This window comes from Phascolarctos cinereus, unplaced genomic scaffold, assembly GCF_003287225.1.
Source record: "Phascolarctos cinereus isolate Bilbo 61053 unplaced genomic scaffold, phaCin_HiC Scaffold_4;HRSCAF=312, whole genome shotgun sequence".
NCBI lineage: Eukaryota > Metazoa > Chordata > Mammalia > Diprotodontia > Phascolarctidae > Phascolarctos > Phascolarctos cinereus.
Window position 1 is genome coordinate 52056105 of NW_027555847.1, and position 108724 is coordinate 52164828.

General features: G+C 38.4%; 3 protein-coding genes across 15 annotated transcripts in view; all 3 read left to right on the forward strand.

Moving 5' to 3' along the window:
* THUMPD3 (THUMP domain 3 tRNA guanosine methyltransferase) overlaps positions 1-15366 on the forward strand; it is a 17922-nt gene extending 2556 nt beyond the window's left edge. For all 6 annotated transcript variants that reach the window (XM_020973771.2, XM_020973772.2, XM_020973773.2 and 3 more), the window contains exons 3-10: positions 1150-1227; positions 2817-3308; positions 5182-5312; positions 7826-7895; positions 11910-12025; positions 12139-12249; positions 13694-13817; positions 14035-15366. In XM_020973771.2, coding sequence (XP_020829430.1) covers positions 1150-1227; positions 2817-3308; positions 5182-5312; positions 7826-7895; positions 11910-12025; positions 12139-12249; positions 13694-13817; positions 14035-14184 — 1272 coding nt within the window. In that variant the 3' untranslated portion in view covers positions 14185-15366. The remainder of the gene's footprint in view (positions 1-1149; positions 1228-2816; positions 3309-5181; positions 5313-7825; positions 7896-11909; positions 12026-12138; positions 12250-13693; positions 13818-14034) is intronic.
* An 11223-nt stretch (positions 15367-26589) lies between these two features.
* LOC110199077 (uncharacterized) lies at positions 26590-52578 on the forward strand. The gene is made up of 2 exons (XM_020973778.2): positions 26590-27064; positions 51790-52578. Exons 1-2 carry the CDS (start codon positions 26590-26592, stop codon positions 51864-51866), a joined length of 552 nt encoding a protein of 183 aa, XP_020829437.1. The 3' UTR covers positions 51867-52578.
* A 108-nt stretch (positions 52579-52686) lies between these two features.
* Positions 52687-100919, forward strand: SETD5 (SET domain containing 5). 8 transcript variants are annotated; one of them, XM_078152175.1, is made up of 25 exons: positions 52693-53773; positions 57841-58027; positions 62982-63174; positions 63463-63568; positions 63888-64096; positions 64436-64494; positions 64859-65046; positions 65636-65674; positions 68047-68289; positions 68967-69115; positions 69545-69662; positions 70935-71044; positions 72406-72661; positions 73042-73125; positions 73602-73856; positions 74926-75246; positions 75659-75901; positions 81275-81404; positions 85604-85857; positions 89250-89306; positions 91235-91708; positions 92801-93099; positions 94130-94269; positions 98308-98396; positions 98785-100919. In XM_078152175.1, exons 3-25 carry the CDS (start codon positions 63083-63085, stop codon positions 99379-99381), a joined length of 4512 nt encoding a protein of 1503 aa, XP_078008301.1. In that variant the 5' UTR covers positions 52693-53773; positions 57841-58027; positions 62982-63082; the 3' UTR covers positions 99382-100919. The 8 variants fall into 8 exon arrangements, with proteins under 8 accessions (XP_020829425.1, XP_020829426.1, XP_020829429.1 ...); XM_020973765.2 differs by having other exon boundaries at positions 52694-53773; positions 72409-72661; XM_020973764.2 differs by lacking the exon at positions 52693-53773 and adding an exon at positions 58588-58693 and having other exon boundaries at positions 57942-58027.
* The last annotated feature ends 7805 nt before the right edge of the window (positions 100920-108724 follow it).

Consider the following 108724-nt stretch of genomic DNA (forward strand, 5'->3'; position numbering starts at 1 on the left):
TCCAAGTTCACATAGGCAGTATCAGAGATCTAGTTAGTTCATTTTACCCATAAAAAAAAACTGAGACCTAACAGATTTTGCCCAATGTCACAAATAAGTGGCAGAGTTAGGATTCGATCCCAAGTCCTCTTACTCCAAATCCAGTATTTTTCCCACTGTAGTGTGTTTTCAAAATAAATCAGAAGTCTTTAAAAACATTTCCAGATGTCTAGCGTAGTGCCCAAGAATTCATCTCTATCCTGACTACAATTATTAGTTCTCAGGTATAAAAGGAGAAACAAATGATAATATATATTAATGACTCTGATAGATAACTGAAGAATTTTTGAAAAAAGCAATTGTGAATCACAGTGGACCTAAGAGAGTTCATAAAACTCTGCATACTGCTGTAGATGATTATGAAGAGAATAAGGCCACATCCCTGACTTTTCCAGCCTGACCCTTTGCTCGTAGTGGTCAAGCTTCCTACCACTGCCACCTACCCTCAACTTCCCTTGGGGAAAGGTATGAGCAGCTTGGTAACCAAGGAAGTGGGAACTAGGTTGTATCTTTCAGTTTTTGTTAGAGGATATGAAGATAGCTTTGTAAGCACCAAACCTGTTTATATTTAACAAGGTATAATTCCTCTACTGAATTGTCCTCATCCAGTGCCTTACGGTGCGATGAAGGTGATTGAATTCAAAGGCAGTGCCATTGGAATGCAAGCTCTGGTTTCAAGTATGGACTTGGTGTTGGATTGCATTTCTGCATTGTCAGAGAACTGGTCTAGTTAAATTCTGAGGAGCTTATTTCAAGTTATAGGCTAATGAGCTTTTTGGCTGCATTTACTAAAAAAAACAAACCAACCATTTATTGAATTGTATAAGCAGTACTTGTGCCTTGATGAAATAGTATCTCGTTGATGTGTTGACAGTTCAGCTTAGCTTACATAATATTTTGAACTTACTAATTTTTTTTACATTATGCTTTACATTAAACTTATTTGTGTAGATGCTTATCTCTTCCCCATTAGACTAAATTCCTCTAAAGAAGACTTCATAGCTGCCTTTGTGCATCTGGTATTGCATTGCACATAGTAGGCACATGGCAAATATTTTTTGAACAAATAAGCTTACTCAGAGAAATTAATCTAAAACATTTATTTTTCAGGTTCATGGACTAAGATCAGTTGATAATTTATTTGTTGTTGTTCAGGAGTTTAGAGATTATCAATTCAAAGAAACCAAGGTGAGTTATCCAAAATAAATTTTTTTTAAGGAGTCTTTTTCAGTTCATGCCTTCAGTGACATCACTGTGTTCATTTAGAAATTGGAATTATATGGTGGCTTTTAAATTATATTCAGAAAGTTGAGGTTTACTGACAGTTCTGTTCCCAAAGTCAACTTTTAGTAAGGACATTGGGAAACAAAGTTCATAGCAAATAAAAACAAATTGCTTGGACTCTTAGGAGATAGATTGTGATTTAAGCTGAGTTCACTATAATTCCTATGAAGCTTTGGCTAACTTAGAGAACTTCCTCATAGGTAACTACAGGAAAAGTTCTAAATTGGATTAGAAAAGGGAGAACAGATCAGGATCAAGATAAAATTTCAAGACTACAGAAGGGAAAATTATTGTGACTTGTAAAAAATTGCAAAAATCTTAACTGTGAATTTTACTTAAAACAGAATTCAGACTGTTAATACAACAGACAAATCATGCTCCCTGTATATATAGTGATGTATCTGTCATGGTAACAAGGAAAATCTGTAATCCAAAGTTCTTGTAGGAGGTATATCTTGAAGATGGTCCTAAATTGACAGTATTTGATACTAATCAATGGAATCTACTGTTTCTGATTATTCAGGTAGCAAATTTGAATAGCCTGCCCTTTTTTTGGAACTACTGGGAACTAAAATTTACTGCACTTTAAGTTACTGACAACTTGTTCCAATTTTATCTTTTGACAATACTCAAATATTTTTTAACAAATCAGTGAATTTTGTAATTCCATAATTTCTATAAATTTTTTTTCCCTAGGAGTCTGTAACTACATTAAGGCCTTTAGGCTTCTATTCAAAAGTGTCGGTTTTCCTTTTAGGTTTTTTATTAAGAGTTGCAATTTCATTACTTATCTTTTCCTTCAGTTCCTTTATTAGGCCCATGATTGGAGTTCTGGTGGCTGTTCTGCTCACTCTTCTGGGATTCTAGTGTAGTTATTTCTGAATTACTCTTTTTTTATAGTTTTAGCCTAATTATCTTACCTCATAGTATTTCTTCATTGCTATACTCAGGAGAACACAAGGAGCTGATTCTCTGCTGTCTTTTTTCCTGTGGCAGCTGCCCTTTCTTCCTCCCTCCTCTCTTCCCTCTCTCTCTTCTTTTTCCTTCCCTTCTTCCCTATTTGCAACTCTTTTCTTGGTCCTCTTGCTTAGAACTTCACAATAGTTTGTTCTTTAGATATGTTACAAAAATCTAGATAATCCAAATGATTCCATGTTTCTAAAATTCAGAGTATTAGATCCTATCCTATTTTTCATGGCCCTCTCAAATTCACATCTGCCAAAGAAGGCTTTCCCTGTACCCTAGCCAGCATTAATCACTCCTTCTGAATTCCTAGAACACTATTTATGGCATTGATATGGGCATTAATCATCTGCTACCTTGAACTGTTATTTAGTTATTTCAAGTATGTATACCTTGTTTTCCCAATGACCATAAGCTCTTTGAGAACAGTGATTATTTTATGTTTCACATAATGCTTGGAATAGCGCTTACTTGTTGCTTAAATGGAAGTGCCCAAGAAATGCCTGGATTTTGGTTTCTCTTTTTTTAAGGAAGATGTTCTGAAGGATTTTGAAGATTTGGCTGGGAAGCTTCCTTGGTCAGACCCTTTAAAAGTATGGAAAATCAATACCAGCTTTAAGAAAAAAAAGACAAAACGCAAAAAGTTGACTCAGCAAAATAGCATGAGCAAAGAAAAGGTGGATGATGGACAAGGAGACATGGGAGCTAAGAAGCAGATCACCAGTCATAGTGTGGAGGAGGTCTTAGAAACCATTGAAAACCAAGATGACACCATTGGTGAAACCCCCGTATTAGCTTACAATAAAAAAGTATCTGAAATACCATCTGCCATTGAGAAAGAAAAAGGAGTTAATGAGAACCCCAAAGAGGAAACTGAATCTCAAGTGCTCAAGTTCCGAGTCACATGCAACAGGGCAGGCGAAAACCATTGCTTTACATCCAATGAAGCAGCAAGAGATTTTGGGGGAGCTGTTCAGGATTATTTCAAGTGGAAGGCCGACATGACCAACTTTGATGTGGAGGTACAATGTATTTTTTTGCAGATTGGGTGTAATTTTTGTGGTTGTACAGCACGGGGACTCTTAGGTTTGTGGCTGCTTTAAAAATTCAGGGTTCTTGAATCATAGAATTGTTAGATTTGGAAGGGACCATAAAGGACATCTAGTTCAACTCCTTTTTTTGTTGGAAAAGACTGGAGGCCCAGGGATGTCACAACTAGTTAGTGACAGCCAGGTCCAGAAAGAAATAGCTTCCTAACTTATAATCTAGTATTTCAACTATGCCAGGTTGCCTCCTTTATTGACACAACTGGATGAGAGGACCTGGTTCAAGTCCAGGTTCTACATTTTATTAGCTGTGTGATGTTGGACAGTCGTTTCACCACCTCAAGCTTCCGCTTCCTTCTTTGTAAATGAAGGCAGTAATGCTTACACTCACTTGGCTGTTAGGAAGATCAAATCAGGTAATCTATGTAAAGTACTTTGTAAAAGTACCGTGTAACTGCCAGCTATTATTTTCATCAGTAACTTGGATGAAAACATATATGATCTGCATATCAAATTTGTAGTAGACGAGATGGTTAATCCACTGAATGACCAAATTAGAATCCCATAAACTATGTAATTTAAGTATGAGTCAGAAGTGATTTTAATGTTAGTGCCCCCAAAGTGAATGTAATGTTGGGCTACGTTAATAAAAGTACAGTATTCAGTACAGGGGAAGTAGCAGTCCCCCTATACACTGGTCAAACCATATTCGGAACATTGTGCTTAGTTTTGGTTGTCACATTTAAAGAGAGACACTGCTAATCTGGAAGGATGTCTGGGAGTGGGTGACAGTCTGGATGGTGTCAGAGCCATGCCATGTATGGGGAACTAGGTAATGTTTATAACCTGCAATCAAGAATACTTCCTGAGAACATGATAGTTATCTTCAAATATTTGAGGAAGACTTAATTTTTTTAGATTCAGAGAACAGAAAAGGTCTGATTCATGGAAGTTAAAGGTAGACAACATGAGATATAGTGGAAAGAACACTGGATTTGAACTCAGGAGACCTGTATTCAAATGTAGCCTCTGCTACTTCCTTGCTATGTGGATGTGAAAAAGTGATTTCTGAGGCTCACTTCCTTCTATAAATATATTTTATTTATTTAGGTAAATATAAGTAGTTACTTTTTATCACTGCTTACCTCTTGGGATGTGGAAAGCACCATGACCTAAAATCATCACAACTCACTAAAAGGAAGGCCTTTCTAACCTAGGCCTTTCCAAAAATGGAGTGAATTACCTTATGAGGCAGTGGGTTTCCATCATTGGATGTATTGAGACAAAACTTTGTTGAGATGTTATAGAGAGGCCTAACATATTAGGGAGGGAGGTGGGCCTTAAAATAAGTTCATTCCAGCTATGAATCTGTTATTCCTGTGCTGTCTAAGGAATTAATTGATTTGTGGTGAGGCTGAAAGAACCAAAGAATGAGGTAGTGCCATAGGTCAGACTTAAGAGTTATAAGAACTTTCATTAGTGGATAGAGTCCATGGGTGTGTTAAACCAAGAGTTAGGTTTAATTGGCCCACATCTTCCATAGCGCTGCTGTGAGGATGAATGAGACAAAATGCTTATATTCTGGAGAGAAAACATCTTAGAGTATTTTGAGATGGTGTCCTTTTAGGCTCAAAAATTTAGAATATAGTTCTGTAAAATTTTGTTTACCATTATTATGAGTGGTCCCTTCACATACTTTTAGCTCCATTAACATCATGCATCATAAGTTTCCCAGCTATTCCAGATTAACCAAGTTACAGAGATTTGAAACATGGACTCGTTTCACTGATGTATACATTTTGAACATGCTTAAAATCCTATTGATTTATCTTGGTGAACTTTATCCTAGGTTCTGTTGAATGTCCATAATAATGAAATAGTTGTGGGCATTGCATTGACAGAAGAGAGTCTCCATCGAAGAAATATTACGCATTTTGGTCCTACAACTCTAAGATCCACCCTTGCTTATGGCATGCTCAGGTAAGTGAGTGGGTTTGACATGCAAATAGGGTGACAGCAGTGGGCTGGAATCACTAATGAGTACACAGCATTAAAGCAAGGGTGTCTGTAGCTAAAAATCCATCACTCTGTAGAGCCTCTGAGCTGTAGGTGATTCTGGGACAACAAACATGCAGTTTGTTCACTAAGTCTTTTCAGTATGAGAGGACCTGTGAGAATTTGTATTCTACTGTTATGGCCATGGTTGCTACTACACCACACTGAAGCATGAAAAGAAGATTTTAATAGAGAATTATTATAGTCATAGTATAATAGTAGCCCTAGCACAATTAAAAGCTGAACATCTATATTCTTTTCTTAAATGTAGCATTTACTACTTCCAATTCTGAATAGTCAATGAACCACTTTCTTCATAAGATAGGAACAATACATTTTTCCACATCTATCTAGATACTGAGTAAGAGTACCTGTTTTCTTTTTGGAAAATTGGCATAGAACTACGGATTTTATTTGAAATTATTGTAAATTTTATTTTATTTCTATTTTAGTGCAGTAATAATTTAACTAGAGACTTTTAAATTGTGTGCTAACTATTGAGCCAGCACTGCATATAGAGTGCTTTATAGACAGTAGATCATGATGAAAGAATTAATTATAATATTCATTTGCTTAGTGACTTCTACTTTTCAAAGTGTTTTCACTTACTATCTCATTTGATCTTCACAAACCCTGTGGGGTCCTTTGAGATTAACAGAGCAAGCTATTTAATTAACTACATTTCCATGTGGGACATGCCAATTTTCAGGTCAGTCCTATCTCTCTTTCCCTGTGGGTAACCCCCTTCCCTTTTTCCTTTCCTTATATTTGCTTTCTTTCTTACCTCACCTCTTCATAGATTAATTCCATGATTAGAGAACTGAGGCCCATGTCTCGCTGTACAATTCATGATTTGATCTTGGCTTGTACAACAGAAAAATGGGGTCATTTGCTCAGTAAAGACACCTTCATTCCTCATATTCTGTAGTGCTTAATTTGTGATTCTTTGACAGTTGTGAATTTTCAACCTATGTTCTTCAAGGTGTGGCTACATGACATATTTCTAAGCACATCAGCTCACCTACTGCTTCTGCTTAAGCGTTACTCATCAAACATTAAGTATTTGTAATCTGTCTCCTGTTAAGATAAGGCACGTATATCATTAAAGTCACAGAATTGTAGGATTTGGGAATTGGAAGTGATCAGTAGCTGTATAATGCAACCCATGCATGAAAGGAATCCCCACTATAAAAAACCGGACATGTAGAGAACATCTCCAAGAAGGGGGAGCTCACTATGTCTCTGGACAGGCCATACCATTTGGACATAACTATTTGTTAGAAGTTTTTCATGACATCATCTTTAAATTTACATCTATGCAACTTCTACTCATTGCTCCTGGGTCTGACCTGAAGGCAGACAGAACAAAGCTAACCCCTCCTCTACTGATAACCCTTCTTATACTTAAAGACAGTCATCAGGCCCCATCTGAATCTTCTCTTCTACTAGGTAAATATCTCCAGTTCATTGAAGTGACTTGGACTCAGGGCCCTCTACCATCCTCATCCTGTTCTGGATGTTTAAATTAAGACCTTGTCTAAAGGGCATTGTTGAATCTTTAATTAATGTCTGTTCATAGTCATTTGAAATTTTCTTCATTATTCTAAAAATACATCTTTAACGTAAGATTATTTTTGTTGTTTTCAGGAGTTTTCTGTGTTTGTGTTTTTTACAAAATTCACTGAGAAATTCTCAGTGTTTTCTAATAAACCCACTTTTTCTTTAAAGTTAAATGTAAGCATAATTTTTAGTAATATATTTTAATTGATATTTTTGCTTTTCCTGTATCTGTCCTTCTTCCCCTCCCAGACAGCTATCTCTTTTCAATAAAGATTTTTTAAAAAAGAAAAATTAAGCAAAACTAATCAACATAAAAAACCTGACATTATATGCAATATTCTACACTTATGGACCCTCCCCCCTTACAAAAGGGGGGTGGAGTGGGCAATGAGAGAGAAGGTGTCTTTCCATATCTCTTTGAGGCCAAGCTTGTTCTTTAAATTTTTGCATTTTGATTGTTTTAAAATGCTTGTCCTTTTCATTTACATTGTTGCAAGTCATCATGTGTACTGTTATTTGGTTCTGCACACTTCACTTTGTATCAGTTCGTGTAAGTCTTAACATGCTTCTCAGTATTCATTATATTCATTGTATCTCAACACAGTGATGTTCCATTATATTCAGATACCACAGTTCCCCAATTGATGAGCATTGACGTGGTTTCTGGTTCTTTGCTACCACAGGAGTATTGCTATAAATATCTATAAAATATAAATAATGCATTTGGAGCCTTTCCTTTGTACAAAATTTTTTTTAAATTTTAAGAAAAAGAGTTGTAGTGTTAGTGTATTGCTACTGTAGCTTTTCAGAGATTCATTTTATAGGTCCCTGCTTTTTAAAAATTCTTTTCCCTTAGACTATTTGCTTCTTTTTTCTAGGCTCTGTTCACCTCAGCCTGCTGACATTATAGTAGATCCAATGTGTGGAACAGGTGCCATACCAATAGAGGTAATAACTTTTATCTAGCTTTGGAATTGAATAGTGGTAAAGAGATAAGATTCTTATTCTCTTTTTTCAGTTTTCTCTCCCCTTCCACTCCCACCACCATTGGAAAAAAAAAAGGAAAACAAAATTCTTATTACATAAATCCATAGTCAAGTAAAACAAATTCTTGCATTGGCCTTGTTGAAAAACTGTCTCCTTATGCCCTAAGGTTATCTTTCCTCTCTGCCTGCCAAGAGGTGGGTGTCTAATGCGTTCCATTGATCCTGTAGAGCAGAGGTGTCTGACCAGAAGTGGCCCTGAACTGTGGCTAGAACCAGATTAAAATGAAATTGGGAAATATTTAAAAGAATAAGTAAAAATAGTCAATATGCACCCATAGAAATCTTTTATGTCCGGTTTAGTGGCCCCCATTTCCATTTTGAATTTGACACCACTGGTCAAGAATGACTTTGGTCATTGTATTAGAGTTCTTAATTTCTTAAAATACTCTTCCTAAAGCACAGATTTGATGATGTCATTCTCCTCAGGAATATTCAATAACTACTTCTTCCCTTAGAGTACAATACAAATTCTACACTTTAGCATTTAGAAGAGTTCTTTGTTTTTACAGTGTTGTTGTATAAATTGTTCTTATTTTGCTCATTTCACTCTGCATCAGTTCATACAAGTCTTCCCAGGTTTGAAAGCATACCTTTAATCATTTTTTTATGTCACAGTACATCACATTATATTCATGTGTGGTAATGTTTGGCCGTTCCTTAGTTGATAAGCACAACCTTAGTTTTCAGTTCTTTGCAACCACAAAAGGAGCTTCTATAAATATTTTCATTAATATGGATCCTTTTCCTCTTTCTTTGGGATATAGACTTAGTATTGGTATTGCTCCATCAAAGAACATACACACTTTTATTGGGTATAGTTCCAAATTGTTTTCCAGAATAACTGGATCAACTCACACCTCCATGAACAGTATGTATAGTGTGCCTCCAACATTTATAATTTTCTTTTTTTTGTGAACTTTCTTAGCTAAGGGCAGTAAAGTGAAACATCAAAGTTGTTTTAATTTTGCATTTTTTGTTATTTGGAACATTTTTTTCCTGTGGCTAATGCTAGGTTGGATTTCTTCCTCTGAAAACTGCCTGGTCATATACTTTGACCATTTATCAGTTGGGGAATGGCTCTCATTCTTATACATTTGAATCAGTTCCTTTCATATCTTGGAAATATGAGTTTATCCAAGAAGCTTGCTGCAAAGATTTTTTTCCCTCAGTTTCCTGTTTCCTTTTCAGTTTTAACTGCATTGGTTTTGTTTGTGCAAAACTCGTTGATTTTATATAGTCAGAATTGTACATTGTGCCATCTGTGAAACTCCATCCCTTATATGTTCATGAACTTTTTTAATAATCAGAAAGGTAATTTCTTCCTTGTTCTTCTGTTTATGACATCACCACACATATACTTTTGAATATCATATACAGATATAAATAAATCAAGAAAACTAAGTGACTCAACCTTATAGTTTGAAAGGAGCTCTAGATGGAACCTGTAGCACTATTGGCCAAAATATATAAAGTTAGTTTAAGTACTGTGCCAAGGAATTAGTAAACTGCCAGCATAATAATGGCTCCAGAGGAGACCCTGATTATGAGTTTCATACTTATATAGCTTATACAGTGATAGAATTGATAGCATTGAACACATAAGCATAATCTATTTATTGAAAAAGCTGGCATGATTTCAGCCAGGAGGATCACACTTTAAGAGTTCTTTGAAGGGAGAAACCCTTTAGACATGTTTTAGATCAGACTGTATGAAAGATTCTATGTGAAAAGGTTCTGGAAAAATGAAATTACCATAAAATAAAGGAAGAAGAAATGTTTTGAGAGATAATCCCTTCCATCTTCCACATAGCTACAAAAATACTCTTCCTAAACCAGGTTTGACAATGTCACTGTCCTGCTCAAGAATATTCAATAACTTTTTATCACCTTTAGGATACAATACATATGCTTCACTTTAGGTTTTTGTTTTTGTGGCTGTTTTGTTTTAAGGCAATTGGGGTTAAGTGACTTTCCCAGGCTCACACGGCTAGTAGGTGTCGAGTGTTGGGTCTGAGGCCGGATTTGAACTCAGGTCCTCCTGACTTCAGGGTCGGTGCTCTATCCACTACAGCACCTAGCTGCCCCATTCACGTTAGTATTTAAAAAAGCCTTTTTGCACCCTACATCTTTGCCTTTTATATAGCTGTATCCTAGCCAAATTGCCCCATGTTTGATGTTCCTTAAACTCAACATCCTATTACCTCTTTGCCTGTGCCCAGTTTGTCTCCATGCATGCAATATACTCCATACTGTCTCTTAGAATTTCTAGCTTCCTTAAAGGTTCACATTGTATGTCACTTCCTACAGGAAACCTTTTGTAAACATTTGAGTTTTTAATGTTCTGTCTAGCCCCTTGCTACAAGCTTTTTAAAGACTTTTTCATTTTTGTAATTATATCCCTAGCATGTAGTACAATGCTTTATATGTAGTGGGTGCTCATTAAATGCATGTAAAGTTAAACTTGCTCAAAAACTAGGAAGAAAAGGTGAGGAACCTTGCAGAGCAGAGTAGTATTAATGTGGTTTCCCTTGTTATTCAGTGTCAGACTCATCATTCATTTTATATTCTTATACATTATCTAGGAGAAAGCATTTTATATATATAATATGCTGTGGTTTTTAGGGAATAGTAAATTCTTCCATGTGGAAAAATCTCAACCATTGAGAATCAACAACAGGAAAATCACATAAGGCTATGAGGAGGAAGATACATGTCAGTAGGAAACTCGTTACCCATTTAAGAAGTATCCTAGGTTATAATTACAAGAAAGTCAGCCCTGAACTATCTGTTAAAATCCAAAAGAGGTAGCAGTGAATCATTATAGACGATTTCCTAAAAGCATGAGCTCCTAAAGACAAAAATAAAAAATTTTAAACATTATCAAAAAGTATATTTAACTATGTATGGTGTGTCAGCCTCTCAAATAACTCTATATAGCTCTAGTCACTGCCCTTTGACAGAAATGGTGAAAGATCTATAAGAGGCAACTAAAGTGATAAGGAAATTCATGGAATTCCATGTAAAGGCAGACTAAGAAACTTAGGGTTCCATCCTTGAAAAAGGTAAAGGGGTTAAAAGAGGTATGGTTTGAGTTCATAAAATCCTGAAGGGTGCCACTGATAATGTCAATAACACATGGTTTCTAAAATACTTCATCTTTGGCAAAGCCTTTGAAGCTTGAAAAAAAGTAACTTTTAAAAATATAAAAAGGTAACTTTTAGAACTACTAAAAGTATATTATGAGCAATGATATGATACATCTCATGAGTCACAGAATTTTAAAGCTTAAAGTGACTTTAGAGAGAATCTACCTCCAAACCTGTCATTTTACCAGTAACACCATTAATTCTCTCTCCAACTCAAAGGCACGCAACTAGTAGCAGTAGCAGAGCCAGGATTTGAAAATCCATCTTATGAATCCCAAGGGTAGTGCTTTTTCCACTCCACAGTGGTAAATGCTGAAAGCATGAATAGGTTCAAGAAAGTTTCATGAGTGACGGCTCTACCACTGATTACAAAAGAAAGGGCAGTTTACTACACACACCCTGCTTCTGAAGTTGATTTCCTAGAGGGGAAATGTTGTCTTTGACATAGTCAAACCTAATATAGTAATCATGTTTTTCTAATATGATTTTTTACTTGAGAGAAATCCTTACAGTGTTTGTAAGTTAGCATTAACAAACCCTACAAAAAAAGAAATGGCATGGTATAGGGACTTTTTCAAATACTTGTAATGTAAACTTTTCCATCACTGTATTTGATCTAATTAAGATGAAGAGGAATTAAACAAGGTTTTATTTCTACTAAATAGTAATGCTTTGTTTATTGAACAACATGACTGGAATGTTGAAAGTGCTTATCCTTTAACCCATTTCTTTTCCATTTATGAATTTACAATATTTGCTTTTGGTTTTAGGGGGCTGCCGAATGGCCTAATTGTTATCATATTGCTGGTGATAATAATCCCCTGGCTGTGAAAAGAGCAGCAAATAACATCTTGTCATTACTGACAAAGAGTCAAGTTAAAGAAAGGTAAAAATAAAACTTCCAAATCACTTCCAGTAAACATGCCATATATAAATCCAGTTTAATTTTGAATTTCCTACCTTCAGCTGTGTTAGAGGATCTTTCATTTCATTCTACAGCAAAGCATTCTGGGGCCTGCCCATAGATGCTATTCAGTGGGATATCTGCAATCTGCCTTTGAGGACTGGTTCTGTGGATATTATTGTCACAGATATGCCATTTGGAAAGAGGTAGGATATGAGAAATAAATATAAAAGTTGCTGAGTGTTGTGTTCAGTTCTTAAGGTAGCACCCACAAGTCTAAAGGAAAATGGTTTTCTGTTATTTTTCTTGTATTTATTCACAGCCACAACTAAGAAAAAAATATGCTTTCTTAATACAGTTGGTCAGTAGAGCTCTTTTTCATGTAAATCAGTAATTTATTGACTGTATAAAACCGAAAGATAGTTTCTGGTGCTAACACTTGGATCACATTACTTTTTTTTTTTAAGAACAATCATAAGTCATTTTAATACAGCAATATTTCCCAAGACTTGTTCTAAATTAAGGACAAGCTAGAAGAGATAATCTTTTTTGTACTTGAACTGACAATGGTAAATGAATGGTCTCCAGTTGGAAGATGCAGTAATTTATTCTTGTATAAAAAATGTATGCTCTCAGATTATAATTCAGAAATTTAGGAAAATTATAAACTTCCTTCTTGTCAGGCCACATGGGGAAATTAAATTTAAAACAGATATTCTTTTTTATCATTTTAGAGTTAATGAGGTAAGCAATTAAAGACCAATAACAAAGCTTATACTGGTGGAGATAATAATAGCTAGTATTTATAGAGCGCTTTAAGATTTTCGAAGTGCTCTACAGATATTTCATTTCATCCTCACAATAATCCTGGGAGGTAGAGGCAAACAGAGGTTAAGTGATCTGCCCAGGGTCACAGAGCTAGTAAGTGGCAGACATCACATTTGAACTCAAGTCTTCTTGACTCTAGAACTAGCACTCTATCCACTGACCTGACCCATCTAGGTGCCTTATAAGACTTTGCAGGTAAAACATGGCTCCTAATATAAGAAAAGAGCAAAGAAATAGAGGTTTCATAGTGATGATAGAAAAAGCAAGTGGAAATTAAAAGAAACAGTAGAAAAGCAGCGCTACCCCACCTTTTCCTCAATGCCCGTTGTACAGGAATTCCGCCCCACATCTTTTCTCTGTCAGTTGTGGCAGAATAGAGTTTGTGAAAGGAGTTGTGCAGAAGAAATTGTAGAATGCCCATTGTGGTATGGACTTCTTGGTCCAAATGATAATTTTTGTTTTATTCTCTGGGTGCTTCAGAATAGTATCTTTCTGTCATTTAGCTTCTGAGACTCCTTTGTTCTGATTGCTCATTACATTAAGTTGTACAGCTGTTAACATATTCATCTCCAAGTAATCTCTTTTTTTTTTTAAATATGAAAGTGTTTCAGAATTCAGCCAATTTCTAAGCACCCTGACCCTGGTAGTTACATTAGCATGTGAGATGGCTCTGGCTTCTGATGTGAAAGAGCCCTGCTTTGCTTAGTTTTAGGGCAGTGAGAATGTGACTTCTCATCACTTATAGGACTGACTGTTTTGTTTTGTTTTATTTTTATCTGCTGTGAAGTGGAATGTTGGTCCTTGACCTTGACTGTTTTGTAGGATAGGATCTAAGAAGAGAAACTGGAATCTCTATCCGTCTTGTCTCCAAGAGATGAGCCGTGTCTGTAGACCTGGGACAGGTCGAGCTGTGCTCCTTACTCAGGACAGGAAATGTTTTGCCAAGGTAATATTCTTTAAATTGTTCACCTGTGGGTCCTTAGATATAAGTAGAAAAACTTCATTTTGGTTAAAGTTATATTGTAGGGGTATTCCTAGTTTGGTTATCTGAGATGGAATGTGGGTTTTTTAATTCCCACAGATGGGGCCTTAGTACTTCTTTGGATTGCAAGGGTATTGCTAATATAATAAAGTGGATGCTGTGGTTTTCTGTGTTTACACAGGCATTATCCAGAATGGGGCACGTATGGCAGAAGGTGCATACAGTCTGGGTGAACATAGGAGGTCTTCATGCTGCAGTTTATCTTCTCAAACGTACTAGTCAAGTGTTCATTCACCCTTCAGAACTAGAGCATGAAAAAGAAACGTTTTGAGGATATACAAGATGAAGACTGGCTTTTCTTCATGTCTTTGAAAATTATGTTTACTGTGCCTCACACCACTGAAAATGTCTGAGCCAGCATGAGGAAATGGATAGAAAACCTCAGAAATAGGAACGAAAGTCAAGTTTGGTACTGCATCCAAACTGGTCTAAATATATTCATTTAACAGGAATGTTGCTAGTGAACATTCTGATAGGAAAGACATCCCTAAAACTCAGAAGGGATTTGGTCCCTTGGGTAAACTTAAGTTATATTTTCCCAGTGAACCAGGGAATAGCTATGTAACTTTTATTTTTCCTTAAAGGGCCTTAAGATGTTTAGAAAGATTGCTTAGATACTTTTATGTATTTAGAGCATTTTATGTTTTAGGCCTACCACCACAGGACAGGTTTTCCATTGTAGTTCTTGGGAAGATATCTATTAGAATGCCTCAGTTTATATTTCAGTGAAGAAATAGCCTTACTTTAAGTGGCATTCATTCTTTCTTGTTACCTCAACTAAACATCAGTTCATTTTTAGATAATGTGCACATACTACCCCAGGGCAAGAAGAATGCAGAAGTCACAGGACATATAGGGAAAGTTGCCATCTGCCTTATAAAATGAAGTATAATAATAATACACTATGCTGTTCACCTGAGTAATTTCAAAGATTGTTTTGAAAAGGTGGTGATTAACTTGTGCTAAGCCATTTCAGTTTTATAACATAGATGCATTTTAATAGATGACTAAGTCATAGGACCAGATCAAATTATATAAGACTCATTTTGTTTTTAAGTAACTTCGTATTTGAGCTGTGCAGATACCAAAGTTGTTAGGGCAAACAGGTATGTCATTTTGTCAGGCTTTGTTTAACACTGGAAAGCATTTTTTGGTCACTTTAAAGGAAGAAAGTAATAATATATGATCATATTGTGTTGGAAAAAAGCTTTAATTTGGGAGTTCTTTGGTTGCCTTTTCTCCATAATGAGCAGCATTTATGTTGGCATGTATCTCACTGCATACTACACAAGTCCATACAATTAAATGCCTCCCACTCAAAGCGAATGGGGTTGTGAACAAAGAAGGTTGGTGTAAGTTGATTTGTTATGTTCAATTTTTTTTTCCAGTTTCCAGATGCATTCAATTTAATCTTTTAATGCCATGTTACTGTAATAAAATTTTACTTAGCTGATTTTGAAGTCTCATATTTTGGCAGGGGTGGGGAGAATAGCATTTCTTACTTTTAGACAATTCATGTTAGCCATATGGTTAATGATTGACTCATGATTCAGATGTGCTTATCTTCCTGTGGAAATAAGCCTAACACTTTTAAAAATATTCAGTCCTGTACTAGATTTTAGAATCATCAGAGCCCAAGCCTAAAGTTCTGAGTTGTCTCAATATAAAATTCTGACAGAGCAAACATCATCATTTGAACTTCATACCAAGTAATGCCAGCCACAAAAGTCCAAGCAAGGGGCAGCTAGGTGGTGCAGTGAATAGAGCCTTGGAGTCAGGAGGACCCGAGTTCAAATCCAGCCTCAGACACTTAACACTTGCTAGCTGTGTGACCTTGGGCAAGTCACTTAACCCGGATTGCCTCACCACCCCCCGCCCTGGGAAAATAAAGAAAAAAAAAAGTCCAAGCAACATACATACTATTTGCATATACTGGCTGAGCTTGTGGACAGACAGAAAACTTTTCCCCCCATTAGTCTAATCTTCTTAAAGATAAACACCATTACAGCAAAAATATCCAAAATAGTTTTAACCTCTATATAGTCTCATTTAATTTGAATAATATTCAGTACCATGAAATAATTATATTGTTTTAATAGAAATGTGACTTATAATTCACCTGAGTCTTAACTGATGAAGAGCTTTTTAAAGAATTGTACTTTTATATTCTCATTTTGGGAAAAAAGACAAATTGTTCCTTCCCAAGATCTCACAATATAAAATCAAATTATATTTAGCCTTATCATAAATGTGAGCTTTTAAAAAACAGCATTCAGTAAGGACCTATAAGGTAATTTCTGTTGACATTGATTGGGGCATTATTATATAGGTGGGATGGGTGGGGGTCCCTGATATTTTAAGAATAATAAAGATTACGGATACTAAAGATACATGAAAGAAAAATATCTTTGTTTTTTCTAGAAATCTATTGTAGATCACATATCTTAGAGGTCATGAGATCATCCAGCCACTGTCATTCACAAGGCACTTGTAATCACAACCACTTAAATTTTTATTGTTCTCATTTCTACATGACTTATTTTCCAGTATGTCCTTCCCCTTACTCCTAGAGAGCCATCCTTCATGACAGAAAAGGGAAAAAAAAGTTCAATGTATCTAAAATGCCTGATATTATATGCAGTGCTGCACTTCCATAGTTCCTCTCTTCCCCTTTGCCAGGAAATGAAATGCTTTTTCATAGCTCTTCAAGATTAAATTTAGTTATCTTAATTTCATAACATTTAGTTCTATTTTTAATATTTCTATGGGTTTTTAAAAATATATTATTTTCCCATTATTTTTTTAACTTATTTTTGATGGACTAGGTGATATCAGAACCAGTCCTTGAACAGGAAGACTGAGATGCTTGACTTGGGGGCTTGTTAGCCTAGAGCTAGCTCAGAATTGGAGATAATCTCTTTCCCCTAAGTTTTTGTCCTTCTTAATTATATGTAAACTAAAAATTGTAACGTTTTTCTTTACATTGAGTTCCATTTTCTCTCCCTTCCCTGAGAAAGCAATTTGATAGATCAGACATGTTTAGTCATACAAAACATCCACATTAGCCATGTTGCAAGAGAAAACACAGACCAATTCTTGCCCCTCCCAAGAACATATAAATAGATAGATTTATAAAAAATATGTGTGTATATATTTTTGTGTAAGGTAATGGGGATTAAGTGACTTGCCCAGAGTCATACAGCAAGTGAGTGTTATGTGTCTGAGGCCAGATTTGAACTCAGGTCCTCTTGATGCCAGGGCCAGTGCTCTACATTGCACTGCCTAGCTGCCCCCATTTTTTTTTTAAAGTATGCTTCTATCTGCATTTCTCTTCTGGAGATGGACAGCATTTTTCATCATAACTTCTAGTTGATCCAGTGATAGAGAATTTGTTGCTTTTTTTTGAGGCAGCCTGTTCTACTTTAGGATAACTAATTATTTGGAAAATTTTATTTCCATTGACAGGAACTTGTCTCTGCTAGTTTTGCCCTTTGGGACCAAGCCAACAAATCTAATATTGCACATGATGACAGCCCATCAAGACACATACAAAGACAGCTATCATACTCCCCTTCATCTTCTCCAAGTTAAATAGCTTCAGTTCCTTCAACTGATACTTGTACAACACGATCAGAAGTTCTAGGCATATGTGTGTATGTATACACACCCACACCCCCCCACCTCTTTGGACATCGTCCAGCTTTTTAAAGTTACTTGCACATTTAAAAAAAACATTTTGGAGGCAATAAGTTTATTACTATAGTCTTTTTTTCCCAATATATTTTTATTGTATTAAATATTTCCCAATTACAGGTAAAAAAAATCATCTTTTTAATTAAAATTCATTTTTTATTTTGAGTTTTAAATTCTCATCCTCTCCCCCCCTCCTCGAGAAACCAAGCAACTGGATACATGTGAAGTCATGCAAAACTATAGTATGGTATCTTAAATGGGGTTCTTAGAATACAGTTTCTCCTCGAACAAACAAACACAAGGCAACCCTTCCTTATGTTCAGTAGGAATCTTGTTTTCCTGTAACTTCTTATATGTTTGAGTTCTGCTTTCTGGAGCAAAACTGAATATATCTACTCATTTCCTACGTGACAGCACTAAGTACTTGAGGATAACTATCATATCAGCCCTTAGTTATCTACTGAATATGTAGAATATTTGTTTCCTTTCTTATGTACTATTAACTTCCTCTTCCAGATTATAAAGGAGACATCATTTCTTCTCATAGTCCAGAATTTGGTTAACATAATGAAAGAAATTGATGTTTAAGAAAGAGTATTCTCAAAGGGATGTAAACAATGGATTTGAAGAACAGAAAAACCAGAAGGCCCAGAGAGCACATAGTAAGCTAAGATGTTCAAGGGTAATGGTGAGACATGATAAACTGGAGTGTAGACCAGGGAAGTTGCAATGGCAAGGAACAAATCTGTGTAAACGACATTTCAAAAGAAGGCAGAATCTGGTGATTTGTTGGATATAAGAGAGGAAGCAGCTGATGAGAATAAAAAGTTTCAAGTCTAGATGACTGGAGGGAAGGTGCTACCAACTGATTAAAATATAAAGATTGTCGAGGAATAAAGATGCTTTTTGGCCGTTTTAGGTGATTAGTGGCATCCAAATCATACATCCTAAAGACTGATAGAGGGGCAGCTAAGTGTCACGGTGGTTAGAGTACTGGCCCTGGAGTCAGGAGGTCCTGAGTTCAAATGTGGGCTCAGACACATAACACAAGCTGTGTGACTCTGGGCAAGTCACCTAACTGCAACTGCATGTTAAAAAAAAAAATTAAGACTGCTAGAGATTCTTTAAAAAGGGATAGCTGAAGCCTGGGAAAGAATAAGTTCACAAAAAAAAGCACAAAATACCAATTATTACCTTAGAAACACTTTAGTTAAGGGTGAGAAGAAGAAAAACTAATAGTCAAAAAAGGTGGAAGGAAAATAATGCAATAGTTTTCAAGATGGAAAATGGGGTCAGCAATGTCAAGTAATGTGGAAAGGTCAGGAAGAATGAGAATAAAGAGACCAGGGGAGAGATGGAGCAGGGAGGAATAGACGGGCTTCCTCTCCAGGCCAGAGTTTCTTTAAACATTAATTTAAAAATATACAAACCATGTTCTCAGTCTTACATTGCTGAGACTGAATTAATGCTCTTTACTTCAGGTCCAGAATGCATGAATGATACATCTCTTGCACTCACTTTTTTAAGTTCCCTTATCAGCAAACTCTTCATGAAATGAGTAATTTTGGGGCAAATTAACATTCACACTTAAAGAAATTTCCAATTTGAGATATACTGAATCTTCCAAATGTGATCTATTGAAGATTTTCCTTATGGGCCTAAGCCTCAAATTTTAGGGTTTTCCTTTTGAGGCTGGCATCTAGTAGTTGTCTGAAGAAAGCATTTGTATTGTCAGATCAGCTCTTGGAGATGCAACTACAAAAATGGCTTGCTTCACATCTTTCCCTTTTTCATAAAGAACTTCCTGACTTGGTTCAGTGAGATTTCTACAATTCTCCTTGCTTCCCAGAGGTTCTAGAGAAAAGCAAGCTGCTACTTGTTGCCACCACTCCCAGATCTTTGAGCATTGTAATTGGTTGACGGGACAAAGCAGAAAGATAAGGAGGTGGAGAGGCTGACTCACCTGTGGCTGACTTTGCAAACTTACTGGGTTTGTTCTCATGGCCTTGTCCCAGGACTGAGGTGCTCACCCCTCCAGGAGGAGCCAAAGCTCATTAGATAAGCTCACTGGCTTTAAGGCCAGGAAATAACAAAGGTGACATTCAGTTTTGTTCAAGGTCTAAATTTCTAATTTGTTAACTCTTCTGAGACGGTCTCCAGTTTTTAAAGGATACTAGAGGTGTAATATTCACTGAGGGCTTTTGTTAGATACTTCATATATTGGGACAGTCTACATCCATGAGATGGATCAACAGGCAATCCACTGGGGCTAAAACAATCCCTATAGCTTGGTGATAGTATTCCCATCTAAGTAAATAAATGGAAGAGCAACTGACTCACCTAAATTACAAATCAAGTCAGTCAAGGCCAGGTTTCCAGATTATGTAGTGCCTTGATAAGCCTGGCATAATTTAGGATGAATCTAAGCCCATGACTTTACTGACCTAGTCAACATCATTTTCATAGCAACTGTACTGTCTAAATTAGGACTTTCCAAAGCTACTCTTTTCTTCTTTCTGACTGAATTGCTCCCTTTTAAGGAGAAAAATGTAAAAGGACAGGGTAGATGTAGTGCCTCCTCCCCTAAACCTAGCCCCACCCCAAAAGAATTCCCTTAGCTGCCAATCTACTGTGAGTACTACTGTATGATCCTGATAGCATTTCTTGTCAAAGCTTGAATTTCAGTCTGAGTAAAAAAATCTGTCCATGCCACTTTCCTCTGACTCCAGTTTTCATTCCAATTGTTTTCCCCACCTCCCCCTTAATTGCTGCCTCTTCACCAGAATGTACATTTTGCAAATAACTGCAACCTTGTATATTAGCTACCTTAAGTCACAGCTCTGCCATTTCACCACTCTTGTGACTTTGGGCAAGTCATTTGGCCCCTCTGGACTAGAAGGGGATTTGGGTTTTATGTTTCAAGATTCTGAGTGCTGTCCTCATGTGTGTTAAGCCCTAATTATTTATTACCCAGTACAAACAGTATAGTCTTGGTCCTTATTTCTACATTGTAGCTAGCCTTTTTGTTTATCTTCATTGACTTCTATGACCATACACTGAATTTCAGTATTGTTTTTCCTATCAGTTTAGCACCCTCATTCAACCTGTACTACTGTGTAAGATAAATTGCCAATACTATTGGGCACAGGCTGGAGTTTCCTGAAACTACACCTTCTTTTGAGGTGGTAACGTGTTTAAACAACTTTACTGTCATGACAGTAGGGGCTTCAGAATTGAGTATGGTCACATATGGAAAAGTGCAATCTTTAGGCCTCAATTTGATACAGAAATTGAGAATAAGGCCAAAAAGTAAATTGTGAGCACTTGGAAAATGTTTTCAGTACTCTATAAAGTATCTAATAAGAAAAACATGCCCTCTTTAATTGTCAAAAGAGTACAAACTGAATGACAAAGGTGGGATAGGTATGAAATAAGTTAGTTAGGAATATCTGACATTATTCGAGCTCTCTCCATTGTAGATTTAATGAGAAATAGGTGAAGGTGGTGTAATGGAAAGAGTACTGGACCTAAAGTCAAAAGATCCAAGTTCAAATCCTGCCCCACACATTGACTAGCTATGAAACCATAGGCCTCTCTGAGCTTCAGTTTCCTCATCCTATTAAATTGGGATAATCAATGTTGTGAGAATAAAGTATTTTGGTAACCATCTAACAAGAGGGAGAGGCCTAGTATGTTCTAAGCACTTTGTAAAAAAAAAGTCTGTGCCCTCAAGGAACTTCTATTGGGACAAACAACCCAAATATACACAAGTGAAGACAAAGTAACATACAAAGTGCAAGCCAAGTATTTTTTGGGGGGAGAAGAGCACCTGCAAGGGAGGCTGGGGGGAGGGAATAGATGGAAAAAGACTTCAGGAAGATGGCATTTGAGCTGAGCTGTAAAGGTAGCCATCAGCACCACATAAATATGAATAATTGTTATAATAGGGATACGGCAAAAGACAGTATAGAAAGCAATTTTACAATAAAAAAAAATTCATCTAGTTTAGTTTTATGATATATAATAGGAGCAATGTCTTGTATTTAAGCCACCATAACTTAAAAGACAATCACAAGTAGGAAGAGTATACATCCTCCATAAGTCTTTTTTCCAAATGATGGAATTGTAGGTGGTTATGGACTACATCTGCCACTGTTCTTGCTGAGTATTAGACTTTACAACCAGCCCTCACCCATCACTTTTTTCAGACTGTTTGCCATATTCAATTCATACATTTTTCAGAAAACACAAAAGATCTTCATTAAGATCCCTTCTCCCAAGCTCCAGTCCTTATTTTACCATTTGTTGCTGGATATTTTTACTTATGGAACCCAGCATACTCTCAATACAACATGTTTAAAGCCAAACTCCATCTTAGCCTTCAAACCAATCTGCTTTCTGAATTTATTCCCCTATTTAACAGTGCTATTTAGCCACCAAGGTTCTGGCATTCAGGTTGGTGATAAGTTCACCAGAACCCAGGAGTTTTGTGTACTGACTTTATAAAACCTGCCAAGCTGAGGGACAGAAACTGGTAATCACATAGTACAGTACCACAGATTGACCAGAAACCACCTTCCCCAAGTCATACCCATAGTTAATCCCCGAGAATTCCTGAATAATTTGTCTTTCAGTTTGATGATAGGCAACACTTAATTATAACGCCAAACATCCTCCATTGATAATGAAATTATAGTTCTGGAAGGGACATTATAATTATCTGATCAAAACATTCTAATTTGCATTACAATCCTATTTCATGCATGCTTTATCTCTGTTAGATTGTAAGCTTCTTTGGAAAGGGACCTTATTTCCTTTAATTTTTTAGTGTTTCTTAAAAATATGTAATAGGTGATTTTAATCCCAAGACTCTGGATCATAGGATAATAGATTTAAAGCTGGAAGGAACCTCAGAGACCATTTAGTTCAACTGTCATTTTAAAGATGAGGATGCGGTCCAGAGAGGTCCAAAGGTTTATCCAAGTCCACATGGGGAACAAGGATCAGAGCCAGGATATAAAGCTATGCCCTCTGAATTAAAATCTAATGTTCTTGCCATGGACAACAGCCCCTCACTCTATGGGTAGACAGCAGACTAAGGGAACTGTGAGGAGGGAGGCCTGTGCAGTTGCTGGGGAGGGAGATAGTTCTCATGGCAGCATTTGATGGGAAAGCTTGCTGCAGAAAGTGGCAAGCAGAGACTAACCGAAGGTACTACTAAGACCATACCCAAAGACACACTGTCCACTGCAAAGAGGCTGCTGGTAAAGCTGTCCACATAGAGGATAGAAAAATGTTGGATGAGAATAAGATCAGTACTGTTAGGTGGCATTGGGGCAGAAGCCCAAGGAGCTAAGAAAAAATCTAGATATGTAAGACTGTGTGATTACCTAAGTGCAGCTTTTCTGGGGAATGAGGTTTAAGATTCAGATACTGCTGCTACCTGCTGCTTTGGATAGGCTGGGATGAGGTGACCTGGTTGGACTTTACAGTAATTCTGATGAACCTACATACCTCCCTTCAGCTACAAATAACCCAGCCACTACTCTAAAAGCCTAGATGGCAGATTTATTTTTTGTAAAGGCCTATTAAAAAGGGAACCTGCAAAGGAGTGCTATGGGAACACTAAAGGAAGAGTGAAAAGGACAGCTGTGGTTTTTTCCATTATTGCTAACAGAGCAATAAGCTTAACCTAAGCCCGAACCATAAATAGCCTGATCTTGTTTCGTAGATTTTTGTAGCAAAACTTTTCACAAGAACAGAAGATAAATGGGAGTGCCATAAACAAGCAGTACCTGCTTAGGTATAATACTTCACTTGAAATTAAATTAGTGACATATCAAATAGCTACTGAACATGCCTACATGCAAAACAAAATCACACCAGATTTATCTAGACCTGTTTTCAGTTGATATCTGGGTCATTTATGAGTTTGTCTAGACAACAGAAAAAAAATTAAGGCTGCATTAATACATTTCCAAAGGCCTTCGGATAAAAGCAATAAATATCAAACTATAATGATGCTATTATATAGCATGTCACTATTTTCTAATTCTTAGAAGATTTTAAAATGAAATTTTAACCAAATTCAACAGGAGTCAGAAAGAAAGGAATTCATTTAAGAAGACAAGCAATTTCCATAGCTCTTTCCCAAAAACTTAAGGTAGAAGTTCTTCTCCAGTTGAACAAGCAGTCTTATTGTAAGTAGGACCATGTCTCCTGAAGGAAGATATAATTCTTCTTAAATTTTTTTTAAAGTTGACACAAGTTTTATTAATTTTATTTCAAATTTTAAGGGTAATATTATATGTTACATGATTTACATATGCTCACTTTAGTAAATCAGTGTTCACTGATTTTTATTCACATTTGGTCGTAAATCATACTATTATTTAACATTTTCAGTTTTGTTCTAAGGGGTGAAACATGTTGGCCAATTCCAGATATCTCTTTATCTTCCATCCAATCTAGGAAACTTTAGGGAAGGAAGTAGGACACCTTGGGGACAGGGCTTGCCAAATACCAAGGGAAGGCCACGATTATATAGAAAGATCAATTAAAAAATAAGACTTGGAAAATCAGATAAAGGGATCATGGTAAATAAAGTTAACATAAAAAATGTAGGGAATGAATGAGGAAATTTTGAGGAGAAAAAAGGCCAGAGGGAGCATGGTGCTGGGCACCTGAAAGTTGGGGAAGGAGTAGTCACACCTGTGACTAAAAAGGTGACGGGAACTCCTGGGGTGAAAACTGGTTCTACCCATGCAGATAAGCCAATCACCTGTAATTTACAGTTTTTAAGTTATATGGGGGAACTGAGAGGTCAACTGACTTGTCATGATCACAGAGCTAGTCTAAGTCATATTGGACCTTACTCCAAGCCTGGTCTTCTGGATCCAGGCGGCACCTCATGCATTGTTTCTTCTTAGGTCTTGGGAATTAAGGAAATCTGTTCTAAAACAAATGACGGTGGGAAGCCATTTTGAGATTCTGGAACTGCAGCAAGAAAAATTACATTAGCAGCAGCACAGGTACAGAAACAACAGCGAAGATTAATAGACAAGTTTAGCCCCCTGTAGAAAGCTTTTTGGCACTCTTTATGTCCCAAGGTAATGAAAGGGGTCTAGGATGACTATTGGGTCACCTGATGGGGGTGGGGAGGATACACTAGATTTTCAAAATGGTGTCTTTTTAAGGTGTGCCCGTCTGACAAGTGCCAGAGGAAATACACGTACATTCTAGCTTCAGGAAAATGGCAGTGAGGGACGTGCCTATGGGGAGAGAGGGTGGGGGCAGGGGTACCGAGGTGACTTAGGAGAATTCGGTAGTTAATTACAAAAGGGATGTCCCTTATGGTTCCCCTCCTCAATCCCTCCAGAACCCTTTGTTCCTTGAAAAACTGGGGGAAATAAAACTATGGTACTTGGTAAAATATTTAAAAGGGAGGGGTATGGCTTATTTAGTGGATTTTAGACAAGAATCCTTTTTCTTATCATCATTCTTCACTCTTTACACGTACCTGCTCAATTCTATAAGCTTACGGGGTTAGTTTTAAAACTTATGCCGGCTTAACTCACGGTGAAGACCCCGGGCCATTCTCTGCCCTATCCTGAGTGCTAATGTGCACGTATTTATCTAACAAAGGAAGCGGAAAATGGAGAGTACAGTACAGTCTGGATTCTGCGAGATCCCACGTCCTCAGGAACCTGAAAAAGCGCATCTGAGGCGCCTCCCCATCAGAACATCGTGGAGATTCGGTTGAAAGGTCGCGGCCCCCTACAACAGGCCCCTCTGAAGCCAGCCCCGTCCACTCCCTTATTCCCCCAATCTGGAAGGGCCGCAGAAGGACTAGATTCCACCCCCCCACACACCTCCCAAACCCGCACTGCACCACCTGGGGCCTTCACGCCCTTCAAGCCAAGCGTGAACGTCAGGGCCTGGGAATCTGGGGCTTCGGGTAGCGAAGACCTGCTTGATTTTCAGGGGCCGGCGGGATCCCTGCATGGAGGAGGAGCCCGCGCCCTCCTCGCCCTCCGCCTTCTCTCCCCCGGCTCCACAGCGGCGGTCGCCGCCGCCACCCAGGAGTCTTCTCCAGAATCCCCTCCTCCCAGCGCCCCTGCGGCCCTCTTCCTGCCACGTCGCGCAGGGGCGACGAGCCAGACACTGCGGCGCTGGGCTGAGACCCTACCACCGTGGGCGCCGCGGGGCAGATAGACCTGCCCCGACCCCCGCCTCGAACGCAGTGGTTTCGCTCGCTCAAGTCGGAGCCAATAGCCGAGCAGGTTCCCAGCTCCGAGACCCAATCAGACCCCGCGACCGCCCAGACCGCGGGTAACCGAACTTCTTCGGAAGAGGGCGGAGACGCCCGAGACGCTCTCCAGGCCCACGCTCACCAGGCCCACCCCCTCCCAGCCGCAGCGGGGCGGGAGAAGCGGGAGGCACCTTCACGTCCCACTCTAGGTCGCCCTTCCCCCTCCCCGACCTACCTACCCCGCCCATGGGGCAGTCCGATAGCCTAGGCAGCAGCGTATTCTCGAGGCCGTAACTGACAGGAGCTTCACTCCAACCAGCAAATGCCATTTGTGTTTTCACACACGGCGGGAGGCGAAGCGCCCAATCAACGAGAGGAGGCGGGCCAGAAGAGCTCCTCCCGCTGCGGGAGCCATGGCAGGGTCCTGGTCTTGCTTTATCCGCTCCCTTCTGCTTCTCCCTCCCCCTCCAGCGCAGCGGACAGGCCCAGCCTTTCAGTTTCCGTTGAACGAAACAGTAAGGTTTCCACCTCCACCACCTTTGATGGCTTCACCCATCTCCCCCGTCAGCAGCCAACCCCACCCCCCTGAAGAGTTCCGCTCCCCTACCTAGCAGCTGGCTCTCTGACGAGCCGGTGCCCCCGCGCACAGCCTCTTCTGCGGGCGACCCCAGCGGCTGCTCCTGATTGGCGGCCGCACGACCAATGGGTGCGGAGCGCTGGACGTGAAGGCCAATGGAGCTGCGGGAGGGGGCGTGTCCCGGGTGCCCCTGGCGCCAGTGCCGGGGATCCCCGTGCGGTCAGTGGCGTTTCCGCTCGGGCAGCGGGCTGAGTGAGCTGCCGCCGCCGCCGCCGCCGCCGTCGCCGCCGTCGCTGCTGCCGCCGCCGCTGGGGGAGGGGCGGCCTCCGCCCGCCAGCTTTCTCACAGACTCTCGCGCAGCAGCAGCAGCAGCAGCAGCAGCAGCAGCCGCCCCGCCAGTCCGCCCACACTCCCTCCCGTATTTCCCCCCTCTCCGCCCGCGCGCCCGCCCTCGGTTCGCTCCGCCTTTCAGCCCCTACCCCCCACCCCCACCTCACAGGCTCGGGCCATCCCCGGCCAAGAAACACCGCGGCGCTGCGCTGGGCCTAGCTCGAGTCCTGCTCTCCCCGGCAGTGCCGCACACCGCAGCCCGGGCCCGGCCCGGGCCCCCCGCGCCTGGGAGGGACACAGGTAAGGGGTCTGACGAAAAGAGGCCTGCATCGCTTGGGGTCACCACCCCCTCCCCCATCCTCGGGCCTGCCCTCCTCGGGGCCCGAGGCCTGAGCCTCGCGTCGCAGGAAGCCTCGAAGGATGCTTCCCTCTCTCGCCGCCCGCCACCCCCGCAACCCTCCTTCCTGGAGCGCACCCCGGCCCTAGGATGCTTCCTGGGCCAGGTTGGGACCCTTCCCGCCCCTCCCCCCACTTCCCCTTCTGGGGAGGTCCGCGGGTCCCCCGAGCTTGCCCGGGCCTTGCTCCCCGCTGCCGGCCCCGGGGGCGCTCCCCTCCGCCCCAAGCCGGGAGCCCTTCCCTCGTCCGTGTGTCGGCTCCCATCTCCGATGGCTGCTTCCTTTCCCACAGGGAAGCCAGTGCCTCCGCCACCCCTCCCCCCGTGCACATTCCTGGACTTCCCGCGGCCTGCTCCTCGCATCTCCGAGGAGGGAGCCGAGGGCTTGGGTTTTGTAGGATTCCAGGCTGGAGCGCAGCCAGCTCGTGTCGTTTTTCCTGCCTTGGGCGTGGAGGGCCATCATTTTAGGGACGTTTTTTCTCTTCTTTTCTTATTTTTTTTAAGGCAGAATAATATGTGATTTAGGAATTCTTTTTCCCTGAGTTGTGAACGAGATGTGAAACAGGGTGGTTCGCGGTGGTGGAAGAGATCAGAATTGAAAGGGTTGTAGGATGAGACGGAAAGTTTAACTGTGGGAAACCCCTTTCTATGCTAATCTATTCTCTGGCTCCTTTGACGATCTCACTTCTCTCCGAGGGGGGGGGGGGTCTCTCTCCCGTGGGTCCTGATGCTGCAGCCAGCCCTGCTGGTCTGGGGTGGGGGTGCGTGTTTGACCTGCATTTTTGCTTTCTCATATTACTTGTGTAATGTGTTCGCTAATCACTCATTTCTTGCCTAGAGTTCCAGGCCCCCATTTGAGGTTTCCTTATATTTTAGTCCATCTCTTCCATTTTCACTTGAAATGTGTTCACAGGGCTGGGTGTCTCCCCAGCTTCTCCCTTGATTTCCTTCAGCGCTTGACTGAAACAAGTTGTTTTTAATGGCATACAATTGTGGGCAAGGTCATATTCACTCTGTGTCACTAGAGCCCCATCCTTGTTTGTTGGGTTAATGTTTCAGAAATCTTAGTCAGTTGATTGGGAACTCAGATGCCAAGTTAGGTGGTAAGTGTCTTGGTGAAAATTTTGATCCCATAAATAAATTTGTTAAATTTTGTAATGATTAATGTTTGCATCTCAGTAAAGGAAAAGTGCTATAAATGGCGATTTTTTAAAAATCGTGTGAAATTTGAGCTTTTAAGAATATAGTATGTAGTAGCAACTTCATAGGCTGATGTCTGCAGGCCTTGGAGAATCAGGAATAATAATTTTTAAATAAGGCTGTTTCAGTTTTATTTAGAAGATAGCTGCCTACCAGGTTTCTGGCCCATTATGTGATTGGAGTGTTTAAGCTTTACTCAGGCTGTCACTGTGGGCAGAAGAATGAATTATGATTTCCTTTTGTAGAACATGGTACAAGAGTGTCACTTGGGCAACAAATACACACTCAGGATGCTAACATGCTTTTAAAAATGTTGCTCTGAAAGTTTTATTCCAACACTGATTTTGTTTTTAAAAAAATCTTTTTAATTGGGCTTAGGTAAATCTTGATTTTCTAATAAAGGTCTTCTAATAATAACTAAAAGACGGAGCGTTTTGGGATGGTTTCTTTCTGAGAGTATCATTCCAGTCCGCTTGGCAAGGAGCACTGATGGGAAGGAAAGTGTATAAGGAGTGGGGGTGGGGTGAGGAGAGAAGAGGGTTGTTCCTTTGGGTTGGATCTCAGGGGTGAGTATACAAGGCAGCAGCAGCTGCTGGCTCTGGAGCTCTGGTTGCTACGTGAGAAGCTTGAGTAGTGCTGGCTGCTGTCTCCAGGGAAGGACAGCAGTGCAGCGTCCATTAATGCTGTTGGCTGCAGGGAACTGCACTTAGGAGATGGCTGGTTCTACTACTGAGAAGGAACCCTGGTTTCTTGGAGAATTTTTACTGCTAATCTGGTTTGCTTGAAAAAATCTATATAGAGAGGAAAATGAACAATTCATAACCTTCCACCCATTTATATCAGTAGTTGGAAAAATGAATTTTATTGGACTTTTCTGGTATCCATTGAGAACTATTCTAGAACACTGCTGAAAATCCCAGGTATTTTATTTATATTCTTTTTTGAGTCCCTGAGAAACCAGAATAGGGAGAATCAAGATTCTTCCTTAAAAGGGGGGCAGGGAACAATACAGAGAGAGAGAGAGAGACACACACACACACACACACACACACACACACACACAGAAGGCAGCTGCTTTTTTCTAACTACACATATTCTTTTCCTCCATTCCTTCTAGTTAATCATGTAACCACATGCTTTACTTATTGTTATGTCCTTCTTTCCCTCCATTATTTAGGCCATATTATCTTTATTGAATAAAATTTCTGCCTAATAGAATGAATACAAGTATCATGCCATACTATGAGATTTTTTTCCATTTGCAGATTATAAAATAATATGTTGCTGAACTAGACTTTGGAATGTTAAGAGGATAAACTAATAGAAATTACCAAGTGGTGATTAGTATACCAAACATCTTTTTTTTTCTTGTTGAATTATTTATACAGACTAACAAATGTAGATAAATGTTATCTGCTGGGGAGTTTTGACTCTTCATTTTCTCATTGGGTATATTTAGTCTTCTGACATTACAAAGATATAGTCCTTGAACATGATACACCTGAACCCATTTATGAAGAGATGGGGCAGACCAGAAGGAATATGCAGAAAGTGTCTGTCTAGTACTGGACACCTGAGAAGACTGCATCAGACCAACTTACACCCCTCCCCCCACAACTTCTCTTGATCAGAAAGTTTTCCATATCAGCAGAGCAGTCTGCTAAGTATGGTGGCACAATTGGATGAGAACCATACATAATGATTAGCAGATGCTGGTGGTGGTATGTTGTTTTCAAATTTGAATCCTCAGGTTAAAATTAGTGGTATTATAATCAAAAAATTTTTTTGTTTAAATTCATGTGAATAAATTTCAGTCCCACAAATATTTATGATGTATAGTGGTGACTTCAGTATTTGTGGCAGGGAACCAAGATGAATGAAAATGAGTTTTTGCTGTTCACAAATGTGAATTGTGTTTTCTGCCAGCCAGTGACCAAGCATCCAAGCAGACTAATGAAAGAGAGAACCTTTTAAAAGAATATTTTTGAATTCTTCTAGTACTTTGTACTGTACTTTTTTTAATGTAATGTAAAAGATGCCATATCAAATAAATGTGCTTTTTCACTTGTATTGGCTTGTTGTTTAAACTACACTGTAATCTAAGAGAAAAGATTTTTAGAAATGAGCATAAGAGGGTCTTTTGATCCTCACATACACATTTTACTCTTTTGAAAGTTTTTTCAAACCTACTTAGAACCCAAGTACCTTGCATCCACAATTGACAGTTAAGTATTACTTCTATGATGCTGTAACTAATCTACTCTTTTTAGAGAGATAAGTAGCCATTTATTTTTTCCTTGCCTTTTAGAAAAATACCAGAGCAATACTCATAAGTAGATACTGCTATTTCCACGTTGTCATCCAGTTTGCATTAGAAGCAATTTATGAAACATTAGGTCACAATTACAGACCATCAAAGGTCACTGGAAATATCTATGTAGAAAGATCCTGAACAGAATACATTTTTCTCATAAATTAGATTTTAAGTCTGGTGGCTCTTAGCTTAATTTGAAGCAGCTAATTTTTTAAAATAATAATTTATTTTCAGATGTTAGTAACTGAAACTTTTTTGATAGGCTCCATCCTTCTAGCTGGGATATTTTTTTACTGTCATTGAGCAGTGACTCTGAAACTTGACCCAAAAAAATGTAAACTTCATAATAAAACTTATTTTCACTTGGAATTTGATGGAAAATGAAACACGCCATTACTTGAAGATGGTTGCCCCTTTCAAATAAGTATAATCTTTGTGTTAGTTTTAAATGACATTCTTCAGTTCAGAAAATTCCATATTATGAGATAAAGTGACTTTTAAAGTTTTTAATATTGAATTCAGAATCTCTATTCTCTCTTCCCTTAAGGGAGACTCACAAAGTATAGGGGAGTTTATATTGGAGGACAGGAAAGAGAAGAAATATGTTATACTCTGGATTCTTCGGTATTGAGTCATATTATATCTATTGCCCATATACAATTTTTCCTATCACTTTGATTCATATTAAAATTATTCTGTTTGAAAATCCTGAACCAGATATAGGCTTCTGGTCACCTTTTTCCTTGTTATCATCTTTATTGAGATGTGATGCTTCAAAGAATTTTGCCCTTCAACAAACTCAGTTTTATACTTTCTCAGTGGATTTATAAGATATAATCAAGCTAAACCTCAATCTACTTTACACATGTCAGTCACTAAAGGAGTATGTAATCTCATCGTGTTCACTCAGTTTTTCCATCAGTGGTTTGGCTTGCTGAATATGTGATTGACTTAAAGAGTCAATCCACTATCTTTGGTATGAAGACAGAATCCTTTATTCTCATTGGAGAAATATAATATTTCTGTCATTGTAAGATTCTTGCGTTATTCCTCAGTTTCCCTGATACCTAAAACTAGTATTTTTGCCCAGTTTGCTCTCTCCTCCACCCTCCCAGTCAAATTCAAAGAGAGCAGGAGCCTTGGTGAAATACCTTAGCTAAAATAAATGGAATCTGTTCCTTGATCTCTTCACCACACACACTGTACCCTATCTGTTGTTTCCTATTTGCCTAAACTTCAGAGGCGCAAAATTATAAAAGACTTCTAAAGTTACCTCACAGAGTTCATTTGTAGCTGAGAGTCAAGTGTTTGATCTGCTCTGCTAACTCCTACACTCCCACCGTCATACGGGTATATCTAGCTCCTGGTTTGCTGTATTTGGAAACTGAGATAAAACAGGAAGAAGAGATTTAGACATCATGAGGGGAACCAAAGACCACTAGAGCAGGGTTTGCTGAAAGTAGAATAGGAAGATTTTTGTTTCAAACTGCCAGCTGCTGATGTCAGACTAACTCCCTTATTATGCCTCCAGTAGGCCTGTCAATATGGCCAAACAGCTAGATAAGTGCAGAGCCGGACAAAGGGCTCTTTGCGCAGCAGGGAGGCAATGCTGATGGGGGAGGGGCAGCAGGAGGAGAGGTTTTTTTCCCTGGGAGATTATTCAGCTTGGCATACAATTAAAGAAATCATTTGCAGTTTCCTACTTGAGCACTGAATTTGTGCCAACTGTGTACTATTAACCCCAAAATTGTCCTGGAGCATGTGGTAGGATGGTAAAAATTTCTGTCCGAGGAAAGAAAGAAAACTAAAGTCTGCTACAGATTGAGGTGAAGCCAAATCCTACCCTTCACTCCCGATAAATGTAACATCAGTACTGAACAGGACTGCTCCATGGCAATTCACAGCTGAATTCTTATTAGGAAATAGAAAGGAATACTGTGTCCAAATGAAACTGCTGGGAGATTTGGAGACATACAATGTCATTATTTTGATTGGGATTGGACCAGAACATGTAGACTAACTTGTTTCCCTTTGTGAAAAGGTTACATATTGTTAGGTTCCAGTTTTACTTTAAATCAGTGAACTGAACACCTTCCAACATTTCAGTGTTGGATCACGGAGAGGACCAGTTATTGTTTCATCTTCATCACCCACTTTGCTAGAGAAGATTACTCATCCATTTTTATTTATTAGGTCAGGCCCAGCCTCGTTTGACTTGTTAGGTCTCAACCCTTAATTGAAGGTAGTATAGTTGCATCCAGCTTATCAAAATACGAAGAATCATAGAGTTGGAAGAGATCTGGTCCATCACTGTGCCTTTAAGCAGAGATATACCTCAATCATTCCCAGCTTTCCTAAGATTTGTGACCTATATGGGGAGAGCTGCTTTCATCTAAAGGCTAACTGGTTTAGTCTGCTGAATAGTATCTTTAGTTTTTGGTTTGTTTTAATGTAAGGCAGTAAAGGTGTGTTTGCTTTAAGAAAACCCAAAATACAAGAAATCCAAACTTAGGTTAGGCTATTGTTTACCTTTCTAAAGGATTCTTCTTTATGCAAATTGACCAACCACAAAGTTTGTTTGAATGGTAAACTCTACTAATACATTTCTGTATATTAAATACATTTTCCCCCCAAGAACCTGGCACTTGTGTAAATTGAGACACACTTATATAAAAATTTATTTAATGTCATTAAGCTAGTTGTAAAATAAGTTGTTTGGTCTTTCTGCTTTCCAACTAAGTTTCATCAGAGTTAAATGAATGAAATTATTAATTTGGTTTACTAGCCTGGGTCTGTAGCTATCTGCAAAAAATGTGTTAAATAGAGGTATTCTTGCTTAATAGACCCAGCAGAAGATTGTCTATTAATGTCTTTTGTGATAGTGAGTAAATTGCTTATCTCAGTGTAGTGATGTTTACATTATATGTACAGGTATAGAGAAATTTGTGAATAGAGTATATTATTAATGCTAAGCATCAAAACTGATCGCATTTATATTTTTGACCTCTTTATGAAGACCTGAGGTTCTAATATTCCCAGATACTGCTGTAAGTTAAATAGCTTCTCCATTTTTTCCATCACTAAAGTGGAGTTAGCATCTTTTTTCATATAATTTTATAAAGGAAGTACAGTAAACCTTATTTATTTAACTGCAGGGATTTCAATGTAGTTTCATTCATAGTCCTTTTGCATAGATGATTACCATTAAGTACTTGCAGGATTATCTTGGAAATCATGTACTCCATTCCCTACCATCTAAATAGGATCATCCTTAAAACATTCTAGGTGGTATAGTGAATAGAGTGCTGGGCCTGGAGTCTGGAAGACTTCCTGAGTTCAAATCTGGCCTCAGCCACTAGCTGTGTGACCCTGGGCAAGTCACTTAATTTCTGTCTGCCTCAGTTTCTCTTCTGTAAAATGAGCTGGAAAAGGAAATGCAAACCACTGTAGTATCTTTGTCAGGAAAACCCCAAAAAGGGGTCACGAAGAGTCGGACACAACTGAAACTACTGAACAACTAAACCATTCAGGCTGGTCATCTCACCTGGCCTGAGCAAAATTCTACATACCTGAACAACTGGTTAGAACATCCTTCTCCTCTGGAATTATTGGAGCTATTGTTGTCTGAACCTTGCCTACAGTTTTGGAAAAGTTCTTGGCAGAGACTAGAATTTGGGGATCATCACCTAAGGGCTATAGTAACTGGAAAGACTGAGATTCCCCTCCCAACTGGATATATATCTATATAATTTTATATATATTGTGTGTGTGTGTGTGTAAAATTTTTTTTTAGCTTTCAAAGCTTCTACTAGCAATAGGAATTAATCAACAACCTTTGCAATAGGAGCAGCAGTCTAAAATTAAGGTGGCTCAATGAACTCCACCCATCTTTTCTTTTGCACTCCTACTTTCTTACTGCTGCCAATAAAAAGAAATAATAAAAGAAAAAGAAGAGGATGGGAAAATTAGAGTGGCTAGTAAACATGTTAATCGTGGTTAAATGGATGGGGGGGTGGAGGGGTGTGTGCTTGTGTCTAAAGTATTAACCCTAAAAATTTCCTGCTGTGAGATTTTATAACTTCGTGTTCTTGATGAATCCCAGAATCTTAACAGATTTGGGGCAGGATTCTTATGCAGTCAATTTTCATCAGCTGTTCACCAATTCATTATCACAATTAGATGCCAGAATGAGTATTATTAGTATTGTTATTGAAAAACTCCAATAGGCTGTAGATTATGCTTTGGATTTTAATGAGTATTTTCACTCACCTACAGTATGATTAAGCCCAAGGACTGTGGGCCTGTACTAATTTGCATAGATCCATTATACTCAGAAAAGCTTTTCTTATGCCCTTGTCTATATTTCTGTGTATTTTGTTTTAATTCAATTGAGATGAGATTAGCTAGTTACCATTATTATTTATTTGAAGGTAATTGTTCTTTTTTAAATTACTTTATTTTTAGTTTTCAACATTCACTTCCATAAGCTTTTGAGTTTTAAATTTTCTCCCCCTCCTCCCTTCCCAAGACAGTGTGCAATCTGATACAGTATATTCTTACATGCTAGGGGCTAGCTATATTAATGTACTATATACATATATGTGGAATAAATGGTGGATATTATGTCGTAAAACATTAATATTATGATCAATAATATACGAATTAGATGTGCACATTCCTATTAAACGTATTTTCACATTAGTCATGTTGTAAAGAATTAGAACCAATACAGGTAACCACAAGAAAGAAGAAACAAAACAAAAAAAGCAAATAGTATGCTTCAATCTGCATTCAGACTTCATAGTTCTTTCTCTGAATGTGAATAGCATTTTCCATCATGAGTCTTTTGGAGGTGTCTTAGATCTGAAGGTAATTATTCTTAAGCCTTTTTTCCCTCAGGTTGTCCAGTTTCATGTCCTTTGGCTCTCCTCCCTTCTCTCAGAATACCTTCTTTTCTTTTGAGTCAACTTTATTGCTCTCTTTTAACCACTATTCATTCCCTCCAGTTTCCCCATACTGTTAGGCTCGGTTTGAGTCAGAGGACTTGTAATCAGATACTGACTCTGCCAGTTAAATTAGTACTTGTATGATCTTGGGTAAATCACTTAATCTCCAGGAGACTCTGTTCCCTAATCTGGAAAAGTATGGGATTGGCCAAGATAACCTGAGAGTGGGGACACAAGAAGTTTCTTCCAGCTCTAGCTCTGTGGTCCTGCGAAACCCAGTTGAACAGCTTGTCTTCAGCAGGGTGTAGTACAAAGGTTGTTGTTATGTGCAGTCATTTCAGTCATGTCCAATTCTTTGTGACCACATTTGGGGTTTTCTTTGCAAAAGATACTGGAGTAATTTGCCATTTCTTTGTCCAGCTCATCTTACAGATGAAGAAAACTAAGGTAGACAGGGTTAAGTGAGTTGCCCAGGGTCACACAACTGGAAAGTATCTTGAGGCCATATTTGAACTTCGGAAGATGAGTCTTCCCGACTCCAGGCCTGACATTCAATCCACCCTAGCTGCCCAGTACAAAAATTATTTATTGGAAATTATGCTGTAGTTAAGAAGCTAATCTCATTTCAGCATTTAAATAATCATAATGACAGGTTCAATTATAATTTATGTCCCATAGATCTGTACTTTTGTACTTTCATTTCCCTAGATATTCTTTATTTTGTATTTAAATGGAATTGTGTTCTACACTACACTTTCTGATTCCTGTGTTTAAAAAGTCTTTCCCTCCAGTGCTGACTTGTCTTTGAGATAGTTAATATATGATATATACATATATATACATACATATATGTGATTAATTAGTAATAATCATTTAAACATTCTTAGGAACCTAGGAAGATTTTATTAACAAGAAAAAAACCTGAGAAGACCTATTAGCAGTTAAACTGGCCCTCCATTGGTATCCTCTCTAGTTTACAGCAACAATTGAGAATTGACTTTAGTTTTCTATATGGAAACCAAATAGTGGGAAATGTGCAGTCTAGATATGGTTATTTAAGTTTGTTTCTCAAGTCTAATGTTGTCAGGGTAGAATATGATGTCTGTAAATCATTTTAAGGAATATTTTTACACTGAATTGTTCTGTGGTCTCCTAAATGTTTATGGTTTGTTTGCTTCATACAATAGGAATCGTATGACTAAGGCCTAAACAAAATTTAACTGCTTAAACAAAAAGCAAATCTAAAGTAAATGTGGAAGACCCTTTTCTGTTATTTATTCTGATCCTGAGAGGACTTAGTTTTATTTTTTACAGTTAGAGCTTTTTTCTCAAAGTTGTCAGCAGAGGGGAAGTAAACTGAGGCAAATTTATAGATTCAGTGCCTATTTTAGAGCTTTGTAGAAAATATTGATGAATCCAAAGGTTTTTACTTCTGTGTACAAATTTGTATTCCAAATTAGTTCAGTTGGTGGAAAGGTGCTTACTAAATTAAAATAAATGCAATTATATTGAAATAGTTATAGAAACACTGATTTATTGAAATATCATATTAATAGTTCATGAAAACTATTGATGAATAAAAGCTCCAAGGTGAAAACATAGTTAGGGTATCACAGATAGGGGTCTGAAGTTGGCAGAACTACCTTAGTTAGACCAGGTAGGAAACAGTGCTGGTATCAAGGCTAATTTCTTATAAGGGATGTCAGCCCAGGCTGACCTGGCCCAAATGCTTTCACCCTACCCTTCCATCATTAACTCCAAGCCACTAAGACTAGAGGTATTCTAGGAGCAATGTGCAGAGGCAGACATAAAAATAAATGCATTTGAGGATCAGCTAAGAGAAAGGATTGGCTGTGCCAGATTCAGATCCCATCATGGAGAGTCGATTATTCAGTTTATAGTTTGAGAGAATCAAGGTTCTGGTTAAGTATCTGCTTTTCTCTTTAAAAATTGCTGTGGAAAAGTATGAAAATGCATGCAAAGTCAAAGCTTGTCTTTCTAAAAGACAAATAGGAGTATTAATCACTTTATGGAACGGGTGAATATAATTTCAGTAGTCAGCCTTTCTAGTTAGCAGTTTCATCATCATTTTAAAAAGGAAGAATTGGTCTTTGTAAGATATAAAATTCTGTGGCTTTGTGAAGTTCTTTACGTCTTTTTTCCTATGAAATAAAAAATGCATTCCTATTGGAAGAAAAATTCTGCCCAATTCCATTGAAAACCTTCTGTGAGAAGGAAAAAAAATAATTAATCTCCATAGCGAGTTGGGCATTTTTTGCTAAGAGTTTTTTTCTCCTCTAGCAGCTTACTTTTCATTTGTAAAATTTTCTTAACTCTGGAATCTCTTTCATAATATGAAGTTAGTGAATGCTCTTTCTGGACCCATAGATTTTATTCCATGTCTTAGATACCAACATATTTATGTAACACTTTTAAGGTTTGTCAAGTGCTCTCCTCTCAATAATCCCATAATATAGTGAAAGTATTATCTCCATTTTATAAATGAAGAAATTAAAGCTCTTAGAGGTTGTGCTTTACCTCATGATCACATAGCTAGGAAGCATTTTGTATTTCAAGCAGGATTAAATCTGTGTCTACTGATTCAAGTCAAGTACTTTCTCCATTATACCTATCCATTGGTAGCTCCAATGACTTGTCAATCAGTATGGATTTGATTTGTCACTATTCAAAAAAGTATGATTTATTCAGTTTCCCATACCAAATATTTTCTTGCTTGTCCACATGCATGTTTCATAGACCAGTAATAAAGTTTTCATTTGTAAAGGGTGACGTTTTCGGGCCATGAATTCTAATCTATTGTAATTTCAAAACCGTTTGTTTATCTCCAAAAGAAAAAAAAAGATGTTAATGTTGAAACTAAGACCTTAAATTGATATTGCTGGAGTGGCTTTGTTTTTAAAATTCCACAATAAAACTATTTCTTGAGTGGTTCACGGTAATGCTGAAAGTTATATCATTAAATCCAAGAAAGAATGATAATATGCACAACTTGTTTTCTTTCAACACTTAATTGTCTTTTTGATGGTTATAAATACTGACAAGAAAACGAGTTCTGTAAAATGTGATCTGTTGTGACTGGTTTTTAAAACTTGATTTAACAGATTATATAAATCTGTTTCTCAGTAAAAATCCAAAATGCCTTCAAAGTTTCAGTATCTTAAAAATTGTTAAATTCTAAGAAGCAAATTATATAAAATGAGTGAGTTCTCCCAATATCATTTCTATAAGTTCGTGTTCTAAGCACTCATTTTAGTTTGTGTTTTGGTCCAAATGTAGACTTTACTCCTAAAATGAAAAAAGAAATAATATGCAGCTATGTGCTGAAAAATGGCACTGCTTATAAATTGAATACATGTTTTAATCAGGTCAAATTGTCAGAAAAGAGTCATAACCTCTATTTGAAGCGATATGGCATTTTGGGCAGCTGGGTAGAGTCATAGCATGCTGGACTTGGAATTTAAACATTCTAAAGCTCTATAACCCTGGCCAAGTCATTTAGCCTTTCACAGCCTTAGTTTCCTCAACTACCAAGTAAAGATGATGATAATTGCATCTACCTTCCAGGGTTGTTATAAGGATCAAATGTGGTAAACAGCCTTGCAAACCTTTAAAGTGCTATATAAATGCTAGCTATCCTGGGCATGAATTCTTCTCCCTACATCTCTGTATTTCAGGAGGATGCACAGAAGGAGCTCAAAGTTCAGCAAACAATAAAAAGCCAGTGACTTTTTTTTATGAGAGCTTGAAGTCTAATCCTATAGCACTTTGAATTCTGCTCATTTAAACAAATGATTATTGGAATTATATCAAGAAAAGGGAAGGATGAACAAGATGAAGGTGCTTGGGTAAAACAATTGTCCTTTTTATTATTAACTGCTATAAGTTATCTTGGTCGTTTATGAAAGCCAAGCAAAATTAATTTTTTTAAACTTTGGATTTTCAAGATCCATCTATCTTTATGTTCTAAGAAAGACTGAAGTAATAAATTTCTCGTTCTCTGTCTTCGAGTCCCAGCTTCAACACTTGCTGCATATCTTTGGACAGATGATGACCTCTCTGAGCCACAGTTACCTCACCTGTAAAATGAGGTGGTTAAACTAGATCAAGTTCTCCGAATCATATGGGATTCCAGGAGGGAAAAAATTATAATGGCAGACAATCACGTCTAGCGGACCTATCTGCTTTGCTGTCTTCATTGGTTTCCTACATTATATGTGTCCAAAAATTGACTTTTTTTCTATTATTAATCATTGAATATAATATACCCAATGACATGTGGTGCACAGTGGTCTTTCTCAGAGTGGTGTATATAAAAGATGGAGTTTTAGAATCTTGTAAGTCAGTATTTTTGTACTCTTGTCCTTGGGGATGATGGAGTGGTATAAGAAAGTCTGAAAAGACAAGGAAGCAAATGTGTTAGCCAGGATTCTGACCATGAAACATGTCCTCAAACCTAGTTTTTTAATATCAGATACAGAAAAAACACAAGTATTAAACAAACATTTAGTGCCTATTATATACCAAGGTTTGAAATTTTAAAAAAAATGCATATCAAGATGTAATCTGGTGAAAAGAGTAATCCTGTATCTGGAAGGTGATATTGTTCAGGAAGAAGGAAATATCTGACCCAGGCCTTTGGGGGAAGGGGAAGACATTGCATCAGACGGAAATATGGGAGGAGACCATTCCAGGCATTGAGGAAAGCCTTCAAAAAGACAGGGAGGAAAGGGCAGAATTCAGTCTGAGAATGAATAGTCTGATGTAGCCAGAGCATAGAAAATGAAAGGAAAAAAGTTTTTGACAGTGTTAGAAAGGTACTGCACAGCCAGATTGTAGTGTTTTAAATGCCAGAATTAGTTGTTTTTATTTCCTTTGATAAGCAATTACCACTGAAAGTTTTTGAGCCAAGATATTCTCCCAGACCTTCAACCCTAGATCCTGGATTCAAGCTTGGAAGAGTAGTGGTACCATCAATAGAAATAAAGAAGTGTTGCGTGAAAGGTCAAATTTGAAGGTAAGATTATGAGTTCAGTTTAGTGATCTTAAAGCCATGGAAGACAAATGAGAAGATTGACAGGTTAATTCAAATGCATTTCTGTTTATTTCTAGTGATTTTTTTATATGTGTGTGTGATTAATAAAGCAAATTTAAAAGTAAAGTATTAGAATTTTGTGAAGATCTGAAACAACCCCAGGAAAATACTGGTTAACATAAATGAAGAAAGTAAAATCAAGACAAAACATTACAAAATGAGCTATATTATGCAGTGTTGTTTGTAAAAGTGCAAGCTTAAGGATATTTTTAAGAATAGATTTGATTCTTAAGGTCCCTTGAAACTCTGAAATTCTGTTCCAGTGGCATATAAGTATGCCACTGTATTCTGATTCTTCCCTCTCTACTTAATGATGCAATCTTTGTATTCCCAGATTGATTTTGTAAAATCAGAGTGTCTATAATATGTCATCTAGGTATTGGGAAAGTGTACCATTTAGGACCACCTGAAGATTCCAACCCAAGATGTGTTCAAATTTTCTCTTTCATTGAATTTTATGGAAATAGCAATGAGAAAATGGGTCCCTCTTTTGTCCCTATAACTACAGTATATACTGTATTTTTGTATGAGATTTGCGTCTTTAGCCCTACTCTGCGTGACTTCTCCTCATAGATTACCAATATCTTTAATTAGATTCCCTTTGTACTTTTCCTTTGCCATTTTAAAGACTGATATGAATTGAGAGTTATAAAGGAGTTTATTTGTGAAAGGAAGCAAAAAGGTTAAGTAAGTCCTTATCTGTCTCTAGATAAGAGTTGTAAATATAGGCTTTTTGGATAGAAAGAGGAATTACAGATCCACCCCACCTTACTCTTCAGCAATTCTTCTGCTATTAAAAGACCCTTAAAAGTGATGAGTCACAAATATTACCCTCCACCATTCCCAAACAATTGAGCCCAGAAAAATTAGTATATAGTGACACCGTAGGGTTAACTACTCTGTTAAACTACCCAAGAGGAAGAATTGACTGGAATTACTTGATCCAAAGCCCTGTTTTTCTCAATGAAAGGGACATGGTCTAGAAATTCAGTTTTGGTTATGAGAATTTAAGTATTTTTCCTATTTAGGGAAAAATAGGACGAACACGTAAGTAGTGGAACTAAGCTCCTGAAAACTAGTGCCTGAGGTACTTTGCTGTTCTAGTAATCCCTTAATAAACTCACAAATGTTCAAGACTGCTTGATAAGTTAAAGAGTTGGGTTTTTCCCCCAAAAGAAAATAACTTATGAAAATTATAAAAGTCAGTGATGGGATATCTCAAAGTTGCCAAATGGCCCAAAGTAATTCTCACTTTTTACAAAAGTAATGGAAAAAAACAGTAACTCTTACAATTAAATATTGTTTGCTGCCATTATTATTATGTAATATTTCTAACTTTTTATATGTAAAGATTTTTGAATATGTCCTGGATTGATGGCACAAAAAGCAAAAACAATTTATAAATCTCCACATAAGAGATTAAAATGGAAAGTTCCTTCTTTGAGTGGCCTACTAAAGCTTCCAAAGAACAGAGTTAGTGACGATGGAGTCTTTAATGATTCTGTTTCAGCTTGGAAAGGGGAGTTTTGTGGAATCTATATGGTTCATGTCATTTAACATTGCTGTCTGTCACTTGGATAAAGACATGAATAGGATTCTTGTCAAATTTACAGATGTCACAGAGCTGTGAGAGATTGCTAACATTGGATGAAAGTATCCACTGGCTACAACATTGGGCCTAATCTCATAAAATGAAATTTATGAGGAAGAAATGTAAAGTCTTACCCTTGGGTTCCAAAAACCAACTTTGTGAGTTCAAGACAATTAGAAAGGTTAGCAACAGGTTGTGGAGGGCCTTGAGTGCCAGAGGAATTTGAACTTTACTCGGGGTATAATAATGAGCCACTGGAGATTTTAAAGAACAGGTTTCACCTGACCAGATCCATGTATAAGAAAAATTATTCTGGTAACAATAATAGCAGACATTGAAAAAGTTGTTAGGTTCAGCTTCTAGTCTGGAAAAATTGATGACAGTTTTTGATTTGGTACAGTCAGGAAAAAGAACACTTCATCTTAGATTGTTTAAGAAACCAGAATTATTTATGTCAATCTGTTTTTTTTCCCTGTGCTACTACCGCCATTGAAGGTATTGAAAGTGGTGATTTGGCATAGGGGACATCATACTTGTCATGAACTCATTATATCCCCCTGAAGTTGTTCTTTTCTTTCATACTTAGATTTACAGCTCATCTATTTCCAAGTTCTACTAAGTTGTTACCCAGTTTAATTACAGAGTTTGCACAAATGTTAACACTGCCCAGACTGAATTAATGGATATACATTAGCTTTGTATTAGAGGATCCTGCTTAGGTATTTCAGTGATTAATGGTCATTCCCTTTGGTAGTTTGCAAAGGTTTACTCTTGGACCTGGGTGTTATTAATGATATAGTAGACTAAAAGGAATCTTTATGAGTTCATCAATTATATCTGAGGGATAATTCAGTTCAAGATTTTATTTAGTGCCTACTGTATGCCACACACTTTTCTAAGCACAGGGCTCAACAGGCCATGGTCTGGGAGCCACCACCTGTTTTTGTATAGCCTCTGAGCTAAGAATTCTTTTTTACATTTTAAAATACAGTTTAACATTGTAAAAACCATCCTTAGCTTGTGAGCCATGTAAAAACAGGCAGCAGTTGCATTTGTTCCACAGGGATTAGTTTGCCAGCCTAGCTTATACAAAAAACGGGTACCACCATCAAGGAACCTATATTCTGTTGGCAGGGAAGCAACGTGACCACATGAATAAATATATCTACAAAGCAATTACAAGATTTGGAAGGCTAATTTGTAGAGCAGTTTGTTAACAATAAAAGTTTTTCCAGAGAAAACAGTGGAAGAGAGAGAAAGGAATAACAAATAAGTCTGTCATAGACGGAAGTTAAGAAGGTTAATTAGTCAGGGTGGGAGGTGAATGGATAGTATAGAGCTATATGAGGCTAGGAAAAAGGGATTCAAATTCAGGATGTCCTTGATAAATAGGAACATTCAGATATGGTAGGAGTCCATATAATGTATTCTTTGGACAGAAAAACACAGTTGCAAAATGAACTACAATCCAGAGGTCATAGTACATGACTCTGATGTTTTCATTTTTTAAAAATCTTCTTCATTTCCAAATATTCCCTTCCCACACACCCAGAAAGCTATCCCTTATTATGAGGGGGGAGAAGCAATTTAGCAAAATTAATAAACATATTAACTGTATCAACAGTATATGCTGTGCTATTCCATAACCACAGTCCCTCACCTCTGCATAGAAGGGAGAGAAGTATTTTCGTTTTCTTATCTCTTAAGAGCCAAGCTTGGTTATAATTACACTGAGTTAGGGGTTGAGTTAGACTTTAGATTATTTTAGTTGTAACATACAGGATTGTTTTGGTAATGCTTCACTTTATATAAGTTAATAAAAGTTCCCATATTTCTCTGAATTTGTTTTCATCTTTGCTTTTGACTCAGTGATAATCTATTGCATTCACATACCACTTTGTTTATTATTACCCAGTTGATGGGTACCTTTGTTTCAGTTATTTTAACACCAGAAGGACTTGATCCATCAATTGACTAAAAAATTAAAAAAATTTTTTTAATTTTACTATTAATTCACTATAATTTTTCCTGTTTAAACACACTTGAAATACAGATAATTACAAGCAGCTATTGTACTTTTTAATTTGAAATTAAAATGTTCATCCTATATTTTCTTTGTGTTATGAGCTTTTAAAAATGCGCTATGTCAACTGACCCAAATTGGTCCTTCAAAGTATTTTAAAATTCTCGTTCTTCTAGTGTAAAATGCCAGTTTGCATACTTTGATCATTTTTATTCTTTAAGTTTCTAAGTTCATAATGTGGACCTCAAATAATGGTGTGCTAGAGCTGACCAATAAAAAATAAAATGGAATTACCACTTCGGTTTTTGCCAAATGTTATTCACTCAAAATGGTATTAAGCTTGTCTTTTGTTTTATTTACAATAGCACTGGGGTTTAAGAAGACCTCAAAGGAACAATCTGCTACAGTGTATTTTTTTCTTCATTCATAAGGCAAAAAAAATAATAGGATGAAAATTTTTATTTCAGACTAAAATGTTATATCTGCTTGTGATTATTTGTATTTAAAGTACATTTACACACAAAGACGTTGAAATAAAATTATTTTTTAAATTACATTAGCTGGAGCAGCTAGGTAGCATATCAAAACATCTCTGGAGTCAGGAGGATCCGAGTTCAAATTTGGCCTCAGACAGTTAATTGTTGGGGGACCCTGGGCAAATCACTTAACCCCGATTGCCTCCTCCAAAAAAAATTGCATTAGTTGAATCGCCTGATCCTTTCAGAGTTAAGAGGAATTATGTAGTGAATGATCGTGTTTGCATAAAAATTAGAAAATTTGTGCTATTTTTTTATTTTTGTTCATTTGTTCACTAACTGTAAAATACATACTTTCATCAGTGTATTGACACATATATTTTAATGAAAAGAGTAATAAACTAGGAGTCAGAATACCTGAGTTCTAGTCTCACTTTTGCCATGAACTAATTAAGTCACTTTACATGTCTTGACCTCAGTTTCCTCATGATGTTGGATATTGGACTGCAGATGATCTCTAAGAATTAAAGATGCAAAAATTTTGCCCAGGCCGAAACGTTAATTATGTCTTAACTCATGGACCTGGCTGGTGCTTAAGCACCTATATTAAAGCACATATAGCTATTTTTGACACAATTTTGTTGACATTTTGCATATGCTAATATATAATTGTAGTACTAGGAATGATTTACTTAATTAGTATAAATCGCTATTTGGGAGAATAGGTAAGATTTCTTGGCAAATAAGTGTCTACTTAGTTTTTAAAACTTTGCAAAGAAGATTTTCAGTAAAATATTTTTAGTATCTAACGGCCCCTATTTCCCTCCTAGTTCCTGGACATTATCCCTTATTACTGAGTTTCTTTGCTACAATCAAAGCCCTATTCTTCTGAGATCTCAATAGAGAGGAAAGCAGTTGATCACCATGTAAGGAGAAATTAGTTAAGTCATTACCTTACAGTTGTCATTTGTGATATTTATTTCTGTTTGATCTGTAGATATATTCAGAATAAAGGGAAGGAAATATGAGTTAGATTAGTTTCTAAAGATTTTATGGAGAAAGTAAGTCTTGACACTAGGTTGGAAGAAAGTAGGATTGGGAATGGTTAGAGATAGGGATAGGAGGAGCAAAGGCCAGGAAGAAGGAAGTAGTGAGAGATATGGATAGTTTAGTTAAGGAGAGAACTATGATAGCATGAAGTTTGGATTTATCTGGTATTCTTTAGGGCTGCTAGAATCTGGAAGACTTCCTGAGTTCAAATCTGGCCTCAGACACTTTGTAGCTGTGTGACTCTGGGCAAGTCATCTAATCTTGTTTGTCTCAGTCTCCTCATCTGTAAAATGACCTGGAGAAGGAAATGGCAAACCATTCCAATATCTTTGCTGAGAAAACCCAAAAAGGGTCATGAAGAGTCAGATACTGCTGAAAAACAACTAAACTACTGTTTATGGCTTCAAGCAGGAAGCAGAATTCAAAATAGACTGGAGAGTCCAAAATCTGGAAAGGGGGAGAGTTAGGAACTTGGAATAGAAATAGAAGGTTATAGATTTAGAATGGGAAAGGGCCTTCCTGTGTTTGTAGAAAGAATGGAGGGGGAATAATACAGGAGATAAATCAAAGGAAGAATTGACAGGAATTGTCTTTGTCTATATATTGATATGTAAGTTCATGACTGACTGGGTGCTTCAGTGTCCACAAAGCAAAAAATAAAATATCTGATAGGAAATGCGCAAATTTAGGCTATGCTGGTTGGTTTGTCAGAGCAGTGAATATGGCATAGATTAACTCAGTGATTCCATCCTTATCCCTTAGTAAACAACACTGCACACGTAATAGGAACATGTATGTGTAAAACGGAATTGAAAAATTGAGCTGGGAAGTAGTACAGACAAGCCTTTTATGGATTTTGGTTTAATGAAGTTGTTTCTTTGTCCCCAAGTAACTGAAGGTAAGATGTCATTTTAGATTCTTCTAAGGCAGAGCTGCTCCAACAGTGCTTACAAAACATGTTTGGAATTGAAATTCCAAGTTTTTCAGATAATTTACCTACAGTTTTCATCTAGAATCTTTAAGCAGCCAACTGATTATAGGTGGATAACATAATTTGTTTTGTGGTGTGTTTTTCTTCCACTTCAGAAAGAGAAAATTTAGGATTTGGTACATACTAGTTTAATTAAAGGAATGTAGTAAAAGAAAAACAATTCTCCTGGGACAGCTGGGGAAAAGGCTTTGGTTATAGAATGTTGCTTTTGTCCGCTTTATTTTGCAGACTCCAGACTGCAGAGGTTAAAAAAGCTGTTTGTATCTAGCTAGCCTGTGAGATTTCCCCCCCCCCCAATAACAAGAGAATCAGTGGTCTTGAAAGGATGATACAGAGTCAATAGAAATTATGAAGTGGAGATTATTAGAATTATTTTGAAGTTGAATATTGGGAGAAACTTCTTAAGCTTTGCAATGTTGTGCCTGAGGGAGTCTGGAAATAGAAGACATGGTAGACTCACTTATCAACCTAAAGACTTAGAGGGAAAGTTAGCTTTCTTTCTCAAAAGTGTTGAAGCATTCATTGTTCAATGTGTCAATCTGGTAAATTTTGAATTCCTTTTCTGCTCCTGCAGAGAGATCCTTGCTTGGTCTGTCAGGTGAGGTAGAATCTCTGTAGTCAGCTTATTGATTTGTGTTCTTACTATTGTGTATATTATAAGCCGTCTCTTGACTTCACAAAATTCCCAGTAAAATCTTTTCAGGGGATTAAGAAAGGAGTCTGTGCTGCATTATTGGTAATGTATGTGTTTCCTGAGAATTTAACTTAAGAATATTAAAGTGTAGTTTTATCTTTGTTGTTGGGGGGGAGGAACAGCAAATGCACCAGTTTTGCACCATTTTTATATGTATTTGTTTATAGACACATTTGGAATATACAAACCCCCTTAGAAATAAAACTGTAAGTAGGAGGGAAATTCCCTTTAATATGGCAAGAATTAATCTTTCTCTCTTGTTTCTTATTCCTTAACACATAGCATTGTAAATGTTGACAGTGGTGGTGTTCAATAAATATTTGTTGACTAAGGAAGCAAAAAATCAAGAAAGATATTTGCTTGTGGCGTAGTAACTTTAGTGAGGGGAGAGGGGGCTTGACGATGAATTTTGATTTGGAGCTGTAGTTGTTAAAAAAAAAAGTATATTTGAAAATCTAGTAGTTTCTTGTTAGATTTGAAGACATGCTCAACGAGTGTTCATCTGTTAAATCCCTCAGAACCCACTTCCATGGGACAAAAGTGACAGGAAGAAAATGAAGGTGTGGGCAACTAAAAGTGGGAAGGCACTAGGGGTTTTGTTACCTGTGTAGTTGCATAGCATAATCAGTAGGAGGTTACCCCATATATTGGGCCTTATTTGAGTTGGAAGGTCAGAGGCTGAGGTAGAATGATTATCTTGGTAGGATTGATGTCGTTTTATTAAATAAATAAAAATATAAATTCCTCAAGGTTGTTGTTACCTGAATGTAATGTAATCAAAATTACTCATTTCCAAACAAATATTCAGGGATCAGGGATAATGAATGGTTTGTCTTATGGGTTAGTAGCCAACATACTTATTTTCAAAGGATTTTAGATAAAATGTTTTTTCACCTTCCTGTCAACATTGTTTAGGGATTTTTCTAATCCATTTTATAAATTATCTATGACTTTTTTTTTTCTTCATTACCTGTGTGTTTTGACATTTAGGTTTGTTTCTGATAAAAACCTTTCTTGGGAAAGGTGAAAGTAACTAAACTAAAATTAGACTTTTTTTTTTAAGCTGAAATTATTCCAACTATTCTTGGACAGCTTAGAAGCTTTTTTTTTAACTTCATTTTACTAAGCTTATTGTGCCAAATTTGGGTAGCCACTGGAGAGAGAGTGAGATGCAGACAAGGCAGTAGAGAGAGATAAGTTAGTGGAGACAGAGAAATGAGGTAGGGAATGGGGAAAAGAAGTATGAGCAAAGCTTCCAGACTATGGCTGCAAGTCACTTAAATTTACTCAGTTCTTTCCACCCAGCCCATTTTAACACTAGAAGGACCAGGCACATAAATTGACACAAAAATTTTATTATGATTTTACTTAGAAATAAAACTTTTCATTCTGTTTCTTTGTTTGCTTTATGAATTAAAAAAAAAAAGCACTGCCTATCACAGCTTGATACTTCAAGATACAATATTCTGATCCTTTTAGTGTTTAGTCTGTCTTTTTCCCCACTACTGAGAACTAGGCTCTGATTGGTGAGTTTTCATGTTGTCTTACATAGTCCGGGGTCCCCCATGCTATTTCTCAGCCATCACCAAAACATTGCCACTTTGAAGGTACCTTCTGCCATGTACAATACCTTCTACCCCCTTCTGACTCTTGCTTCTGTGTATGTGTTTTCTTTCCCGGTTAGAATGTCAGCTTCTTGAGGTCTTTCCTGTTTGTGTTTGTGTTTCTGGTGCTTAACACAGTGACTAACACATTTCATTTTATTGATTTTACTTCTACTCATACTTACTTTCCCCTTTTGCCTTAGATCCATTCTGACACACCTCATCTAAGCTTGTTACTAAACTTTCCCTGGTGTCAGGTAATGCTGATCTTTCCGTGTTCTCCTTGAAAGTCTCTCTCATTTTCTAGAATCCATCTCCTCTATTCTGCTATCCTTTGTTTCTTAAAAAAAAAATTATCATATGTTCCTAAAGTAACCTATTACCTAGCACCTAGTTTCCCTTCTTCTGTTGTTTTTTCTTGATTTTCCCATATCCTTGTCCCCATCTTGTCGCCTCTTTCTACCTCTTTTCACTATCAGGTCAAAGACTACTATAAAATTCAGAGTGAGGAAGAAAGATATTAAAAACAACATTTATAATCTTTTGGCAGGTGATAAAGAGAGTTACCTTTCTTGACCATGCTTAAAGGACCAAGAGCTATCTAAATCCTATTTACATTAATACTAGTCTTCCTACCATAGCAGAAACATGGCACTGTTCCAAGAATACTCTTTGAATAGCGTGTACCTTCTGTGAGCTTCCCATCTTAGAATCAGATAACTAAAGTATTTACATGAGACAGAATTGGGTTTTCCAGCTCAGTCTTGATTCCATAAAAGTAGGAGACCAAAGCAATTAGGAATACCAACTGTGTGCAAAGCATAGTACTAGTTGTTGAATATTAAGAAAGAATTTAAAACAACAAATCCCTTTCCCCATAGAATTTTCTAGGGGATAAGAAAAGCCAGAGATTCATTCAAAAAATATTTGAGGTGCCTACTGTGTGCCAGGCAGTGCCCTAGGTGGGGGACACAGAGATAAAATTGAAATTTCCAGCTCTGCCATCAAGCTTATTTTTTATTGGGGGGAAACAACATGTGTATGTAAAATCAAATAAAAATACAGTGTCCTAAGACTTTTTGGGACACTGTATATACAAAATAATTTTTGGACAGAGGAGCCCTAGCCAATGGGGATTAGGTGAACTATTAGATAACTTTCCTGTAAAAGGTGGCACTTGAGCCAAATTTTGAGAAGTAGGGATTCTATAGGATAACTGTAATGCACAATAGTGTATAACTGAACTAGAGAAATGTAAAACAGTGCTGTTAAGCTTCTTGGAAATTGTGATGAAGGAGGTTGCATTTGAGTTGAACATTAAAGGCTAGGTAAAAATTCAGCAAGTTAAAATTTCAGGGATAGGGATAGGGAATTCCTGGCATGGAGGTCGGAAAATAAAACTTGTTCCAGGGCCAGAGAGTAAGGAATAGTTTAACTAGATACTATAGAGTACATCTAGGGAATAGAAAAGCAGAGTTACTACAAATGGTAAAAAACCTCCAATGACAGGCAACATCAAAAAATTTGCATTTAGAAGTAGAGATAAATGTATAGTGCTAACAGTATATATGTTTCTTTTCATACATTTAATGCATTTTTAAAATATGTGTGATGTGAAAATCATAAGGGCAGAGTAATCTGCCCAAATATTTTTGTGTAATGTTTCCTTCACTCCATCAGCTCATCATATTTTACATAGTCAAGCAAAAGGGGGGAAATTAAGTATAGATGAGTGTTTTGCTAACATATATTCAATCTAAATGAATAGTAAAATCTTCATTAGCACAAGTTGCTCTGTAGGTTCTGGTTAAATGAGTTACCTGGAATCCCCTTTTTGTTTCAAACCTCATTCTGAAAACCTTTCTGAAATGTACCCTTTTTCGGTCTGTATTAAGAGGACTATAATTACCTTATTTTTTTAAATTTTGTGGCATTCCAGTGTCATATTCAAAATCAGATCTCATTGTTCAGTTTTTTAAGTATAAAGGCATGGATATTGGGCTAAACGTATACTTATTTCTCCAAGATGAATGAATTTGAGTGAGATTGTTTATTTTGGCTTTGAGATATTAGAAGGCAGCCATGCATTTCAGAGGATCCCATAGTACAAAAAGAAAGGCAACTGCTTCCTTCCTCCTCCTCCTCTCTTTTTAATAGGAGTGAGGAAGGTAAGTGAACATGAGAGAATAAATGCTTCACTCAGTTCTTTTTCTATTTTCATAAAGTTAAATATATTCTCTCTGTACTGGTTATTTTTTCTTATTTTAAAAGAGAATAAATCAAGATCTATAAGGTTCCCAGATTAAGATTTTTTTTTTCTGAGAGTTTCAGAAATATGTGTCTCAACTTGGATGATATTTTGGGATAGATAGAATTAAAAGGGAGGGTGTAAAGTGGTGACCCAAAGCTGTTGTGGGAGCTTATGTCTCTGTCTAGAATGCATGTACGCAGCTATGCGAGCTAATATGTATTTTGTTCTTTCTTAAAGGAGAATGGAGTTGATAGATATTTGGAGCTATGGGGGCATATGTATTACATTTTGAAGTGGTTTATGGAGAGAGTTGATCAGAGATAGCTCCTTGGCTGAGTTGCTGTCTGCATAGGCTGTTAACAATTGTTTCTCTGGCAGCAGATCTTGTTCATCAGGATTGCATCATCTCTGGGAGAATGGCCAAGGTCCGCAGCCCCGGTACAAAGACAGTCTGAAGCAGATGAGGCCTGTTCTTTTTCTGAAGCGGCTCTCCTCTTCCTGCCAGTCCTCTTCACAGCATTACTGAAGCACAGTTGTTCTGAATTTCTTTCATTGGATTGGCTCTTCACTGGACTCTGTCTCCCAGCTGCTTCCGGCTCACCTGGCTGATGCAATTTCTTTCTCTGAAATCTCTATTGGAATTGCTCTTATAATACTTTTTGTTTATTTTCTCTGGGAGTGGCCAGAAAGATCATGAGTTTTGTACATTCAGTAAGTCATGTCAGAATGACAGTAGCAGAGGCTGTTAGCCAATAAGGAAGAATCCTGTTCTAAAGGACAGGGGCAACTATCAACATTTTCTGGCCTGTTCTTTATAACTGCCTTCCCCAGTATGATGACTCCTCGAGAGTGTTCAGTCCTAAGAGATGTGCTGGTTCTACAGCCGGATCAGACAACTGCCTGTGGCTCCATGTGGATTCTGATGGATTCTTCTGGGAATAGTGATGCTGATGAGAAGTTCAGATTCTGCTACAGTCATGTTACCCTTACTATATACATGTACACTCCCTTTCTCTCCTTTTCTCTGTCCTTTATTCTTCTTTTATTGCTTATCACACATAATGGATACTATTCTCTCTGGTAATTTTCATTTTTCTGCTTCAGTACATTACTTCTCTTGCACCTATTCTACCTATAACCATCAAAATAAATGTTTTAGCCTTTGTATTTTGAGATTTTGACACCATTCTGATTGAACTGTTATTACTTTTCCCTATTTTTTTTTGCTTATTTTTAAAAAATTTCTTATTTATTTTTGGCAATTCTGAAGGTGCTTATGCTTTTGATCTTCTCATACTTTTTATCCTCTCGGCAATAGTTATTTTTAAGGTATACTGCGTCTGCCCAATTTTAAGATTAGGAAATCTATAAATAGAAATAAAATATATTTCATCTGTAATGCATGATCATTGAAACCTGGTGAAGACCTCTTTAATATGCTGTATTTGAGTGCAGGTATTATTGTGATGATTCTGACTAGTGTTAAATTTGGCAGATTATGGGGGGAAACACTGTTCTTTAGAGGGCTTTGGTTTACTGAAAAGTGAGCCCATTTTGATTCTGAAAGGAAGAATCAATTATTTTCTCTAAAAGCCCCGGTCACCTGCTTTTCTTTCTTTCATTCTTTTTCTTTTTTCTTTTTTTTTTCTTTTGGTAGATGCCTTATTTTGACCCTGATTCCAGTACCAAGACAGCAACAAACTCATCATAAGTTTCAAGGGACTTCTCCATGACAGGGGTCTGCCTTCTGTCACTCTCCCTTCTGCAGTTAGGCAAGATAAAATATGGTAGAGGGAGATGGGGTGGGCAGATGTGCTAATAGTAGTTATATGTCCTTTTTGTCAATTCTGAGTGACTTGATCATAGAAAAACAGCTGGGTTTTGGGAAAGGGTATTAGGCAAAGGAAACTTCCATAGTATATGATAAATGAAAGGAAGGGTAACCTGGGAAATATAAATGAAACTAAGGATTCAAACTTAAAGAACATGTTAATAGACAAGCCAGTGAGAGGGTATAGTAGTTGATCTTCTCTTAGTTAAAATAAATCCATTTCCTTTCCTTCTTCTTACTTTGTGCCAGGCTTTGTTAAGGTTGTCACAGTGAGGAGTTCAGAAGATAGCTGTAGCACTGAATTGGGCATGAGGACAGGGCATTAGTGGGTCTGGAATGGAGAGCCAGGAGGAGTTAAGCAAAATTCTATAAAAAATATTATTTCTTGGAAAGAACTGTCTTGGTTCAGTATTATATCCACCAGTGGCATTCCTTTCAATACTAATTATTTGTCTGTCAACTTTTTCCAGATCTTCAGAGGACACTGGCAAAGAGATTATTGGAACTTCACATCTGCTGGTCAATATAAAGGTGACTGAGCCAAATAAAATCCCTTGGCTGGTTTTCCTTTTTCCCGTCCTTTAAATTGACGTATTGCTACTTAGCAGATGCCTTTTCAGTGACCTCCTGTGTAACTGTTGAGGAGAGTGTATTATATATAGGTGTTCCTGTCCTTCTCTCCAAAGCACCTCTAACATGTTTGAAATACGGCGTCTAGAAATTGAGTCTGGTATTCCATACTGGGAATCTCTCATTTACTTACAAAGCTCAAGTAATTATAATGCCTGGTTTTGCAAATAAATATGGGTTATTAATGACCTAAAATTTATTACTTGTATTACTTTTTATAGAGCACAAGCATCCCTTTCTACATGGGGCCTTCCCTGATTCCCTCATTTACTAGTGCTTCTCCCAACCTGCCAAAATTACTTTGTACTTTCTTAGTATGTATTTTGTATTTATTTTGTATTGTACATGTTTCTCCCACAGAACATAAGCCCCTAGGTGACAGGAACTGTTTGGTTTTTTCTGTCTTTTTGTCTCCAGCACCTAGCATAGTACTTTACTATGTAGGCACTTAAATGCTTGTTGATTGATTGAGGGCAAGATTAGGGAGCACACAAATTTCTCAGTGGCAAAGAAGTATAGGATTTGAGTTTAAACATCCCAGTCCCTCATTTCACTCACAGTGGGAGACTATAATTTAGAATGAGAGTGGCCCAGCTGATGTATTATGGTTTATTTGTTTGGGGAATATGAGGCATATGATGTAGGACAATTTTTATGGAAGAAAAGATGGAAACTTGCTTCTCTTCTCTTGGTGCTTCAAAATGAGATAGACTGTATCAGAAATCCACATGGAGAAATTTGATTATTAGCTGAATTTCCATTAAATACTTAAAATTAAAAACAGTTGGCTGCTATTATCAAATTCTCATCCTTCTGTTAAGCCAATATTTTTTTTTTGAGGAGATGGTACAAAAGAATGCTTTACTGAGTTTAAAGTTAAAGCAAATGATTATTCATAGATATTTTGTGCTATTTCCTCATTTGTTTTACCTGGCAGTGTTTATACTGACTCTAACCCTTCCCTTCATCTTCAAGTTTGACTGTTAATAAGCCAACCGTCGGAAAATTTCTCCCCAGAAGAAAAATATCAAGCAGCAGTTTAGGTTTACCAGGCTGTATTTGACTCAGAACCCTAGATTACTCTTTTGACATGTTAGGAGCATAGTTAAGTGAAAGAAAAGATATTTAGTGAGTTTGAGGGTTTTTCTTTCACTGCAATTATAGTACATGACTCTTAAACTTGCTGTGCTTATCAAAAGTGGTATGGTCATGACCACCCTTTCCTCTGTTTGTTTTATCTGTCTTGGGCAGCTTCTCTTTCACTTTGACCGGATTAATTTGGCTCAAGATTTTAAAGTATGGTAGAAATCAACCCTCTCCAAGACCCAACTATACCCCTGTGTTATTAGAGAATGCTTGCTTTGTCTGTTGTGGGAAATTCTATGTCAATATAAATATTTGGTGGGAGTGGAGAAGTAAAAATCGTTTCAGAGTCAGTCTGAAAATGATGGTAGGAAAAGGGAGATAATTGGGGTTAGAGCAAACAGTTACTTGTGGACAAACTTATTTATTAACTCTGCAAGCACACCAATAAACCTGTCAACAGAAGCACATCAGCCAGTTCCTTCCTATCCATGAACTATGAGGAAGAGATGACAGGGTAATAATATTTAACAGTTATATACTATTTTATAGGTTATAGAGCCCTTACCTTATAACAGACCTATGAGGTAGGTAGAATAAATATCCCCATTTTACAGATGAGAAAACAGACTAATTTAGTAAGTGATGAAGAAAGCAATCAAATTAGAAGTCTTTTGCTTTTGAGTGTGATCTTTCTAGTCTGCTTCTTTGATCTCTGACGCTTCAGCCCTCTCTTTTTTTGCCTGGGTACCTCAGTTTCCTGCTCCTGAGTAGAACATAGGTGGAACTAGTAGCGTAACCCAGAGTAAGAACCCAAATTGCCAGAAATCCAGAAAAATTAAGTGGAATGTTTTTACTCCTAACTGGATAGATTTATTTTGTACCCTGTGCTAGGCGAACTTCTTGCTTGTAGTAACTTCAGGATTCTGAAGTAATAATCAAAAGCAATAATACCTTTTCCCATTTTCTTAATAATATAAGAATTATTGAAGTATTTGTAAAGATCCAAGATTACATTGGTATGAGTACCCCTTTCACTAAGAGCACAATGCTGCCAATAAAGACCAATTTATGAGCAGTTGGGCCTCCCTTTCTTCCCCTCCTGCAAAACCATGACCTTAGGACCAATTTTTCGATGGTAAGCAAGTCTTAACTAGATTGACATGTTTAGCTCAGAAAACAGACACAGCATTAATGGGCCAGTAGTTGAATCCTTTTTTGATTGATAGGTCTTGCCAAAGCTTGTGTTTTTTACCTTTGAGAATCCTGACCTTCTTTCATTCCAGGATGAGGCATTCTCAGACTGGGACTTTAGTAGAGATCATGCAGAGATTTTGGAGCCTATGAAATTTTTAAGATATTCAGAAAATTTGTTCTACCTTGATATGAAGACAAATTCTCTCTTACTCCATTCATCCTCAACTGGTCTTGTCCAGTCCCATTTGTTTCAGTGTATGTGTTTCAAGTTTTAAGAATTTAAATTGTCAGCTATTCTAGATATGGCTTCAGTTTCCTTTTTTGTTTGTCTGCTGAGTTGATTTAATACAGTTGACCTCTTGATTTCTCTTCTTCTGGTCAGTGGCCATTTGGCATTTCAGAGGGCTGTACCATAAACAAGAATTCTAAAATTTCATGACCAAAAGAGACCTTAGAGAATGTCTTGTCCATTTGCTTCATTTTTTCAATTGAAAAAACTTAAGACCTAAAAAGGCTGAATGACTTAAACCATAAAATAAATTAATAGTGGAGCTGAGCTAAAACTCAGATCTCCTGACTTCCAGTCCAGGGATCTTTTTCATACATAACATTGCATGGATGCAACATCTTTGCATGGATTCCTTTTCTCTACATCTTTTTGTCTTATTATGAACCTTTTATCTTATTCACCTTGAACTTATTGCCATGCAAAGCACCTTTTCTATTCTGAGAAACTTGTGTTTTTATACCTAATCAGTCCTTTTCATAGTCATTGTCAAGTACCCTTTTTACTTAATATTTTAATCATCTTTTTGGTTCTTGGTTCATATCACTGCCCCCCCTTTTTACTTCAGCAGTTTAATAGATCTATTCCTTCATGTTACTAGATTCCAGTAGTTTGTGGGAATCGATACATCTCAATCATTCTCCATTTCTTTTCTCATCATTCTCCATTTCTTCTTTGTCTTAATGTGTATTGAATGCTTTTTCGTGTTGAATTTGCTATTTTCCTTTATCATAAAGGTGCCATTTTGTGATTTATGTATTTTTTATTCAAATCTGGCAATATTGGCTAGCCAAAAGACTTAGCAGTTGAGTCTATTAATCCTCTGCCCTTTCAGAGAATCATTAAAGTAGAATTGTGAGAATATGGAAAAGAAGTCTGTGAGAAACAAAATAATAAGAAACAACAGCTGTTTCCAATCAGATTGAAACTACAAGCAGATTGGTATTTGTTAATTAACACTGACTTAGGGAAAATGACATTATTGGTTGCTAGCAAAAGCTGAATTTAACTGTTGCTAGGAGATGAAAAGTTGAATGAAGACAATAAGCCATTAGGGAGTTAAGTGAAATTGTTACCTTTCTTCTAGCAGTCACAAAAGGCTTCTTATAAAAACTTGTAAGTTAGGCCCTGAGGGCTAGTGGATAGGTATAGATGGAAAGTGACTGGAAAATCAGCTTGGGAACAAGCTCAGCAGTTGAATAGGCACTCTTCTGTGTAGAAAACTCTTTAAGAGGAAAAGAAAGGGTCTTGGTGGTTAGGTACCCACTTGAAACATTTACCGAGGCCCTAGAATCTCTAATTTAAAAAAGAGGGAAGGACAGGAGTAGGCCACAGTTGGTTTTTTAAAACTATGCAGCTTAAAAAATGAAATATTCATGAAATGCCCTGCCTTCTGTCCCAGGATTCCTCATGTCCCTGACATGTTGCTTGAGACTCTGCGGCTCACCCCCGCTCTCAGAGTGGCCAGTCTCCATTAATTGGACCCCGTGATTTCCATCTACTGCTGTGTTGGACGTCATGAGCATTGCAGTTCCTCTGGGAGTCACCACACCAGATACATCGTACTCAGATATGGCTGCTGGTTCAGAGTAAGTGCCACTTCCCCATTTTTTAGAAATTAGGAGGGTACCTGGAAAGCTTAGATTTTTAGGAGGATCTTGGAACTAAAGCCTAGGATTCTCTAAAGTAAATCTACTTCATTGGAATTGTGAATGTCAACAGGGGCAAAAGGGAAAGGCAATTAAGAGGGAGAGAAAATAAGCCATTTCTCCTGACCTAGGAGTGGTAGCTAGATAAATAATTAACAGGACCAAATTTGCGAAAGAATGATTCTGATTTCTTTTTGGTATAGGTTGGAATAAAACAGATATGCCACCCTGCCTTTTAGAGTTACTGGTTATTTAATTCTATTCTGGTTGGGGGGTAGACTGCTTTCCTTTTTCTGATTTATCTTGAAAACTTCAAACCTGTGTACTTCCCATCATCTTAGGGTAGAGGGACTGACCCAATTGAGACTGTCTATGGCAGGTTACTTGCAACTTCTGACATCTGGGAAAGAAAACAGGACAGCCATATCATCTATTTGTTCTTTATAACCATATCCTGGAAAGAGGACCTTCAAAATCAGTGGTACCAAACTTTTTTTCAGCTGTGAGCCACTTTAGGAATTCACAGACTTTGTCGAAAACCAAAAGCCCAGTCCCTAAAATAGACTGTCAGTCCATGAAGAATTTAATTGCCAAATGAATATGAAGGTAGGCCTTCATTACACAACTTTCTATGTTATAAATCCACCCACCTTTCCTTTTATAACCTTCTTTTGCCCCTTCCCCCCTGCTTCTTGAGTTACTCCAGTTTCTCCTGTATTCATAGATTCCCCACTTTTCTTTTTCTCTGTCCTTAATCCAATCCTGCTTACTTTGGGAAAGGAAGAGGAAATTCTCTTCATTTCTAGACAAAGTAGCATTCTGACTATAACAGTTTGTGACAGTCTAGTGTAAAAATGCAGGGACTGAAGGATTGCTTCATCCTTAGATATCCAGGTCTGTTCCAGAGCATTACTAAGAATTAGGTTATGGGCAGGGACAATTCTAATGGTTTGAGTATATTCAAATTTTAGACTCTGTCCAATAGCTACTTCTCTTTCCAATTCCTCCTGGTCTTTCCCCTTTACTGTAACTCCCTGAGCTAAGAGTAGTTTTCTTAAAGCTAAGGATATTTCATACTTAAACTTTTCTACACCCTCTGGTTCAGCTGATCTACATAATAAATTCCATTGGTGGGGTACAGCTCCCCAGGATTGTAAGCTTACCTTGGCTTGAAAGAAATTAATTTGGGAGCTACTTCTGTGTATCTAAGGAATTGGGTTGGGGGGAGGGTGGGCTCAAGTCTAGTCAGAGGGATTTATTTATTCCTTTTGCCAAAGTTTCCAATTACAGGAGGTTTTTACCCCTGTGATAATCTGGGATGGAATTTAAAAACACCTTTTTATATTTGGCCTACTAACTACATGATAAGCAGCACTGTTGGAAAGTGTGTGATCTGTGTATTTACCTAGCAAATAATTAACCTCTGACCCCCTACAGTTTAAATCTTAAGATCTATAACTGAGGTCATTAGCATTTATGAGGAGCTTCAACAAAGAATGTTAAACCCATGCTGTTTGGATTTGTAAAGCCAGAGGAGGAGACATTTAAGTCTATTTAGTTTGACATTGCCATTATTTCTGTGGAACCACAAATACATGGAATCATTTGCAGACCACAAAATACTTCTAGTTTACTTCTGAGGGGAAACCTTGCCTATAAGTTTGTGGTTTTTTGTTTTTTTAAAGTTGTCAGCTCAGCAAAACATCTTGGGAGCCTAGTCCATCCCTTTGTTAACATATTACTACATCTGATGGTCATAAACAACAGTGCTTACCAACATTTATCTCTTTGAGGCTCTCATCCTAACTCAGTTCTGAAAACCCTGTGAAAATAAAAAAGCAAATTAGGTTACATTCATACAGCTGCCTCACACATATATAATGGGTACTTCAATACTTCTTGAATTGTTCTGAAGTTGAAGTCATGATAGCTTACTATTGTCAAGACATTTGGAAAGAAGCCTGACTGCTATATCCTTAGGAGTCCACATGTCCCTCTGTAATACGGTGGTCTCAGTAAATGGGATATTGTAGCCAACCTGGGCTTTGAGGTTATGAATTAAAGTGCTTCCATTATCTCCACAACCACTCCTAAGATGAACTGAAACCTAACTTGTATAACCTCCTAATAGAATTGTTACTATGGTAACAACTAATCACAAACTATTCTGTTCGATTTTCTTTATAGAATAAGTGGAAAATTTGTCTCAACAAAATATATGTGTTGTCAATGGACCACCTTACTAAATTCATATTTATTGAGTATCATTGTGCCCATCGTATTTACTAGGCACTGCCTAAAATTAAGTCCTATTGTAACTGGCCTGTTGTACAGAATTAAGTAAAAAACCTAAACCCTGCCTCCTAGGATTTAAAATCTGACAGCAACAAAGATGTGATGTTGTGGAAAACTGTCATGAAACTCATGGATTCATTGCTATGGAGGCAGGATGAGACAGTACAAAGAAGGCTGAAAATGGAGAAGAGGAACCAGGCTAACATCCCTCTGCCAACCCTTAGTACCCAAGTGACTTTAAGCAAGTCACTTAAACCTTTCTGAGCCTCAGCTTCCTCATCTATAAAAAGATGAAAGGGGTTGGATTACATGGCCTCTGAGGTCCCTTCCAACTCTAGATTTATGATCTGATGGATATAAAGAAAATTTTCTTGGATTTCTGATCTGATCTGCAATAGCAGAAAATTTAAAAATGTTCTCAAAGATGTGGCATTAAATAACAAGGCCTGAACAGGTGGGTGCCATTACTATAAAGCCACGGTCTTAGAAAGGATGAGAAAAATGAAGCGCTTTTTTTTTATTTTGGTAAGCATGGCTTCCAAATATGGCCTATTGTCATACTTATTTGGATTTGGCAGAGGAAAGGCTAAGATTCTTATTTATGCAAGATTATGCTTAAGGGTGAATTGTATCAACTCTAGATAATAGTGACTGGGTAATAAAAATATCTTAGTGGCCTAAATTTCTACTTAATCCATATTTTAAAATATGGGCAATAAAAGACCACCTTTCAAGGAATGTCTTGGATAAAAACCTATGGTTGTCTTAATTGTCAGAATAAAATTAGATTATTATACTTGACCAGTTGAAATTGAAGTTGCAAGATAACTACTTAAACCTCAGTATTGAGCATGCAGTGGTGATGTATTAGATGTTATGCTGTGTATTAGAAGCTGTTGTTCAGTGGGATGGCCTGTTAACTCCCACTGTGTACATTTTATTTTTGTCCCCTAGACTCATATGTGAAGTGTTTACGTTCGTATTTAGCCTGTTTTAGAGATGGGTGAGATACAGCCAACGCAGTCCCATCTCCTTAGGCATCTTTCATTCCATGCAGTTTTTTCTTTGCCCTTCCAAGAAAAAAAAAATCTCATTTTCTGATAGATAGTTGTCATGTTTCATTCCATTTGTTCAGTGGGGCAAAAACTCCCACATAAGATAAGTATAGCACTATGGAATAAATATTCCATATAAGTGTGAATCTAGTAAATGTCATTTATTAATTTTTTATGAAATACACCTTTCTCTGACTTTCCATCATAAAAATGGAATTCTACTTAATTTCTCTAAATTTCATGTCTTATGTTTTGGTTTCACCTTAGTTGTTAGGTTTAATACTAATCTCCCTGGTTTCTAGATAGTCTTAGTTAATTACTTCTCAGTGAGCCATGTCTAAATCATTCTTTTCCTTAAGACTAACTGACCTGCATTATTGGTGTATCCCCCAGCTCCTTGCAGACATACTCAGTAATGAAATGCATGCCCTTCACTAACAGAGAATCCTTTCCTATGTCTTAAGTTCTTTTTCACCCAGAAATTATCCTTTGCTGTTATTAATAAGGTCTCTTCTCACAGTTTCGGAGCATAAAATTGGGTGAGTTGGATACATACCTCATAAATTTATTTTATCCCTCACTTTTGATCTGATGTCTCCTTGCATTGAATTACAGACCTTCCTTCTCAGTCAACAGCTTTTAAGGCTTTCATATTTTATAATTTTTAAAAGTTATTGTATATGTTATGTTATGTCTCTGAATGGCCAAAAAAAAAAAAAAGAAACCTCCCAAGCCCTGCATTATCACTATAAATCAATAGTATACACTACTGTGCAGGTCTAGTTCTCTGTCCCAAAAAATTGCATCTTAAAGTTGAACTATTCTTGCCTTATATGTGTTGTTTGTGAATTTTATTACTTCATTGCTCCTTTAAGTTAACTTATGAATTATAAGCACACCCTGGTTGTGCACAACCATAACGAAATTGCATTCTTTCTTACCTCTGAATTCCAAAGACTAACCAGATGATGGTTAGGATTTAAATGTTTTTTTCTTCTATGCAAAAGTGCCTTGAGCTTTAACTGTTGCCACCTGTGCCTATTCTCTATTATAAATGCTAAAGTAAACTTCTGGTTTTCATTTAATTTCATTTAGAATTAAGTTCTTCCTAAGCCTAAGTTGTGACTTGTGGTTTTACTGTACATTACTAATTTGAAACCTGAGTTCAAATGAGTAAGAGAAACTGGTATGTGTTTAGGGGTAATATCTTTCTAAAGGCGTTAAACAAGAAGTTCTATAAGACTGATTACTAAAGTTCCCAAATAACTTTCTTAAAGGAGGAGGATGTTATCCTAGTTTCCTGGCCAAATTGGGTAATTACCCCCAGACTACCTCAAAATTGCAAGTACAGTATTTTGATTATTGTGAAAACTTTTGTAGGCTTACCATGCAGCTGTTAAGTATTTGTACCCTTAATATGGTTGCACTACTGATGGTTGAGAAATTATTACTCTTACTTATTTTTGAAAGGTGTTTGGGGGTTCTTCAAGATAAGAGGTGCTATAAATATAAGATGCCATTGTTTTTACCTGTACTTTCTTCAGGGTATCCTGTCTTGGTAGTGAATGGAAGAGGGCCTGGCCCCTGGGGCAGTGCAGAAGGCACTTTCATCATCTCACTCACTGCAAATGTCATGTGAGGTTTCATGGAAGTATTAAGAGATCCAATTAAGAAGAATAGTTCTGAGTCTAAACCAGCCCAGAGTGGCTTCTCTAGGGGAAACTCCCCGCTCAGCTGGTACGTTTATGTTTGTCATTAGGGACACCTTGTATCCCAGGTGCCTGCCTTCAGACATCTGCCTGTACTGGCTTCATGTCACACACATCACACAGTTAATAACACTCCCACTATTATTTATAGGCTTGGTTATGTTAATCAGATTACTTTGTTTCACTAAGTTCTTTCTCCTATTCTAGGGGCTGGTGGTTGTGGAAAGAGGAGGGGTTAGAGTGGGAAGTGGAATATTAATAGATTGGGTAGGATTAGTTATTATGCTATCATGCCTTGCTTTTCACCTTTCTGCAGTCCTGAATCTGTGGAAGCTAGTCCAGCAGTTTGTGAGAAGAACGTGTATTCCACTCATAACTATGGGACCACGCAGAGGCATGGGTACCGAGGACTACCTTATGCTGTGAGTATATATTTCTACTATTCTTCGTCTACCAATGTCCATTTTTGTATGTTTTGGCTTTCTTGAAATATTTATTAGTAGCATAATGCATCCTGCTCCTCTTGTACTTTCCTGCTGCTGGATAGATCTTAGCCCTGTATCCCCTTATTTTGATACTTGTTGACCTTATGTTGACCTTAGCATTTATTTTGTCACTTTTCTTGATTGGAGCAAAGTTTTGAGGGATACTAGCTTATTCTTGATTTTAATATGTGTCGTATTTTGAGGGGGAGAGGGCCAGTGTTTGGAACACTATTGATTGAAAAAATCTTATTTTCAGGATCATAATTATGGAGCCCCTCCTCCTCCGACCCCCCCTGCTTCTCCCCCTGTCCAGACCATCATCCCTCATGCAGAGTTGAATGGCCTCCACTCACCTGATGAGGAAAATTCTGGAGACAGTGAAAGCTCTGAAGGGGAATCTATTCCTACCTGGTGTCATTGTGGACTTTCTCAGGATGGCTTTCTTCTCAAATGTGACAAGTGCAGGTAAGTTCACATTCCTCCCTAGATTCAAGCTTGGCTGCTGGAATTTGAGTTTTCTTTTTTGAGAGGAGTAAACCAAAATGTTCTTTATGCTCATGATATAGATTGTTCCTTCAAGTTGGCTCACATTCTTTATACTAGGTTGGAATCAGTTAAAAAAAAAAAAGAATGAGAGAGTAATGTTAAAGATACTGCATTTTATATGAAAATTTTAAGACCTAGAAACATTTGGTATGTGGGAGGGATGGGCGGGTGTAGTGTATGCACAGACACTGCTACCATATGCACTGCAGTGTTCTTGACACTGGAGAAGGAACTACTTACAGTTTTTTCCCTTTGTAGGGGAATGAGCAGGGGGAAGGTTATTAGACTTCATCGGAGGAAACAGGACAACGTATCAGGTAAGTGTGATGTGGACTAAACTTTTTTCCCCTCTGAGTATTTGGTGATTTTGAAAATCTGCCTCTGAGAATCATTCTTGTAAACCCTCTTGGTCCCAAGGTTTGTGTATTGAGAATTAAATCCTCTTTAGGCTATCCTTACTTGGTTCATTCAAGATTTCATGTCTATATTATTTTCCCCTCCCTTTACTAACTAGATATATCCAATGAGGATGCCTAAATTTGATGATTTGGATAGAGTGTTTATTGGGTTGGATAGGAAGAGAAAATGTGGATTACACACTCATATTTGAGTATCAGTGAGGTCTGAGGGGGTTGGGAATACTGCTGACAGAGTCTTTGAGAATGCCTGTACATTTTGTAGGTGGGGATAGCAGTGCAACTGAAAGCTGGGATGAAGAACTATCTCCCTCCACTGTGTTGTACACAGCAACACAACACACACCAACAAGCATCACCTTGACTGTTAACCGGGTCCGAAGAACTAAACCTAAGAAAAGGAAAAAGAGTCCAGAGAAAGGTCGTACAGCACCAAAGACGAAAAAGATTAAGGTATTAAAACATATAATTGAAATAGCTCTCGATTATTCTTCTAAGTTGAATTCTTTTTTTTCTTCCCATATGTGAATAATAAAGACATTCTCAGCATCAAGGTCATCTTTTCATACCCCTACCCAAAACATTTTCATAGGAAATGTATCATATAGTTATAAACTTTTTCTATCAAAGCAACTTTGATATTATAGGCAATTTGTCTTTTACACTTCATTTAAAGGAATTATGTTTTGAGGTGTTTTTTTCCCCCCACAATTTCAGAAGCATAGTAAATCAAAAGACTCCATATAAGATAATTAGTATGCTTTCCTTCTAGATTTGGGTGAGCATAGAACTATGTGATGCATGTTTTACCGGAGATATCCCCACCTCGACAGTTAAAGGATCATTAGAAATTGGTTTCTGACTATACTGACTCTATCCGAATGACTGTAGTGTTTGAGAAATTTCCTTTTTCTTTATATTCAGAGGGGAATAAGTTAGGAAATTTATTTTTACCTTAAATGTTAAGTCTCTTACATAAATATTTCATTCTTGATAATACGTTTTGTTCTGTTTTTTGCTTTATTTCTTCTCTTTGCAATAGGCATTTCGAGAAGGATCCCGGAAGTCCTTGCGGATGAAGGTGAGTGGTAATCTTCCTTAATGATGATTGTGGACTTGGTGGCATTGGTTTTTGTTGTTGTTGGTTTGGTTTGGTTTTTTAGCATTGATTTTTGATTGATTCCTTTTTTTTTTTAATTGTGACATTCATTGCTAGCCATGGATTTTTGGAATTTATGTCCATTCATGTTAGGTGCCATCTAATTTATTCACGTTGTGTTCCTTTTCTATGTTGTATATCTCAAAGTGGCTTTTCCTTAGTCAAGGTCTAAAAACACTTTTCCACAGTGAGATTGACTTTCATTTCAAGAGGATCTGTTGAATTCTCATTTGTTTTTCTGAGTAAGGGGAAATCTGTCAAAGAAAATGAAGCTATTCTTTTCTAATCATTATCATGGATTTTTAAATATCAAGACTAAATGTTTCCTGGTGTGATGATATAAAACCTCTTGGCCAGCCCACCATCAAGAGGGATATAATCACTATTTAGAAGGGTGAATTTTATCTGTAGGAAAGCTGTATTGTTGATAGGAATTATTCTTACTCTTATAGCACATCAGATTGGTTTTAAGAGACCCATATAATGTCCGGTTGTAAGATATTCAACTCTATACTCTACAATTTTTCAAAGAGGTTGAGTAACACAAATTATGTAAAATAGTTAAAAGGCATATTGACAGCAGGGTGATTAGTATAATTTTTCCATAAAGGAAATTTGGGCTGGATACAAGGAAAGTTTTCCACAAATGGAATCTTTCCTTTTTAACAAACATTTATTAAGTACCATCTGTGTGCAGGGCACTTTCCTGAGTACAAGGAGTCCAAAGGTAAAAAGCCTCTGTCCTCATGGAGCTTTAAAATCTGATAGAGGCAATAGATCCCACACAACTGGTACAAGATAGAATGGAAAGGAGAGCCCACTTACAGCTAGAGCAATTTGAAAGTTTTCATAACTTGATATGTTAAGGCATTCTTTTAAGAATTGACTGTGTGCTAACCTGGATTTTACCTGACCTTTCTCTCACCTTAATTTCTGTCCTTATATCTGTGGCTTGAGGAAATAGTCAATTTCTAGTTGGACTTTAGCTTTGAAAAATGACTATGATTCCCTGATTATTCAGTTCCTTTTTAAATCTACAAGTATTCATGTCTCCAAGTCTACAGAAGTTTGGCTGTTTTTAGCTGTATGGGGAATATTTGAAGAGGAGCTTGTTTAAGATTATTTATGTGATAATGTAGAACAGTAATACAACTTGTGACAGCAAAAGCCAGGGGTGGCAATTTGACAAAAGTGTAAAACCCATAAATAGCTTGCATAGGCCTTATAAGCAGGTTAGAGACAACTTTGAGCTATTAGGGGTGTGCCAAACTTCTTGCCTTTGCAAAACTCAAATTTTTAATAAATATTTCTTAATCAGACCCAATTTCCTCCAGAGCTAGTGCTGCTTCTACTTCTACTATACTGCATCTGGTTGGGTTTAGGGGAGACAATGAGCTAAACCACTGCTGTTGCCCAGGCATAGGAATGGTGTATACCATTGAGCCTTGCTAGTCACTAACCATCCATCTCAGTAAACTTATCTTCAGAAGTAGGCTTTAGTTATTGTCCACTTTTAGGTCCCACTTAAAATACATTTTGAAGGGCTAAATAATCAGTATCACTGAAGTCTGGGGCATATATGGAGACTTAGAATTTGAGGTTGAAGGGACAAAGAAGGATTTAATGCAATAATTCATGCAAGTCACTGATAAATATATGTGGGAAAGGAAGGGTAGCACAGATATATTTTGCATTGTTTCCTTATGTTAGTACTGCTGAGACTATATCATTAAAATATTAAATTCTCTTTATTGCCCCAATGTAAGAAGATAGAATTTGTCTACCTAGTGCCTCTCTGTTTTAATTTTTATTACCCCCATCCTTCAAAGTCTGGGTACTTAAATTATTGTTAAGCTATACTGCCTTATATTTCTAAATAATGTATTTATTCACTAAGTAAGAAAATAAATATAACCTGATTCTTTTTATGTTTGATAGACTCCACAGTTAACTTCTCTAAAGGTTCTTTTGTAAAAATGTATTGTCTTACAGGAAGAACACATTTCTAATGCTTTTTAACAATAAAATAAGTTCAGAACATCAGTTTAGAGGTTTAAAAAGTCACAGAACTAGAAAGAAGAAAGCATAAGGTTAATCTAGTCTAATACTCTCATTTAACAGATTAAGAAACAAGTCCCAGAGAAATATGACTTATCTAAGGTCCTATAGATATTCCATTTCCTATCCAAACCACATTCCCAACAGAAAACATTTTTTATCCTAAAAATTCTTTTTTGTTTTTTCATCTTGTGAACTGTCCTGTTCTTATGCTATTCAATCTTTGCTCTCTACAGAATTCTCCCTCTGAGGCACATGCTTTAGATGAGAATACAACTGAAGGCTGGGAGAATCGAATACGACTGTGGACTGATCAGTATGAGGAAGCTTTCACTAATCAGTACAGTGCAGATGTACAAAATCTCCTTGAACGGCATCTAAATTCCAGTAAGGAATTTGTGGGCAAAGCTGCTGTCCTAGACACCATCAATAAGACTGAACTGGCCTGTAATAATACAGTGATTGGTTCCCAAATGCAGGTAAGGATCAGCATGAATAGGGTCTCTTAAGAAAATGGTGAAGGGCTGCAGAACACAGCACTGGCCTTGGCAGAGAAGTCAACGTGTAGTAAAATTACTTTTTTTTTTTCCTCCAGTTGTGTCAAGTCCTTCCTTCTTAGTCACTGGCAATAGCAAGCTAAACATTGATCTTCTTTAACCAGTATGTTACTATGTCAGATGGAAACCTGTTAGAGGCTGTGTTTTTATAAATTAAAAGTAGACAATCAGCCTGTATCCTGAAGATGAGACACTAATTAGGCAGAAATGGGAAAGGATAACAGAGAAGTCTGTTTGGGACGATTTCTAAAGATAGTAATTCCTTTTTAAAATGGGTGATTAGTATACTACAAGGAAATTTATTGAAAATCAACCAGATATTTGTTTATTTCTCTCTTTGTCTTTTGCCTCTTGATGTGGCAACTTCACTAGATGGAGGTATTCCTTAGAAAATAACAGAAATTATTTCAAGGTTATTGTAGTTCTTTCAAAGTTTCTCTTCATTCGGCTAAGTAGTATAATGAATAGAGGACATCTAAGCTATTTGACACCATTTCCTGTGCAGGCCTTATTCTTACTCCAAATACTAAAGTCTCTCCTAAATTATTGCTTTCTGTTCTGTTTGGATATCTAATGTTTGTACCCTGGTTTTTATTCAGCTCCAGCTGGGAAGAGTTACTCGTGTTCAAAAACACCGGAAGATCCTCAGGGCAGCAAGAGACTTGGCATTGGATACCCTCATAATAGAGTATCGAGGGAAAGTCATGTTACGGCAGCAATTTGAGGTCAATGGGCATTTCTTCAAAAAGTAAGAGCATCTTTCATTGAATTATGATGAAGGCCAAAAAGGGCCCAGTTGACCAGTATTCTTAGGAGGGAATTCATCCTAGATGATATGATATCCGCTTTTGGGAGAAGATTAGCTTATATAAGCTAAGGCCCATTTATAGGGAAGTGCAAGCAAATCTGGAAATTCTTGAATGTATAAAGTGATAACTCCTTTCTGAAACAGATATGCCCCTACCTCATCCACCAAGAAACACGTATTAAGTATGTACTATGTGTTAAGCGTTGCTGTGGGCTTATCTTGATTCTTTAACCAGAAGCGGACAAGCATACAATGTTTCCTAAATTAGAGCATCACAAAGGATGTGTCAGTATCTGCTTCGTATTTGGAGTCATGGGGTGGCCTTTGCATTTGTGTTAAGAATTACAAGAATTTTCATTGTGTCCCTAGACCATACCCCTTTGTGCTGTTCTACTCCAAATTCAATGGTGTAGAGATGTGTGTTGATGCCCGCACTTTTGGTAATGATGCTCGGTTCATCAGGCGATCCTGTACCCCAAATGCAGAGGTAAGATTTCAGTGGATTAGGCAATTCCTCCTTTAATGGAAATATGAGCCGTCCAGAACAAACTACAGAAATATCCTGCTGATATCATCCATAGAGATACTTGTAGATTGGTGTTTATGGCCTTTCTTGCAGAAGTTTCACACTACTGTTTGTGACCTTTCTTGAGGAGGTCTCAAACACTGATGTTTCCATCCTGATAGGAAGAAACTGAATTTTATCCAGAAAGGAAAAAATAGAAATAGCGAGTGGTATTTTCTAAGGTAAAAAGTGATGGAACATTGGTTAAAAACTAGATTAGTAAGAAGTAGGTAATAACTATGAAAGACATAGCCAAATGGTAGATTATATTGATGTCTGGCTCCAGAGACATAGTTTAGCCACAACTTTCCAGATGTCTGCTATTTATTGCAAAAAAAAAATGATACATGCTACATCTTTCCAGATAGAATTCATTAGCCAGTAGGATAATCAGAATAGATCCACGACCAGATGATTCATTGAAATGAAGGGCACTGAATATTTGCTTATAGCAAGATAGATTTTAACTCCATGGTAGAAAGTAAAATAAATATATAGTGGTGGTGGTTTTAAGGATTAGAGCATTGATTTTCAGGCATGGTTTTATGACCTCTAGCATGTCTCTATTTCAGTGGGTTATCAAGATATTCTCAAAACACAGTAAAAAAAAAAAAAGCATTGTGTTCTAGAACTGGAGAGACTTGGGTTACCATGCCAGGTTGGGCCTTCCTTTACTAGTTGTATAATCTTGAACAAAGAACTCAACTTTCAGTTTCCCTGTATGTTAAATCGGGACAATAATTGAACTAACCTGCCTACCTCAGGATTATCATAACTATCAAATGAATATATGTATAAGTACTTTGAAACTGCAAAAGGTTATACGTAACAATAACTGACATTTATGTAGCTTACAAAAGTTGACGAAGTGCATTGCACACATTCTCAGTTGTTCCTCATAATGACCCTCAAAGGTAAGTACCTTAAATGTTACTATGTCTGCTTTTACAAATTAGCAAACTAAGATTTGGGTTGACCTATTGGCCTGTGCATATGTAATATTCAGTTGGTTTTCTTGTTTTTAATGCTGTGTACTGGTTTTGAGGAAGATGATGAAATCAATCAAAAAAAAATGAATAATCTGAGTTCCTAAAAGTTTGGGAGTCATTAATCTAAAGGCTGTTTTTCTTTTTACAGTGAGTCCCAAGCCTTTTTTTTTTTATGACTTGGTGATTATATTCTTTGTTTCTGAAGGTACGGCACATGATTGCAGATGGAATGATCCACCTGTGTATCTATGCAGCCTCTGCTATCACCAAGGATGCAGAAGTCACCATTGCCTTTGATTATGAATACAGTAACTGGTAAGGCCTCCCAAAACACCTCCTAATACAATGGTTTTCTTTTTGTGGATGAAGATCTTTTCATTCTGCTCCTTATTTGTTGACCCCCTTTTTCATAGTCGACATTTTCTTTTCAAAATTAGTTTTGAAAAGCATTTTCTTTGCAGTTAATTGTGCTATCTAGTGGGATTTAAGGGAAATAAGGTTGGCAGTGACTTTCAGGAGATAAAATGATTATTTTACTAAGCAGAGGATGCAAAGCAAGGATCATAAGATTGTAGCTCTAGAACTGAAAAGGACCTTAAAATCAGAGTCTAACACTCTCGTTTTACAGATAAGGAAAATGAAGCCCAGAAAAATTAAGTGATCTATCCAGGGTCACATAGGTAGTGAGTAGTAAATGGCAGAGCTAGGATTTGAGCTCTGATTCTAAGCCCAAAGCTCAAGGATGTTTTTCTTTTGCCAAAGATAACACAGTTTAGGGATATTAATAGCAGCTCCTAAAAGAGACTCCTAGGGGTTAGTTGCATGGATTACCTAGGTGAGAAGAGACCCTATCACCAGTAATTAGTCTTTATGATATACAAATGCTTTACTAAGTACCTTCAGAATTTTATTAAAGTGACTACTGACCCACTAAGAGCTTACATTTTTAGTGTTATACAACTGGCCAGGTTAGAAAAACATTGTAGAATATAAGGCCTTGGAGGGCAGGGGCTGATTTATTTTTGTCTTTTTATCATCTGTCTCATAGTAGATACTAAGTGACTTGAAATTGGATAGATGACAAGATACTGAAACATTTAGTTTCTCTTCCTTCCCTGTAAATGTATGTTATGTTTTCCCTTTCTTGATTAATTCAAGTAACTAGATAATAATTTCAGCCTAGTAGTAGGGAGAACAGATTGTGATAACGGATGGGGAGTAAGTACTTGAAACCTGAAGAGTTGTATAAGCATATATACACACAGTCCCCAACCTCTTACTGAAATTTTAAACTATTAAAAGTTAAAGTTTAAAACTCTGTGTGTGTATATGTGTGTGCATTTGAATGGCAAAACTAATGAATGCTTTTACCACTACCCTCTCGCCTTGTGAGGAAATGGAGCCATACATAAAAGGAGTACGGGATTTTGAAAACATTCATTCAGTATTTCGTCCCCTTCATCCCAGTCTACGTCTCTCTCTCTCTCTCTCTCTCTCTCTCTCTCTCTCACACACACACACACACACACACACACACACACATATATCTCTGTGTGGCTCTGCTTGTCCAGAGTTTACCAGAAGAGAGACCTATACAGTATTTCAGGAGAATGGACCAGTAATGTAAATTATTTTCAGGGACACTGAGGACAGCACTTGTGTTTGTTTCTTTGGAGCAGTAATTATAAAGTGGACTGTGCATGTCACAAGGGGAATCGGAATTGCCCTATACAGAGACGGAATCCAAATGCTGCTGTAGATCCTCCACCCCCACCTCCTCTCAGCCTACTGTCTATTGGAGCAGAGACAAGACGTCGGAAGGCACGTCGGAAGGAGCTAGAGATGGAACAGCAGAATGATGTTTTGGATGAAAGCAGTAACCAACAGCCAGAGGAAGCTCCAGAAGGAATAACTGTAGCCAGTGATAATGAGGTGATTGGCCTTGTTCTTGGGATGATGATTGGTTGTTAACAGGCATAGCTTCCAAAGTAAGAGTATCCTGGGTTCCCACATGGTCTTATTTTTTGAAAGAGCTGTAGGATCACATTGTAGTGCTTAGTGGCCTTGATGTCAAGATGAGTAGTATATCGTGAATATCTACAGTTATTCTACTTACTACCTTTCATTTATTTTCCAAGTTCTACCGTAGGGAATGAGCTATATTGTGTTTTGAACCATAGTGCCCTCTGTTCAGTACCTTTTTTATTAAAGTGCAGGAAGTTGTTTCTAATGACTGTCAGACTGCCAAAACAAATTGACTGGTTATGTCTGTTGTTCAAGAATACTACTGAATATTAGCCTCTATCTTAAAGGACATAGACAATCCTGAAGAGAAGCTGGAAGAGGAGACAGAAGAGGCTGTGGATGATCAGGGAATCCTGGGCCCTAACAGGCGGGTAAGAACCACTTTAGATGTTCTTTTTCATTTCTGCTGCCTTCATGCCAACTTTTTCCACATTTTAGTGGTAAAAGTATGGAGTCTTCTTCAAAATCAGAAATACTTTCAAGTTGAGAAATACTATTATGTTCTCTAGTTTGCCTATCACCTTTTTCTTAAATTCTGTAATTTAAAGCAAACCTCTTTTGATTTTCTGTTTATCTTTATTTCATAACTTTCTCTTAAATTTCAAAAACATTCTTTGAGGATCAAGGCGTTATTCTTACTACACGTTTCTCCGTCCCTTGTGAATCCATCTCAGTGCCTGTTGTCAGATATTTTCTCACTGTAGTCAAACTGATTCATATGAATTTTCATCTTGACACTGTCTCTTCCAAGTTGATGCATTCTTTCTATCTCAGCCAGTGTTCCTGCTCTGTTCTCTTGTTTTCTGAAGTCCTTGGCTAATGCTCCATCCTCCCTTCTTTTCCCCAGTCTCGAGAAGAGAGGAAGGTTGAAGCAATCATGCATATGTTTGAAAATTTAGAGAAGAGGAAAAGGCGCCGAGAGCAGCCGCTGGAGAGGGGCCGCCTGGACGTAGAGGTGACCCCCAGCTCTGAGGTCCCTGTGCTAGAAGAGTCAAAAACAGAGAGCTCTGAACCTGAAGACAGGAACTCAGCTTTCAGTGTGGCCATCCCAAGCATCCCAAATAACATGGGGGTGAATACTCGGAGGTCTACACAAGCAGGGGTAAGAGGAGCAAAAGGACGAGGTCTTTGAAGGGCTTGCCATTATAATACTGAAAATTGTATCTTATGGAATTTATAATGCAAAGGTCCCCAACCCACCTATGGTGTCCTATAATTAAAAAAGAATAGTTTTGTTTAACATCACTACATACAAGGCAGTTTGATCCCTTTATGTCAACACTTAAAGCTGACAATGGGGGTAGAGATGAGAGGACATGTATCCAGCTAGAATTGAATGGCTGTTTGTGATAATCAGAAACCTCACAGAAAACCTTTCCTAATAGATCTGTCAGCTTCTATACCAAACCACCTACCATCACAATAAGGTCCTCCTAGCACGTCACCCCCTAAAAAACACGTACTTTCCCTTCCTGCCATTAACCTTAAATTCTGTGCTTTAGCGAAACAACAAAAATTTATGCACCTGAATAAAAAACAAACTGTCCTTCCCTCAGCCCTTTCTAAAACCCCTACTATTAAAGGCCTAATGATAATAACTAAAATTTCTATAATACTGTAAGGTATGCAAAATATTTTACATATAATTTCATCCTCATACAATCCTGAGAGAGGTATGGTACTATCCCCATTTGACAAGTGAGGAAACAGGCTGGAGAAGGTGAAGTCCAAGGTTACTTAGTTTAATAGGCAGGCCTTGAACTCAGATTTTGCTAACTGCAAATCTAACACTTTATCCACTGTGCCACATAGCTACCCAAGTTTAATTTAAATTGATTGTAAGTTTACTCTAGAAAAGCCCATAAGCAGTAGAATTAGTCAGATTGTCTTTAATGTTTATATAGTGCTTTAAGGCTTGCTCACTGCTGTACATAAATACTTTATCTCATTTCCTAATTCCCTTTCAGAAATTAAACAACGATTGCCTATTTGGCTGCTTTAAAGTGAATACCTGTTTGGGGGTGAGGAGTGAAAGTAGTACTTGAGAGTTCTTTTAATATTAGTATTTCTGAGTTTCTCTGTTTGATCTGGGTACTCAGAAGAAGAAAATGCTTAGAGAGTAAAGAAATTGCCGATGATGAATTTCTAAGATCTTGACATTGCTATCATAGGATACTGGTGCCGAAAAACCCATCATCAAGCCACCTCCATCAAGACCCTCTAGACCTCGACCCAAAAGTCGAATATCTCGGTACCGGACCAGTTCAGCCCAAAGACTAAAGCGTCAGAAACAGGCCAGTTCACAGCAGGTGGAATTATCACAAGTTCTTCTGGATGATGGAGGAAATAGCAACTCAGTGACCCCAGCTGAAGTTGGAAGTGTGGACAGTATGGGAGAAAGCAGGCCATTGACAGGGTCTGACCCAGCAGTAATATTGGCTGCTGGAACCCAGGTTAACCGGGCTGTTTTCAAATACCCTAAAACCAAAAAGGTAAGAAATGTTGTCATCAGATTGGCATGGCCAGGCCTATCTCACATAAAAATGAGACAACTTGTAATACCTGGGAGTGGAGATCAGTGTATTTGTCAAGTTAAGCTGTTCTAGTCTTAAAAGTTCCTGGGAGAGTGGTTTTGATGCACAGTGTTGAGGTTATCTTGCTACCCTTTGATATTTCACTTAGAGAAGAGACTGGAAAATAGAACTAGCATAATTTGTCAAAGCAACTTTGCCTGAAAAGTTAGGGTGAAAACTGATTTCACAGTGCTCGCATGGGTTCAGTTGCAGTTGTTCCTGGTCTCTGGTTTTTTTTGGTTGGTTGGTTGGGTTTTTTGGATGAGAAAAAAGCTGCACTGCTGATTCTGATTGTCTTGCAGCATCTGCTAACACTCTTTCTCTGCCTTAGTATCTAGTTACAGAGTGGCTAAATGATAAAGCAGAGAAGCACGACTGCCCCGTTGAGTGCCCTCTACGGATCACCACAGACCCAACTGTGCTGGCAACAACCCTCAACATGTTGCCTGGTCTTATCCATTCCCCGTTAATTTGCACCACCCCCAAACACTACATCCGCTTTGGCTCACCCTTCATCCCTGAGAGGCGTCGAAGGCCCCTTCTCCTTGATGGCACATTCAGCTCCTGTAAGAAGGTATGTCTAGGCTTATGTGTTTTCTCACTTAGGCTACTTGTAATCCTGACCTAATTTACTGACTGCATACTCTCCAGATAGCTGTATTTTGACATGTGGGTTTACAATGAATTAGTTATCCCTCCATGGATACTGATGCATCAAGAAATCAGTGGGGCCAAGGTGGAATGTGTACTACATTCTAGATGCTCAAATTTGTGAGTGTTCGCTATTGTCTTTTGTGAGATCCCTTGAAGGATGAAAGTAAGTAATAGTTGACGACTGGGTAGATAGGGGAGAGAGAGCAAGGTCTTGATTATAATTTTCCATTATATGACTATGAGGAACTAGGTCCTCTATAGCAATCTTTTATAAATGAAAAACCAAGTCTTACCTTTAAAAGTAGCTCAATTATTATTATCATCTGGTAGAGCTTAGAGGGGAAAAATGAGTTATGATTGGTGAGATTCCTGGTTTGGTTTGGTTTGGTTTAACATTCCCTTAATGCAGTTGACTGTATTACTTGAATTGTTGATTCCCCAGTATCTGTGGAGTGTATTGAGAGTACCTCTTCCCCCCACCCCCCACCCCCTTGCCTACTGTATTTGGATCTAGCTGCAATGATGTCTGTTTGCTTATGTCACGTTCTTTATGAATTCCCCATAGGCCCTAGGTATTTTCCAGAGTTCTTTCTCAGAGGAAGGTCCCTTGCCTGCTCAGAGTAGGGGTGACCTTTTAATGCCCTTTCCCTGTTACCAGAAGTTCAGGAGAGCTTTTTCCTTGGAGGCAGAGTCTGTTCCCTGGAACTCCCTTTTCTCTTATCCTCAGATCTGGATTCAGGCTGCTTTCCTCAATGTCTGCCATGGCTGACAGCCACATTGCCCTCCTCCACTGGAACTATAGCATCACATACATGAGGATGTTCCATATAAATTATTTGATGTGCTGAAGCCTCCAACTCCAGGCAGGTCCTTCCTGACCCCTCCACACTTACAGCTTGCCTCCTCCCTTGCAGAGCAGAAATAATTTGGGCAATGGGGAAGGAACAATGGGGGTGGGAAAGCGGGTAGGGAAGGGATAAGCAAGGAGGGTGGGATACAAAAGGGAGGAGGGCACAGGGATCATAGAAAGAGGAGAGGCACCCACTGCTAGCCTAGCAGCACTCACCTAGAGTGTGGGCTCCTTCCTTCTTGCATGCTTTATTGGAGTATTTGTGACGCTCATCAATTTGTGTGGGAAAATTTTTGAAGTGAAATTAGTGGAACTTAAGGTACTTCTTTGAACAGCTTAGAGAGACTTCAGTAGTTGATAACCGTAACAATGAGCAGCTTTAGTATTTGCACAAGTGATAGTGGCATGCTTTTTATAGAAAATCCCAGAGAGTATTTCTTTAAAATAATTTTTATTGGGTATTTGCCAAACTAGAAAAGAGGGATTTGATCTCAGGAACTTCCTCATACCTAGACATCCAAGAAGACATCCTTAACAGTCTCAGATGCTATCTAAGAAGAAAAAAAGAGTTTGCCTAATAAAGACTTGATGGATTTCCATTGTCTTTGACATTCTTCCCACCATATTTTAACAGGAATGTGACGTCAGAAGCCAGGAAATAGTCTGCCTATGTATTTGGCGTTTATCTACTCCTGACTAGATTGCAAATGTTTAAATTATGCATTTTGAGAGTGCTGTGTGTGTGTGTAGAAATTAGAGTTAGCTTTATAAGGCTTAGGAAACAGTCTTTAGTCTAAAAAGATAGGTGAGGTATGGTTTGTACAGATAAAGAAAAACATTTCCTTTCTTATGTCTTTAGCTGGATATAATGCACTCCTGAGAGTATTAAGTATTTTAAAATGTTACCATAGTAGGTAGTGGAATATCTTTCCCTGCCCTATTGAGGTTTGACAACTATCTAAAAAGAGTTAAGTAGAGTCCTTAGAGAAGACTGGACCAGATTTGTATCTTTGAGTCCCTTCCAACTCTGATTCTGTACTGACTACAATATCAGTTCTCCTTTGCCTTATATTTATTCCTGTATTCCTGGCTAAATGGAGACCTGAGGGAATTAAAAAGATGTGGTTGTGGCCATGTCACATGTGGTGGGCAGAGGCATTTCTTTGAACTGTCTCATTTGAATATGTAACTACCTCTTATCTTTGTAACTTGGCAAAAGAACAGACCAGAATTCTTTCTCTCGTCTTCAAATGTTTTCTTTATGCTCTTATCTTATACTCTGTCTTGCTTTATGTGGAATATATATAGCCACTTTTCTCTTAAGAGCATCAAAACAATCATATGATTCAGTGGTGGTTCTGTATTTTGAAAGAAATAAATTATTTTTTAAAATTTTTGTGAGAATGCATCATGATTTTAATGTAAAAATAATAACTGGCATTTATATAGTGTTTTTAATTTACAAGGCACTTTACACACACACACACACACACACACACACACACACACACACACACACACACACGCGTGCACATTATTTTCCCTAGTTTTTTAAAAAAAGAAGAAACCAGAGGCTCCAGAGAGGTTAAATGATTTGTCCAAAGTCACACTGGTAGAGGCAAAATTCAAACTCACGTCTTCCTGAATCCAAAGCCAGTGCTCTTTTCTCTGTATCAAGTTGCCTCTCATAAAGAATATGAAAAAACATCAGCATCGACTGTTGCTTAGAAATATATTTTTGGCCTAAATAGTCTAAATATGAAATCTACATATATCTGAGTTAAGAATAATATGTATTTTATCAAACAATAAGAACACAGTTTTAGGAAAACAAGTGATTTCATTTGAATCTTCTGAGTTGTAATTTGAATGACATAAACCCCTTAAAAGGAGTAAAGTAGGAGGAAGGATATATATTTTAGATAGTTAGCAAAATGTTCCTCCCAGGGGAACCACCTGAGCACATTTCCTTGATTGTACATAAAAATTATACTAAAACCTTTGTATATTTAATATTTGTATTCTTGAGAAAACAGTCTATAATCCTAGGGTATACTGGTCGATACTAACAGACCCAACATAGGTCCAAGTTGTATCTATAAATAATTTTGATCCCTGGAGTACCTAGGATAATTAAAATTATTATGTTTTTTACAGAATTGAACTTTATGTTAATGTCAGAGTACTAGTAAAATAAATTGGGGGTGGGAGGTATATGTTTTTCTACTTTGGCCTTATGATTTGGGTGGAGATTCTCAAAAGGTACTGTCCTGTCAATAGTACCCCACTGTGTTCTCTGTAAGTCTCTGAGATAAGAGTGCAAAAAGAAGCTATGGGTAGGGACAGCTATTATCCTTGATTCATTAGAACACTCACACTACTTATTTGAGGCAAAGCCCTTTGAACTAAAATTTAATAGCATGCATTAAAGACTTAATAATTTTAATTATGTATTCGCCTTCACAAAATTTCAAAGTAGCAAATATTTGAGTATCTGCTAGTAGGTCAGTGCTCCTTGAAGTATTTGAGCCAGGGCTGGGAGAAGTGCCCCCCAAAAGAAATGTGTAAGATAACATAGGCTTCTGAAGGACAGGGACTATCTAGTATGGAGAACAAAACAAGATAGACATACATGGAATAGCCTGTAACGAACAAGGTTATAGGTAGACATCGGTGCCGGAACTTGCTATTCAAAGAAAGTTATAGTGGTTCAGAAGAGGGGAATTAGACATTTTAAGGAATAAAACGCATTTCAACTGGAAGAGATCTTAGTCCAAGTTTTTAAATCTTTAGATTTAATTAGAACCTTTTAAATATAAAAATTCTTTATAAAATACTATGAAAAGCTTCAGCAGTCTAGTAAGATTTGCATATAGAGTTTGCTGTAAATGTTCAAACTTAGAGCTGTGGGGTATTTTCATTGCCTGGGATCTCCCTGCCTAAAGTCTTAGTGGTTTCATGTTACCTTATCATTAGAACCAATTTTAATTTTTTTAGGCTAGCTCACTTACCATTTTAGAAAAATCCCAAAAAAGATTAAGCTCCTATCAGGACAAAGCATAGTGACCACAAATGAGTCCAGACTGCTCAAAAAAAAAGAGATCCTATACAGAGGACATCTGCAGCAGTGGGGATTACTTACTCACTTCCTTTTAGACTCATATTTTTGATATCCTCATTTCTCCAATGGTATGGTTGAACTATTTGAACTTCAATCTAGCTCCGTGATTTTTTTAAACCAATATTTTGAAGGTAAAAGAGGTCATATCCGGTATTTTTCTGACAGCATGGTATCCTGAAAAGTCAATATTTAGCAAATGACCTCTTAGGGAGCTATTTTTATATACTTACACTCATCTTGATGTTCATAATTTTATTTTTGCCATTTAACAGTTACACTATTTGATGCTTTGAAGGCAAAATTAACAACATTTCTTGACTAATTTTCCCGAAACATGCTTTGGGTCTCCCAAGAGTGAAGATCTGTTAGAATTAACTTTATTTTGGTGAAGAGACTATTTACTTACCTGCAATTATTGTTCTCTAAAGATGTGAAATTATGATAATTCACCCTTGCTCTTCCCATTTTGGGAAGGGTTTAACTCAGAAATTGATGTTTATCAAAATCAATCTGTCTTGTGTTAGGGCAGGAGAGCCACAGAGTGGTGAGATCCTACAACTGTGTATCTTAAGAGAACACAAATTAGAGGTAAGAAATTTTCTCTCTTCCGCAGGATACATAATTTAACTATCCTAATCTTATACATTCCAACCCAAATGTTCCATATCTTCACTATTAATTTAGGCACTGATAATCACTGCAGAAATTTGTAGATGGCTAGAGAGCCTTTTTGTTCTACTTTATCCTCTTTTTGGTTTCTACCACAGGTGATTTCCTCTAGTGATTAGCATTAATCATGTATAATTTAATTGTGGCACTTGTCAGAAAGATACCACAGGAGATTACATTTGAGAGTTGAATCAGTGGGAGCATTACGTGGTACCTGTATTGGAAAATTACTTATCTTCAAATTCCTTCCCTCTTCAGGAGGTATTCTCAGCATGGAGCAAGCAACACCTAGAGATGCTTGGGTTTTTTTAGTTGGTTGCATTCAGTATGAGAAGGGGCTCTCAAGGAAATTTCAAAATGCCTTACTAGTCTACAAAAATTGAGAAGAGCTTCAGTTGTTCATTGATTTTACTATTCCACACCCCATTCTAAAAGCTAATTTCCTGGTTTTTTTTTTCCCAAGGAGTTGATTGGGCAGTGTGTTTATGCTGAAGCACAGGACATGAATATGTGTTAGTTTACGAAACTGAGTGAGTTTGTGGATTATCATTCCTCACTAATTATCATGGTATCCTGGTTAACATACTTTACATAGGTAAACATAATTTAAGAAAGCATTATCACTGATCATTTATCGGCCGTTTTTATTTCAGCGCTGGATGAAGCAAGCCCTAGAAGAAGGGATGACTCAAACCTCATCTGTACCCCAAGAGAGTAGAATTCAGCATCTATACCAAAGCAATGAGAACAGTAACTCTTCTAACATCTGCAAAGACAATGCAGGTATATGCTTGAGTATAATTACAGAAATATATACCAGACAAGGCATTGATTAAAGCAAGAAAATACTAATTCCTTAGAACTGTGAGGCATAATAGCAATTGTTGTACAATTCTGATAATTCAGTTACTATCCCTGCCAGTTTTCATTTTGCATCATCCATCTAAAGAATTTACGCTTTTATAATGCCAAGATAATCCGCTTGGCTTTTCTAAATAACTATAAAATTAATAGGATTTGGGGTCTGTTGTTTTTTGGAAGCCAAGTATCATGGCATAGTGGATAGAGAAGCCTGCTTTGGAGCCAGGAAGACCTGTATTCAAGGCCCACTTCTGACACATTATGGTTGTAAGACTCTTGGCAAATCACTTAACATCTCAGTTCCTCAGGCTGCTCTAAGACCATAAGTAACACAACAGTCACCCATTCTGCACTGGAATTTTTTTTTTATTTAATTTCTTCTGGTACTTCCTAACACATGTGAAATTAAAGGGTCAAACAAAGGTTTTTCATAGATCTTGATTTTTAAAGTACTATATTAAATGTTAAGAATCTGTGATATAACGGATAGAGGACCAGCCATGGAGTCAAGAAGACCTGGATTCAAATCCCACCTTCGACAAATATTAGCTATGTGGCTTTGAACAAGTTCAGGCAACTATAAATTGTAGAGTGATTGTTTATCATTCTGTATTTGTGGGCAGAATTTCTTCCCAGGGAGTACGCTTTACCAGTGCAAATTAGTAACTTTTCAACAATTTATATATTTGTTAGTATGAAAACTTAAGTCTGCTCAACAAAAAAAAAATTGAAAGGGAAATAACATTGCTGCCTTAAATAGTTATTTTATATCTGTCTTTTCAGAGAAAGAGAGATATCAAGTCAGGGATCAATTTTCCCAGGACAACAGACAAGGAACTAGACAGTGTACAGATAACAACAGAATTGGTTATGAAAAGGTTAGATAAATTTAAAGTAACAGGTCCAGGAATACCCATTTATGTAAGAAAAAAGCAAGGAAATTTATGAAATAGTAATATTGAAGAAAGAGTCATAGAATCTCAGTGGGGAGGGGAGGCTGAGTTAAGAGAAATTAGTTACTAATTAGTCCCTTTCCAATATATTTCCGTAATGAGTATGAAATTGTTTTAAGAGAGGTAGGCTTCAAATCAGTTTAGAGTCATCCTCAGTGCCTAAATATCAGAGAAACTAGAGATGGTTGGAAAATCACCCAGACTTTTTTCCTGCCTCCAGATAGAATTCTAGATAAATGAGGTAAAGATTTTTAATGGTAATAAGTTTCCCAGTGAAAGTGAGGTATGTCTGAGTAGCATCTTCAGTCAATAAATATTAAGTGCCTTGTCTATGCCAGGCATCCGTGCTAATAAGCACAAGGAATACAGAAAAAAGCAAAAGTCAGTCACTAGTCTAATGAGGAATACAACATGCAAATAACTGACAAACAAGTTATTATATAGAATAAATTGGAAGCCTGTCCATATATATGAAAAGAAGGCCCTAGATTTAAGGATGATCAGGAAAGGCTTCTTTTAAGAAGGAGAGATTTTAGCTGGGACTTGAAAGAAGCCAGTAGACAGATGAGGAAGGAGAAAATTCTAGGCAGAGCCAGTAAAAACGTCCAGAGTGGGGAAGTGGAATGTTCTGTTCAAGGAACAGCAGGGAAGACAATGTCACTGGATTTCAGAGTACCTGAGGAGGTAAAAGAAAATTGGGAGTGTGGTGGGAGGAGGGGCAGAGTAGGTTGGTATGAAGGGCTTTGAATGCCCAGCAGGTTTTTATATTTGATCCTGGAAGTGATAGGGGACCTCTGAAGTTCATAGAGTGGTGGATGTGAGGGGAAGATATGTCAGGTTTGCTCTTAAGGAAGATTACTTTGGTAGCTGAATGGGAGATAGACTGGAATGAGGAGAGACTTGTGGCAGGGAAAACAACCAGTAAATCATTGCAAAATTCTAGGTGTCAGGTGATAAAGGCCTGTGTACTAGGGTGGTGGAAGTATCATAGGAGAGAAATAGGTATCTAGTGGATGAAGGTAAAACTGACAAGTCTTGGCAAAAGGTTGGATATGGACAGTGAAAAGAGTGAAGAGTTGAGGAATGACAATCAGGTTATAAGCCTTGGTAACTGGGAAAATGATGGTAACCTTGAGACTTAGGTAAGTTAGAAGAAAGTAAGGGGGTACAGGGTTATGAGTTTATTTTCAAACATGTTGAGTTTCAAGATGTACAGGACATCCAGTTCAGAATGTCCAGTAGACAGTTGAAGATGCAGTTATTGGAGGCCAGCAAAGGTTAGGGCTAGATAAGTTGATCTGAGAATCTTCACCATGAATATGATGATTGAATCCATGGGAACCAATGAGATCACCAAGCAAAATAGTTTCGAGGGAGAAGAAAAGAGGGCCTAAGGACACAACCTTGAGGGACTGAGGGTGGTGTTGAGGAGAAATATCAAGGCTAACGGGATCTAATCAAGTTTTGCAAGTTGGTTATGTTTTCCCAATAATAGCTTTAGGGGGGAGGGAGCAGCAATCAGAAAAGTCCCAAAGTAGAGCAGCCAGGTAAGAAATGAGATAGAGAGAGGAAAGAAAGTGGAGATGCCTTTGTAAGCTGCTATTGCTTTCTCAAGGAATTTAGCTGTAAAAGGAAGGAGAGATAAGGGATGATAATAGATGAATCAAATGGTTTGGGTTTTTTTTTGAGGAAGGGGGAGTGATGGGCATGTTTGTACTATAGATATAAGATACTATACATTAATTACAGTTTACTGAATTCAAATTAAATGAAATAGGCCAGGGGCAAGGTTTCAATAATTAAGTAACAGTAACTTAGGAAGAAGCATTGAAATTAGTTTATATCAGCTAAAAGGATGCTGAGACATTGACAGCCTTAGGTATAATTATGTCATAATTTAAGTAGTTTCTTCTCTCTAATAGCTTTTTTCCTTTTAAATGCCCAGATGCCAGCAGGGTTATGGTATATAGAAATCCATCTTGGAGCTGAAAAAGAAGCACAGTGAAAGGACCTTACATACCCCAAGTAGAATGGAATTGAGGATTATTGGGCAACAATTATTGCTCAGCTCCCACTGTAGTTCCTAACCTCATACCTTGAACTTTAGGGATGTTTTTGCAGGAGTTTCTTGCAGGCCAGAAAGGTTAGAGGTAAGAAATAATATTTCATGTATTTCATGTAGCATAATAAAAAGATTTTGGAATACTGGAATGTGGAGTCAAAAGAAAATTTAAGAGGAAGCAGGAAGCTATATACCTGGATGGAGACTGAGCAGAATTCTGGAAGGTGGTAAAGCTAAGGTGGGGCTTTCTCTGAACCCCATCTCCCATAGCCTTCATTTCATAAAAGAACCCAGTGTCTGCAGGAAGAAACAGCCAGGCAGCTACTAATCTTAAAACACAACTCTTGCTAGGTAACAAGAATACTGCCCTTTTGAGTAAACGCTCTTAACTGTGAGTGAAGGTATAAACTATGATTTAATCTGTGACCGAACAAGTCATTTTATAATTTTATACAAATTTTTGTTGCCCAAGAAGTAAAGAAAATTAGGATTATTCTCAAAGAAATGTTTAGTCTACCTTTTTTTTCTTTCTAGACTTTTTTTGCAAGTATTAGTGATAATTTTTAAAACTAGGAAATAATCTAAAATTGAGGGGCTAAATGTGAATTGGGAAACTGTTATTTATAGAATTCTTTTCTGCTGCAATTAGAAAAGACCGAAAAAACTACTAAGAAAGATGATAAAGGCAAGAGACAAAATGCATTCAGGATGAACTTAAATGGGGATAGGAATTAGTGATAGTTGTTGACGTGGAAAAGAAATGTGAAGACTGTTTATTCTATCTGATAGATTTAAATGGTTTCATGGGCTCTTGATAAGAAAGTTGGTCTGGGCTGAAAGTGATTGTTACTTGAGTGAACTTCAGAAATAGGGACAAAGTAGGTTGGGAGTTTCCCTAAGAAATTGGGACAGTTTAGAAAATTATAGTGGGTGACATAAGTAGGGGCTTTGTGGGCTTCTTTTTTGATAGAGAGAATTACTAATGGAACAAGACTACCAGGAGAAAGGAATTTTAAAGTATTGTGGGTTGGAGATTAATGGCTTTACTGTAGATCCTTCTGTTAAGCTACAGTTTCAAATTCTCATCCAAGCTTTGTATTTCACAGACTTACTGAGCCCATTAAAGAAATGGAAGTCTCGATATCTGATGGAGCAGAATGTTACCAAGTTACTGAGACCTCTGTCTCCAATCACACCTCCGCCTCCCATCCCTCCCATCCCCAGCTCGCAGAGCCCACAGCTTACCATGCCCTGCTCGACCCTTTCAGGAGAGGAGGAATGTCGGAATGGATACGGCCTAATGTTCTCACCAATTCCATCTCTTGCTACTAGTCGCTGCAATACACCCCTGCAGTTTGAGGTGATTGGGGTTTGGTGTTGGGAGGGGCCAAACAAGATAATTCTATACATTCTACACCCACAACAGCTGTAATCATTCCACCAATGTGTCTAATCATGTGCCTCACACTGTCTCCTCAAGTGAGAATTCTCAAGGTCACCTCTTAGCCTCACATTTTGGGAACTCCCACCATTCTCCACAGAACAGGATCAGTGATAACCACCCATCCCATTGCCTTTCTTTTGCATGCCAGTTCATGAGCCTTCAATCCCGCTGGCAGTAAGCATGCTAGTCTTCCTGCTTTATCTGTGGTATGCCCCCTAAAAATAATAAGCCTCTAGCCCCACAGACCAGCCACATGATACCAGTCTGAAGATTCCATTTAGACTGAGTAGTGAAGAGCCTTTTTTTTGTAATTTTTTTTTAATAATTTCGTATTGCTGCCTCATTCTATAGTTTCGTGGAACATTGTGGCACATGAGTGTTTTCACATCAGTTCACTTCATTGTCTTGTTTAGAAATGAGGGTTAGGCAAGTACCTATCAACATGCAGTATCATACATTTTTGTCATCTTTTGTCCAGTGTGTGATAGAAATGTATCAGTTTATACTTCAGCTCTTTCTAGGAGTCATCCTGAACCACTTGATATTCCAGTTTGGGTGACAAGAGGTTTGCTGGGTAGAATTTATTCAACATCCATCTATGCATGTTGCTTTAATAGGTGTCATACATAATTAAACTAAAAAGACACCATCTCTTCCTGCTTTTCAGCAAAGTCTGTTCTAACTGAGCATGCTCAGCTCTGCCCCTAAGGCTCTGCCTGTATGTAGCTTTTACTCCTCTAGGTGTTCTCGGTTAGAAGTGAGTATTCTAGCTGATCACAGAGGCATCTCTGCCCTCCCTTCAGAGTTTAGGTGAGTGCTTGGCCTGCAACACAATGGATCATATCATACTAGGTCAGAAATACAGTGGATTACACACAAAATTGCAACCTTGGAAATGGCATTCCCAGGGCTGGTTTGAATGGAGCACATTGAATACCACTTTGAAGAATACTCTTTTGAATATGTCTTTCTGGTTGCAATTAATTTTTCCAGAGATTTTGCCATGTAAGCTACACTAGATTCCTCTGGAGTTGGTTATTCAGCCACTTCTTTCTATTTGAATTTTGGCCTCACTTGTATATAGGTGAAGCTAACTCTTCAGTTAACAAATTAAATGTTTCACAGTAGAAAGACTTCACAGAGCAAAGTTCTCCCAGGGAAGAGTTGTAGTAATAGGAACCAAATCTCTATTGATTTTATTAATATTAAATCCTTTTATCAGAATCAGCCTAGCCATTCAGCTCTTTGTTCCCAAAGCCTCCCAGCTGCAACAGTCCACTGATAAGTCTAGGTTGTGCCTGTCCATTTAATCTTTCATGGTGGTATCTTATTTTTACTCTGTCAAGAAGGAATTTGGAAACTGAAGAGTAATTTCCCTTCCATATCAGTTAAATTTAATGCTTAATATACCTCCTGTTGTATGTAGTAGGAGATTGTTATTACCAACCCCCTAAAACTAATGTTGTTCTTAGTAACCTCAAAACAATATTTAGTAAACTATCTGCATAGATTGGTATAATCCAAAAAACACAAAGCATTGGAATCAACAGACATTTAAATATTGTGCTAGGCACTGGACATAAAGAGAAAAAAAAATTGTCCCTGCCTGTGAAGAGCTTACATTTTACTAAGAGAATACATATATATATAGATAAGCAAATACAAAATAATTTTAGGAAGGAGAGAGCACTAACAACTGTTCTAAAATCTGATTTAATTAAGGAAAATTAAAGCTTTTCTTATCAGTAAAGCAAAACTTCACCTTCCTGGCCTCTTCCATGTCACTGCACTAATTGCCATGTTTTCTATATTCTAGTCCAGGGGTAGGGGGAGTCCTTTGTCTTTGAAGCATTAGATTCACAGGGAGAAAACAGACCGCAGCTTAATTGTGAGGAGTTTTGTTTTTGAAAGAAGAAAGTCAAACGGGTTCAACTTTCCCACTTTATAAATTTAAAAGAATAGGGAATGTGAATATTTTCTTCATTGAATACAACAAATAAACTTAATAGAAAAATGTAATAATTTGGAGTTGGGAGGGAGAGGCTGGGAAATGAAGTTATTCAGGACCAAGACAAAAAGATATTTGGAGTCAAGAGAAAGGGACATTAGGAAAACAAAGTGAAAGTGAAAGACCTATCCCTAATCCTGATCCCTACAACCTTCCTTCCTTCCTCCCTTCCCCAGATTTTGCTCCAGTGCTTCGGCCTACATATTCCCTTCCATTCAGTAGCTTGACAAAAATTCCCCAGTTCAGGTCCACAGACCCTCCATTTCCTGCCATCAAGACTCCTGTGCTGAAATGGTCTTAATTTCTCCCTCTACTGCTGGCCACCATCTACCAAGCCCATAGCTCCATCTGCTTTTCAACTTTCCATTCAGGCAAAATCTCTCCAGCATTATACCAGCTCTTCCCTTCACCTGTTCTGTTAGCTTAGGTCTTATTAATGCAACCATCTCATTTTCCCCTCCCCATCTGACCATTCAAAAGAAAGGATTTATTCCTAGTAGTCGAAGATGTTCATCTCTGAGAATGTCATTTCAGAGTAAAGCACTAAGAACGTCTCCATGTAAGATATCAGGCCCTGCATCTTATATTGGAATTCTTTCAGATCCATAATATATTTTGTGAATTTCAACATCTGGGAGAGGTGATATGGGAACCTGATAGATACTTGTTTGGAAGAAAAAAAGGTTGTGGTGGATTATAAGGAATTAAGCTAAGGGCCAAATATTACCTTTAGGCTAGAAGTTCCTTATTCCTAATGCATATCCCTTGAATACCTATTCAGAACAGGAATTTCCCTAGTCTAGAATGCTTCTAGGACCTACTCAGCATTCTTCCTACCCTTCATTCCCCTCACTTCATAGTCAGCTGAAAGATAGGAGGAAATGAAAAAAATTAAGGAAACAGTTTAGGTAATGGGGAAGGTAGAATGCCACGAATAATTAAGTCAGGTTCCACCTCATGACTCACAAATCCTAGGTTGCCAACCTCTGATCTAGAATATAAAGAAATATCATACTGTAGAACCGTACCAATCTTAACTAGTATCCCCCTGGGATATTTAGTTTAGCATGGAAAAAAAAATAACAGTTGATTTGATTTAAATGCTTTCTGAGGCACCAGGAAGCATTTAATGTACCAAGTCATTAACCATTGGGATGAGTTCTACGGTTGAGTATTTCCCTATGCATTCTGATAAGAAAAGTCATGGCTAACATCTATGCTTGCTTTTACTTTTTTTTTTGTTTTGTTTTGCTTCTTGACTTTGAGTAGATGAATAACAAGATGCTTTTCCCTCCTCTAGAACATATCCTCCCCTGAGAGTTCCCCTGCGCATAGGCCCGAGTCCCTGTCACCCGAGGTAGTTATCACACCATCTCAATCACACTCGGAGGCTGAGAGTGAGTGTGCATGAGTGTGGACCTGAGTGTGTGGGGAGGGACCAAGGGAAGAGTGTGAATGGGGTTATGGGCTGGAGGGTGGCTGATCTTTCCCAGTAAGTTGAATGAATCTTAGAATGTGTGATGACTGCTCCGGATTATCAAAATGTAGATCAAGGAAAGCCAAGTGATTGTGTGGTTTGCATGTGGAACAGCAAAGGAATCGCCCTGTGAAAAAGAATTGTTAAGTACTGAAGATAAGTTTGAAGGCATATGGAAAAATGTCTGAGAGCCTCGGAGAAGAGGGAATAATTAAGAAAGGGAGCTCCCAGGTAGTTTTAGGAAAGGAGAAACTAACTGAACCAAAAGTTGAAAGTTATTTTTGTGTTTATTTTTCCAAGCTCATGAGAAGAAGAGACTGGTCTTAGTTTGGTGAAAAATAGCTTGTCCCTCCTGCAGCACAGGAGAAACATAAGTCTTTTATTCACTTGTGTTTGGGGTATTGAGTATTTTTCTGAGGACAAGATGATTATTCTGCCGTCTGACTTTTAGATTGAGCTACTTCCCTGACTGACTGCCTTTACCTGATGTGGCTAGTGCCAAACACTGCAGAGAACTACTAAATAAATCTCAAGGTCTTCATTGAGATGAGGCATGAATGCCTTTGCTAGCTGCCCTTTTGCCAAGTGGTTTCATTGACTTGACGAACAAGTAGCATTGTAGATAGCAGCAAGACCAACCATGTCTTAGCCAGAGCATGTGAAGGTTTTAGTGCTAGAACTTCATAAATGAAAAAGTGTAAAATCTTCCAAAATATATGTTCAAATCCCAAAATTGAAACCATGGGATAGGTGTAGATCATGTCATAGTCTCTGAAAAGTGAAGGTGGTGGTGTTCTAATGGAGAGGAAGTTAAGATATGTTTTGGCACTTAATGTAAGAGGGAGAGATCTGTCTTTTTTTGGTGCTCAAGACCCCTTAGGTGCTGTAGTGATGCAGTGTCTTGGTGTACCATTCTGTGTAGAAGGAATTTCAATAGTTAAGAATGATGTCTTCCTTCAGTAGAGATTACATAACTGATCCATTGTCGGAAATTGACTGTGAGTGTGTATATGTTTTGATGGCAATTTGTAGGCAGTACGTAGTTTGTAAAGTAATGACGTAGCTGATGAGATACAGTTTAGGTGCATGGATGGTTCTGGAATGTTGTGCTGTAGTGGGGCTGTGCTGTTGATCTTCTGGTGTGCTGATGTATTTACCTAGTTGGTAAGCTAAGAATTGAATGATCATAAAGTTGGATGTAAAACAGACCTGGTTAACAGTGAAAATGAATGGATAAATGACTGGAGGAAGTACTGGTTGGTTGATGTCTTTAATACCATTCATCTTTATTGAACTAGTAACTTAAATACTCCCCTTTCCTTCTCCCCCCACCCTTCTTTCCTTCGCCCTTCCCCCTCCTAGCCTCCATCAGTATTAATTTAGAAATGAATACATCAGGAGCCAGTTATCTTAAGACACCAGTCTCACTTCTATAACGTGCATGGGGCTCAGGTAATTCCCTTATTTTACTGCAAGTCCCTTATTGTATTGCAAGGTGACTCAGCGAACTTGAAAAGCTGAGCAGATGAGATAGTCATTTGACCAATTCTTTAACTCTTAGTTCCTGAGTGCTTTCCTCTGGAAAGACATAAAGCAGTGTAGGGAAAGGCTGGGGGTTTATTAGACATCTGGCCTGTGTAACTGTCATTATGTGGAGCTTTTTGCAGACATTAATGGTTTTCTTTCCTCCACTACCATCACCCCATCTTTTCTGCCTTACTTTCTCACCTGTACCCTTTACTCCCTTCCTTTCTGCCCTTCTCACTTTCTCCCCTACCCCATGTCTTCGTTGGTTTCTGTTTTTCCAGCTTGGTCTCCGGACAGACCTGGATTTGGCAAAGGTAGGATACCTTGAGCCTAACACTAACAACTGCCTGGAGAGACAAGTCTTGCTCAACCCAGGTCAATCTGACCTGGCCTCTCAGCCCTCCATCCCTCCCACATCTGAGAGCAGCCACCAAGGCAATAATGGAGATGGACAACAGACCCTTCTAAGAAATTCAGACCAGGCCTTTCGGACAGAATTTAATTTAATGTATGCCTTCTCACCTTTGAACGCTATGCCTCGAGCAGATGGACTGTTGCGAGGTTCTCCCCTGGTGGGAGATAGGAAACCTTTAAATTCTGGTGGGAGGTATTGTAGCTCTCCTGCAGAAGGGTATTCCAGCCGACATGAACACAGTCTAATTAAAGATATATCACGTGGATCAATGTCACCTTGTGGTGAGAAGGCCAGTGATGGAGTCAAGCCTGCCCCCCAGAACCCACCACAAAGGAAGAAGGTAAGTATTTTCATGTTTCTTCCACCAGTGAAGAACTATGACTGAAATACAAGCAACAGATAGTTTTCCTTTTTTTTTTTATATACAGATATACATGGCAGCAAAGTTTCTTCTAGAGAGCCCAAAGCAAAAGTATATACTTTTAAAAAATAAAAGACCAAAATCTGTTGTCCCGACTTGCTAAAGAATAAACAGGAAACTACTTCTCCCCGTGCTTAAGTTTCTCCCATGTAAAAAACAGGGAGAGTAATCCCTAGCCTTCAGTTTCCTTATCTGTAGGATGAAGGGGTAATGTACTACATGATCTCTAAGGTTCCTTGCATTTCTAAATCTATGATTGACCTAATAACACACCTGGAAATATTATGGCTTTGAAAACATAACAGCAAGAACATCATCAAGCTCATGTACTGAGGTCCTAAATACCAGAATAGTTCTGCTTCTAATTTTGCATTATTCTTCAAAGAGTTAATCTCTAAATTCCTCCTGTATCATTCTTACTAGGTGTCTCTAAGGCTCAGCTTTAGCTTTCATACCCAGAAAGTTGCCAGAACTTTTGCCTACTTCATTCACGATTTAAATACCTTTGGTGTGAACCTTGGAGCTTTGTTGTTATTTCAGTCGTATCTGACTCTTCATGACCCCGTTTGAGGTTTTCTTGGCAAATATACTGGAGTGATTTGCCATTTCCTTTTTCAGCTCATTTTACAGTTAAGGAAACTGAGGTAAACAGAGTTAAGTGATTTGCCTAGGGTCACACAGGTAATAAGGCCAGATTTGAACTCTGTTCTCCCTCCAGGCTGGTGCGCTTTCCATTATGCCTCCTGGCTGTCTCAAACATCTCACTGTAAACTTTTTTGGCAGTTGGGGTTAAGTGACTTGCCCAGGGTCACACAGACAGTAAGTGTCAAGTGTTTGGTTGGAGGCCGGATTTGAACTCAGGTCCTTCTGACTTCAGGGCCAGTGCTCTATCCACTGAGCCACCTAACTGCCCCTAAACATTTCTTAATTGTCTGTTTGTCATCCTTTTCTGATGATATAATAGAGTTCTCTTACTTAAAGCCTTGTTTTTGTTTTTTGTCTCCTTCCCAGGTGTCTTTGCTAGAATACCGTAAACGGAAACAGGAAGCCAAGGAGAACTCTTTAAATTTGGGAGGTGACTCTGTACGGTGTACAGGGACTCCCACCCGGCAAGGCAGCAATAGCTCAGTGTCTGACACTGAAACCTATGGTGTCCAGGGATCTTTAGCCCGAGCCCCATCTTCTCCTCACAGGGGTTTCTCCCCATCCCATTCCTCTGTTCCCTCAGTGGATGATATAAGCCCTACAGACCCCAGGGGTACTACTTCTTCATCTCACTGCAGACCTCAAGAGAATATCAGCAGTAGGTGGTAAGTATTGGAATGAATTAATTTTGATTCTTTGTAAGAAGAATTCTTCTAAAGTCATTCTAAATTTTGCCTGAAAAGTACTGGAGTGCTTCTCTTAAAGAGCAACCTCCTTCCTCCTCTCAGTCAGTCAATCTAATGGTATCAAACCACAGCTTTCACCCTCACTGCTAACCTAAGAAAGGCCACTGAATCCAAGAAACTGCCCTTCAGCATTTAACTTTGAATGTGGTGGCCACCACCATGACCTCCTCTGCTCATTTGCTTTTAAGGTAAGTCATGAGCTTAGCCTGGTTCCACCCTGATGATTTCCTTGGTCATTACATTTATTGAGTATCTCTTTTGTGTTTGACACTGTGCTAGGAAGTGGTTGTATAGAGGGATAAGATGAATTCCCAGCCCCAGGACACATAGAGAAAAGGCATCAGCCACCTTGCCACCTTATGTTGTCAGGTGCCAAGTAAACAAATCTAGACCATCTGTGCTCTAGAAATCCCAAGGAGGGAACAGTTACTAAAGGATAAGAGTTTACATCATGGCGATGAGAGCAGGCCTTGAGCCTAGCTGAGCTGCTAACTCATTGTATAGACTAGGGCTAGTCTCTCTCCCTCTCTGGGTCTGAGGTTTTTGTCTAAGAAATGGAACAGCCTGGACCAAACGTTGTAGAAGATCATTTCCAGCTTTAAAATTCTTTTCTGTGAGTGGTACAAACCGGAGAGGGGGAATGGTCACTAAGGGTTCGGGCCTTCAGAGAAGGACTTTTGGAGAACCTTGCCTTGAAATAATGATGAGAAAGTAGCTGTGTAACCAGGTTCCACATGGTAGAACAGGGGATAAAGCTGCCTTACAGAATGGGATAAAGTGGTCACACACCAGTTCTTTGTGCATAGTGTCCATTTCACATCTAGACTTGTTAGTGGAATTGGTCCCAAGGAACATGACTTTTAAATGTAGATTAAAGAATATTTATGGGGGTTTAGTTCACAGACAACTCTTCAGTTGTCATTTAAATGGTATCTTGTTACTTCCCCAGGATGGTTCCCACATCTGTGGAGCGTCTCCGAGAGGGACGGGGCATTCTGAAAAAGGTCCTCCGAAGTAGCAGCAGTGTGAAGGTATCACAAAAAGAAGAGACCTCCCCAGCCTGGGAGAACACTGCTGAGAAAGAATCAGGTGAGCAGATCAAGCCTGCCCTTTTCTGTGGCCTTAGGAGATAAAGGAGACAAGAAGGGCTAGAGTTTTGAAGCAGTAGACATCCGCTGTCCACTTGAATTTCCAATTTTATATTAACCTGTTTTCTGCTGCCAACACTCTTAAGTTCTTGAGCATCACTGGGTTTTCTGATCTGTCTAGCCCAAGTAATGTCTTCCTATAAGTTCACTTTGATAAGAGTGGCTGACCTTCTAGTGGTTATTCTCTTTATTGATACAGATCACAGCCCATAAATGTGACTCTTCTGTTCCTTTATAAATCCTCCATGGGGGCTCGTGCAGCATGCTGGACCTTCCTCTAGTTCAGTTGATATTTTGAGAAAACCAAGGGACAGTGGTGGACAGTGGGCTTTCCCATGATTATCCTTCATTGTGGTTATTTGACTCACCCTTCCTTCCATCACAGGTTTCTCTGATGGTATCCATTATAACACTATTGCTGTGTGGTTCTTTGCTTGTAATGTGTAATTATCTGCCAATACCTACCCTTATGTCATTCCCCCTTGGGAGATGTGACCTTCAGTTTGAATTCTTCAGAAACTTTCATGACATTACGTGACTTAGAGCCACATAGCATCATAAGAAGAATACCATTAAAAAGATGGATCTTTATTTTAAAGAGGAGCCTGAGGTTATTAAAAACAGTGTACAAGCTCCATAAAATAATATAGCCCTCTCTCTTCCTCCTACCTTATTATCCATTTGTGGTGTTTGTCCAAAGTATATATACTGATGGACTAGCCCTATAAGTTGTCCATCTAACTGCATATCAAAGTCTGGAAAAATGGGCATTTTCATCCACTTGGTTTTTTAAAACTTTGCAGATGATTAAGCCCAAGTCTAAGCTAGAGCCAGCTCAAATTGGCTCATAATACCCAACTTTTACATTTTCACCATAATTTTACCCCAGAAATCTCCAAACGCTATAAATTAGTGCTTGGTTTATTGTTTCGTTAATGATCTAGATTTAAGAAAGAGACGGAGAAAAATGTTAAAGCCAGTTATACCTAAAAATGTGTAGTGCACATATTTCACATTTTGGAGCACACCCCTAGTTAGACCAACCTCTTTTTAATGAGTATAGATCTTATCTAGGAACGCTTGCAGTATTCTGGGGCTTAATGCAACTAGAAAAGATCAACAGCTAAGTGTTAGTGCCATGGAGTGAAGGGTTGGGCCTACAGTCAAGAAGTCTTGAGATCAAATCTGATTTTAGACACTTATTATAGCTGTGTGCCCCTGAGCAAGTCACTTAACTTCTATCTGCCTCAGTTTCCTCAACTGTGAAATATTTTTTAAATCTTAAAGTGCTATATAAATGCTGTCATCATCATTAACAAATAGCATCTCTGGGGCCTTATTGTCTGTAGTATAAGTTTTGTAGAGATGGGAAAGTTGGCATATGGGTTGGTAGTGGTTATTGATCACCTCTTAATCACCTGGTTTTTTTGGTAATTTTTTTTTCTCCCATCTTTTACTATTCTTTCAACTTTATGTATCATGAGAATAGACGCTCTTAAAATTAGTTCCTCCAGACCAGATATCTTCCCTGTATATGTTAGTCTAGTACACCTAGTCTTCCCATGTTCATTTTCTTCCATGTCATAAACACCCCCCCAAAAGAATATTTTTGTATATTCAATAGAACAGAAAAAATCACATTTCTATTTCATACAGCTTGCTTTTTAAAAAATATATAAATATATAAATAAAATTTTAAAGTGTATAATAAATTTCTTTCAAAGTGGTCCTGCTTATCTGTTTCCTTCTGCCATGCATTTAAAAAATTGTGTCAGTGGCTCACCTCCCCCTCTTTTTGGGGTGGTGAGCAGGCCAACACTGTTGGCAGCTTCCCTCTTTCAATCAAATACCATCCCCTCAATGGAGAAAAAAAAAGTCAAACACAATTCTTATAACACATACCTGCCATGTTCCAAAATGCACATCTCCTGCACCTTGAATCCATCCCATCAGAAAATGATGACGTGTCCTTGTACAGCCCATGCTAGGGCTGAGTGTTAAACCCAAACACGACAATTTAGTTTTCAGTAAGGGGCGGGGAGGGGCTGCCAAGGGGGAAGCTCTGTTGTTAAAGAATTTTTGTGTTTCTTGTCCATCTGTTGTCCACTGTCCAGCTTCCTCCTTTAACTCTGTCAGTACAACTCTGTCAGTTGGATGTCTGCCCAAGCTTTCTCTCAGCTTATTTTTCTCTGTGTGATTTGCAAACAAATTTGTGTTCTTACCCAGTGTTGCTTTTGGGTCCTCTGGTCTGATGAATTGTGTATTGGCTAAGGAGGTTTCTGGGCTCTTTTGATGTTCTAGTTATAATCATTGATTGCTTTTTTTTCTTCAAGAAATGAAGATTATAGTTCAGTTTCTGTTTTATCTGATTGACCTTTTTTTGCATTTACAGCTTGTTTAAATTAATCAGGTTTGAGTTGGCCTCTGTTGCACACCATATCTTTTCATTTCTATTCTTCTAGTTTGCTCTTGACTTTGATTTTTGACTATTTGAGTTTGCTTTGATCTCTCCAAAAAGCTAGAAATTCTTCTCCATAAACAATAAAGGGGAGAGTCAGAACAAACATTTATTGTACAAGCTCTGAGTTAACCACTTATTGCCTTCCTCCCATATTCCACTCATTCTGACAGCAGCAAGTAGGAAGAATGAGCTGATTTCAGTCAGTCAACAAATAAATATATTAAGTGCTTTCATTATCAAGCAATCCCTCAGCGCTGGATATACAAAGAAAGGCTTTAATGGATAGCAAATGCTTATGACCTGTTGAGACAGCAGGGGATGCCAGCAGGAACACTGCATTGGGAATTCAGGTCCTAGCACTTCCATTCCCTGTCTGAGTGTCTTTATACAAGTCACTGAACTTCTCTAATGAATAAAAGTGGGGAGAAAATTATCCTTGTACTGTGCTTCCTCACAGGGTTCCCCTGAGGCTTAAATGAGGTAATCTATACAAGAGAGCCTGGAACCATAAAACATTATATATTCAGTTCTCCTACCAACTAACATGCATTCCTGAAAAGTACCACACTATGCAAAATTGCATACTAAAAACCAAAGGGTTTATGGGAAAATGGAGTTAGGGACACAACACTCAAAAGCTTAGTGACACACTGAAAAAAAAAATAGGAATTTAATAAAAACAGTAGCAAAGTTTTATATATGTTAAATGATTAAGAAATAAACATTTATATATATCAGTTTGTTGCTCAAAGCTAGCTCAGTGTTCTTGATCGTGACAACAAAACAAATACTTTGAAAAATAAAGAAAAATGAACTCAGTTCTGATGGAATTTTTCTAAAAAAAAGAAAGAAAGAAATACTGCCAATAAATAGTGGCAGTGCCCTTGGCTTCCAGGTGATGTTTGGCCTGCCCCCGCCCCCTTTAAAGCCCCCCTGAAAGTTGACAACTCCAGGTCTCTAGGGCTGGAGGCCATGACAGAGTGGGGTAGTTGGTGAAGACTAACCCTTTTCCACTCACAGCTCCTACTTCACCAGAAGACGTACAATAAATATGACACTTTACTTTGACAAAGACGTGACATTTACTTGTTGTGATGGTAATTGGAAGGGTTGCAGCTTGTGACATTGTAAAGTGGTACCATTTTCTGCATTCTTAAAGAAGAAATCAAGAAGCAAACTTAGAATTCAAGTCATTCTCAAAATGTTCCCTAACATATCACTCGCATTGGAACAAATGAATGTTTTGAAAACACAGTTATAGGAGTAAACAGTTCTAGGCTCCATGACTTTACCAGTGAGAATCTTCTCTTCATCAAGGGAAATCCTAACCATCCTCCGTAGCTCCTCATGTGTGGCTTAGGAGACATTGCTATGGCCCAGAGTTCATCCCCTAGGAGCCTGTTTTCTGGTATTGAACCTCCCTAAAGGGAGGCTAGTTCATTTCCAGGTCCATAGAAGAGAGGTTCTTATATTATCCTTCCAAAAAACCAAGTTAAAGTTATCTGCTCTACCTTCCAGATCCTGCAGAGGGAGAAGGCCCAGAGATAACAAGCTCTGCTCTCTCCAAAGGGTCAACTGTGTATAGCCCTTCCAGATATAGCTACCAGGTAAGGAGGAACTGGCCACTGGGGACTGTGCTGTAGGCCTAGGCCAGTATCTTAGGGAACCAAGTGGTTACCAAATGCAGCTGCTGAGATGATTTGATGTAGTTGCATGAAATCACATGGAAAATAACTTTTAAGTACTCTATAGCTGCTTTAGAAATACATACTTAGGGTAATAAATTTATGTAAGTGAAGCAGAAATGTACTGATAGCATTTGAAGTTAGATAGCATGGGCTGGTAAATTTGTAGCTCTATACAAAGCTGTGTACAACAGAACTAAAAGGAATTTACACATATATATAATTTACATGTACGTGTGTGTCTGTGTATGTGAGTAAAATATCTGTTCACGAATCCTTACACTGTTCCTTTCTACTTTTCTCCTTCCAGCTCCTACAGTGTGATAGTCCACGGACAGAGTCACAGAGTCTCCTTCAACAGAGTTCTTCCCCCTACAAAGGACACCCCACTCAATCTCCAGGATACAGTTATCGCACTGCGGCACTGAGGTCTGGAAATACCCCTTCCCACAGTTCTTCGGAATCCTCTCTTTCTTCTACATCCTATTCCAGCCCTGCCCACTCTGCACCCACAGACTCACTGGGACTGTTTGCCGTGACGCCAGGGTATTACAATAGCCAGCCACATACTGGAAACAGCAGTGTCCAGAAGAGGAGCTGCCCCTCTGCTGCTGCTAGTCCTCCCCTGCAAGGCCCCTCAGACTCTCTCCCCTCAGACTCTGTTTCTCAGCCCAGCACAGGAACTTGGAGTTCCACATCTTTCCCCCAAAATTCTAGGTCGTTGCCATCAGACTTACGGACTATCAACCTGCCCAACTCTGGACAGTCAGCTGCGTTCCAGGCCTCCAGGGTATCCACAGTTTCTAATTCACAGCATTACCCACACCGTGGTAGTGGGGGAGTGCATCCATACAGACTCCAGCAGCTACAAGGGTCCGGAGTAAAAACTCAGACAGGACTTTCCTAGGGATTCTGGATTTGGGCAGACTGAACTCGATGAGCCCATAGCTGCTTCCAGTGGCCTCTGGATCCTGGGCCAGGCGTGTTGCTGTGGAGGGGAATGTAGGGTGCCAGAGGATTGGGTCTGGATGATGAGAGCAAGACTTGTGAGCATTGTTGGCCTCTAGCCTTGGAGGAAGATGTAAATCTTGTCTAAAGTGGAGACTGTAAAGAAGTTTCTCCCTGCTGTTTAGGGTACATTGTTGAAAAGCCAATGGTGTTTCGGTCAATAACGGTTCTAAGTGCAATGACTTGTGTCGAGCCTCCATCTCCCATTGTGCCCATAACCTGTAGTCACTTTGGCAGTGAGGACATCTTTTTTTATTTGAAAACAATTATGGGAAAAAAGGGGGAGCAAAATTCACAGCCATCTGAATAGGGTCAGGTTCTCAAACACTCACGGAAGGTGGGCATTCCTCCTTAAATGGCCATTCCAGTCACCAACAAATCTAGCCAAGGTTTGTCAACAGAAAACATGCTTCCTTTCTTTTATCCTAGAGTCACCAAGAAATGGGTAGTTGGGGAGGGAGGGGTGGGCTTGGAGCATGTGTTGTGATTAAGGGATGTCTCCTCTACAGATGAGGCTACAGCCGGCTCTGGATTATTCAGGGGTTGATTATCCATTCTCTGCTGCTGTCCACCTCTCTCCCCTTGATCCCCCTTTTAGCCATTTATCATCATTCATTAACATCTCCAATGGGTAGAAAGAGAATTCAGATCTGATAGGCCAGTTGTGCCATTACATAACAGGTTTTAATAAGTTTTGTCAGGAAGGAGGCTGGAATTCAATATGGTTTGGGGATCATCTGAATTTTGATTTTTCCTGTGCCCCCCATATCTGAGACGATCTGAAGTTAGCTGTCACATTCAGTCTAACAGGGAGGTAGCTCAGTAGAACATGTCCCTGAATGGGTACTGTGCATTTGTGATGGCAGGGCTGTCACTGCCAGGCCTTGGATTGTGTGTGGATGTCACGAATTTCTTTGGGGGAGTTTTTAATGGTGGGGGCAGGGTGCCCCTGTGAGGCTGCATACAGACCCAGACACACCCAGTGCTGTTTGGGGTCAGCACATAAGCAACCTGGATGCCCTCATTCAGGCTTTGTGCCTGCCATACACACCTGGGGGAGCTCTGGAGCAGGCCTACGTGGGGAGCACAATCGTTAAATTCCATACAGTTGCTAGCTTATTTCTTTCACTTGTTTACGGTAATATCTGGCGTGTTTTTATTTATCTAATTTTATATTCAGTTATAACCATAGTAGGTTTAGCTAATATACAACAGGTATAATCCCTGGTGCTGCAGTGGACCTTCTTTTCTTTTGGACAGGATAATACTGTGAGTCTCCCTCCATATTTCCTCCCCACCTCTCTTCCACTTTCTTTTTCTCTTCCCCTTCTCCACAACTATCATATGCACAGTCTTCTCTTTTTGTGTGTGACTGTTACAGAATTTCACTATTTCCAAAATTGAAATCAGGTGTTTGCTCAAAAGGGGGGGAGATTTTTTAAAAATTGAAACAACAAAGTACTTCATTCCCCTACAAGAGCCCATCAACCTGGGAGAGCATTGGGAATGAGAATCATGTCGCCTGGGATGCTGGTTTCTTTGTATATTATATAAAATGTGTGTAAATGCCTCTCCGTTTGGGCTGGGGTTTACATTCTCCTCTTCACAGTGAGCAGAGGAGAGAGCGTAGTTGGCAGGCTGCCTTCAACCTGCCTGGCACTTGCAGAAGCCCCAGCCACTCTGTGTGGGCAGGGTGCTGTAGAGACCAGACCTCCTGGGGGAGGGGGGGGGGTGGGGGGGAGAACTCTTGGAAGGGAAGAAGTATCACTTCTTTCTCAAGTGGAGTGTTTACACCTTGCTGTAACATTTGAACTTTCACAAGAGATGTAATAATTTTTATAATAAAATACTTACCTTGATAATCAAAAAGTTAAAAATTTACTTCCTCTGGATGTTACATACTCTAACCTGTTTATAATAATGCTGTCCTTCCTATGCAAAAGTGAGATGGGCCCATTGAGAGACTGAGAGTTTTCCCATGAGTGGAGATAGATTTGCACTAATCAGATCCTTTTATGACCCAGGGATATACAATGATGAAATATGGCAGAGTTTGGGGTATATCCTGTTGTGTTAGAAGAAAGTAATTGGGGGCAGCTAGGTGGCTCAGTGGATAGAGCTCCAGCCTTGGAGTGAGGAGGACCTGCTTCTTACTAAAGTGTCCTTCTGTTGCTGGGTGACTAACTCTGTCCTTTAGTTTCTTTTTTTCTTGGCTGGGCTAGGGTTAAGTGACTTGCCCAGGGTCACACAGCTAGTTAAGTGTCATGTGTCTGAGGCCGGATTTGAACTCAGGTTCTCCTGACTCCAAGGCAGGAGCTCTACCTACTGTACCACCTAGCTGTCCTTTTTCTCTACTTTATGGATGAGGCCCAAAGACTTGAAAGTTTAACTGCTGGTGCCAAAGCCAGAACTAGAAACTGATCCTTCTGTCTCCTAGACCTCTGTTCTTTCTACTGTATTCATGATGTCTGATTAAAGGCAGATCTGCAGACCACTAGCCAAAAGAAGAGGATTAAAGGCAACACTAACCTGGACAGCTGTAGGGAAAAAATGCGTAGGAAATTTTCCATTTTCCTCCTACTAGCCATGCTCATGTTATGGGAACCTTCAATGAATTCATGTGTCTAGCCGCAGGCCAACATCCTCTCTCCTTCAAAACAAAAACCTTATTTGGCTAGATCCTTCTCTGATCTAGTTGTGATTTTCTCCCTTGTAGTATTGCATCAGGTTTCACCACTCAAATCCCCAGAAGGACCATTTTTAAGCTACACTTAGCACTGGTTTTTATCCAACCGGTGGTAAGAACATAATGCTTGTGTCTGGTAAGAAGCAATACAATGATAAAGTGAGATGGGCAATCCAGGAATACAGTGATTAATCAATCATTTTAGTGTTATCTTAGATTGAAATCCATGATGGTAGGAAACTTGTCCTATCTAAACTTTATCTCCTGCAGGGTCCAGTTCTGTGCTCCATAATCAGTAATAAATGTTTATTTCATGAAGATCTTCAGGTGACTATCGAGGACAGTATTTGTTTGCACCTATAAGTTTTTATATTTTCTTTAAAAGCGCTCTTGATATTTAATAGTCACATCTCACATTCAAGCAATTTTAGTTTTGAAATTTTCACAATAAGTCTGGATACACTGACACCTACCTAGAGATACTCCAAAATTCCATTTGCAGCCTGTAATCTAGAATTAGAGCGATTCTTAACCTGGGATCCATAATCTTGGCTTTTTTTAAAAAAAAATTTAACTTGGCATCTTTTTTTAAAAAAATACATTGATAATTTTTGTTCAGTCATCTTTCAGTTGTGTCCAGCTCTGTAACTCCATTTGGGATTTTATTGGCAAAGACGTTGGAGTGGTTTGCCATTTCCTTCTCCAGCTCATTTTACAGAAGAAGAAACTAAGACAAACAAGGTTAAAGACTTGCCCAGGGTCACCCAGCTAGGAAGTATCTTGAGGCAAGATTTGAACTCAAGAAAATTCAGTCTTCCTGAATGAGCTCTAGCCGATGCACCCACCTAGTTGCCCTGTGTTGATTATTCAGTCACTTTTTGTTTTCGGTCATATCTGACTCTTCATGATCCTGTTTGCAGGGGGTTTTTTGGCAGAGGCCCTGGAATAGTTTGCCATTTCCTTCTCCAGCTCATTTTATAGATGAGGAAACTAAGGCAAGCAGGGTTAAGTGATTTGCCCAAGGTCACCCAGCTAGGAAATGTGTGAGGCTGGATTTGAACTCAAAAAGATGAGTCTTCCTGGCTCAAGGCCCAGTGCTCTCTCCGTTATGCCACCTAGCTGCCTATGTTGATAAGTATTTCAATTTAGTTTCCTTGGTAATCCATAATTCTGAGAAGGGGTCCATAGGCTTCACCAGACTGCCCAAGAAGTCCATGATAAAAAGGAAAAAGAAAAATAAAATTGAAGAATCCCTGTGCTAGAAGGAGAAGAACTTAGCAATATCCTCTCCCAAACTCAAAATCCCAACCAGTCCAAATTGGTCTCTGTTGAGTAGATCTCTTTAAATAAAAAAGACCTGCCCAAATGACATGGCTGTGTTTGCTTTTTTTTTTTCCAGCAACAGTAAATTGAGTGAAGCCTCTAACCTTTAATCTGCAAATCAGAATTCATCCTGATCTACTGCAGAGATAAAGGAATAGGAGAGCCTGGTTGGGCCTGGGAGCATGTTTCTCTCTGCTCATCTGTATATACATGAGATTTCCCTGTGCCAGAGTAAAATACTTCCTAGGATTACGGTAGCAAGATCACCATGGTAACAGAAAGACATTACTTCATCCCACATTTTCTGCTTAGCAGAACTTAGTAGAGTGATGGCAGAAAAACACCTGTATGAGCCTATAGCTACTTTACAGGTGGCTAAGTACTTTTGTATCCATTGTCTCATTTGATATTTAGCATCAGCCTGTGCTATAGGCATCGTCCACGTTTCATAGATGAGGGTAACAAAGCTGAGAGGCTGTACCTCAGAATCTCCCATCAAATCCTTTTGAACCATTAAACAGAGCCGGCAGGAACCACACAGCCATCTAATCCAACACCCTCATTTCACAGATAAGTTAATTGAAGCCCAGAGATACCTGCTTGTTCATGGTCACATAGCTTCTTTTGATGACGAAGGCAAAATTCCAACCCAAATTAAGGCAGTGGAGAGAATGATGGGTTTGGAATTTGGACATGGGTCTATCATCTGTGTGACCTTGGGTAAACCACTTAAGTTCTTGGCCTCAGTGCCCTCATCTGTAAAATGAGGGAGTCTCTAAGGTCCAAAACATCTAGCTCCCAACGTATGCACCTGTGATTGGAGAATTGAAGACTACAGCTCTATTCATTAAGCTATTTCCTGTCACAGAATAATTAAATATGCTTTGACCCCAAGTCTGACCCTCTCTGGGATTAGCTACAGGGAATTATTTCTGCTCTTTGGATTTGATTTGCAAAATAATAAGGGGAATAATAATAAGGAGGAACAGCTAGATGGCACACATTTAGGATGAAGCACCCACCCAGGAGTCAGGAGGACCCATATTCTAATCCAGCCTCAGACACTTACTAGCTGTGTGACCCTGGTCAAGTCACCTAACCCTGATTGCCTAAAAAATCACAATAAGGGAGCTTAGATTCATATAATCTAGTCATTGCTTAGATTCTTCTCATCTAGCCACTGCTTGGATTCTTATATTCTAGCCACTGCTGAGATTCTTCTGACCTAGCCACTGCTTAGATTGTTATAATCTAGCCAATGGCTCACAAACATTCAGACTCCTTAAGAGTCTGCCCAATATGATGGATGTTCTAATAAACCTTGTCTTTGACTGAAAGAAGGCTTGGGTCAAATTTTTTCAGACAGGACCCATGTGTTGTGATTTTAGGGTCCCAGGACCTCTGAACCCCTAAACCACATCATTTTGGTGGCCTGTATGGGAAAACTGTCTAACCCCAAGTTCTTCAGCCAAGACTGGAAGGTATGTAAGCCTCTCCTTTCCTGCTCTGCAATTGGGGTCTCTCTCTAAGCACCAAGGCTTGGAGGTGCTTTATTGGCAGACGGTTACAAGGCTGTCTCACACTCAGCGTGACACTCTCACGGTCTCAGTCCACTGGGTCGGTTTGAGGCCATGGACCTCGGTACACCTTCCACAGTATAGAGGACAAGGATGGACACCCTGTCCGGAAGTGTAGGCTCAATTCTGCTAATTCCCTCAGCACTAGGGAATTGGGGAAAACTGCAGTTGCTTTTTGGTTCCCTGAGGCTTACTTCCTTCCCTCTGCACCTCTGAATCCTCCTTCATGGAGGTTACAGGGAAAGTTAGAACACCTAAAACTAGATTCCGGAAGTTTTGTGATTGATCATTAAGGAGTTTTGAAACACCTGTACAAACTGGTCACTCCCTTGCCTTGAGTCAAAAGGGTATCTTTTAACCCCTCTCATAGGAGAAGAGAGTTTCACCCTTTACCCCTCACATTTGATTTTGCCCTGCCCCACCTGGGAAAGGAAGGAGAGGGGAGGGGCAGCAGCTACCGTGTGGGCCCTCCTGGCAATGGCCTTGGGCTCTAGGGCAACCTTTGCCTGGAAGCATCACCCAGTTTCAGCACATCCTGCTCAAGGTAATGAAGCTAGCCTCCAGACTTGGGTGAGCACACTTTTTTAGATTTGTAGTTTTAACTGTTAATGATAAGATGTTGATTCTCTGTGTAAAGTAATTTGGAAGTGCATTTAACAAAACTGAAGTCACCTGATTGGTAATGGGTTTGTTTCAAACTGGTGAACTTTCTGTATCAGTTATGTCAAGCAACTTTTCATAATTTGATTACCACTAAAATAGTTTGGTTATTGTTGGTTATTGTTTTAATGTGTAAACTAGCTGAAAAGCTTGTTTGGGTTATAGCTTGCTGAGAATTTGCAGGTGTCTAGAAATCTCTAATGATTGGCTTTTTATACCAGGACAAATTTGAGTTTGAGATGTGAATCCTGGAAAAGTTTTTCCTAAACTGTGATTAGTGAAACTTGCTGTTTGAGGTAAAAGCTCCTAGGGTTTTATTTTGAGTTGTCTGATGGATCATAATCCAGCAATAATCAATAATCCACCATCTGAGAGAAATGCCACAGGCTACTCAGAGAAGGTGGTACTGGAGGGAAGTCAGCATCAGGAAAAGCTGAGAGGACAATTTTAGCCTCAGTCTAAGATGGGATCCTCCTGGCTCAGTTTCCCCATTATATTGCTTTGAAAGGAAATGTTACCCACTTGGCTATTCCTGAGTCTGACTATGAGGTGGATTTGATACTGCATGGTTGAAAACTGAATTATCTGAATCCAAACAGAGTTAAGGATGTTTTGTCCTCTAAAAGTTGGGCCCTAAATCTAGTCCCTGCTTTGTATCTGGGCCCTGCAGTCTTTTCTGTCAGATTTGTGTCTTCCAATCTACAGTCCATTCACCTACCGTTGGTAACAGCAAGTACCAGCCAATGTCCGCCCATCATATCCTGGATGCATCCTGTGCTTGGTTCCAGTCAATCTCCTCTTTGGGACCCCCTTGCGGCAGGGACAGCTTTATGCCCCTTTACCAGCAGGAAGCAGTTTCAGAAGCCAAGACCTTCTCCCCTTACCAAAAGAATTTGGATCCCATTTGTTTGAGGGGGGAATGATGGGGTTGGGATCTGGGCCCCAGAAAGGAAAAGCCCTGGACTTTCCCACTTGGCCAAATCTCTGGCATTTGCCTGAGGCTATAATCCCATCAACTGGCCTTTCATTGTGGCTGCACCCAATCTCCCAATTCCATTAACCTAGCCTGGCCTTCCTTTATCTTACCTCCCTATGTATGGCCCCCGGCCATTTCCCACCCTTAATCCTAGCTAGGCTCCATTCTCCCTTAGCCACATGGCCCAGGTCCCAGGAGTTCAGTTCGCCCCAGTTTACTGGCCACTCCTAGGTCCTTCCCACAGTCCTTCTGTGTATAAACTCCACCTTGTCTCCATTAAGATGCTTTAGATTCTTATAATCTAGCCACTGCTGGGATTCTTATAATCTAGCCAATAGCTCACTAACATTCAGACTCCTTAAGAGTCTGCCCAATATGATGGACATTCTAATAAACCTTGTCTTTGGCTAAAAAAAAAAATCATAATAAGGGAAATTTAAGGGAGAAAACCATAAGCTAATCCTCGACATCTAAGACTAAGAGAATAGTTTTTAGAAAAGTATAATTATTCAAAGGCTTAGGGAGCACAACCAACAGACGGAACAGAGTATATTGGGAAGGAGTTAGGAGGCCTGGGTTTAAATTCCAGCTCTTCTACTTAATGCTTATGTGACCTTAGACAAGTCACTGTCTTCTTCTGGGCCTGTTTCCTTTACCTAACTAGATGATCCCCAAGATCCCCTCCAGCTCTAAACCCTATTATCCTGGGACCTCTTAATCCTGTGCTTGACTAATCAGGGCAGGATTTGACCCAGTAGTGCTTATGGCCAGCCTCTTCAACTTTTTCACAAGCCAAAGGTCCAAAATCTTATTCTTGCAGCAGTGGACAAATGGGAAATACTCCAAATACAGATATAAAAACCCCAGCAATGTCGGGATTTTATGGCAACATGGTCAAGTCAAACTGTCCCATGCACCTCCAGCCTTGCAAGCAGTAGCAACACTGTCCATTGTTTCCCAAGGTATGGCAACAGCATCTGGAACCATAGCTGAAAATGTACTCTGGATTTAGTTAGATAATATGCATTCAAATTCTGCATCTGCTACTTATAACAAGAATAATTTTGAGCAAGTCCCTTCTTTCAGTACTTCAGTCTCTTCATCTCTAAAATGAACGTAAGACCTACACTAACTGCCTTAGGGATGACAGCTGATTTTTTTCCCTTCTATAATTCACAAGTTAGTCGCCAACAACAAAATCAAGCATTCAGATCAACCCAAAGGAATGGAAAAGGCTCATAACCATTATTTGCAATTTGGAGGGGTTTTTTTTTAATGCATCAATTGACCTTTAATAGGAGAGTACAAAAATGCCATTCATTTCCATGTTCCCTTTCTGAACTCCTCGTGCTTTTCCAGATGCTGTCCCAATCCTATCATTGTTTATATACTTGTCTCGAGTATGTATATTATCATCCTGATGCTGCTTCCTTCAGTCTGCACCGTTTCTTTTAAGTCTCGATATGTTTCATTATTTTCTTCATGTTTGGGGGTCAGAAAATGATTGAGGTAGGGAGGAAGTCTGACCATTTCATTGATGTCATTAACTGGCTGTATATAAATTCCATTTGCCAATGCAAATGGGAAATTTAGCCCCTCAGTGCTTCAGGCAACTATCTAAGACTAATTTAGTAGTCTGCATTGGTAGAGGGAATTTCTTTACTAGCATTCCCTATACCAATAAAATCATAGGTCCAGTTATCTCAATCTATAACATCATCTTATAGAATGTCACTGAGAGGTTAAGGGTCATGCCAAGACCATGCAGTCTGTATGTCAGAAACAAGACTTTAATCCAAGTCTTTCTTACTCATAGAATCATAGACTTACAGCTAGAAAGGCCCTCAGAGTCCATCTAATCCAGCTGTGTCATTGTGTAGATAAGGAAACCTAGGCCCAGGGAGGTCAAGGGACTCATCCAGCATCACACAGGTAACAAGCATTAGAAGTGGAATTTGAACTCAGATCCAGTAATTTCACAGTAGGTGCACTCTCAGTTCTACCATACAAGGCCAACCCT

What these genes read in the sequence shown, in the direction of transcription:
- LOC110199077 (XM_020973778.2), top strand. Translation starts at nt 26,590, where the DNA reads ATGGAGCTGCGGGAGGGGGCGTGTCCCGGGTGCCCCTGGCGCCAGTGC. An exon ending in CGCGCCTGGGAGGGACACAG is followed by an intron (nt 27,065 to 51,789) that starts GTAAGGGGTCTG and finishes TTTCTCTGGCAG; the next exon opens with CAGATCTTGTTCATCAGGAT.
- SETD5 (XM_078152175.1), top strand. Translation starts at nt 63,083, where the DNA reads ATGGAAGTATTAAGAGATCCAATTAAGAAGAATAGTTCTGAGTCTAAA. An exon ending in TGATTGGTTCCCAAATGCAG is followed by an intron (nt 68,290 to 68,966) that starts GTAAGGATCAGC and finishes GTTTTTATTCAG; the next exon opens with CTCCAGCTGGGAAGAGTTAC. An exon ending in AATGGGCATTTCTTCAAAAA is followed by an intron (nt 69,116 to 69,544) that starts GTAAGAGCATCT and finishes TTGTGTCCCTAG; the next exon opens with ACCATACCCCTTTGTGCTGT.